Source organism: Ixodes scapularis, unplaced genomic scaffold (assembly GCF_016920785.2).
Source record: "Ixodes scapularis isolate PalLabHiFi unplaced genomic scaffold, ASM1692078v2 PGA_scaffold3__209_contigs__length_174095766, whole genome shotgun sequence".
Lineage (NCBI taxonomy): Eukaryota > Metazoa > Arthropoda > Arachnida > Ixodida > Ixodidae > Ixodes > Ixodes scapularis.
Window position 1 is genome coordinate 165,056,049 of NW_024609868.1, and position 144,179 is coordinate 165,200,227.

Sequence of the window (144,179 nt, forward strand, 5' to 3'; positions counted from 1 at the left end):
GAGAGCGGACAAACGGAAAGACCTCAGAACGGCATCTTAGATTCTCTTTTCTTTGTCTTATCTCTAATTTTCACTTTATTTCACCTGAGGCATTTAGTTTTTTTGAGCGCAGCTCTTAGGCACCTGTTTCCGCATTTCGCGGCGTCGCTGTCGGCGTAACCGCCCCACTGAACTTGGCAGGAAATTGAATGAATGTTGAGGTCATGTGACGTTAATATTTCCGCTAAGTCTAGCTGAGAAACTGAATTTTTTTATGGATGACGTGACACGGTCATGCGACGTCAGTTTCCCCGCTACTTTTAGCGGGAAAACTGCATTGGTGTTGAGGTCACGTGACATCATTATCCGCTCTAAGTTTAGTGCGAAACTTAACACGCTAAATTTAGTGGGGAAATTTTCCCGCTAAATTAAAGGGAAATTTCCCGCTAAATGGGAGGGAGCAGAAGAAGAGAAGGGGAGGGGGAGGAGGGCATACCTTCCCATCCTCGTTTTCAAGATCTGTGCTCTAATTTCACATTACAGAGAATCGTAGACGTCTCATTTTTGATCTCATGTTTATTCAACTTTTATATTGCAGGTGCGCTCGCAGCACAAATCTGGGTTGTGCTGATCGTCTACGCACAAGTTAGGAACTCCTGAGTGGCAAGAGTGGGAGTTCGGTCTGACAGCTCAAGGGACACCACTGTTCCGTATTGAATTTATAATTATGTTCTTTTGAACAAAGTTCAACTTTGCTGCATGCGATTCTTCTAAAAATAAATATGTGCAACCAAATTTACCAGGTCACTACATTTTGCCTCTGCTTTTAGTGCTCCTGGAGGGCCTCGGATAAGAGCTTACCGGTGTGCAAACATCATGCTTGTTTGAAACCACTCACTGGTGTGGAGACTCGCTGACATTAGCATTCTAATAAAAGGCTGGATGTCCGCAAGTCCTCCTTGAAGGATACAAGCGGGGAAGGAACCATACAATCGTATCGTATTGGGGCACATTCTACAGTGTTTTTTTTGCATGTTTTACAGACGTTTTTTTAAAAAAGCCGTAAAAGCTACATTTACGCGGTCTGTGCACGTGAGGTATATGGCCAGGGCGGCATAGTATAAAAGGCTAATTTGTAATGATCAGTCGGCTTATTACAGAGAAGTGCCAGACTTCTTTCAGAAAACTAGATGGTGGTTCATTCTAGCGTAGTTTTATCCCGCGAATCTGAATATCCCGTTACTTTTCCACAAAGATATAACTAAACGTGAGAAAACACACAAAAAAACATTTTACCAATAGTGACATTGTACGAAGACCTTTCGGCCTCCAAGCGTGTGTCGCTTAAGGGCCGCGCGTCCAATCGCAAGTTTTCGAGGTATATTCTCCCGCACTGGCACCAGTCGTAACATACTTTTCTGCCGTTTTAAAAAATAGCATGTGCGTGCCTAGCTTTGATAGGCGCTGAAGATGCGTGAGCAAAGATTTCGAAAGCTGCTTTTGTGATGTCGCTCTCCAGAAAAGTGCCTCCAGCAGTACTTTAAAAATGATTCTATGCAGCCTCGATTAACTAAATTGAGAAATAATTTTGATATTTGATATCCTGGAGGTCAAGAGGAATATTTTAACGTGTTTCCTCAAATGCAAAACCGCTTCAGCTTCCCTTTAAGTATATGTTTCTTAAAAGTTTAGTTTGTGAAAATAGATCAATGGTTTCGATTAGAAACTTGCTAAGTATCATGAAAACACACAAAATCAACTTTCTTTGTGAAGATATAAGACAAGAGCAGTATTTTACGTCGTCCAATAAGAAACTGAAACCTAGAAACTCATCCAAATCAAGCGTTTTTACAGAGCGCGTAAAATGCTACCCCTGCATTATATCCTTCTAAAAATAGTTGATTTTGTGGTTTTCAATGACTCAGCAAGTTGCTAATTGAAACAATATGTTCATTTTCACTAATTAAAAAGTTGATTAACAAATTGTATTTAATTATCCGACTGATCGTTACGATTAGGTCCCTATACTACCTACGCCTGGCCGTACAACTCGCCTGCACAAACCGCATTAATTTAGCTTTCACGACCTTTTTAAACATATATGTAAAGCTTAAAACTAAATCGCCCTGAACAACAGTAAAAAGGCGAAACCACCACGTTGGAGCCATATGGCTCCACCATGCCGGTATCGCCTTTTCGCTGGTATAGGATGTCCCATTTTCGGTTATGTATGTATGCTTCCGTCCGCCTACATGGTTCCGTCTTAATCCACTACGCTGGTATAGGATGTCCGATAATACGACACGCTTGTATGGTTCCGCCAACCTGCATCGTCACGCCTTCATCCACTATACTGGAGCCACCTTTTCGCTTGTATAGGTTGTCCCATATTACGGTTACGCTTGTATGAGCCTTTTCCATCTTCTTTCCATCGTCGAAATTTTCCAACATGGTATTACCGTTAAACATCAATAGCTGCGGGGATGCTGTAATTGCCCACTTCTTTATTCTGCCGAAGTTTCCGAAAAATCGCACTGTGCACTAAATTTAATTTCAACGCACTTTCCAAATCCACCTGTGCTATTGATGAGTGATTTTAATTACCCGAAGCTGTTTGAAGGTCAATTGGAGCCCTGTATGATTTATGGTCAGCTGACTGTGGCACGTGTTTAGGGGTGCTTTACAATTTTCATCTGATTTATGTAGTTCACAAGCCAACGAGGATAACGGCTGCTGGATCTAACATTTTAGACCAAATCCTAAATAACGTGCCCAACTTCATCGGTTCAGTCAATTATCTGCCAGATATTAGCGACCATTTATTATTGTTTTTGACCATGTGTGTCCGGTTTGTAAAAAATGAAAAGAAATTTTTTTTGAGATAACAGCAAAGCCGGTTTTGATTCCATTAATGTTGAATTGTGAAATTTCTTAGATGCATATTTCGATATTTTTCTGGGAGCGCTGTGTCGAGACCAATTGGACACATTTTAAAGAGAATGTGATTTCACTCACTGTAAGATACATACCACTAAAAATCGTAATCTCAAATTCAAATTCTTCGTGGTTTAACGAAGCGCTGCTCAGGTTGCCCAACAAAAAGAAACGCTTATTTAGAACCACACTGCATACATCGTGTCCCTTGCGATGATCGAAGTTGTTACTTGCTGATCACTGTTACAACAGTGCTTTTCAAAATGCCACGCTAATTTTTTTTAGTCACTCTCTTCCAGTCATATTAAAAAATAGCCCACGTCAATTTTGGAACATGACATTTCTCCGTGATATACCCTCCATTATTTTACTGAAAACACCGAACGAAAACTTTGTTGATGGGTCACGATGTGGTGCAATGTTTCAGGAATTGTTTACTATGTCATTTTCTATCACTTTTAACCATGTAACTACAACCTATCATTAAGGCGTCTTTTCCGTTATGGTCATCATTAGTCCTGACAGAGTTGTAAAATTCCTAAATGTTCCGAAGCGGCCTTCAATAACCGGAACCGATAAAATTGAGTAAAAACTCCTCAAGGTCACAAGTCAGTACTTTTCCCTATATATTGCACATATCTCTCAGCAATCACTTAACACTTAATTTGTACCTAGCGACTGGGAAATTGGTAGTAAGCATTCTCACATTATTTATAGGCCTTTTCACTAACCAACCTTCCCTGTAAAGTATTTGAACTACTAATTTCTACACATCTCGTCAACTTTCTGGAAACACGTTTGTTCTTTGTCCAACATGCCTTTAGGAAACATTTTTCTTGTGAAGCACAACTCCTATCTATCATGAAAGATTTTCATCCAGCCCGTGATCAGAGATCTCAGGTGGACTGCATCTCTTTAGATTTATCATAAGCTTTTGACAAGCTCTCACATAAACTTCTGTTGCGACTCTAACCAATCGCTTCCAATTTGTAACGCGTAATGGCGCTAACTCCCCTCTCGCATCAGTCTTTTACTCATTTGGCTTTGTATTAAAGACTTGCAGACTTGTGGCTCTCCTTCAATCAATCTCTCCACCGATGACTGTGCCATTTACCGTGTTATATCCAGTTAAATCGATTAAAAAAACTCTAACATGATTCAGATTAGATTTTTTAGCGGTGCGAACTCTTTTCAATGCTGCGCAATATTACCAAATGCAAAACAATGTGTATAACACATAAAGTTAAATTCTCTGCTACTTATAACTAAAGTTCCGTGTTTTCGAATAAATCCGATAAACTCCGAAAAACACCCACCCGTAAAATTTTGGTCAATTCGAACTTGTCCGGTAAACTCATAATGTTTATGTGCCAATGCCATAACCCCCCCCCCCCCCCCCCGCAAAATAAATACTAATTAAAATACTTTTTGTTTACGATGTGTTGACCACAAAGTCCATGATCCTGGGAACATGCCACGACAATTATCTTTAAAATCTCGGACCATTGTCAAAAGGTGTCTTGCCGCTTGTTTCGTCAAGGTTGATTCTGGGCAACAGGTCAATGTACATTCGGGTCACGACCAAAGCCACTCTTTTCGCTTCCAGTTTGGGCCATGTGATTTGTGATTTAGAAAAAAGAGAGGCTATCTTTCTTTAACAGTGAAAGATATGGACCCTAGAGACTGTATAAAGTAGAAAAGAGGGGCAGTTGAAACTTCTTTTTTACATCCTTAACCACTGCACCTCGCGTTGCCGCAATCTAGATTGATGGAATATGATGGGATAACTACAAGCTTCCTAGCGACTAACTCCGGGAGTTTGCGGGTTTTAAAGTATCTGAGAAAACATGATTGCGCTTTAAGACAAGGACGGAGGAAAAACAGACACCACAGAGCGGTAACTTTCAACTGATTTAATTCAAGAGCCTCATCATAGGTACACACTACGTCACCGCAGAACACCTCAACCAATTCGTGTCCCCACCTCTGACCGCAAGTACACCAACTCTTTTTCCGCCAAGTCAATTGAAGCCAGACTGAGGCTCTTGAATTCAACCAGTTGAAAGTTAGCGCTCTGTGGTGTCTGTTCTTCCTCTGTCCTTGCCTTAAAGCACAATCATGTTTTCTCACGTGCAATACCAACTCGCCCAACAATCAGCGCTTGTCAATTTAAGGTATCGACGTTTATCAAAGCAACACTTGTGTGCGACGTTTGTCGTGGGACAAATTAATATTGCTAATGGCAATGGTACCAATGCCAAATTCAACTGAACAAATTTAAATGGATACAAACGGGTTTTATTTTTTCATATGGCATACATTTACATCCGGTTAATATTTAATATATTTATTTTAAAAGGAAACACTGTGAAATTAAACTCCTAATTTGGGAGAATCGGGAATCAAACAAATATAAACTGAGATAATCTCCGAATCTTCGCAAAAAATAAACTCCGAAAAACACCCTCCGAATTCGACGAAAAATAAAATCCGAAAACACGGAACCCTACTTAAAACCTTTATCACATACCCTTACAGCTTTTAGATTTATACAGGTATCTGGGCGTGATCATAAGCGCCAACCTTTCCTGGCAGTTGCATGTTACTTACGTAAGTGAAATTCTAATCGGATGCTTAGCTATCTCAAACGAAACGTCTACCTAGCTCCACCATCATTAAAGCGTTTTCTCTATAAAACGCTTGCGCGATTGAAACTCGAGTATGCGGCCTCCATCTGAGATTCTTGTACTAATTATCTCACTGACTCACTTGAGGCAGTTTTGAACATGTCCTCATGTTTTATACTAGCCAATTATAACCCCCAGCAAGTGTTGCCTCAAAGAATAAAAGCTTACCCCTTCCAATTCCCGCACATCGTTGCATAATCTATAGGATTTGTATTTGCATAAGATATACCGTCATATTCCTCAACTCACTACGCAGCTAATAATGCCAACGTTGTTTGTTTCCGCACGCATCGATCATCACAAAGTCGGTGTCCCGTTTTGCCACTCTTATTCATTTTTTTTTTGCATCCTTCATTCGTGAAACTTCCAATGATTGGTATTGTGTAACTTCATCACTAACATCAGTTGTTCACTATACACGTTTTGTACTAGCAGAGCTAACTATACCAGTTCCCTACTATTGGAGTAGTTGTCCCTATTGTGCGTCACTTTTTGTATTTTTTACTTTCATCTTTCCTCCGTAATGCCCCCGTCCCGTGAGGGTAAAATAAATAAGTAAATAAATTGGTTTTATGTATTGAAGACGAGAAGAAAAATAAAACGAAGTTGTGACTCAGCGCTGTTTGTGTTGTCTTTCGCTCAGGACTGGGCCGTATCGCAACATAAACGTAGCACAAAAGTATCTTAGAGATACTTTCGAATATCTATATCTTAATATTAGGATACATTTAAGAATGTATTTTTATCTCAGTAGTGAAATGCACTTGCGGTGTATCGCTTCTATCGTGATACTTTGCCAGGTTTTGATATCTCGTGATATTTGTGACCTTTTTTACAATAAATTTCAAAGATAAAGGCATATATTCGGTGCAAGGTGCTTCAGAATGTATATGAGCACGCCAGATTACACGATCCACCCCAGTCACCGTTATTAAAAAAACTCGTTTAATAAAGATACGTGCAATAATAATAGAATAAGGTCCTCTCACAAATCCCTCCACTCTTTCCAATTTAGTAGAGCGAACGCTGTAAAGGACTTGAGTGAGAAAAGTTACGGCTCTGTCGTTTACTCTCATCACGCTATGGGTGACACAGAAGCATATAAGAGGGCCGTTCGAAATGCGCCCTCACACAGACGCTTTTGTCAAGCATTGCTAGCAGTCTTTACCGTTCAGCAACCGTGTGGTTTACCGGGGTGACATATTTTTAGGGCATTAATGATATATAAAGAGTTCGAGGTAAGGGGAAGAGCATAAAATGATACAAAAAGACAAGCACAACCATAAAGTACCATTTGCATTCGCCACGAAATAAACCCACCCCAAGGAGGACCGTTCGGCAACAAATGTATTTCTATGGGTATCTGTATCTATACTTAAAATCGAAAGAATGAAACGCTGAGGACAAGGACAGGGACCACGTTTGTCCTGGCCTTGTCCTCCGCGTTTTATTTTTTCGATTTTAAGTATTCATTTTTTCCTCGCTCGCTTTTACCAGACCAGACTGTGTCTGTATCGCGGAATACCTTTTCGGCAATTTCGGTGAAGTATCCCAGGGATATCCCGTTCCATAAAAGACAAATGTATCCCAGCATATGTATTTTGATCTTTTAAATACATGCATCTTAGTATTTTTATTTCCTAACACTTCATGGAGTACTGGGAATCCTTTAATCTTCGAGAGGTCCAATTTTCGCTAATTTCGCGAACTGGGAAATTAGATAAATTTAGTGGGTTCGAATATTCATACTTCCTGTGGATGCGAATTCCAGCCTCTAGAAATCGTTAAATTTCATGGTCACTAATATGAAACCGCTGTCCAGTTAGCGAAAAATCTGGGCCGCGAAAATAAAGGGTTTTGCAGTATCTCTCTGCCCAGCCCTGCGTTCGTCTACTGGTCATTGTGTCTTTTTTTTTTTCGATGTTCTTCTGTTGTTTCCTATTTCGGTCTTCTTTTAGCTAGCAAAGTGAGGTCAGTATTCTACTGCAACTCACCAATCAAAAAAGATATTTTGCTTTCAAAATATAGCAGATGTCCGAGGTTCGCAAAACGTCAAAACGTCAAACAAACATCAGTAAAATATGTAGATGAAGATATGTCTGCAGATCGCGATTCTACGAAACGTATATTAAGAAAACTAAACAGAAACTATTTGTATTTGGCTGCAATATTTACTCTATTAGTTCCCTTCAACGTTTCCGTCGTATGAATCTTCAGGCTATAAATGCGAAGAATTTCTCGGATCTCTGAGTTGACTAAACTGTTGTTGTTTTGTAGGTAATCAAATGTATTTAGGTAGAGCTGCAACTGGCGTAGCATTAAGCTAATATCATTGAAGCAGAGCTACAATGCTATTAGAATAATGTAGTTCAACTTAAGGTCCAGGCGCTTTAAGTACTTTATAAAAATGGATTACCAGAAAATTGAGCTTCAAAAACACACCAAGGAGAGCAAAGCATGTATTAAGCTAATATTTATTTTCTTAAGTTTCATTATTCTCTTGGCTTATTAATTTCCTGGCTGTTTTTTGTACTCCTCGCTCTTGGACGACCCAGAAAGATAAGCTTCTCAAGATGGCTTGTTGGAGCTTCGCACATGATGAACATAAAGTATCCGAGGATGCTGGCCCACACAAACACAGCAAAAGAATCCGTCACCTGAAAAAGGAAAAGCGTTACATTTTTTTATAAATAAAAAATAATATATTTCCTGAAAAAAAGAAATGAAGGTGGACATTATTAACATGTTTCCCAATCCGAGGACAAAATTTCAGTAGAAATTTGGGACTTCGTTTTAAACATGCAATAATGTAATATTAGCATTTACGTTCCACTTCCACTTGTTTGACAGGTATTGACAGGCAGAGGTGTGAAGCACCTGTTCCAGCGATAGGCGCCAGTGTTTGGGATGCGGTAACTAACCAGATACTAATTTATTACCCCCAAGGTCAAGCAGGCGTTATAGAAAGGTTACATGGAAAGATAGAAAAATACAAAGCAAATAAAGAGTCATGCAAAACATGCAACAATAGAAAATCTAGTAATTGCAGTGACGCATTACGAAAATGGAGATTAATTATGGCAATTATAAAACAGTAAATATAAACACTTTCACTTCTAGATGTGGAAAGGTGATTCCAAAGCAAAGAGGTGCTGTGAATAAAATAATTATACAATGCATTCGCATTGCAAGATGGGATACCGACATTATGTTTATGGTCAATGCGCTCTGAGAGGTAATGGGGATGTGTTAGGAGTATTTTTCTGAGTGATGGATTGTGATAATATATTTTGTGAAGGAAACACACACGAGACACTTTTCTACGTTGTGAACGATTTTACAGTGACAAGCAGGTTTTGTTGCTGTTATACAGGCGGTTCGGTGATAGATAGGGAGTATGAAACGTGCTGAACGACTCTGAACGGCCTCTAATTTTAAAATAAGTGATTCAAGGCGGGTATCCTAGATAGATGCAGCATATCCCAACATACTTCGGACAAGAGCTTTGTAGAGAAGTAACTTCAATGACGTTAAGTGCTCTAATATGTTAATTTAAGGTAACCGAGCATGGCATAGCAATGTTACAAATATGGTCAATACGAGTTTTACAAGACAAGGTACAGGTTTCATAAACACCCAGATACCTGTACAAAGGCTGATGTTATCGTGAGAGTAAACGGGACATAAAGTGTTGAGTCAGGTTACGCGCATGCATTTGCATTTGTCTGCATTTAGTTGCTTGCACCAGAGTCTGCAATATTCAGATAAACGGTTTATGTCAGACAGGAGTAGGAAGACGTCAGTCACTGTTAATTTTGCGTTATATAAAACAGTCATCTACAAACAGACTGACGGATGAACACACATTTGTTGGTTGGTAATTAATGTAGATAAAAAATAAAAGGGGCCCAATACTGTACTTCGGCGAATACCTGAGGTAACTGGACAACGGTCATAGTCAACATCATTAACGGTAACGACCTACGATCTCTCAGTGAGAAAATAGTGTATCTATGCAGCAACATTAGGTTTTAAATTAAGTTTCCTTAGTTTGTAAAGAAGGAGGGAGTAAGATACTTTGCAGAAGTTTTGGAAAAATCAAGGGATATACAGTCAAGAATGGAATGAAGTTTATGGGGTAAGCACGGGACCTGAGTTTTGCAAGAGAAAGTCTTGCGGAATCCGTGCTGAAGAAGAGTAAAAAAATGAATTCAAAGCTAAAAAAATAAAAAATGCTAAATGTGAATAAATGGCATGTTCTAGAATTTTACACGGAACACTAGTTAAGTATAATCACCCGGCCAACCTTCCAATCTTTGTGAATTTTTTCTAGTTCTGAAGATTGTTCAAAAAGGTTTGCTAATATGATGAAACTATATGTTTCGGAATTTTTAAGAAGTTCTGAGTACAAATTATTGTCAACTTATTGAAATGATATCTTTTTTTTTTTGTATTTTAAGAAATTTTGAATTCAGTTGTTATGAAAGATACTTTTCTATAGTTTCGTTGGAAACTTCAATATAGTTAATATTACTCCAGCACGTAGTCGAATCTGTGCATGTTGAATGGGTCAATCTGGCAGTGTCTTAATTAGTGTTCACAAAGTCTAAAAAAATAATGCGGAACGAGTGCAAAAAGAACGAAACAATTTAAATGTGCGTCGTTGACTTTTTGTTTTATATCATGGCCATCTATATAGCACACGTAGGGAGGGCTTCATTTTGGTGAAGTTAAATTGCATTTCGGTTTGCAACCCTTCGCGCTGAACCAGATTCAAAGAGCGATTTGAAATAAGATGAAACTGATGGTGGCAGGTCGACAGCTTTAATTTACTTGATATTTTTATTATTTATCTGCGTCTCAGACAAACGAATCTAATAAATATTCACTGCAAAAGATTGTCGAAAAAGATTTTTTGGCCAAGAAGAGTTGGAAACTTGCGTTCACACGCACACCCGTGTGGTCCCATTGGACGCTAAGCATTGTTTAAAAATGATTAAGTTTAAAGGTAATAATTTTGAAAACTGACATAATCCTCCTTGTCTGTTGTAAATATACTTATTATTTTTCCTTGTCTGTTGTAAATATACTTATTGCGTTTTAAAAGATTTGTATATAAACATCACACCTGGTTACTTGATTTCTTATGAGCCAAATTCGCAGGTTTCTATTTACGAGGTATTGTAATTACTAATCAAACCTTTTGGTGGGTTATTCTACTTGTAAATCAAAAGTTACTGTGGAAATTTGATGTATATTTCGGTTGGAGTGCCGGAGGCATCGGCAAGCAAAAGAAGTGGGTATAGCCGAAAAGTCCAAACATCTAACATCCATCTTTAAAAACATTTTTTCATAAGGCTGAAAGTTTGCGCTAATTGTTTTAATGTACTAGTACATTCAGTTTCTTAATACGAGGTGGATTTTATTGCAGACTTAAAAGTAACGGTGCACGATCATATACTATTCGTAATTTTAACTTTTCAATAGTTTGCTGTGATCGGAAACAGGGTTATAATTATTCATTTGTCTGAGAAACCGAAATATGGAAATTGAACTAAACACCTAAGCCTGAAGCTTTCTATTTCCGAATGAAAGTATTTTCGCTCGCTTCATTTTTTTCTCGCCTTTGGACAGTACGTGAGTGCAAAAATGTTTGAAAAGCCAGGGAATCATATGATAAAGCAAACTACACCGACTTGACTTAACAATATTAAAACTTAATCTGATGTTTCGTCTCTTATGCGGGAGACAAAGTGTCTGAATAAATTAATAAAATTACTAAGCCAAGTTGGTGTACTGCGAGTGGCGCCATCTATGATCAGCGCCGCGCACTACTCGACGAGCCTAGCTCCTCCGTGGAATTGAGGGCTACCGAAAAATACACTGGACGAGCTGAGCTCGTCCATGGCATTTTTAAATAGAAAGCGGCCGATCGACAAACTGAGCTCGTCCAAAGCATTTAAAGGGCATTGCGGCATGCAAGATTCGATGCACGGTTTCTTTTTCAAAGTGTATTCTTTGTGAATTGCACTGTGGGGTACTTTCCCCTTAACCACTTTTAAAGGGACATGTACTTCTCTTTGTTTTTCTAGAAACAGAGATTCTATATTTCCACTAGGTGCTACGTCTGCGAGAGGCCAATGTGTCCTCTCACCGCTGGTTGAATCATTCTCTTGCATCCGGTTGTGTAAGCGGAACAGACTGCTTTGTCTCTTAAGATTTGCATTCCTCAAATTTTGTGCGTGCTTATTTCTAACTCAATAAAATTACTCTTTCGCGGCAAAACTCACTATAATATTTGTATCATTGTGCACACTCAAATTCTAAAGCTATGAAGTTTTAAACAAACTATACATATGTTCAATCACCATCTATCGATTATTTTATCATATCATCATCTATCCTAACTAAGCAAAAGAAAAAAAAATTACTGCGTTCTTATATTTTATTTTACGCCCATTATTACTAGACGAAACGTTACACCATTCTTTTACTTTCCGGCATATTATTTCGAAGAAATTAAGTTTCATTATCCATGAATGTCAGAATTTTGTATGCTCATCATAATCAACTACTTTCTCTCAAATGACTTGTTTGCTTAGAGGGTCACTGACACCACCAAAATGTGGTTTTTATTTTTGGCCAGGTGATTGATTATGGTGTCAGTAGGCTACTCAAGCAATATTTTGCTACAGCGTCGCTTATATTTTTAATAAAGCAAAAAAAGAAAAAAGCAACTGCTCGGAACCGGAACCAAACCTCGACTGGGGAGGAAGAAATATAGAGAAAGAGAGAGGTGGTAGAAGTCACGTGGCTGTGATAATTTTTTTTTCTCTCAGTCAATGGATTTACAGCTTTCTAGAAGTTTCAAATAATGGGTATCACATTTCCAGTCTATTTTTAATATTGTGTGTGTGCCTTCGGCTTTGATTATATTTGGTGGTTGTGTCTAAACCATAGGAAAAGGCACGTGGCCAAGGAGAAGAGAGTGAAGGCGACTCAAACCGGTCAGTTCTCGAATGGGCGTCTTCAGTCGAAAAAAAAAAAACGAATTTCAAGCCTGGAATTGTTTTCTGGGTAATTGGGCTCTCATATGAAATGTACAAATAAGAACCTTGGCGAGCATAAATACCCTGTCACTGTCCCTTTAAGGATGCAGTGCGACGATTTTACCGGTGAAACAGGCAGTTTCTATTTTTAGTTAGTTTATCTACGCACAAAAGAAAATAGACCCGTTACCTTACCTTGATAAACTGATATTCTTCTGCGTAATCAGAAAGAAACAAAAACGAATTATGTGCAGATCGATAGCTGCGGGTGGCGGTTGTGAAAACCACGGTGGCGTGTCCCTGGGTTACACGAGGGAGTCAACAAAACCTGCCAACCCTGTGGAGCACCGTCTTTTCTGTCGGTCGCTGCGCCATGCTAATCCCCGTAAGGTCGACAATGGCGGAGGGAGCGGCTGAGGGCTCTGAACACAGAACGGGAAACCAGATGGCCTCCCAGAGACGTCACACGATAGACGGCTTGAAACTCTTGAAGGACGAGATAAAAACTAGCGCTCGTTACAAAAAAAGAAAAAAAAACGGTCTTCTCTTCGTCGTTTCACAGGTAACACAGATTACTTGCCAGAGACTTTTGGCCATAGTCCGAAAATTGTTGCACCGCCACATTAGCAGGTACCTGATTGAGCCGGTATGCACAGTATGCGCACGAAAGCAAAAAAAAGCGTTCGCGGTACGTACATTGTGGAAAACGTTCCAGTTCATACGCTCCCTGGAGATGTGGGCTCGAACGTGGTAGAAAGGAAAATGAATCAGGTAGATGCCATAGGTGAGCTTGCTGAACGGTGCAAACGCCTCCCATGACAAAAAGTCGCACAGCAGCCCTGCAGATGTAAATGGCATAAATCATCATAATATGAAGCAGAGTAAAAACTACTTTAAAGGTCACGTAAAATGTTATTAATTCGAAAATAAATTGCATTTGTATATATTTAGTGCGTTTATTCTGGGTAGCCTTCGGTACACGATGTTTCATTTTTCGCGTAGCGTGTAGCATCAAGAACACTTTCGTTTTTTAAATCGAAAAATACACTTTTAAAGGCATAACTGCAAATAAAAAAAATACAGAATTCGCAAATTCGCTTGAGGCAGGAAGAGCCTCTTATTAAAAGTGAACACTGAACACTGAAAGCTAATTCCGATATATGTGTTTCTTTAGAAGTAAAAAAAAAGTCCGTGTGTCACCACTGCATTCAAAAAAAGCTCGAGGTACACTTAAGCATTTCTTATGAGTTGTGAAAGCGAAAGCATGCAGGCCACTCGTCCTCTCCCTCTGTCGTCTGCTGCGTACTAGCGCGCGCACGCTTCGGGATCTCGGAGGCCATGGCGCAGCGGCCAATGGGAGCCCCGTCGACGCGCAACAGCCAATGGGACCGAAGGCGCGCGGAAACTAGGAGCCGTTTTCGCGCTTCCAACTGATGACGTGTGCTCGCTCCATGAGACCCCCAGTTAATGCTTTCGCATTAAAAAGATGTGGAAGAACGCGGAACTGAGGAATCTCCATGGCTGAAAAATAGAATTTGTATTGTGACACAACCTTCACGCCCCGACAAGATTACCGATATCTTGCGACGCTCTTTGCCGCAATCGTTAAGTATTCCTTCACGTGACGGGAAGTACTCGACAAACGATTCAAATTGCGGGGTGTCGTACTCCACTTCTTACTTTGCTGCCAACGATTCGAAGCGGGGTCCTCGCCCTGCCAATCAATCGCCTGACACCGTTATCTGCGCGTGAGCGACCGCAGAGGGCGTGATCACGTGACTCAATGCTGACTGTTGACGAGTTCAGCGTGCCCGTAGCCTAGAGTGATAGTCTAACGTAAAGAATGGCCACTCCCTTAGGCCCCAGTGACTCACTCGACTGTCAGCGCACCTAGCGGCTCTTGTGAAGTTGGTATCGGCTTCCTGCTTAGACGCTTCCGTTTAGTACATGGCTAGAAATTTCCCTGCTATATCAATGGCTGGATGACTAATATCAGTGATTCCCTTTGTATTAGGAGGTATCTTGCGCCACCTATTCTGTCATGACATATCGTAACTTTTGAATTTAGTTCAGAATGGATTGCTGCAAGGCACGCGTATATTCTAAATTACAGAGTATACAATGTAGCATACTCAATGTTGCACGTAAAATTAAACCACTTCACTCAATTGAAAAAGAGGAAGACAATCGAACAAAAATATTGAGTATCCCACAAACATTCTTTGTGACAAAAAAATGTTCTAAGGCCGTTTGTAGAAGTGTTTACTACATTTCACCGTAAGTGCGAAACGAACTAGGAGGTACAGGAGCGAGATCGTCGCTTTAAACGAACCTGTAGTGCACACACGATCGTGAAGTGAAAGCGTCGTTCGAGACAACACGTTCGTCTTTGCAGCGTCAGCTCGCTTGAGTTTATTTAAAACAGAAAACAAAGGTTTAGGGCCATGGAATTGACGTTTTAAAGATGCTTGAAACACTTTCCACTTCGTTGTGGCCTTAACTGTCCCAGTTTAGCCACACAGTAAGAACGACAAGTTCGTAAGACGACAGCAACAGCACGCAGCTTCCGCCTATAACGACAGCCTTGGCTGTCGTTAGAGTGGCTGAGGAGTCGTGTGTTTTCCAGTGTTTTGCGGTGACACGTCACAGGTGACGGCGTTATCGGTAAAGCGTTACTATCTCGTGTACGTGTAACGTGCTCGTTATATTTTCAAAACAGTAACTGGTAACGTACTTACGTTCTTTATCTCGAGTAATAGATAACGGAGTTACTTTTCTTGTTACTTATTCTTCCCTAGACTTAACAAAATTACTATCATATTTTTTCGTGTTTCTAGAAACCAAGTCATGTCAATGTTTAGGTTTTTTTCGGCGTTTTTCTTTGCGTTTCTTGTTTTTTGAATATCTAAGTAAAACTGTAAAGAAGAAACTGTAAAACTGTTTCTTCTTTACAGTTCAAACTGTAAAACTGCTGCTACAGGTACGTGGCATACCTGTAACATCAAGAAAATAAAATGTGTTAATTCATAATAAAAAAAGTAACGCAAAGTAATGTGCGTATTTTTTTCTGTACCGGTCACGTGTTTCCTTTATTTCGATGTAACTTAGTTCGGTAATGTGGTCCTTTAAATACAAGAACTCAGGAACGTATTTCTTCACTTTTTTCGGTAATGCCTAAAAACACTGGTCTTGCCAAAGCCCCAGTAACACTCGTTGCCATTTCTTTAAAACTTCCGAAGCGACGAATAATTTTAGAAACTTGTAAATTAAAGTGGAACAACTGAATAATGCAACAGATATGAAGAATGTATAAATAATTAGGCCACACTGCGCCAGCTTGCGTGTGTTATGAATCCTAACAGCTGGTCCGCGGTAGGGCTCTTGTGGCCCTTTTCATGTCACAATATTTCTCTATGTCCGCAGCCTTCACTGACCTGTCAGCTTAGCTGTTCGCCAGCTGAGAGTACTAACGTCTCGCCGAGACTGTGTTTAGATAACGTCCCGGTATCAGTTATGAGGCGACGATTCGCCTACTCCTTTTTTGGAGTCCCAAGTATGGTGGTCACGAAAAGGCATAAAGAATTTGCGTGTCTTGTTGTCTATTTAGAACGGCTGACGCATTTATCGACTGCGTTGTCGAAAACAATTATACCTCTAAAACGCGAACTGAATGTGACTTTGATAAACTGAGATGGCGCGCTGAGCAGCCTGCATCTTAATATTGACTGGCAAATAGACGCAATGGGCCCCTGCGCCGAAGCTTTCAACAAACTCTGGCGCCCTCGTTTTGGGTAGTACAAGCTCACCTGGTTGAGACTCCCACTATTGCTGACCTTCGCCGTCATTTTTTTCCTTCTTTGAAGTGCAGAAGAACGGAAAAACACCCTTGGACGTCCGAAATCGGCTACATTCAACGCCGCAAGACAATCGAAAGTTCCAGATTCATGCCACCACCGCTAGGGTACGCGTCTCGTATCTCTAAGTGGTGACGTTAGAACATCTGGCGTCCCGATGTTTTTGTTTTTTCTTCCCCTTTATGTATCTTTGGGACGCGTGATACGGCGTTTTTGGCTCACGCTCGTATCGTCCTAGCCTTGCCTGTGCTTCAACGGCGTTAGCATTTTTCGTTTTTTTTTTTTTGTTTTCCCTGTTACCATGTTTCGCGCCAGAGCAGGCAAGCTTCCACATGTGTGGCAGTTTGAGTTTCTCAAGTGTGTACTACCCAGAAACAAGTCCTAACAAGTCATTTTTCGCAGCGCCTCCTGGGCAACGAAGGATGCCTGTATGATCGACCATCGGTCGGCCACATGAGCGGTCCAACAATAGCTTCCTACCTTGGACCAGAGGTTACTGTTATGTGTAGCTGAAAAAAACCTCAGTTGGGAGCCGTCAAATGTTCCTACCATTCACTTTAGTCATGGCGCCCCAAATCCTATGTCCCGCGCTTTTTGGCACTACGCGCTATCGCCGCGTGGGTGAATGTCCCGCCATCTGCAAGCATAAGCAGATATGCAATATCTCTTCCTCACTTGGCCTTGATCCCGTATCTTGTGGGAGGTCTTCTTCGAGCTGGACTTCTAAACCCCAGGCTGGTACTGGCGCGTCACTCGGCCGATCTGTGGCCAATGACTGTGGGCGCATGTGGTCCATATGCCGCTGCATTGGCTCTTCTTTCTGGATCATCCACGACCATGGATCCAGAGGCTCTGTGATGACTCCGGGCATTCAAGTGTGTCCGCTTGGGAACTTCAGGATCCATACGGATTGTCCTAGTAAAAACACGCGCAGTTTCTATTGTAGCTTGTCTTTCGTCTTTGAACATGTGCAGCAGGTTCTCCAGTGGGGATGGCAACTCCCGTCCAAACATCATCTAAGCTGGTGTCTTGCCTATCGCCGTATGCACTGTGGTGTGTTGCGTGTAGAGAAACCGTGCTAGAATGCACTTCAACCCGTATTTTCCTCTTTTAGTACGTGCCTGCTTCAGCTGCTGTACCATTTGTTCTGATTGTCCGTTGGTGGCGGGATGGAACAGCGCACTGGTAACCGCCAATACTCCATTGAGTACATAAAATATTTTGATCTCTGGAACAAAAGCAGATTTATTATCTGATACCAGCTTCCGTGGTTCGCCAAACGTCGCAAAAACGTTGCGTAGTTCGCCGATAACGGTAGGTGAGGTCGTTTTTTAAACTTCACGTATTTCAAGCCTTTTAATGTGTGCATCTACAAAGAGTAGAAACACTTTCGCGTCTACCGGTCCCGCAAAATCGACATGAATGGCATAGCAAGTAGTCGACGGTTTTCCCATGTTGGGCTGTTGCCTTTGGATGTTGCCTTCTGATGCCGCTGACGGGTGTCACAATTGGCCACACAGGACTCAGTTTCCTTGCCAATCCCTGACCGCCTGAGGTAACTTTGGGCGCAAAATTTCATGGCTCTGTGCCCGCATGCACAGAGCTAAAGCCTCATGTCTCATAGAGGTGGGAATTACGACCCGCGACCGCCAGATGAGTCAGCGACGATGTATTGATAATTCGGTGGCTTTCGACCTGTATGCTGTAAACCGCACGCCTGTTAGCTTCTTGACCTCACCATTTTTGACTTCTTGTAGAACTTCTGAAAGCGTGGTGTCCACTATTGTCTTGTCTGCCAGTTCTTTAGCGGTCATAGGAAGTTTAGTCAGAGCTTCCAGCATAGGAACGTCTCCAGGTGGTCGCTTTTCGTCCTCAGTCTCCTCCAGTGGTAGTCTGCTTATTGCGTCTGCGCTCTGATCAGTGACGTACCAACTTGTTTTGGAGTGGAAGGAGGGGGGGGGGGGGGGCAAACTAGACTCCACCCCCCCGGGGCCAGGTACCCTTGGTATCCTTGGGCGCCGCCTGGCAGTGTTTGCCCTGCCCAGTGGTGGCTCTTTCAGGGGGGAGTCTGGTTTGGCTGTTTCACTCTGAGACCTGAGGAGGGAAGCGCCTCCCTTGCCCCCCTGGTTGGTACGCCCGTGGCTCTGATTGTGTTTTCCTGCTCCGTAGGCGGGCTTGTAGTCGTAAGCCGCTAATTTTGCACATCATCGTGTCATGCGGGGTGACAGCACAGCTGGTACTGGAGATTTTGGACCCATGATCCCCAGTAAAGGCTGCTGGTCGGTAGTTATGGTCACGTGACGTCCAGCAACAAACTTGATGAAGCGTTGCATGGAAAATGCAACTGCGAGGCTTCCTGGATCGGGCTTCCTCAATAAGAATAAAATCAATGGCAAACCGCGTAAGCCAAGCATCAATGTAGCTTGGAAGCAACTACAAACATTTTCTGAGACTATAGACGAACATATCGATTCGCGAGAAAAGGGAAGGGAAAAGAAAAGGGAGAAAGGTGGATTAGGGGGACAGCATGCAGCAGTTAGGGTCCGTCGCCGCGGTTTAAAGGTCACCAAGATGTGTTTCCCCAAAAACAATTATTTTCTTGTTTTTTTTTTTGTTTCTTTTTTAAGGGTACGTGTGGTTTCGGTGCTACAGTTCAGTATTGTTCGGCACTTTTCTTTCAAGGTCACTGCGATGCCCTGCGGTGTCCCCGTTTTATGTGTGCTGCCGTCGACAATTTTATCAAGGTCACTGCCATGTCCCGATGTGTCCTTCAGATAAGGCCTCTTTTGTCTGTGCGTGCGCTTTGATCTCTTTGTGTGTCATGTATGTTGTCTCCATTTGGAACTGTTTTTAACACAGGAGATTTCTGCGTAGAGTTTGGTTGGGAAGGGCTTCGTGGTGGATGGTCGATGGTCGAGAAATAAACCAGTTGGCTGAGTTTGAGACGTCCCTTTTTAGTGTCTGTTCCTTCTACAAAAAAGTTTCCAACTCCTTCCACCACAGTCTCGGGTGTTATATGACATGATTAGCTATCACCAGCTCGCCTGCAAACTCACTGTCTTTTCACTTATCCTTCCTTGATTTAATTGTGATTAGTTTCTTCCTTTTCCAAGGCTCTTTTGACGAAGACGATGGGTGCTTCAATTAGGTCTTCATATAGCTGTACTAAGACAGCTCCAACGCCATATGGTAATCCGTCACAGGACACGATAAAATCTTTCTTGTCGTCGTAATGCGCCAACACCGTGTCCTGTGTGATGGCTTACTTCAACGGTCGAAAAGCTTCTCGATGTTTTTCGTGCCACATCCACGGCACGTCGGTTTCGAGGAGGGCATATAGCTCTTTTGCAATTGTTTCTCAATTTGCTCTAAGTTGATCATAAAATTTCAATAGCCTGAGGAATGACTGCAACGTGGTGATGTTCATTGGCTGTGGCATCTCGGTGATTGCTTTCAATTTTTCATTAGTTAAATGGATGCTTGCCGCGTCAGTGATATGTCCCAGGTACCCTACTATATTAAAGGGCAACTCCGCTCAATTCCGAAGATTTCGGGATAATGAGTGATTTCGAATTAAACAGCCCTAGTAAAAGACATTACCTCTTTTGCTTCGCGAAAACTGGGATATATATGTTTAGCTCTAATTTTAAACACGAACGGAAATCGAAACCGAAACTTCGGCTCCGTCCGGCAACATTGGCCTCGTGCCGCCAAGTACATGGCCATCACGTGGTACGAGAGGTCACGTGATCCTCGGCCCAACGACGGGCGGGATGGGGCGGGCGGGCGTGCAGCAGGCGCGAGTGTCGTCTGCACCGTACTCTTCGCCACGTTTTGGTGTCTACGGCATCCGACGACGTCTGCACAACTGCGGCATAAGTCTGGGACTCTGCGCACGTGGTGTCCATAGTGTGGACGAAACTCCGAGAGGCAATAATTACAAACGGTGAGACGACGACGGTGGTTGTGACGCGGAAGACGGCGGTAACGGCGGTACCACGGCGGGCGGTTGGTCTGCTCCCAAGAAGCGCGCTGCGCAGGCGCGTACGTCAATCACGTGGACACCGCTGAGCGCCGAGAGGCAACGTTGCTGACGTCACGCGCTACGCTCGAACGGAGAAGTAAAAACAAGCAAAAGGGGGCCATGTAGATGGCGTTTAGCTCAATATTGGCTCCGTCCATGACGTAGCCTTGACTGCGCTGTTGGTTGCGCCTGAATTCGCCCACTCGAGTCAGCCGATTTCGGCAACTTGGTGAGTTGCAAAGTTTGCCGGACCGTTTAAGAAACATTTAGACAGAACTGCGTCGTAATATTTGACGTGTGGTCTTCCTAGGCGATACTGAAGAGGACTGCATTGTTTTTTTAAAACCAAAAATGAAGCGGAGTTGCCCTTGTGGTCGGTTTGCCTTGCTGCATACCCGACTCGGAGGAATAACACGGAGCCAACGGTTTCAACAACAAGAAACTACATTTAATTGGACATGGACAAGACGATTAACATTGCTACCGGCGGTGCCGGAGTCCAGGCAGCGACCCTCTGTGCGCCGCCTCTGATGCGCCTTATCAAGGCGGCGCACGCGATGTGCGCGTGGATGGCCTGACGTCACCGCCGCGCGGGAAAAGTTCGGCACTCTTGCCTCGCAGTCGGGCAACTGGGCTGGGGAGCCGCCAGGGTGCCCACACCCTTTAACCGCAAAACGGCACTTTTCTCTCTTGAGTTTGACGTCTGCTTGGTAAAGTCGTAATAGAACTCCATCCAGCCTTCACAGATGTTCCGATGGAGTTTTCCCACAGACAATTTCGTCGTCTAAGCAGACTCCAATTCCAGGAATTTCTGCCAGCACTGTCTCCCTAAATTGTTTTAAAATTGCGCCGGGTATACATTCGTCTTCGCTTCCTTGTTGACCGTGCTACGATAATCTCCACACAGTCTGATGAAGCCGTCTTTCTTCCTTACGGCTACAACCGGCGTACCCCGCACCAAGTGTTGAATTGGTTCGAGTACGTCTTGGCTTTGAAGCATTTGAAGTTCTGCGTTCCCTGCAGTCCAGATTGCGAATGGCGCCGGTTGCTTTGAGGAAATATGGCTTGGCCTCTTTTTGCAGTTCCCGGTGCACCGGTGGGCTATTGTGCCTGGTGATTCTGCCATAAAAACTCTGTCGTACGTGTTTAGCACCTTGGTCTTCTCTGGTCTTGTGATGTATCCCGCCCACTTGGATTTCTAGCGCATCAAACCAGTGCCTTCCTAGTAGGCTGCAGCGTCTTCCTCGCGTCCACAGCAGGGGCAGCATGTAGTCCTTAAACTTTTGTCGGACATGGACATTGGCTGTGCGAAGCACTCGCACTCCTTCTCCTGACAAGTTATGTAGGGTCATGTCGTCTTGGTTCAGCCTCGGCGGATGTTCTGGCCACATCTGACGATATGTGTTCTCGCTGATGAGGGTACATGCCACGCCCGAGTCAAATTCAAACTCCATTGCTCGGTTTTTAATCTTGAGACTGATCATGAACTTCGGTAGTGTGCTCGATGCTCGCACAGCATCTAGCTCGTATCAGTCGACCAAAGTTCCAGAAGATTCACCATCACAATGAGATGTTTGATCTTCCTTACTCATACTATCTGTGGCGCCTGGATGTCGCTTGCGTCCTGTCTTCGCAAAACAGGCCTTCGCAATGTTGCCCGTATTGTGGCAGACGTTGCATTTCACGTTGTGAAGTCTGCAGGTCACTGGTATGTGCTCTTCCTGCACATATAACACTTTGTTGATTCGAAAGGTTTCTTCTCCCCTTTTTCTTTTTTTCTGAACGTTGTTTTTCCTTTTAGATTTTCGTGAATATCTGACTTCTCGGTTTTCAAATTTGTTTGGCGTTGTGCACCGCTTTTTCTTGGCAGTGCGATGTCATGCGCTTTTTGAAAGTTTAAGTTGACTTCCGCAAAAAGCCTTTGTTGAAAGTGTTTGTCGCACAGGCCACACACAAATCGATCTCTTAACATGACCTCAAGAGGCAGCAATTTTGGATTTATTTCTAGCTGTGCTGGAGCGGGCCGTCCCTCGCCAGCGGAACCATCGGTTCTGGTACTAGTAGTGGTCGCTGCTGGCGTGACCGTCAGTACTCCAGAACTGGAGTTGGCGGCCAGCTTTTTTAACGCTGGGACGTAGCTCGATATTGATTCTCACGCAAGCTGATTTCTTTGCTGAAATTTTGTCCTGCTGAAAAGTTACGACGGCCGTGGGTCGTAGAGCTTTCTCAGTATCGTCATAAGCTCGTCGAAACTAAGCTTTCCATGTGTTCTTGAGGCCACCAGCGCGCGTACAACTTCGTATGATTTGGCTCCACATGGAGTCAGCAGGAGGGTTTTTCTGTGTGTAGGCTCCACCACTCCGTTAGCTTCCCAATAGAAACCCAGTCGTTCAACCCAAAATTCTCGGTAGTTTTATAAAACTGCTCAAGCTTGCCGACCGACGTCGTCGCACAAGGTGTTATGTATCGCGAGAAAGAACCTGAGTTGGGGGCTGTCAAACGTTCCTCTGTTCCCTTTAATCATGGCGCCCCGAATCTCATGTCCCGTGCTTTTTGCCACCACACGCTGTCCCCGATTGGGTGTATGTCTCGCCATCTGCAGCATAAGCAGATATGCAAAAGTTACTATGTCCCGTCACGTTATCAATGGCCTGCCAAGAATTGGGAGCCTGTGCGATTGGGGTTCTACATAACGAAATTGTGCGGGATGTTCCACGGGCACGGTATTCCATAACCAGGTAGGGAAGAGTTTGTCTTTAAATTAAGCAACAAAAAAACGTAACAAATTTTAATTCGCGCAAGAAAATATTTGTGACCTCATGAGGCCCTCAATACACGTGTTTGTTTATTTCTTTTATAGGCAAGGCATAGACATGCAACACACGAAGTGGGTAAGTTCCGCAAACGTATACACTCCATTTTTACGCATTCTTAAGGCAAGATTAGATCCTTACCTGTCTCTCAGGTTAAATGCATTAATTTTTGGATTTACTGTGGAGAGCGATGCTACTCTGATGATAATTAGCCTAATATAAATGACTAAAAAGTTGCCTTTTATAGCCCCACCGAATAAAAATTTAGACCCTTGCTTTGAAATAAGACCCAAAAAGACAAGTCATATATATTGAGAAGGCTGGTTGACTCAATTTATGACAACTGAGTCCTCTCTCCTATTCAAACTGAACTGTGTTCTTGACTTAAAACGGCTAGTTGCTGTCTTAAGAAGGCCTCAGATTTGCTTTTTTTTGGTCGCTTCTCAGTTTTTGAAGTTCACTCGAAGACACAGAAGCAGAAGACAAGAGCCCGCCTCACCTCCTCTGGCCGTTGCACAAGCGTACGTGATCCAACTCAAGAACACCGACCACATAATCTTATCCGAAAATGCGAACAGGATTTTCGCCCACTCTCCCGAGGGTTGTTCTCCACGGTTCCAGCTGTGCTTCATGAACACGCAGGTCAAACCAAGAGCCACCGATGCACACCAGAAAGCGGCCTGCAGTGCCTGTGAAACCACGTGACATCAGAGATTTATAATCGTATGACACGAAAACATAGTAAAATTTTCTGTGCATGGAAATACGATTTTTTTGTGTAATCGCATTTGCGTCAAAAATAATTTTCAAAAATGTTCAATACTTCTAAAAAAAGAAATCAATATTGCGTTTTTTATGAGTGTCTTTCACTGAAATATTTGCTACAGACGACAAGGTTTCGTTATTCGGACCGAAGAATATAAGCTTAGGTGCACGTCGTCTCATACAAAAGTTCGCTTCATTATTACTATTTTTATTCAGGTAACATTATGTTCACATATATTCGAATTTTATCACAACCGCTAGCGTCGTATTAGCACGAAATTTCAGTTTACTGCAGTGCATAGTTCATTCATGCGTTAAAGAAAAAACAAAACCGGGTTCCATTTGCTCTGACGGACCGGTATAATTTATAATTTCGGGATCCGTACAAAAATTGTATTTATTGAATATCAGCTGTTCGATTGATACAGAAGGGATTAGACACTCCAAGATAGAAATTTGTTGATGTTTGTTAAAGTGCGAAAGCAGGTTTATACTTTTTTAAGGCACTCATCATTGTTAAAGCCGTCGTGCTACGAACATTCATATACTGCTTATACCAATAAAAGTATGTGTAGATCTCGTAGGGAAGTTAAATCGGATGTAAGTAAAATTGTTTTCACACAGTGTTTGACGACGTTCACGAAGTGATGTCATACCTTTGAAAGACCTCGTGCTTTGTGCATGTCCACCAGTAGCCACATGATGCAGCCCGAAAAGAAGCAAACTGCATGTGTAGTGGGAAGTACGTACATGTTGTTCATGGTATCCAGAAAATCTCTGAAAATTAAACGAATGTAAAAATCAGAATATTCTTTGAACAAATCCACACACAGTTAACGCCATTTATCATTTTTACAGCCATAAAACGTAGGCGATTAACATGGTTTAACAAAGCACCCCTAGGAAGAGGAAAAATATTACTTATATTTGAATTAGACAAGTCCGATCATTTACAATCCTGAACTATGTTTAATCATAGCTGTAAATTAATAAGACTGGCGCTTTAGTGACTCAAAAATTCTACTTATGTTGGCAAAGCTATTTCTAGTAAAATATAAAGGAACAATTAGAGCGACACCGAAACAGTTCTTGAGGGATTATCGGCGTTTTCCCCTTCATGTTCTTCACACAGCCAACGTGAGGTCACGAGTTATTTTCGGGAAACGAGCCTGGATGATAATCGATTGTAGACACGTATCATGAACTTCACCGGACTGCTCAGATGAAGTTAAAAGTTCGTGTGCATGTCTTTGATAGACATTCCATATCTTTGTCAGTGCGCGTATACGCTTGTAGCGTTTACTTCACTGCCTCCCTCGCGTAATAGTAATGTGATGCATTAGTAAGATAGATGTTCTGTGTTTAAAAATAGTTGCGTAATTTAGGAAGTGTACTTCACAACATTTGGTAACCGTACGTTGTTTTGTAATTCTCGAGCTTCCAGTACTCCGTGTTTTGTGTGGGTTTGGTTGTCACTCTTGATGTTAGGGACGAAAGTTCAAGAAAACTCTCATCATTTTTTCGCACATATGATTTATAGGCCACGCACACTCGATTCATGCAGGGTGTTTCACGAAAGGCGGACAAATTCTATATCACGAAAACTACGCATCCCACTGAAACAAAAATGCTTGTCTCGTTTTGGTCCTAGGCCAGGGCCTATCTAGGAAAACTTTTAAAGTGAAGGATAATTAAGCTGTTAATTATTTTCGCGTAATTATTTTTCTAATATTGAGTTTAAGGGAGGGTTTCGATTAGAATCTTGCAGAGCATCACCGAAAAACACTAAATCAACAAATTGCAGAGCGATAGATGGCACGCGCAGTATTTTACGGCCTTCTGAAGAACCGCATAACTTCAACGGGTTTTAGATTTCGGTTTGGAATGGGGGCTCTTCTCGGCACCGACGGCACCGCAACCCGTGGAGAAATAGTGCAACCAACCTCTGCTCCGCTGTCCTCGCGCAAGGTCTTCGATAATACTCTCGAAGACAAGGTCTTCGAGAGTATTATCTTCACTAATTACTAATTCGAGAGAGCAATTGCCAGAAAAAAATAATAAACTCGTATCATCGGCATAAATTGTATATTTAATATTTTGTTCAGGTTTACAATATCGTTGACAAATAAGTTGAACAGAAATGGTTCCAAAACACTCTCCTGTGGAACTGCGGATAATATTCGCTTTACATCATAGCAGTTGCCGTTTTTATGATCGAATTGTGTACGATGGGCAAGATATGATGCAATTAATGTTGAGGTATGTCCATGAAAGCAATACATTTCTAGCTTTCTTAATATTAGATTGTGGTTAAGTGATAAACTATTTTGCTGAAGTCGATAGAGATTCCAAGTGCCATTGTTTTATCATCGAAACTCAGCAAAATATATTACTTTTTTTTTCTAAAAGTACAGAGAACGTGCACTTTTAGAACATAAATAATATATTTTGCTAAGTTTAAAAATATACCCGAAAGGCCTAAAAATGCTTCATTCGCATCTCTTAATATTCTCAGAAAGGGTAGCATAATCACTCAATCGCGGTTTGGTTTTCGCCAAACCGCGAAAAGACGATCAACAGAACGTTGATCGTCTTTTGCAAAAACCAAACTGTGATGGAGTGATTATACTAACTCTCCTGCGAATACTACCTGATGCAAATCTAGCATTCTTTAGGCCTTTCGAGTATATTGTTAAACATTAAATGGGCCTGTATTTACCCATATCCTTCTTATGTCGCTTTTTGTTCAAAACGTTCACCCTTGCAATATGTATTTTTGTAGTAACTGCCCCTCCCTGCATATACAGACTAAAGATACACGTCAAGCAGGGAGATATAAAACCAATTGCATATTTCATCGGACCTATTTGCTTGTCATCAGGGTCAGAGCTTCAACAATTTTTTGCAGTAAAAATGTTTGCGTCATTTCTGAGTCTGTAGTAGATTGAAGAAAGGTTCAGCTTGCATTTCGATTTTCAATATACGAGGAAGGGCTTTCACCAGGCATTTGTGTAAGTTTCCAAAATGATACTTAAAAGACTTCGTCAGTGGTCGTTCTGTTCATTCTATGTCATTCGCATAATTTTGTTTTTTCAATTTGTTCGCTACTACTTGCGAACGATTTAAAACATTGTTAAGCTTTTCCCACGTGGTGTTCATTTGCATTACGGAAAACATAAAGTGATTGCTAAACTATCTCGTTGTAGCAGACTTTAGTTCCTTCGAAAGTCTATTTTGGTATAATTTAAGCGCTTTAAGGTTTTTGGGCTTCCTTGTTACTACGAATGATTTGTATAAAGCATTTTTCTACCTTTTTATAGGCAAAACACTCTTCATATATGCGCTGAAAAGAAAAGGGTTTCTAAACAAATTGTTCACAATTATTTTCAAAATTGGGTTGTGTGTATGTTTATACAGCCTAGAACTTGGTCTGCCTCACAGGGGCGACGAGTCTCCCAGCTGTAGATGAGCAATTTAGCCAGTGCAGTACAACCGCTAGCCTGGGGTCATTAACGTGCACCACGCAGTAGTGATACACGACCGCACGCCGGTACGATGCTCATCCAGATCGAAACGGGCAGGGGTGGGGATTGAACCCAGGATCCCTGGGTTCTGCAGCGCGAGCTTTCGCTCCACGTGCTCCGAGCTAGTGTGCGCTAAAGTGTGCGCTAGCCCACTCGGCCACCGATCCCCCCAATTATTTCGAGGCACTATTTCTCTTAGCCGCCTTCATGATAACGTGATTATGCTTGGCGTTCTCTTATATCGAGATGAAGCCAACGCTCTGAGCTGACCGGACCAAACAGGCAGCGTCAAAAGGGCACCATCATGGTGTTTGTCATGTTTCTGTACGTGCTCTATCATCGCTCGACAAATCATGCACAGGGAGAACCTTGCGCTTTTAACACTGCTTGACTAGTCCCATGAGCTCGTAGCGGCGGCTCCGTCTGGACTTAAGCTGAAACAAAGGGAAGTCAGGCATTGATTGGGTCCCTCCACGCCAAACGAAGCAGGCATAATTTCGACCCTCGCAGATGCGGTCTAAAAAAAAGTAGTTTCTTTTTGATATAAAGTAAATTTTTTAATGTATATTTCATATAGCTATAACTCTGAATTTTCTGAAAAACAGGCCCCAAAATGTAAGAAAAACAAAAAAACACTAATGAAAGGTTTGAAAGGGGACTGCGAAATAATCACCATTTTCATTAGGCAAATATATTATTCTAAATTATCCAATATAATTTGTCACATATTTCTGAGTCATTTGGAGGGTCCAGAAGCGTTAGAAATGTCATAAAAAGCTGAAATTCAGCTTTCATATTTAAAAACACGTTATCATATGAAGACTTAGAGCTTACATGTATTAGAAGTAAGGGAAACATAGTACGCTAAAATTTATTTTGATAGAACTTTCCTTACTGCGTTTGTTTCTTACATAAATGTGCAATATTGAGCATATAGCCAAATGCCCAGTTTTCGAGAAAAAAATAAAATTAACAAAGAAGGTCGGTCTAAAAATGTATACTCAACTGTTATGATAGCATAGTATTCAAGCAACAAACGAGCATAATTATAAAAATAAAAGATATCCTCTAAAAGCGAAAAGGTAATTTTTTAAAAAAATATTTTGCTAATTGTTAGCATTTCAATGATTGCTAAGTATAGTTTTCGAAGCGAATACCACAATGTGTTCGGTATAAAACTACGTACTTTACGCCTATATGTACCCCGTAACTAAGACAACACAGGACCAAATTTTGAATGAAGTGTTTTTTCCTGAAGCAAGAAAAATAGGTTTACAATTGACCATGCAACTCCATTGCGTTATAATAGCTCAATGGGGTCGCAATGGGTATTTTTCAACGTCAGTTTCATTTTTTGAACCGACTATCTTAGCGTTGTAGGCGTTAGGCGGAAAAAAAAGTAAGGGAACACGTTACTTGGTACTCATAAAATAAAGGAAGGCGTTACAGACTTCGTTACCTCAAAATAAAAGGAACGCGTTACCGTTGCCGATTAAAAGCAAAGCGCCGTACTTTTGCGCTACTTTTTACTTATAAATTGACTTTAACATCGTTTTTTTTTCTTTCTACTGTGGAAGGGGGGGGGGGGGAGGGGGAGGGGGGGGGGGCACAGACGCAGCGGACACTACGATCTAATGGGACCAATCAAGCAACCACAAAAGCGCGAGTTAATGAGCTTTTTTTGTTTATGATTGGTTCAGATATAATAGAGCAGTCACAAAAACATGACGGACGCCATGTCAGTGCCTTTTTGACGCTTTCACATTGCTTCCATCGGCTAGTGCGTCTGGACGTAAGGTATAGAAACATGAAACAAATTTAAGTGCATTTTTCCAGGACTTGGAAAAAAAAGGTGTAACGATTAACACAACTGCGTTACCTGTTGCTTCAAAGAAGTAACGTAAGTTCGTTACCCGTTACTGTTTTGGACAAGTAACGAGTAGATCACTTCTGATTTTAATGCAATTGAATGCAAAGGTGCAAGCGAGCTGGACAAGAATGACAAAAATAATCCCTTCTCCAGGGATTATTTCCGTACATTACTTCGTTACCGGAAAAAGTAACGCGTTACCGGTACGCCATTACTTGTAACAGGTTACCATCAACTCTGGCATTTTGCTATATGTTTATTATTGTACATTTGTCTCGAAAACGCGACGTGTTTTTTATGAGCGCGTAATTCGACCATATATTTAAATATTTTATATACTAGATGCTCCTCAATATAGAGCTTTTTCTCAGTCCGTTGAATTGACATATATTATTATTGGCGGTTCTTCGAGAATATGTTTAGATATTGTATTTACTTCCCTCTTGCCCAGAAGAATTTCGATTCGTAGTATAAAATTTATTGACTTCTAGGAGATAGACAGAAATTAAAGGTCTAAAAAGGACGTAGTATGAAGTGTTACGAAAAAGGCGTATGATTTATGGATATTGTTTCTTTCACGAGAGCTTTTTACAAAGGCCTCGGAAGAGATGAATTAGCGTAAACCTTAAAGAAATTAGTTTTTAGCCGAAAAATTTACAGCTTCCAATTTTAAACCAACTTTCTGTGGCATTACAGAAGAAGCGATCGGTGCGGTTACGATGCTCTGTTGGGTACTAAAAACACGGAAGCGCACGCTCGCCCAGAGTTTTGACTGTATTGCCCCATAAAGTTCTACGCAAGTAGAGGACTTATAAATGTGCGCACAAAAATACGGTCGATGTTTTAAATAAAGTTAATCCTTATTATTAGCTAAATATTTGTATCGTACCTGCGTTATAAAGCTGAAACTTAGCTTGTTGGTAGTCGTTACACATGGTCAACAAATACAACACAAAAGGAAGGGACAAATGAGGAACATACGCTACGGGACAAGTAATAAAAAGCAATTACTTGTTATTTGTTTACACACCCGGTGGTTAGTCTGTTAGAAACATGGCGACATTATTACCCACTCTATATGAGAAATTTAGCCAGCGCAGTACAAGTGCTAGCCTGGGGTACAACAGGTCAAGCGCTGGCTCGAAACTGCTTGTTTTTTTTTTAATGTTAGAAGATAAGAAAGTGATAATGTGTGTATGTTTATACAACCGGAAGTTAGTCAATCGCAATGGGCGTCTGGTGTTTCAGCTGTAGACTAGAAATTTAGCCAATGCAGTACAAACGCTAGCTTTTGAGGTCTTTAACGTACATCACGCTGTAGTGATATACTACCGCACGCCGGTACGATGCTCATCTAGACCGAAACCGGCAGGGTTGGGGATGGAATGCAGGATGTCTGAGTTCTGCAGCGCGAGTTTCGCTCTACTTGGTCGGAGCTGGCATGCGCTAAAGTTGGTGAATCCTGGCAAAGTATCGCCATTGCCTTCCCTGCCTGCTAGCCAAAAGCAAACAAATAATAACGTACAGAAGACTGAAACATTTCAAGGCAATTGGTCAAGGCGATCGCCATTTCGGCCCCTTCAAATCTCTGAAGCTTCGAGAAAGTCACATCTTGGAGCATCATGGCGCGGAAGGCGTTTCTCGCAAATATAAGCTAATTTGGCACTGTGTATGCAATTAACTTATTAATCATGCCGATCTCCCCTGATCTCTCATAATTAAATTGTTATTCTTGAGTATTTTAAAACGGGAAAATTATTTTTCAGTGCCTCCACGCACCGACACCGCATCTGGTGGTTCTCCGATGATGTACGCTTGTTTGTCCGGTGTGGGGACAGCAAAATCTCGATATACAAGACACCTATATATAAAGCTAGCCATCATCAGCGAATATAGATTGGCTCACCAATAATGATGAGGTCAAAAACAAATTGCTAATTCCATGAGCCAAAATGGCGACCATGGAAGAGCTTGGCTCTACTTTCCAACGATCTCGTGACGTTAGTGTGCGCTAATCTCCGTTTCACTTGAAGTGTGATCGTAAAGGGGTATCCACACGAAGGAGAAATCCGCCACTTTCCTCCGCGGATCGCGCATCACGTGAGGCATACGTCATCCCTTTTTGACGCCTCGCGGTGCATTCTCCTCCGTGGCGGAGGCGCGGAGGCTTTGTGCTGACAGCACGAAAGCTCCGCAAGTGCACGCGGCGGAGCCGGGGACGGAGTTTCCCGGGATGTTGACGTCATGACATCCGTCCGCGGAGTTCTCCTTCGTGTGGATACCCGTAACAGAGAGCGAGAGCGAGACTGACTCGACAAGGTCGCGGGCAGCTGCTTATCTACAGTGCGTCATCATATCAAAAGTTCGGCAAAGAAGGTTCAAGCGTCGCGTTCTCGGGGCGAGGATGAACTAGAACTTTCGAGAAAACAAGAAAGCAGGGCGAAAGTTACGTCTGGTGCAAGAATGAACGTGAATCTTCTAGAAGTTCGTGACTGAGCGTCAATTTCTCGGCTCTGCGGGCGACAATATGACGGGCCGGCCCTTTTTCCGTGCATGTGTTCGGCTCTTTGTGGATTTCCAGGAAAACGTAATGACGTGATAGACTTGGGTTTCCAAAATTCTAGTTTGAGGAACTAACTACCTAAAAAATAAAAAATAAACTATTTTTTGGGCGGTCAGGTGTCTCATTTAGGTAGCTCGGTGTTTATTTTGACCAGAACCACGAGACTGGAAAACACAAAAATAAAATTATACTCAGGCTTAGATGTTGAGTTTGGTAAACTCAAAGAAGGACTGGTGCTGGTATCATGATAAATAATTTACGAGGTTAAAAATTTACTCCCAGCAATAAATGACAAGAATTAATTTTAATATGAATTCAGTAATAAATGCAATGACTGGCCAGGCAAAGATTCGGGGTCTGTGGATAGCTTTTGCACGTAGTTTAAGCAATGTACGGTGTGTTTCCAAAAAAATAAAGTTACAGCTTTTTTTTTTTTTTTACCGCGAAATTAAACTAAGCATCGCCGAACGCTCATTTTCCGCCCAAAGGTAGCGCTAGACGTCACAACCAGAGACCGATCCGATGCCTTATTCAAAAGTTATAAGGGATTTTTTGAAACTTTCAATGAGAAAATGGCGGCCGACGGAGTTTTCGAATATATGGGGCTCTATGGCACCAGAAATCGAAAACGGGCAAAAATAGGCTCCATGTTCCCATTGAAATTTTCAGAAAATCACTTATAACTTTTGAATAAGGTGTCCATTCGGGCTGAAACTTTGGCATCTGGTAATGAATTCTAGCGCTACCTTTGGGCTGAGAATGAGCGTTCGGCGATGCGTAGTGTATTTTTCCAATAAAAAAAAAAAAACCTGCAATTTTTTTTTTGTGACATCCTGTACCAGTTTTACTTTGGTGATTTACCCGCGCAAGTAGTGGTGTTCAAAAATGAAAAAGATGCAAACGAGTAGAGTTTGACGTTGTATAAATATATAGTGTAAGCACGCGCATGGTACGCTGATTAAGAATGAAACAACCCTATATTTTACACTAGCGTTGACCGTATCGAAAGTTAAGGATGCATCAAAAGCTAAAGCTTGTACACATATACTGCTCAGATCGATATGTTTGAATGCTCCATAGTACTTTATTACCTTCAGATTTGGTGTAAGTTGTCTCCTGATTGCTGACAATAGAAAGAAGGACACGTTCTAACTTTTGGTTGATAGAAAAACTCTACCATGCTAACAGCTACCAATCATCTCAGCGCCAATTATGAGTAACGGTCGCGTGCTTAGAACGAGTTTTTCTCACGTAATTCCATACAATCGCAATTGTTCTTGACAAACAACCGTGTTTACTCAGGCAAGCGGTCACATGTGAAGCTTAGAATATTTTGTATTGATCGTGGCACACGTAATAAGTTGCATAGATTTTTTTTTTTTTTGTACAATCCGCGAAATAGATTGCTCCTGGGTTACCTTGGTCTCTAATGCATGTAGCAAACAAAAGAGTCCGAACTGAATCGCAGTGGGAAACGAAAACAATAATGATAAACAAGCGTGTAACAACGCGAAAACTGAGGGCATTGCACATATACAGATGGTAAGCTTTGTTTCACTAAATACAATATGTACCAGTAAAGTATTTGGTTTTATCCTGCGAGCGGAGCGGAACGTACAAGTGCCAGCATACTGCCCTGAACTACACTTCCAGTGAACAAGCGCACCGTCAAAAGCATCGAGCTCGCTTTTACAGCTTTTGGTGCGCTCAAACCTTTGAAAACACAATTATAATCAAATATATTATTTCAATTATTTTTACTAAGTGCGCTTATGATTTTTTTTTTGTCTCTTGCGTTCTCGCGCCATTTTCTTAGTTATATAATAATTTTCCAGAAGTCCAGCAACTATAGTCTGTTTCATCATAAGTAAGAGCCGCATAGTAAGAAAAAATGTAGGCTAAAAGAAAAAAAGACCGCGAACACGCGGACACACATCAAAAATGCATTGTGACGGCGCATTCAAAATTTGTCGTTAGTTTTTTTAGAGAGCAAGAGTTTCGTAGGGCGACATTGTTACCCGTTGTAGATTATAAAAAGTGCAGTACAACTGTTAGCTCGGGGTCTTTAACGTGCATTACGCAGTATACGTGATGCACGGTCGCACGACGGTAGGATGCAGATGGTCGACTGAACCCAGGCTCCCTGCTAGAGCCCCCTGATAAAGGCGTTTTTTACAAGTACCGCCAACTACTGTTGTGGAAACGCGCAAGACGCGTGCCACGAGCGAGTGCTCCGCCGCCATTCGCTTTCAAGGGCCAGTCATTTTAGTGCTGTGCCGCATCTCGCCTCCAAGGGCCGCTCGAGACACGGGCCTCGTGCACTGGCACCTTTGAGGGTATTTGAAAGGCCAACGCAAACACATCGAGGGGATTTAGTCCCTACAGGTTCTGCAGCGTGAGCTCCGTGCTTTGAACGGAGCTCGTGCTCGAGCACATCTCCCCGTGCTCTGATCTGCGGCCACAACACAGCCAACGATCCCCCACCGCACGAGGTTTAGCCTAGTGAGCTAAACAAAATCAGCTACGCATAGAGCACCGTGGCTTAGAGTATCGGCCCTCTTTTCCCCGATATTGTTGCGGGCGTCACCATCTTGATGGTTAGCAAAAAGCCAACGCAACTGCCGATCGTCAGGATTCAAAAGTGCGACTTCCTCAGTATTAGTTTCGGTGTCAGAAAGTTCACGTAATATTGCTTTGCTTTGTCGCGAACTGTTTAAACATTTGTAGAGTACGGAAAAGCGTTTCCTATGATTTCAGATAAAGCTTCAGATAACTGACAACCATCATTTTAAGCACCAAGATGTCTATGAAGCCTAGCTTATTTAGTGGCTCCCCGACCGCATAGGCACAGAAAGAAAACGAGCAGGGGTGCTATGTTGCGCTCCTTGCACTCCCAGGAGACTTGGAAGAAGGAAGTGACGTCAACAACTAGAGCAAACGCAGATTGGATGTTGACAGAAGAAAACAAAGTCAACATCCAATCTGCATCTGCTGCGTTGTTGACGTCACTTCCTTCTCCCTAGTCTCCTGGGAGTGCAAAAAGCGCAACATAGCCCCCCTGCTTGACCTCGCGCTCCAGGCGCTGGTTCAGTGGCTTCATCAGTCCGTAGAGTTGGTTGCGCTTCAAACTAAGGTAAAACAGAGCATATATTCAGATCTTAGGGTTTCACAAGCCAAACCAACAAAAATCATTTAACACGCCAAAATGAAAAAAAAAAATGTGGGTTTATTTTGTCTAACTGGATACTTTCTGACGTGCAACCGAAATATCAGATTGGCATCCGTCGGATTGTGGGCACCTCGGCCGATATTTAAACCCGACAAATATGGATTAATGGGCCAGCGCTTTAACTTAGAGACGCTGAGACGATTTATTGTTTTGTGTTTTGTTTTAATATCATTGCCACTTCAGAGTCACCGAGGTGGTTTTTGAAACAAAATATAGTCAAACCATCCCGACAAGCATAGTTTGATTGCGAAAATGATTTTTGCAAGTGATAAAAACATTAAAATGTTTTCGCATATGTGGCGGAACCTGAAATTTGATGGCGCCCATTTCATTTAGATCGCGTCGGGCATGTGTACCGATGCACAGTAGAGCGCGCAAAAGTAGCTGTGGTGCACCCGCAGCCTCGCGCTTGTTGTTCGGACATCTCTGGCTCGCTCACTGCGGACATCCAGGCATCTGACAACCGGACACCTGACGCTTTTTCCGTCTTTCACGTGGCGTTTCAAGCGGCACACGACGGAAAATGCACATCAAGCTGTTCTTGAACACGTGTCGCCATCTGCACTTTATCTCAAGAAACTACAATTTGCCGTAACTGAATGGGAAAGTTTGAGGTCGTATAACATTCTTAACGTGCAATATATCAATATGGAAGTTCCGTAAAATGTAATATCGAAGGATGCTTCCTAATTTAATGTCTCGTTATTTTGATTAGCTGACGTGATTTCGTTTTTATAGCGCCATAAAATAATACCATTTTAAACTTCATTTTTTATTTTAAAGTATACATTATCTGAACAGTTCGTTGCTTGCTTTTTTTAATTTATTACATCCAACCGAACGCTCACGTAAAATATCGTAGACGATGGGACGTTATAAGTCGAGAAATCATTTTTTCAATATAAGAGACTGTGGTCTATTAAAAGCTGAATAATTAACTAACAACTAAATATAATCGTAATATTGAGACAGTAAAATATTGTTTAAAACCAGCTCTTTAATTTGACATTTACTTTATAATTGTAAGACATATAGAAAGAAAGTTATAAGCCGTCAAAAAAGCACCAAAACGTCATGCACGGTGGTGATGCACCTTAAGGTGAAACAAAGTAGAGCTCACTCAGCCACCGATCCCCCATGAAAAAATGAGAAATAAAACAGAAAAAAAAGCAACGTACCACACATTCACAAGCGCATCTAGCACCCAAAATAGCTGCTCACTACGGAACGTGCCGAGTCTTCATTGTTATTTCAAGAAACTCCAGCTCCCTTTTTACGTATACACCTTTTCCACGATGGCGCCGCCATCTTGAATGTCGTCACTTGTGGTATCCGTTAAAACATCGTTTTGATATCTCCGCGCCGTTGGAAGGTACTCACAAAAATGTGTGATTTTTACACATTCTTGTTTTGCCTCACGTATATTTTGTCGCATTCTCCAGGTTGAAATGAGTAGCTATTTTCTCGTCCCAAATACCGTCCCACCTACCAGATACGGAAACTACGTTACTGAGTAAGAAAGGAAACGAAAAATGCCTATAGGGAGCATTGATTGACTGCCATCTAGGGGACATAACTGAGTGCGTACTGCTGAGTGCGTGCTGACGGCGAGCTTCCAGAGTTATTTTGAAACGTGCAATTCACACCGTCCAGATTGACGGTCTTAGCAGCTTATTAATATGAGCTATGAGCTCGTTCGAAGAGATAAAAAAAAGGAGAGGGCTGCCAGGAAGCTCAGACTCGGCGCCCTTCTCCCACCCGATGAAGGCCCTGTCCCTCCTGGTTACAGCAGGTGGGAACGGGTCTGCATATGCAGGCTTCAAACGAAGACGGCAATTACCCCCATCTGGCTGGCGAGGCTTCACCGCCCGTCCACACCCGAAGACGTCGGCCCTGATCCGCTCTGCATGCACTGCGGGATTCCAGCCAGGTGCATCCATCTCGCCTGAACGTGCAAGGGGAGGGATAAACTCCCTTCCTGAAGAGGCAAGACCAGCTACGTACGAGGACTGGACCCGCCTCAGGCTTGAGCACCCGCACCGCAAACACATTCTCGATTCCCTGATTAGTTTCGTCCGCACATCGGGGATCGCCTGTTACATTTAGCCTCCTCCCCCTACCCTTCCCATAATCCCTTCCCCCGTCACGATTGGATGACTTTATTAAGAGATCGTTATGTATCCCTTTTTTCAATAAATACCCTTTCTCATTCACTCATACGCTCTGAACAGCTGCGACAATCATGGCGTTTAATTAATGCCCCATTTACACGATTGCAAGCAAGGCATCTGGCCGCTGCCATGTTTCCGCTCGTGCGGTAAAGCCAGTGCAATTTAAGCTTGCCAAATCCATCATCACGTGCACGCTGCATGTGTTTGGATATATGGGGCACTAGTCGTGGCGCCAGGTATGCAATTGTCTACTGACCCCGTAAGTGACTACGTCACAACATGGCGTTTGGGTCCAAAGAAACCGTTGCCAGGGATGTTGCTATTCACGTTGCTATGGCATGGAGACTCCAAATGACGCTAGATTTTTGCCTACATGTAAATAATTTTTGTAAGCAACCTAACTTCTTGATATCTAATTATGAAGTAGTTCTTGTCGTATTGCAACGATGAAAGCCATTTCTGAAGTATTACACTCCGCTTTGCTTTGGTAGCAGACAACACGATAAATATGCTGGCCTGTGTTGCAGCGGGCGTCTTCACTGAATTGCGTCGGTAAACGAGCAACAAAAACAAGTGCATCGCCATGGCCGTGGAGGCTTCCGCAATGTGCGTTTTTTTTTTTTCTGTGAAGAATCAGGCTTAGTTCAGAGGGGTGAACAGGGCGTAAAATCAAACCACGTCATGCAGATCAGTTACGACGACGACCTGGATTGCATTACCGGCGTAGTGCAGTTCAGCATGAGAAAAAGATCGCACGCCGTTGAGGTAAGTAGTTTATTATTATTATTAATAATAATATTATTATTATTATTATTGAGGTTGTCAGGTTATTAAAGAATTGCATGTCTATCGCGATTTCGCGGTATTTTGTTTAGTATAGATCAGATTTCGTGGTGTGCTATTTTGGTTAAGATCTCCATCGAACCCGCGATGAGAGTACAATCTGTAAAATGCATCGTAACTGTCCGTCAATGCTACATGTACTCACCTTTTGTTTTTTATCCAGATCTTTCGCGCTTTGGGGTCTTGCGAAATTCTAAAGAAACTGCAAGAATCTTTTTCTGCGCGATGGTTATAAACAGGTACGAAACACCCCACCATAGCGCGAGTCCGCAAACAAAATTTGGGTTCTTAACCGATCGCCTGAGGTGCCTTTCTCACGGGTGCAATGCGATTGTTTTACAGACAATCGTCTCGCATAGCACCATCGCATCGCATCGCGTCGCATCGCGTCGCATCGCATTCCGCTATGAATTCTTATAGGTTTCTGAAACTCATTATATTTCAAACAAATCCAATATCAGAATATCGTCTTTATTCACACGATTGAAACGACGGCGTCATCTTGGCCGGCCGGCGTGTGGCAGAGGGCATACTACTCGCATTCGTCGTCTGCTGCAGGCTTCTTGAGGACCGGAAGTTGCAGTCGTAAGTATTTCAGAAACAAGCGATTACCGGCACACTTCTGTCGAAAGATATATGACATTCAAGCTTTCTATGACTGTGATTTTTAGAAGTTTAAATCACACTCTTGATTTTTAAACGGTCCGGTTTTCGTAGCGAAACCTAGCCACATGTGTTTGTCCATAACAACGACCTAGCAACGGTTTGTTTGGACCCATGACGTCACACTTACGGAGTCAATAGGAGTTTCATAAAAAGTACAGTGAAGGGCCAGCGCGCGTCGTAGTGAGCAGCTATCATGGGAGGAAGTTGCGCCTTTGAATGTGTGGTGTGCTGCTTGCTTTCTACTTTTCGATAAGGAAAAACCGAGCTGTATAACTTAAAACGAAAATAAAGGGTCAGCACGTGCCGCAGTGATTCGCTATCGGGGTGGACAATTCGCGTGTGAATGTGTACGTTTTGTGTTTTCTTTCTTTGTTATAAGTAAAAAAAAAAAATGAATAGTGTGTTGTCGTGCCTGTTTCTTTTTCGTCCTTGTCTTTTGCGCTGTTTCTTGTTCGTCATGTACTTGTCCATGCATGTAGATTTTATTTCCACTCTATACTAACTGCGAATCAGGTGCAGCGTTAATGCCGTTAGTTTCATCGTATTCTATCAGTCTTCACAATCGAGATATTTTCTTAGTTTTCAAATATATTTGCACGAATATATTGTCTCTCTTTTAATTGTGTTTGAATGCTGGTGCTTGACACTCTTTTGGTTCGGCCAACGAAATAGACGCCATGTATACACCCTATACTTACCTTACGCAAAGTGGGCTACTTCATACTATGTGCAGTTAGTTACTTACTGAACTGAGGTGGCCACTGGAAGGTTGTAGGGCATATACGATGTGCCATGCAGTTGCCAGGCGTTATATGAACAGCTCGCTAGTGAGAGTCCAATGAAAATGCCTATAGTTATCTTGGGTTTCCTGCAAGGACATGAAAGCAACTCATAGAGGTTTTATACTAAAACAAAACGCTGAATCGCCGTTAGGCAATTTGGCAGGCGTTGGGTTACACAAACTATCAATTAAATATCACCTAAATATACATAAAATTGATTAAACAGGGCTAGTAAAAAATTAATGTTAAAGGACGTACTCATTAAAACATAGCTGTAATTTATACAGGGTGTTTCAGAGAACGCAGGCCAAATCGCTCCTGCGAAAACTACTCATCGCAACGAAAAAGGCTTGTGGCGTTGTGGTCCTAGGCGAGGGGCCCATTTCAGAAAATTATTAAAGTCCGGGATAATTAACTTGTTAATTATTTTTGCGTAATTAACTTTTTCAATATTGTGTTTAAGGGCATGGTTTAAATTAGAAAATTGCTCAGCATCATCGAAACCCACTAAACCAACAGATTGCAGAACGATAGAAGGCACGCGAAGCATTTTACGGCCCTCTGAAAAACCGCACAAATTCCACGCGTGTTTAAGTTTCGGTTTGTTATCGGAGCGCATCTCGGCCCCGGCAGCACCGCGCCCCGTGGAGAGATAGTGCAACCAGACTCTGCTGCGTCGCGCGATGACAGCGCAGCAGAGGTTGGTTGCACTATCTCTTCGCGGGCAGCGGTGTCGTCGGGGCGGAGATGCGCTCTGATAACAAACCGAAACTTAAACACGCGTGGAATTTGTGCGGTTTTTCAGAAAGAAGTAAAAAGCTTCGCGTGCCTTCTATCGTTCTGCAATTTGCTGATTTAGTGGTTCTCGATGATGCTGAACAATTTTCTAATTTAAACCATGTCCTTAAGCACAATACTAAAAAAGTTAATTACGCAAAAATAATTAGCAAGTTAATTATCCGGGACTTTAATAATTTTATTAAATAGGCCCCTGGCCCAGGACCAAAACGCCACAAGCCTTTTTTTTTGTTGTTGTGATAAGTAGTTTTTGCAGGGGCGATTTGACCTGCGTTTTCTGAAACACCCTGTATATATACACACACATATATATATATATATATATATATATATATATATATATATATATATATATATATATATATATATCAGGAAGACTGCAATATAAGATCAGAAGCAACTGAAAAAATAAAAGAGCCATCTATAAAGGAAAAGCCGAAGAGAAATATTTGACACACTATATAGAACCTTTTTAAAGAATACATCTTTAGGCAGCATGATCCCCTCATAATTATCGAAAAAAATAAGAAAAAGCAAACAGATTATACTTTTACTTTAAAGGGGCTGTGCAACAACATTGGGTAGGAATATTTCTTACTTTACACCAGCTTCCTGGCACTAGTGGGACCCAAGAATACTCGAACGCAACACCACTGACCAAGAAGCGTCTTCGTCACGGCGGAATTCAAAGGATGAAAGCGGAGCTTTTCTTTCAGCCTCTCCTTCCAAAGCCGCCTTTTGCTCCTTCGCGAAATTCGACGACGGAGCTGTGGGGACAATGGCAACAGTACGATCCCCAGGAATGCGTCATCGAGCTTTGCGGTGACGATATTCAAACGCTGCTCTCACAAAGGACGTGAAGACTGCGTACGCATTCGATCTGCAGGCTCGTGACAATCGATGCCTCGACATGCATTCGGGTAGTGGCCCGTGTCCAATCGCTGCGACGACGACAAAAGCCGAGCCATAACAATGTCTGGAACTCAGCGCGTGTCCTGTGCTTCGCCAACCCCAGCGCGTGGCTATGATCAACATTGGCGGCATATAATCGGCTCCAGATCACGTGGCCGCTTGTTCTTGCTCCGAGTAGAGGGGGTGAATGGTGCTCGTTTTTCTTTTTTTTTTTTTTTTTCTGGAACTTTTATTGCGTGGGGCGAAAAACGAACGCGTGTTTCATAGGCCATTAACGCCACGGATCCGTTTTAAGCGGTATTTCCGCAAAGTACAAAAATTGTTGCATCGCCCCTTTAAGTGTGAGTGTAGCCGAAGCTACAAGAGCGAGCTCCGGGCTTTCAGCGTCCCTGCCAAGCACGCGCGCTCGTGCAGTGCAAGCGCTGTTCGAGGCCACATGCTCACGCTCGTAGCATCGGCTCCGTCTTGACTTAAGCTAAAACAAGTTCTAGTATGACAAGAGAGTGATCGGATTTTATACGTGTGGTTCTCTCTTCTAATATATATGTTCCTGCAAAAAACATATCCCTATTTATCATTAGTTTGAATTATAAATGTAATCTGGAAATGTTTACCCTAGAGAACAAAAAACACCATTTATGGTCAACGGTAGGCTTTAATAGCGAAGTTTCAAACCTTCGAAAAATAGCCCTGCATTCCGTGCATTCTTTAATCTTGTAATTGCTTCGTTGAACGGTTCCTTTTCGCCTAGTTGTCACACTACTAGTAAAGATATGCGTGTTGCTTTATTTGACGATTTCGGCTGTGTCGCCATTCCCTCTATACACCAGAACTCGAGATTTTATTCCATCTTTTCGACACGGGCGACCCTGTACTGTATTTTCATGGTAGAAAAGATGGTAATCGGAATCCTGATATGGCAACTGAGGAAACGGTATCCCAGGAAATTTGTACATCTTGAACTCTATCAGGATATTAATGAAAGTAAAAAGAACTGTGACAATAATTACATGCTTTGTGTAAGCGCTGTTTAATGAGTCACTTCTCTCTTCAGTCAAATTAGCTGGAGCTTCATTAAGATAACCACATAACGGCATTTCCTTTTCAAAAGTCGTCACCTGTCTCAAAATATTAAAAAGGGGAGCTTGAGTTGTAGCAACTCTTCATAGAAATGATGCGTCATGCCCAATCGTCTAATTTAGAGTGTTCCCACAATTTTAATTTTCTTACTTTTCTAATGAATGTTGCATAATCATTTTGTGGCGACAACCATTTAAAGAGTATCGTGATCTTTTAACTGCAACAAAAATCTAAATCATCTAAACGCCAAGAACCAGACCAATGTTTGATAACCAATGAAATGGTTTTAAGCTCTAATGGAAGGTCGAATTGTGCTCCAAATAAATATTATATATTTTATTACTTTTACGACAAAACTCGCTCATCAATAAACTGTATTCAGTTAATTGCGTAAGGCTTGCTTCAGATGGGCAATTTCTTCCAGCAACTTGACGTCGCAACACGAGCTATACGGGCCGCCCGCTTTCACACGCCGCAACCAATTCCTGCAACTTGCGTCACCATCATTAAATTTTCTTTTAGAGCGCAGCTCTCAGGCGCCCGTTCCCGGCTTGAGCGGCGTCGGCGTAACCGCGAGTAACCCTCGTAACCCTCGTGAGGGTTGCGAGGGTTACAAGGGTTACTCTCACGAGGGTTACCCTCGTAACCCTCACGAGGGTTACGAGGGTTAGTTACCCTCAAAAGGGTTACCCTCACGAGGATCACGAGAGTTATGGGAGTTACCCTCACGAGGGTTATGAGAGTTACCCTCACGAGGGTCACGAGAGTTACCCTCACGAGGGTTACTAGGGTTACCCTCACGAGAGTCACGATGGTTATCCAGGTCACGGGACCCCCCTCCCAAGGTCACGTGACCCCCCCCGAGGTCAGGTGACCCCCGTTGACGTCATTCACGGATGACGTCACTGGCATCCGCATCGTCATCGTCATCATCACTGATGACGTCATTACTGACGTCACCGGCATCTGCATCGTCATCATCACTGATGACGTCACCAGTGACGTCATCAGTGACGTCACTGATGACGTCATCAGCATTGTCACGTGACCCCCCCCGCCACCCGAGGTCACTTGACCCCCCCCCAGTGCCCTTCCCTCCTCCTCCTCAAGGGCTGCGCTCTAATTCTGCGTTACAGGGAGTTGTAAACGGCTTTCATTTTTTCTTTCACTATTTAGACACGCAGTTACATGCTTTGTGTAAGCGCTGTTTAATGAGTCACCACCGTCTTGTGTTTTTATACCTTTAAATGGCGTTGAGAATACTATCTCATCTTTCTGAAACGGTTTATTTCAAAAAAAAAATCAGGCTTAAACCTGAAACAAGTCTTTAGTTGTCCTCATTACCGGCACGGGGTATCACGTGAAAATATCGCGTCCCTGGTTGGGTCTTGCCCCTTCAAACGTCTTCGAGTTGGTCCATGTTCCTCGCTTGTTTCGAGCCGGACCCAATCTCACCAATTTGTGTCGATCTAGGGAAAGCTAGGGAACAACCCGTCAGCAACGACAAAATTGCTGAGAAAGAACGAAAGAAAGTCTGAAGCGGGCCTAAGCAATGATTAATCGTCAACGATGAACGAAGAACGATCACACTGGTGTGGTGTCTGCACTCAAGTTTATTGTATATAAAACTTTGGACTACTACTCTACTACAACGTGCCAAGACCTGCTTTCCAGTGTCTGTTTCTACACCCTGTCTGGACTGCAATAATGCCTTTCTATTTTTTTATCCAACCTCCGAACCTGCCCTGACCGCTTCCCTTCCATAACCTTCTCCAAACAGCCCTGCTTCCTCTTTAACCGGTATGCGGCTGTGTGACGTCGTGTTTTGTTTTGCAGGTTTTCGTCATCATTTTACACTATTCTCATTTATATTAAGTAATAGCTCAAGGAACGCAGGGGGTCGCTTAGTACCTTCACGATTCTTAGTTGCTGGTTCGTTGTTAGGCTCTTTGTCATCTGAGTTCCCATGCATAGTCACCCTTGCCATTACAAAAATATTGCTGGGTAACAATACGCTTTTATTACAATATTTATAATACTTACCCTTTGAATAGCTGCAGGACTATTACAGATACCACAAACAGCTGGAAGTCAGTGGATATGTACCACATATGTCCAAAGATTCCCTAAGATGCACAAATTAGGGAATTATTAAAGAATTAGGGAAACAATTAGGAAATTATCGTGAAAAACATATAATTATTATTGGATTATTACAGTTCTGTTTAGTAAATATTTTGTGACTCACAAGTAAAAATATGAAGCTGGGCTCTGTATATTAATACTGGGACAGACCGCTCTGCCCGGATTATTTGTTGACAATGATTATACGCTGTGTAAATAGACAAGCACACCAGGTACAACGGTATTTTAATGTGCTGGGTCACGTGGTAGTGAGCACACTATTGCACTTGGAGGCGATGTGCGCCGCTATAACTCAGTTTTTCGCTGATCTCCGAATAAAATGAATATTTGTTCCAGCGTACAAGGTATCGGGAATATTTATGTTAAAATTAAGCTCAATAAACTGTCAATTGTGCCAAAAAAATCGAAATGTAATACAAAATAGTATTTGCTTGTAAGTGTTTGCCACGAAGGAGGTACGGAGCTTTTGAATTAGGTGGGGCATGCATTTTTTACAAGACCCAAAATTTATGTGGAAAAAAATATGGGTTATGTGTATGTTTATACAGCCTCGAACTTGGTCTGCCTCAACGGGCGACGGGTCTCCCAGCTATAGATGAGCAATTTAGCTAGTGCAGTACAGCCGCTAGCCTGGGGTCTTTAACGAACGTTATGTGAAGTGTACCGTTAAAATGCATACCTGCGAATTCAAATGACTTTCAATTCAGCTCTTGTAACCACGTGTTTCTATACTGCTCGAAAAGTAGCCTATATAAATCTTATGAAACGCGTTAACAAAGATTTCTGAAAAGATTCTTTATGATATTAACAAGCCAAAAAACGTTGACGATCTGATTTGCATATAGCACAATAACCCGAGATTCTATAGCTGTCAGTTTTTTTTTTCTTTTCACGAATGCCTTTAATCCCAAATACCCCAGGGATATATCCCGAAGATCTATTTTCCTGGCACCTTTTTTGCAAAACAATATTCTGCACAGATGGCCTCTCAAAATAATTTCACACTTGAGCTTGAGAATGAGCTTCAGCCTAAGGATTGTTTCTAGCAACATATTTCGGCCGAGACACCTGCCGAAATTGTGAATTAGATAGCGCAACACGACAAGCGAAAGTCGAAGTGGGAAACAGGACAGAGCGCTACCATCAACTGACGTTTAATGCTGCGTTTGCCCGTGGTGCCGAGGAACAGTGCCGATCGTCACAGCGCTCTATCATAGATGCCGCGGCTCAAAGCATGCTTCGTTCCGGCGTCATTGAGCATGCTTGCCGTGTCCTCCACCTTAGCCCTGTATTTTGGTACCCAATTTGAGATCAGAATCCCGCTTCATACTCGACTGCTCGGCGCTTAAGGGGTATTCACACGAGGGAGAAATCCCAGGGATTTCTCCACGGCACGCGCATACCGCGACGAAAACGTCGGGCTTTGCGATGTGCAAAAGCCTCGCGTTTTCGTCTCGCGATGCGCGCGTGCCGGGGAGAAATCTCCGGGATTTCTCCCTCGTGTGAATAGCCCCTTTGGCCCGCTCTCAAGTTCCGACTGTGGTCGCTCCCTCAAGCTCTGCGCCGGAACCCCTATCCAGAGCACGCGTTTCTTGACAAGCTCAATTTGAGCGAGGCTTTCTATTCCATTTCGCTACACCCGCGCAAGACAGTTTACAGCTTTACGCCTCGGCAAGCAGTATTACCGCTTTAAAGGGGTACTCCGCCGATTTCTTCGTGGTCCCCGATTTGCTTGAAATTTTGCTAAACTCGCCAAACAACATCGCCAAAATAGTTTCCCAAATATTAGGTCAAAATAATTTTTTTTTCACGAAGTTATTGAATTTACAATTTTGGTCCTCACCGTGTTTTTCACACTGAAAGTCTCTACTGGCAACAATGAAAAAGTGACGTCAATGGAAGTGCAGGGGTTCACCCTTTGGACTGTAGAATTTGTTACCAACTGATTCGAAGCAGTTTCATGGTGTCAAATGAATGCTTTGGAAGCTCGCTCCAGTCCCCGCGCTCCAGCACGGAAAAAATGATTGGTATATTCTATTTTTTAGACTGCTCGCCCGACTAGCAAGCTTACCTTCCACTGACGTCACGGCCCTGAAAAGGGCGGGTATATTTGAATGTTTGTTTTTGCATCATTTTCATTTGCCGATTTCGCAATAACTATTATGAATTTCACGATACTAAATAGCATGACAGAAAGGGTAAAGGCCGGCGAGTCAGAAAATATAGTTAGTTGAGGTAGCTGAAAAATCGGCGGAGTACCCCTCTAAGGCTGAACACCATGGAGCGAATTATGTGACGAATAAAGGGGTATTCACACGAGGGAGAAATCCCGGGGATTTCTCCCCGGCACGCGCGCATCACGAGATGAAAACGCGAGGCTTTTGCACATCGCAAAGCCTGACGTTTTCGTCGTGGGGTGCGCGTGTCGGGGAGAAATCCCCGGGATTTCTCCCTCGTGTGAATACCCCCACATGCAGCGGAGCGCTACAAGCATAGCGCTTACCTCGCGCTAAGCGCGTGCTGACGGGAGCGTTCACCAGCTTTGTATCGCACCGTCAAAACTGTTGCTCATGGCAGACGATAAGTAGCTGACGGCACGTGAGGAGCGCTACATCAGCGCTTCGCTGCATGTGAGAACCGGCCTTAATTGACGAACGCCGCCCGACCGCACGCTCGCTTTGCGCGTGACGTAGCAGCCACTGTGCTGATGCCACGCGCAGTGCAAAAGCCGCCGGGCAAAATTCGTCGCTTTTACGCTGCATATTCGTCCCATGGAGTTCAGCCCTTACGCGGTTGACATTTGTCATTTACCTAGCGCCTTTTTACATGCGACTGCTTGCTACAGCGGTCGCTCGCGAGACTCGTGCTCCAGACATCTGGACCTGGGCGCATATTGACACTTTTTTTCTTTGCGCACCCGGATATGGAGTTCCTCGCCTCGCGGGTGACTTGCATAGTTGCGGCACCTCACCACAACTGGCTTCCGCATCAACGAAGAAGACATCAACCTCACGGCCACGCAACATCTGGAATTTTTAGGGTTCTCCATAGACACGGCGAGTGACACAGTCAGGCACACACCTGCCCACCTTACGGTCATCCGCCGTCTTCTTAATTACCTCGAAGGTCCACTCCGTGTGCGCCATTCCCGAAAGGTTACACTGCAGCTGGCCTTTTACCAGTCCGTATATGGATCGTGTTACTTGCTCCTACGACCTCCTTTCGACACAATCAGTCAAGAAATGGCGGTAGACGTCCGCCGGATTCGTTTCATCCAGATGGTCTGGACACACTTCATCACACTCATCACCTCCGCCTCTCTCCACTTCCGTTCTCTGCCTGGACAGACGCCTCTTCGGTTGGCTCCGGCATTATCATGCCGCGCATCACGAAGGCGCTCATTTCACCATCACCGAGGCCCATCTACCTAAGAGAAGCCCTGGCCCTGCTCTGGAACGCCATTGAGTCGACGCACAACAGCATGCTGCACAGAGGCAACCAGGGCCTCGGTAAGGTGCTTCGGCATGACCACGGCAATGTAATCGACAGGAGAATCTTGGGGTCTATTTTTGACTATGTATAAAAAATGTGCGTTCAATAAAGTGAACCTCAACAAAAAAATGAAAGCCGTTAACAATTCCCAGTAACGCCGGTTAGAGCGCAGCTTTTGAGGAGGAAGATGGAAGCGTACTGAGGGATAGGTGACTCCTTGAGGTCACGTGACCTCAAGGGGGTCACGTGACTTCAGGGGGTCACGTGACCTCAGGTGGCACGTGACCTCGGGGGCTCACGTGACCTGAAGGGGTCACATGACCTTAGGGGGTCACATGACCTCAAAGGAGTCACGTGACCTAGGGGTGTCACGTGACCTGAGGGGGTCACGTGACCTCGCGGTTACGCCGACGGCGACGGCGGCGCCGACGCCGCTCAAGCCGGAAACGGGCCCCTAACCGCTCATTCACACTGGAGGCGGATCCGCGTTCGCAAAGTGGTTGCGAACGCGGTTGTATAAAGATCCAGTACAATTGCACGCGCAATTGATGTCATCGAGTGCGCGTGCCATTGTACGGGATCTTTATACAACCGCGTTCGGAACCGCTTTGCGAACGCGGATCCGCCTCCAGTGTGAATGAGCGGTAAGAGCTGCGCTCTAAAAACCACCCTGCTGACCTGTCATCGAGCCTTTCGCACATGTATTGCGCAGGCTTGTGAAGGCTCTGTTCAGGGCTCGGGCATTGAATGAAAGTTACAACTGCCACGTGCAGGCGCCCAGTCTGTGTCTGCCCGTGGCGTCAAGGAGCAGTGCTGGTCGGTGTGTCGTCGTTTTTTTTCGTTACTGAGACCAGTTTTGTGAAAAAACCGACGAGCCGAGGTTTTCCTCTCTGACAATCGGCTCTGTCCCTTGGTGCCACGGGCAGACACAGACTGGGCACCTGCACGAGGCAGCTGTAGCTCTCGCGCAATGCCCGAGCCCTCAGCAGTGCCGTGACAACCCATCGGGCTTGCGCACTATTACCGCTCATTCACACTGGCAGCGGATCCGCGTTCGCAAAGCGGTTGCGAGCGCGGTTGTATAAAGATCTAGTACAATTGCATTCGCACTCGACGACATCAAGTGCGCGTGCAATTGTACTGCATCTTTATTAGCGGCGAGATGTTTTAGTGGCGCCCTCCTGCTGTTCCCCCTTGTGACGTCATTACCTTGCAAACAACAAGTTCGATGGTGTTTGAAGTGGAAGCTTGAGATCACTGCGCTCTGAAAGGAACACCGCCAACACCGTCAAAATTAAAGTTCCTTCATTCCTCTTATTTCCGTCCATGATAAACCCTTTCTGACGTCATAGTCAGCGTTCGGCCAATCGTGGAAGGCCGACAACAGCTACGCTTTCGGTCGCGCACGTCGCCAGTACAACCGCGTTCGCAACCGCTTTGCGCACGCGGATCCGCTTCCAGTGTGAATGAGCGGTTAAACAGTTACGTTCGCGAAAGGCGCGATAGCAGGTCGGCAGGGTTGCTCTTTGTCGGGGTCCATTTTATTGAAAGCCCCTTTTTATACATAATAAGAGATAGAACTGGAGATTCTCCGGATGATTCTAGTACCGCGCCGAAGCGCCCTACAGAGCCCCTAGTTATCATTCTGGAGCAGGGTCCTGTACGGTGGCTCAATTGCAATCTAGTGCGGTGCCAGGGCTTCTCTTAGATGGATGAGCCTCGGCCATAGTGCAATGAGCGCCTTTGTGGTGGACGGCCAGATAATGCTGAAGCCAACCGAAGATGCTTCTGCCCAGGCAGAGAAGGGAAGTGTGAGGAAGTGCGTTCCAGAACTTCTGGTTGCAACAAATCCACCGGACGTCTACAAGTGTTTCTTGATTGACGGCGTCAAAAAAAGGGCGTGGGAGAAAGCGTAGCAGAGCATTAAACGTCGTAACAGATCACTAAACGTCAGTTGATAGTAGCGCTCTGTCCTGTCTTCCTCTTCCATGTTTTCTTGTTGTGTTGATCTATCTAATTCAGACTATGTTCTACCAACTAGCAGACCTCATAATCTTGATGCACCCCCCAGAAGCTAGTAAGACTGTGTTCGCTGCCATTGCAGGTACAGGACATGGTTAGGTTCTATAAATGAGAAAGTAACGTTTACCTAAAAATAAGCGCACATCGTTTTTTACTAACCTTATAAATATAGTTCCTTTTAAAAACTGGCTAAGGCATGATTTAGACGCGATTTTTCTACGTATTCCCGTTTTTTTATTCGTATCATGCTCGCAAGAATAACACATTAAATTTGACATTTCCGTAACCAATGTTACGATTTAGTATTCCGAACAGAATGAATCGAATATCTTTATTCCCCCCCCCCCCCCCCCCTAAAAGAAGAAGACATGTTCTTTGATGTAATGATAACACAATAAATATATCATGGATGAAAAAAGAATAAAACAATTAAAACATGGACAACACAACCACATCTTTCAACTAGCAACAGACGGGTAAAGTTTCAACAGCGAGCAGCCGACTATGCCCAGGAGAAGGGTATAGTCGGCTGCTCGCCGTTGAAAGTTTACTCGTGTGTTGCTAGTTGAAAGATGTCGTTGTGTTGTCCCTGTTTTAATTGTTTTATTCTTTCTTCATCCATGACTTAAACCAACACGCTCTTCTCCCAAGCACAATAAATATAGGCTTTACATTTTACAGTAGAAACTGCTGCAGACATGCTCGCAACCAGGAATACATTTTCCAGATACTTAAGTGTTTCTAAGGATGCCCTAAAACATGTCAAGATCATGTTTCTGCCAGTCGAACAATTGTATAGTAACAGCTTACAGTACAAACAATATAGCTTAAAATTTATCAGTTCAGCAGCAGTTACATTACCGCGTATGTTCTAAGAACGCACATTACACATATTTTTAAACGTGGCCGCTCCATACTCGATTCGCGTTACTTACGTCTGTAAGTTCGGGCTGGAAGTTTCTGACCTGAAGCAGAAGCGACCACCAGTAGTTCTTCATGTCATAGTAAAACTTTTCGTACATTGCTGGTGAAGATGGACCACTTGCGATGAGAGGTAGCAGGTAGAAGCACATGGCAAGAAAAAAGAGAGGTGCAGTCGTCCTGCAAAAACATAAATTTGTGCTGTTTAAATACGACATCAAATACTTTACTGCACCACATTCTTTAAGGGAGCGCAGTACGTACCAGTGGCTCTGACTGATCACGTATATCATCTAAAATATATCATAAACTTTTTTCTATTTAAAATGACTTGTATCTGCAAACTCTTTTCTATTTTACATGGCGCGTTCAAAGCCGTAGTTCGACGAATAAGCGTTCACAATCGTTTTGATTTCTTCTTTTTTTAACACGATACTTCTTGGTCACTTTATTTGTGTTTGAATGACACTTCTGATAATCACAGGTGTTCTTTGATTACACTTCTTGGAATAAGTATTTAAAGAGACGCCCGACATGCGACGTCACGCAGTTAAATCGGCAGCGAGAGTTAGCACTCGAGGAATATACTCGGAGGAGTATAGAGAACAGCTCGTTGTATCAACTGAAAGCTACAGTAGATTAGAACAGAATTACCTAATGTGTCAGGTAAGAGTTTGTACTTTTTTTGGTACGATTTTAATGTAACAGTTCATCGAACCGCAATGTTTTAGGCCAGTCTTTAGCATTAATATAATAATAAAGGTTGAGAAATATTTGGGTAAATATTGAACGGTGCAATGTTACGCACCAGTAAAAAATGAAAGCCGTTAACAACTCCCTGTAATGCCGAATTAGAGCGCAGCTCTTGAGGAGGAGGAGGGAAGGGTACTGAGGTTCGCGTGTTTTTCTTTGGGGGGGGGGGGGGGGGGGGCAAGTGACCTCGAGGTGGGGGTGGTCACGTGACCTTAGTGGGGTCACATGACCCCCTCCACAAGGTCACGTGACCACGGCGGTCACGTCACACCCAGAGAAAATTTTCTGCTAGATTTAGCGGGGAAATTTTTTCCGCTAGATTTAACGGGGAAATTTTACCGCTAGATTTAGTGGGGAAATTTTTTCCGCTAGATTTAGCGGAGAAATTTTTCCGCTAGGTTTAGCGGAGAAATTTTTCCGCTAGATTTATCGGGGGAATTTTCCAGCTAAATTTAGCGGGGAAATTTTTCCGCTAGCTTTAGCGGGGAAAGTTTTCCGCTAGATTTAGCGGGAAAATTTTTCCGCTAGATTTAGCGGGGAAATTTTTTCGCGAAATCACCGACGGCGACGCCGACGCCGCTCATGCCGGAAACGGGCGCCTAAGAGCTGCGCTCTAAAATGTATGTTAGGAGTAGAGTTAAATATATCTGTCCCAATCACATAAGCCTTTTTTATGCACACCTGACTAAAAACAGAGTTTTTATAATGAATCTTCAAAAAAAATTGATATGAGGACACTTAAGTCCGCTTACGTGTAGGAATGCCAAAGCATTCGTACACGCAGTGCATTCTTACAAGCAGGGCACTCCGCTGTCTTCCGCGGAGGCCGGCCGCCGGCCGGCCACATTCCTCTAGGCAATGTGGAAACACAGGCTTGTAAAATTGCAAGTTTCATACGCTGTTCATATGTCTTCTATTTAAGAATACGCCATTTACACAGTAGACAGTGAGGAAATGTCTTTGGATGTTCAACGTCGAACTAGCGTTGCAACGCCCGCGAGAAGGAATGCTCAACTACCATCCAGACAGTTCCCAACAGTTCGAGCAGAGATCGACCGTCGTTTTTTATGTTTTCTGTGTTCGCGCTCTGCACTCTCCCGCAAGGGAGCCACTGGGTCCGGGGGTCAATATTTTCGGAACCGGTGAGGACATCTGGGAAAGGAGGTTTCGCGCCTTCTCTTTTTTGGGGTGGGGACTCACCAGACTTGTATGTAACGCGTTGCAAGTAATGGATTACTTGTAATCGATTACATTTGACTGTAATTTTGTAACGCTTCAGTTGCTTCCTTTAAGGAGTAACGATCCTTATAATTGAATTACTTTTAGAGCACAGCTCTTAGGCGTCCGTTTCCGGCTTCAGCGGCGTCGCCGACGGCGTAACCGCGCGGTGCATTATGGGTAAATATCACCGCTAAGTCTAGCGGAAAAATTTCCCCGCTAAATCTAGCGAAAAAAATTCCCCGCTAAATCTAGCGAAGATTTTCCCGCTAAATTTAGCGGAAAAATTTCCCCGCTAAATCTAGCGGAAACATTTCCCCACTAAATCTAGCGGAAGAATCTCCCCGCTATATCTAGCGGAAAATTTTCGCCGCTAAATCTAGCGGAAAATTGCCCCCTCTAAATCTACCGGAAACATTAGGGAGTTTTCGTAGACCGCGCTGCCCCCTCCGCTAAGCGTTCCGCAACGAAGAAGTTGCTACAGCGCCTGTGCGCCGATAGCCTTGACTGTGGAGTTGCCGCTATCGTAGCGGGTTGCGGAGGGCTTTGCGGGATCGCGAAACCGATCTACGAAAACTCCCTATTTTCCCGTTAAATCTAGCGAAAAAATTTGCTAAATTCAGCGAAAAAATTTCCCCGCTAAATTTAGCGGAAAAATTTCCCTGTTAAATCTAGCAGAAAAATTTTCCTGCTAGATTTAGCACAAAAATGTCCCCGCTAAATCTAGCCGAAAATTTCCCCGCTAAATCTAGCGAAAAAAATTCCCCGCTAAGTCTAGTGGAAAAATTTCCCCACAAAATCTAGCGGAAAAATTTCCTTGCTAAGTCTAGCGGAAAAATTTCCCCGCTAAATGTAGCGGAAATATTTCCCCGCTAAATCTAGCGGAAAATTTTCCTTGCTAAATCTAGGGGAAATATTTCCCCGCTAAATCTAGCGGAAAATTTTCCCCGCTAAATCTAGCGTAAAAATTTCCCCGGTAAATCTAGGGGAAACATTTCTCCGCTAAATCTAGCGGAAAAATTTCCCCCATAAATCTAGCAGGATCATTTCCCCGCTAAATCTAGCGGACAAATTTCTCTGGGGGTCACGTGACCTGGGGGGTCACGTGACCCCTCCCCCTGGTCACGTAACCCCGGCCCCCCCTCCCCGAGAACACGTGACCCTCAGTACCTTTCCCTCCTCCTCCTCAAGAGCTGCGCTTTAATTCGGCATTACAGAGAGTTGTAAACGGCTTTTGTTTTTTTGCTGCACTGAATTACAAAATTACCGGTCACAATTTTTCTATTTTCTTTTTTTTTTTTGAGGGGGGGGGGGGGGGGGGGAGGGGTTCAGATGTGCTGGAGCCACTCAGCTCTGGATAGCGGTCTTTTTTTTTCTTCTCGAAACCACTAAGCGCGGGACCTCGAGGGATAGTAGGCCACTTCACTGTGCTTCGTTTCCTGGGTACGTTTTCTTTTATACACCGTAGACTACGTTTGGGTATGAAAAATGACCTTATCGAGCCCCTTGCGAGTAATATATTAAACAGCGCTCGTTCTATATATTTTTATTTTTTCACGAGAGGGATTGGTTGCGTTAGCGCCACTTATTCAGCTCTAAGCAAAAATAGTCAAGGCTTTTTTTTTCGCAATAATTGAGCACGCGACCCCAAGGATTATGCCCATGTAATAAAGAGGTTGAATGAAAAGTAACGTCGGAAGTAATCGATTACTTTAGAGTAATTTTTGATTTATTTTTGACGCTGTAATTGTAATTGTAATCGGTTACTTTTACAGTGAATAATTGTAATTGTAATCGGTTGCTTTTTGTCAGTAACGTGTACAAGTCTGGGACTCACACGGCGGTTCTGTTTCCGGCGTTGTTCCGACCAGGGTGCCAAAAACCCTGCCGGCGTCGGTCATTTTGGTGAAGGCATGGTAGACCACTTTCGAGTGTCTACTAAGCACTTTTGGAACCTGCTCAAGGGTAGTACGTTTTTTTTTCTTTTTTTTTCTATTTGAGTGAGACGATGTGGCATCCATTGGCGCGATGGACGTTCTCGCACCAGCCCACGACAATGTAGCGTAGCCAGTGTTATAACGACAAACTTTCAGCCGTTAGTGTCACCCAACAGGCAAGTTCTATCAGCATCGACATCAAGCAGGTAGAAAGAGGGTGAACGGCAAAGTTTGAGGAGCTAAAGGGGGATTTCAAAGAAGAGAGCAAGAAGTGGGCTGTGCTCGAGCCGTAGTTCGACGAATAAGCGTTCACAAACGTTTTAATTTTTTTTTTTTTTTAACACGATACTTCTTGGTCACTTTATTTGTGTTTGAATGACACTTCTGAAAATCACAGGAGAATTAATCAATCAAGAATCAATCAAGAAGCTGAACGATGAGCTCAGGCAGTAACGGGAGAAGTGAGTCAAACTCGAAAATCTTGAGGTAGGTTTTAAAAGGCAAGTGGCTGGGCTGTTAGGTTAGATGAGTAAAGGATATTTGGACGGCTGCTAGAGGAGGCCTGGCAAGAGCAGGTGGAGGAGGTTAAAGGAGCTGTGCAACAATATTTGTACTGTGCACAAATACCGCTTAAAACGGATCCCTAACGTTAATGACCTATGAAACACGCGTTCGTTTTTCACCCCACGCAATAGAAGTCCCAGAAAAAATTTAAGAAAAACGAGCAGCGTTCACCCCCTCAACTCGCAGCCAGAACAAGCGGCCACGTGATCTGGAGCCGATTATATGCCGCCAGTGTTGATCATAGCCACGCGCTGGGGTTGGCAAAGCGCAGGACACGCGCTGAGTTCCAGACATTGTTATGGCTCGGCTGTTGTCGTCGTTGCAGCGATTGGACACGGGTCACAACCCGAATGCTTCTCGAGCTAGCAATTGTCACGAGCCCAAGTCGAGTGCCCACGAAATGCTCGGGTCCAATCTATGAACCGCATTCAATTATCGTCACTTGGGTGTACTGCGATCCCCGAGTTACGTCATCAAATCTTGCAAAGGAGAGATTGAATGAAAATGATCGCTTTTGTCCTTGAAATTACACTGCAACAAAGGAGTTTCTTGGCCAATGGCGTTGCGTGTGAGTATCCTTGAGTCCCAGGTGTGCTAGTAAGCTCGTGTAGAGAGAAAAACATTCCAATTGAATATCGTTGCACAGCTTTAAGGGCCAACAAAGATAAACATGGAGCAATATTCACCGTGTTGAATTAACCTGGAATGGCAACTGGAGGCCAGGTTAACGAAGGAGAAGGAAGGACGGAGAGCCAGTAGAAAAGGAGCTAGAAAGGATGGGACGTCAGCTACAGGGGATCAAGAGACAGGGAACGGAGGGTACATCAGTTGATGCGGTGCCAGTTGTAGAGGGGAGGCAGAGGACATAGACACTAGTGTGGCGGAAAAGGCAGTGGGGCCATTGTGTAGTACGGTGGTGCAACAGCAGCCCCGTACACCGACAGCCAGCAAGCCCACGATGCAGGAAAAACAAAAAGGGTAGGGCACAGAGTGTTGGTTGGACGAAGCTATTGTGTTGGTTGGACGGAGCTATAACAGCGGCAATCGCTAGCAAGATGGGGGGAGATTTATTTATTTATTTTATGTATTTTTATTTATTGATACTGTCAGCCCTAGACAGGGCTTTTACAGGAGTGGGCAATATAATGCAGTAGTTCCCATACATGCGCACAACAATAAACAATGAAAAACAAAAAAAAGAACGGCGGCAGAGAATACTACTACATGCGGCGACAAAAAGCACGAGGAAAAAAGGTGCTGCTGTTATATGACTTGCTGTCTAGACAGGCAATGACACAGCATTCGAAGTGCTCAAGTACTTATACAGATTAACGCCAACATAACAAGTGAAAAAATGATGGGAATGGACTTTGAGGGTGAAAGTAGAACACCAAATAAGCATCATGATTAATCAACACTTACGACATGTGACAAAGTTTTATGCTCTCGACGTCTTTAACAAACTCATGAACTGAGGTTAGGGTGACAGTGCCACGTGGCAGCACATTCAACTCCGTAATCGCCCTAGGAAAGAAACTATACTTGAAGTTTCGAACAGACGGCTCTCTTATGTACATATAATGACGGTGGCTTGTGGATTCACCAATGCGTATGTCCATGCAATTAGATATTTCTATGCAAAATATGTTATGAAAAATTAAGAACAAAAACTTCATACGTTCACACTTTTTCTCTTTATGCAAGAGCTCGGCACGACAGCATAGATCAGTGGGAGAATCTGTGCGGTTATATTTATTAAAGATGAATCTAGCCGCAACCCGCTGAAGCTTTTCGAGTGTAGTAGTATTGGTTTTTGTATACGGGTCTCAAACAATTTTCGCATATTCGAGAACTGGTCTGACCAATGTTATGTACGCTATATATATATATTTTTTTTTATTTCTGGTGTGGCGCTGGCTATGTTTCTTTTAAGGTACCAGACTGCCTTGTTATCTTTTTGCTGATACTTTTTCAATCTAAGTGTTCATCGTAGGTCACTCGTGAATGCTAACCCTAAGAATTTGTGTTCATCCACACGGAGAAGTTTAGTTCCATCTAAAAAATAATCATAACTTAAAAATGTATTTTTTCGTGTTACTGTCATCAATACTGTTTTTGCAGGATTTAAACCGTCTCCACTCATCGCACCATTGTTAGATATTGCTGAGGTTATTGCTTAGTTCGATTTGATCTTGTTGGGTTTCAATCTTATTATACAATACACAGTTGTCAGTAAACAACTTTATTGCAACGGGAATCCCAAAGTGGAGGTCATCTATAAATATTAAAAATAATAGTGGTCCCAGTACACTACCCTGTGTAACTCCCGAAAGGACAGTTGCAGAGCTAGACTTATATTTGCCAGACTCGACAAACTGAACTCTCGAAGAAAGATAGGAAGAAAACCAATTTGTAATTAGGAGGCTCTTAAAACGGTATCAATTTTAAGCAACAATTTAGGATGAGACACTTTGTCGAATGCTATTACAAAGTCCAATAATATTACATCAGTTTGACTTCGGTTAATAAATTGAGCAAGATCATGCACGGTCTCAACAAGTTGTGTGGTCGTAGACAGACCTTTGCGGAAACCGTGTTGATATGTATACAGTATATTATGATGATTTAGAACAATCAACATACGTTTAGAAACATTGTGTTCGAGGAGTTCGGAGCATGTACTAATAAGAAATATGGGGCGGAAATTTTCTCCCGAAATCTCCGAACCGCCTTTATGAATAGGTATAATTCTGGCAATCTCCCAGGCTTTAGGCACTTGGCCCTCATTTAAGGATGATTGTTAAATTAAAATAAGATATTAGAAGCCCATTCACTTTACCTTTTTGAGAACGCATTTGGAATTCCGTCGGAACCGGAAATTTTCTTGGCGTCTATATTAAGAAATAAATTTAAAACACCTTCTTCGTGTATCTCAACATTTCCAGTTGAAGATGGGAGATAAAGATGGGATAGTAAAGGTTGCAGCCATACCAGGCAGGCGGATAAAGTAGGTGATCAACACGACAGTAGAAATGCTGACTTTTAACAAACGGGACGGAAACCTTGTAGTTGTACTTGTGGGATTGAATGATGTCCTTGGTAGAAGGGGAAGGGACCTCGCCAGACAAACCGAGGAGAGCGTGAAGAAGTTGAGCGTCACAACATCTGGGATGGTGCATATTGTAATGGCCCGGAGGCCGGGTGCCGAGGAGCAGATGGGGCAGTCCAGGAGGCTGACAGGATCATCAAGAGACTGAACTTTAAGAACGAAAACAAGGTCATGAATGTGAACAGGGAGGTATACCAGGAGAGTCCCATTTCCCCGTTCAGCCAAGACGGCATGAGGAACCGATGGGGATGCGGGTGGGGCGGAGGGCGGACTTTATATGAAAAGCTTTCTCAGGAGCTTGCAGTGCCCGCCGATAGCTGACGGTTCAAACGCAAATAGGAAGGCTGGGAGGAAGCCTCGGAGAAGAGTAAAAAAGCAACTCAATGGCGGAGGGCAAGTTCGTCTGCTTCTTGCGCAGGGTTGTGGTGACGTCCGGAACGCCGAGCTCTGATTGGCTCGAGTGGAAAGATAGTGGGTCGCCGCGACCCACTATCTGAGCTTCGCCTGCTTCTTTGCAACGTCGTCTGCTATTCAACAGCTGTCTTACCTTTACGAGCGAGCTCAACTTCGCCTTTCAGAGAGGACAGACGAAATAACTCGAGCTGTACGATGTGTTTTTGTCTAACTAGCAGACACGTCTCAAGGCGTGAGCGATCGAGCGCAGAATGGTTCCTCGCGTTTTATGAGATGTTCAATGATAATCACAAGAAGACAGATGACAGCCGACTGGAGTCAAATAGTACAGATGGTAAATCCCAGTGACGCGTACGATTTTTTTCTGAACAAAATTATCAGCTTCTATGAGTGTGCATTCCCTGTCGTAATATTAAAAAAAGTAAAAAAAAAAAGCAAGAAAGCAGTGGATAACATCAGACCTATTGCAAAGAATTAAGGCACGAAACAAACTATATCATGCACTTATATTAAGCAGAGACTTATCGATTTTGCCACAGTTCAAAAAGTTTGAAACAAATTAGGCGCTGATATTAAGAAGTCTCGCATTGGCTACTATACTTTTAAGTTTGCAAACATTTGCTATGATACTCAGAAAACTTGGCGTGCTATAAAAAGGTTTATTGCAGAGGACACCAGGCACGTATCCAGGGGGGTGGCCCATGGGGCCCGGCCCCCCCCCCCCCCCGAAATCTTCCATTTTGCTGGAGCCTCCTCTCCCCCCTCCCCCTCATACAACATTTTCTCATGGGCGGGCCCCCCCCTCCCCCCCCCCCCCCCCCCCCCTCCGAAACAAAATCCTGGCTACATGCCTGGAGGACACGGAACAGAGTACCAACAAAAATAACAATAGGCAATTAAACTTTAAACGGAAAGGCTCTTACTAATGAGTTTAATAGACATTTTTTTACCTTTGGCGAACACTGAAAAATTTGAAAAGTACATAAAGCACAGTCTCACACATACTGTGTTTCTTCTTCCTGCTACACCCAAATAAATTTTTAGTCTAATAAGTGATCTTAAAAATAGTTGTTCCAGCGGTTGTGATGAAATAAAAGCGGTGCCAATTAAAGCTGTTTCAGATTTAATATCTGACGTATCCTGCCACATACCCAACTTGGTCTTATCTACTGGAATCTTTCCCGAAAAAGTGAAAATTGCTAGAATTTCCGTTTTGCACGAAGGAGGTGCTGCTGATAGTATCAGCAATTACAGGCCAATATCAATACTCCCACCTTTTCAAAAATAGTAGAGAAAATAATAAATTCTAAAATAATTATTCATCTTCATAAATACCGACTAATTTCTGCAAACCAATATGAATTTTAGAGATTTAGATCGACTGAGTCAGCTGTGCTTAACATCGGAAAAAAAAACTTATCAGCAATATAGAAAATCAATCCTACACCGTAGGCATCTTCGTAGATTTCAACAAAGCTTTTGACTCTATCAAACATAATATTCTATTTGATAAACTGCCAAACTACGGAATTAGAGGCCTTTCGCTTAAACTGTTGCGCAGCGCAGTTATCTGTCAAATCCTATTCAGTTTGTGGTAGCTAATAGAATAGCATCAGACACTGAATATATAAAATTTGGTGTTCCGCAAGGATTAGTATTAGGACCTATACTACTGCTTCTTTATATCATGACATTGTTGCTATCCCACATACGTCAGTTGTAGTAATTTAGGCCGATGACACGAGTGTTTTTTTTTTTTCCTCCAGGGACCTATCATCTCTTATTCCTGTCACAAACGCAGGACTCGAAAACTTGTTGAAGTGGCTTGATGCAAGTCAACTGCTTCTAAATGTTAACAAAACAAAATATATTGTTTTTTCTTCAGTTAATAGACCGGTAAACCTTACTACCGAAATGGTATTTCAGTCATGGTCGCTAGAAAGGGTTAACGAATACAAATTCTTAGGCATACATTTTCATGAAAACCTTCGCTGGACATGTCATGTAAATTTTGTGAAGCGTAACATTGCACAGTCTATTGGTATGCTGATTAGATTTCGTGCCTTACTACCAATATGGCTAAAACGTCAGCTCTACTTCACTACCGTTCATTCGCGGCTGCACTATTGTTTACTTGTCTGGGGGGTTACATCTAAATGTAACATGACTAGTTTGTACTTAATGCAGAAAAAAAAGCATACGGTCTATTCAAAACCTATCAAGCCTTTATCATACATCCCAATATTTTGAACAACATCGTACACTGAATATTGAGGCACTGTATAATCAACGATTGTTTGAGGTTATATTCTCCCTAGTTAAAGCTGACCGTGAATTATTCCTTTCTACATATACAAATACTGACGCACACTAAAATTTTAGAATTATTAACTTAAAAAAAAATTAGAACTAGAACAAATTACGGTACGCAATTACTATCTTGGCAGGTTCGCAATCTTCTCTACCTCCATCCTGGTTTGTTCGATATAATCGATCATGTTTCAAACCTCTTGACTTTCAGAAAACAATCAAAAACATATTTTTTTACTTTCGGCATAATATTGTTGTCTTCTAAATTATCTGTGCAGATCTAATTGTAGTAATGTAGTTCATATGTTTTTGTTGTGTATTGTTGCTTGTTTATTTTTCATTGTAAGAGCATATGTAGTGTCGTGATCTAGTCACTATCTGTGTATTTATTTTCTTTGTTTATGGTTAAATGTAACACTGTACCATTAGTCTGCCTGCTGCATCTGCTGCAAGTGTAGTCTGATGCTAGGGGCCTGGTCAGGTGACTTACTGTCACCTTTTGCCTCAGAACCATGACAATTCTGTATTGTCAAAATTTCCAATAAACAAGCAAACAAATGTAGTGGCTGAAAATAAACAACTGCGGTTGTACGATCACTACAGTGAGCACATCATCGCTTAAATGTGCTCGATCGCTGTTTGTTGTCACATTTTTCTAGCGCGACTAAAAGGCTACTGTCAATTAGCGTATTCGGGTACATATGTTTGGCATAAACCTAAGTGGTGAAAGTCTGAAAAACTGTTTGAAAAACTGTCAGAAAGAAAAGTCTGAAAAACAAGGTCGATCGAGCTATCCGAGTGGCGTCGAGCGTATGGCGGAAGATATGTCGTAGACTCGTTGACACCAGGAAGTAATTATGTTTTTTTTTATTTCTGGTGAAATTTTGTGGAAACTTATTTTTCAATGCCCTTTTATTTAAACAGACGAACACTTGCTCGGCGGTAATCCGATGGACTTCCATGAGCCCTCTGTATTTGCACAAGCAACTTTTTTCTAAGCTTACTGCCTTAACCAACAGGGATACAAGCACGCTGCTTCCTTCAGTGTAGCGTGCGTGCAGCCCCGAACATCTTAGGGCATCACAGATATGTTATTGCTCTGTTTCGTGCGGCTAGGAGCCGCGTGTCTCTCAAAGAAGGGTGCAAGGGGCAGAGAACCAGGCACCTATTTAATAGGCTAGAGCAAGGGTGGCCAAGCTGCGGCTCGCGAGCCGCATGCGGCTCTTAGCAAATTAAAGTGCTGCTCGCGGCTCCCTAGTAAACGTACCCCCCTCTCCCCCCCCCCCCCGGCCCTCCCCCGGTCACAGGAGCACTTCTCCAAAAAAGAAAAATAGAAAGTGTTTTAAACAGAAAGACAGGTTGCGGTTTAGTAGTTTTGTGCTTCTGCTACCTTACGTACAGTTTGGCCGCTTTTGACTCGGATAGAGCTAAAATACGGCTCAACTTTCAGAGTTTCATCTAGTGCACTGGGCAATCCCTTGCCCCCCTCTCCCGCCATTTCCACCTTTCCTCTTCGAGGCGGCTTTTGGACATTTAGTGATATTGTTTGCGGCTCTTAGGCCGGGGCAGCGTGGCCACCCCTGGGCTAGAGTTTCGCTCGTTATCGGAATTAACCAGGCAAATCACTCCACCAACTAAGAACAGACATGCACCACCATCCACCGAATCAAGAAAGAGCTCTCGATCTGTCAATCCTCCCATAAATTTAAAATGCGACACACCGTCGTGAATGTGGCCACCACATCCGAAGACGCAGCACGTTTTCATTTCCCCTGGTAACACAGCCCCTTGGACAGCGCCTGATCGGAGCCGACCTCTAATTCACACAAAGCAGAAGCGGAACGTTCTTTTCTCTTTGTTTTAACCAGCAACCACGTGAAGGACCCACGCCTACAGCCACAGCTGCTAGAGCACGTCCGCCATTGCCAACGCCAAGATGTTACATCCGCCACCCTCCCCCCCCCCCCCCCCCCCCCCCCGACGAGGCGGAGCTTAGTATAACCTCCTGTCCCACCTTTACGCCTCCATTCTCATGCGTAGAAGACCGAAATGCGCCCACTTGCAAGGCGCATATAGCATTTATAAACATGCAGGTGGGCAGAAATAGAATGAAGTGGGAAGAGATTGCGGAACAATTAAATGTTGAAGATTTTGCAGTGTATGGGTTGGCAGAGAAGCATCTGAGAGATATGGAGGAACTAACCTAGTTCGCAGGTTCTTTTTGCGCTTGATAGAATCGATGTGAAGGGGATAGGGAAGGAGGCAGATTCGGAGTGCTAGTGAAAGGACAGAGCTGGGAAAGGGTGAGAAAAAGCTGCAGAGACAAAATCTCAAATTAAAATTTGAGCTAATACTGCACAGCGCACAACAGACAGCACACCATCGCAACAGGTGTTTTGATGGTGAGCGTTGACAGCGCTGGCTGTCAACGCTCGGATATATTAAACATCATCTTCGTTATCTTTTACTTTTACGCACTAAAAGAAGAAAATACAAGTTAACCAAGGAAGAACAACGAAAGAAAAAGAAAAGGAAAAGGAGAGAAGATAATAGAAAAAAAAGGAGTCAAGAAAATAAAATACAAAACAAAAATAAAAAGGAAAAAATTAAATGAAAAATAAATTTTTCTTTTTCTTTCTCTGTTCTTCCTTGGTTAACTTTTATTTTCTTTTTTTAAATAAATAAATAAAAAGAAAGAAATGAAATGAAAAATGACTTTCTTTTTCTTTCTCTGTTCTTCCTTGGTTAACTTTTATTTTCTTTTTTAAATAAATAAATAAAAAGAAAGAAATGAAATGAAAAATGACTTTCTTTTTCTTTCTCTGTTCTTCCTTGGTTAACTTTTATTTTCTTTTTTAAATAAATAAATAAAAAGAAAAAGAAAGAAATGAAATGAAAAATGACTTTCTTTTTCTTTCTCTGTTCTTCCTTGGTTAACTTTTATTTTCTTTTTTTAAGTGCGTAAGAGTAAAAGGATAACGAAGATGATGTTTAATATATACGAAAGTAGAGTTGACAGTCAGCGCTGCGTGAATTATGTTTCTTTGCGTGGATATGTTTTCATGGTGTGTTTTCTGTTGTGCGCAGTGAAGTATTAGCATGATGAACCAACTCGCCCAAGCTGAAGTATTTACTAACATTTGAGATTTTGTGTTTGTCCGTCCCTTCTCGTCCCAGTCTCGCGGTTTTTGTAAAAGAGAGAGCACATCGGGTTAAAATGTAACATTGGAGGTTGATACACGCTCATACGGTTTGTATATCAGAAAAGAAGAACTAATTGACGAGAGGAAAATGCAGAGCACTAGACGTGTATTCCTAAAGATGTTAGAAAAATTGGCACTAATCGGGAAATAATTATCTTAGGAGACATAAATGCACATCTAGAAGACTTGGACGGAGATACCGATTCTACAAAAGGGATGCCACAGAAATGCAGTGATGCTCTCGATCTAGTAAATGTTAACGCCCAACTAAAATGCGACGGAAAAATAACGTGAGAGAAAAACAATTCGCACTCAACAACTGATTACTGTTCAATGTCTAGCGAAATGCCTAACCGATTAGGACAAATTAATATAGACGAAGAAGGCACGAGAAGTTTAGAAAGAGATCACACGTGATTTAAAATAAAGTTTGCTACACCAGAACCAGAGACGCAAATTATTGAGCGAGAAAGTATATCGACCCAAAATGATGCCCAACTACAAGAAGTATCAGAGCGAATTGAGACTATAGTATCCAGACAACTGGAGATAGAACTTACATATGACGATTTTGTAAACACCTTTTAAAGACAGTTCGAAATTTCAAAATAAAATAAAGAGGAAGAAGGAGAAGGAAACACACCAAGAATCTGGTGGTGCAGTGAAGTTAAGGAGGTCATAGCAGGGCGATAAAGAGGCCTCAAGGTAGCACCAATCGGCGCAGAAAAATGGTGAGGCAACCACTGAGGTGGAATTCAAATAAAATGCATTTCAGAAAACAAAGGAAAAGGCATCTGCTCTAATCCGGGCCAAGATCGGTAGAGCTGGAGTGCAGTGATTGGTGAAGGCAAATCAAGATGATAGGAATGCAGCAAAAAGGTTTTGGGAGCACATTAATGTACAGGGGGGAAACATATAAGGATTATATTGTTAATACACCGGGGATAAGTGTAGAGGGCAAGGAGGCCAGGGAATTTATTACACGAACAATAGAGGCACCATTCGCAGAACTTAAACGAAGCGAGGTTGTAGAGAACACTACCATGAACACACCGCAAGACGAGAACACTAGCGAGACAACTGAGACGACCACGGGGGAATGGAACCGGGCAGAATGTAAAGTACCTGATGGAACGGTGACAGACCCAGATGGCAAAGGAATGAGACTAGTCAAGAATCTATGAACAAAAGGCAAATTAAAGTTAACACAGGTAACTGATCAAATAGTAATGGTGGGGGGGGGGGGGGGGAGAGGTGCAAGATGATTGGAAACTAAGTAGAATAAGATTACTATATAAAGGAAATGGAAATAAGAGCATAACATGATACCGCCCAATAACAGTAACGTCTGTCCTGTGCAGACTAGTAATGCAGGTAGTAAAAAGGAGAATGGAAGAATGGGCAGAAAACATTTTAGGTGAGCTAAAGAACGAGTTCCGATTCAATAGAAGATTGAATGATAACTTGCTTATCATCACTCAATGTATAGAGATGGCACGGATGAATAAAAATCCGTTGTAGGCAGCATTTCTAGACGTTAAAGGGGGCATACGACAATATGAGTCTTGGGAAAACTTCACGTACAGCTGAGAGAGTACGATTTAGATGCACATTTGATTAGGCTTTTACAACAAGTATGCACAAATAATAACGGTGTTGTAACATGGGAAGCAGAAATAACAGAACTTGCGAAAAAAAAAAAAACTCAGGTAGGGTTGTACCCTATCACCTCAACTTCTTTATTATTTACCTGAGTAGAATGGAAAATAAAATTAGAAGAGTGCAATTTAGGTTTTGATGTGCCATATATGAAGAAAGGGGAAAAGTAAGCCAAGTAATACCAGGAATGCTCTACGCAGACGTCATTGAACTGTTTGCAGATAGCTGGGTTGTGGTACAGGAGCTGATTACGATCTGAAGAGAGGCTACAGACTCTCTCGGCCGGAAATACAGTAGCGACAAATCGGGGATAATGGTTTATAACGATGAGAACGGGAACTAGCTGAACATTCAAGACGTTTTAATAAAACACTTAGATAAGCATAATTACCTCAGAGTATGAATGAATTAGGGAAAACAAAACTTAGAAGAAAAGAAAGAAAATAGGCTAAAGAAAGAAAAAAAGAATGCAGCAATTATTAAGCATAGGGCACTATGGGATTAAAATAGATATGAATTTGTAAGGGGAATATGTAATGGAGTCATGGTGCCAGTGTTGTATTTTGGCAATGCTGTATTATACGTGAGATCTGAGGTCCAGTCGACCTTGGATACCCGGCACAGGAGCGAGAATAGACTGGCACAGGGGGTGCACCGGCATGCACCAAATGAGGGCATGCGGGGAGACATGGGCTGGGCATCTTTGTAAGCTAGAGAGGCGATCAGTAAGATGAAGATTCAACAAAGGCTAGACACAACAGAGAATACACGATGGGTGAGGAAACTATAAGAATATATACAACTAGGTGACTAGTGAGCGACCGAAAAATCCGCCTGGTCCGGGTATCGAACCCGGAACCTCTCCATTACAGGTGGAGCGCTCTACCAACTGAGCTAACCAGGGGTTAGACGTCAGTAGACCAAACAGGTGTTATCAGCTGCCACCAGTCTAACACCAACAAGGGTGAAGCTTGCAAATTTAAGGTTATAATTATAATGCAATTAAATGCAAAGGTGCAAGCGAGCTGGACAAGAATGACGAAAATAATCCCTGGAGAAGGGGAACAAGAAGGACAAAGGTCAAACATAAATCTACAGTTACAGCTAGGTGACTGGTGAGCGACCGATGAAATCCGCTTGGTCCGGGTATCGAGCCCGGCATCTCTCCATGACAGGTAAAGCGCTCTACCAACTGAGCTAACCAGCGGTTAGACGTCATTATAGCAAACGGGTTTTATCAGTTGCCACCAGTCTAACACCTGTAATGGAGAGGTACGTCCCGGGTTCGATACCCGGACCAGGCGGATTTTTTCGGTCGCTCACCAGTCACCTAGCTGTGTTTGGAGATTTATGTTTGTCCTTTGTCCCTCTTGTTCCCCCTCTCCAGGGATTATTTTCGTCATTCTCGTCTAGCTCGCTTGCACCTTTGCATTTAATTGCATTATAATTATAATCTATACATGAAAAGTTTGAACACTTTATGGACAAACCGAACCCAAAACTAAAATTAAAATACCAACCATCAAGTGCTAGGGCAGATCAGACTACCTCTGTGAAAAAGGATGTAAAACATGTCGAGAAATAGATGTGAGACGAAAGAATTCAGAGAAAAATTAGCTTTGGCTATGTACAGGGGACGAAAACACGAAATAAGGAAGGTGCATTGATATGATAATTCACGAGGGAGCTCGTGGTTATTCGAGGCTAGAACAGGAGTACTGAGGACTAGGACATATACGAGAAAGTATCAGGAAATCGATACGCGGTATTAGAGTGAACTCTAGTGGTATGCAGTATGCTAAGAGAAAGACGAGGCGATTGAAAATGTGGTGTTCATTTGCATAGAGCTTGCAACCGCCCCCTGGCGGGGTCGACGGATTTGGTCGGAACGCTGGGGTTTGCAGACGATAATGAACGAATGAATGATAAGTGCATTCTAATAGCAAAGAGACGATAACAAGACTGGTGGAAATTATCTAGGGAGAATTGAATGACTTACAACTAACTGACTAACCTGGGAACAGAAAGAGAAGAAAATTGGGGCTCCCTCCCGCGTGTCTCCGGCCTAAATTTTCCACCCTGTCTCAATGTGGGCCCGGTGGTGGGGTAAACTCGACTAGTTTTGGCCAGAGGAAAATTGGCGACTTCTTCGCCGGATGGAAGGGGCGGGAGGTGATATATTTAGTTTTTTTCGCCCGATCCTCCAAAGGTCATCCTGGCGATATCCTGCACCGCTTGGTGACAGTTACGAAATTGCAGAAGGTGAGCAAATTGGTGAAGGAAATAAATCATACTTTTGGTTCTAAATTTCTACGCTAGGTGGCGCAAGCTGTTGTGCTAACTTGGACGATGGAGGAAGAGAACGTGCACGAGCTGGCAGAGAGCTCGAGCGAATCAGGAACTTGCCGCCATCGGGAAAGCATCGGCTAGCACAAACTAGCCTGTTTAACTATGTAATTACACTATAATTTACTCCATTTGGCGACGAGGATGTTACAGTTGAGTCATCATCCGTGGCCATCAACTGCGTAGGGTAACGCCCCTTCAACTCGGACGCTCCACAGCCTAGCGGCCTGGGGGGCTATGTTGCGCTTTTTGCACTCCCAGGAGACTAGGGAGAGGGAAGTGACGTCAACGACACAGCAAACGCAGATTGGGTATTTATTTCGTTTTCTTCTGTCAACATCCAATCTGCATTTGCTGTGTCGTTGACGTCACTTCCCTCTTCCAAGTCTCCTGGGGTGCTATGTTGCGCTTTTTGGACTCCCAGGAGACTAGGGAGAGGGAAGTTACGTCAACGACACAGCAAACGCAGATTGGGTGTTGATTTCGTTTTCTTCTGTCAACATCCAATCTGCGTTTGCTGTGTCGTTGACGTCACTTCCCTCTTCCTAGTCTCCTGGGAGTCCAAAAAGCGCAACATAGCACCCCTGGGAGTGCAAAAAGCGCAACATAGCACCCCTGGTCGATCCTACGACTATACGGAGGTTCGGAAGGGACCCCTTCGATGTCAACACAAACCGGGGTGAGGATGACTTACATCGGTCGCGCTCCTGATTTCGGTAAGTCAGAACGGTGCGACCTTTACATCGAAAGGTTTGAACGCTGGCTGGCGGCTAACGAGGTCCCTGAAGGCAAAAAGGCAGATATCCTGCTTGCGACACTGCCTGCATCAACCTATGAGCTGCTTCGAGACCTGGTTTCTCCACGAACGACAAGGGAATGTTCATATGGGGATCTCAAAGAAGCTCTTATCCAACACTTCAACCCCAATACCATCACGATTGCAGAACGATTTCGGTTATACAAACACAATCTAGAGGAGGGCGGAACTCTGGCTGATTTCATAGCCGCGCTGAAGAAGCTCGCTCACACTTGTGATTTCAAGGGCTTTTTGAACGATGCCCTGCAAGATTGGTTCGTCTGCGAACTGAAGGACGAATATTACATCAACCGCCTGCTCATCGAAAGGACGCTTACTTTCAAATCCGCGTACGAGATCGCCTTAGGTTTGGAACTCGCCAGGCAAGACACTCGTCAGCTCACCCAGAACACTGCTCCATAAGTTGGAAGCATTAAAAAACTTCAGGTTTAGGCACGTTCAACAAAGACAAAACCCACGGCTTCAGCAGCGTCCGGCGCCCTTTCGCCACGTGCCTGCTACCGTTGTGGCGAGCAACACCTTCACACGCATTGCCCGTTCAAAAAAGGATTCTGCCACAAATGCGGAAAAAAGGGACACATTGCTCGAGTTTGCAGAAACAAGGCACGTGTGCAATACAACCAGCAAATCTCGAGCGAAGCAGGTTCTCGTGATGATTGCGTCGCTCTATATCTTTTTGATGGGGGCACGTGCAGTGTCAGCGACGGCATCGACTACCTGTAGCAGCTGACAGGAAACCCTGAGAAAATGGTGCTCGAAACTGGTGCGTCGCTGACCATCATCTCAGATGGGCAATACAAAGAGTCGTTGCGCGGTTTGACACTCAAACCCACGACTCTGCGCCTCCACTTGTACACGGGCGATGCCAGCCCTGTCCTTGGAGAGGCACACGTTCCGGTAACTTACGAAGACTAGGAGATGTCACTACCACTGGTGGTCATCCAAGGAGATCGATTAGAGCTGCTAGAAAGGAATTGGTTGCAGCACATCCGCATCAACTGGTCAAACATTTTTTCCATCACTGAGACTGGAGCTCTGAACGGAGTAGCCAGTCTGCTAGACAAGCACAGGGTGCCTTTCGGAGAAGAAATGGGAACGGCGAATGGAATAAAGGTGGCGATTCACGTCCAGCCGGAATGTGCTCCTATCTTTTTCAAGCCTCGCCCGCTTCCATTTGCGCTACGAGAAATTGTGGAGAAAGAGTTGGAAGATCTCAAGAATAGGGGCACCGTCACCAAGGTTGACAGAAGCGAATGGGTGGCAAGGATCGTGGTAGTTCCCAAAAAAGGACAAGTACATTCGTTTTTGTGGAGACTACAAGATCGCCGTGAATCGTTGCATTCGACCAAAGACCTATCCACTACCGACTGCAGAAGACTTGTTTGCGACCCTTGGTGGTGGCAAGTACTTCAGTAAGGTGGACTTGGCCCGTGCCTACCAACAGTTGGAGCTGAAACACAGCTCGAAGGCCTACACCACCATCAATACACACAAGTGTCTTTACCAGTATAATCGACCACCGTTTGGAGTCACCACTGCTCCGTCAATTTTCCAACGGACCATGGACCAAATCCTGAAAGGATTGAAGCACGTAGTATGCTATCTCGACGACATTTTGATTACTTCGGGTACCCTTGAGGACCACCTTCGGTTGTTGGACCAAGTTCTTACTCGACTAACAGAAAGAGAATTCGGGCCAACCTTCAAAAATACGAGTTCCTCAAGAGTAGCTTGGAATACTTCGGCTAAAGAATTGACGCCAAAGGATTACATGCAACGGAGCGTAAGGTTCAAGCCATCGAAAACCAGTGTTGTACACGTTCCTCAAAAAAAGGAACGAAAGCTCGTTTCTCGTTCCTTCTGATTTTTGGAACGCGTTCTCGTTACAAGTTCCATCTGTGAAAAAGGAACTCGTTCCCGTTACAGTTTAAAAAATGGAACGTATCGTTACATATACGTTACATTTGTATTTCGCTAATTACTATATTTAGTTTAATCAAGCAGAGTTTTTTTTTTTTTAAATCTATCCCATTAGTAGTCAACATACGAATTTGTATGTCGTTATGGAAGGGAACAGGAGAAGAAAACAAGCGGAAGCAGGGTTTCATTTGTTGATATATTTAAGGTAAAAATCTGCTTTTAACTATATTTATGCTTGTAGTGGACGATTCAGGCGTGCCGAATGTACTTTTACCCAACATTGTACGAGTTTTTTTATAACAACCTCACACGCTTCAATTGAGCAAAGACCCTTGTTCGAACTTAACAACAGTTGCTTCTCGAAGTTGCTGTCCGCAAGATGAGCAAATTGAGGAGAGGGTAGGGCTTTTTGATGGTCAGTCTCGAAAACTACAAATACTTCTTTGTAAGGTTGGCTTTGTTGTCCATTTTGAAAAAAAAAAAAAAAAAAAACTTTTTTTTTTTTTTAGAGGGGGGGGGGTATTTTTTAAGTGACCAATGTTCGGGATACAAGGGTGCGTTCGATGTCTGGCAGTCTGTTATCTTGTTGTAACAGTAGGCCTCGTTATGGAAGTTCACAAGAGGCTGTGGCTGTAGTCGGCCTTAGATTTCTGGGTGTATGAGGATTCGTGGAAACAAAGAAAGTAGCTGAGCTTGAAGCAATCCTCTTTCTTTGTTGTTTCCTACGACTAAAAGCCTTGCTTTTTGTACCGCAGTTTCGGGCATTCAAAAAAGAATCAATGTCCATTACCTCTCCTGCACCGGAAACTGTTAGAAAGCGAGGACCACACAAAATAAGCCGCAAGGTTAGTAGCCAAAAAGGTAACGAGATCCTGCACTTCGTAAAGATATCGTTTTTGTACTTTCAAAGTTTACCTGTTCGAAACAAAATAAAAATTACCCCCCTGGACGAGAAAAAGGAATGCCGTTACTCTTTCCGTTCCACTAAAAATGTAACGCGTTCCCGTTCCAGTTCCATCGATGCAAAATGGAACGGCGGGTTCCTTCGTTCCTCCTAAAAGAAACGCGTTCCAGGAACGCCGTTCCTTGGAACGCCGTTCCGTACAACACTGTCCAAAACACTCCGCCACCCTCCAATGCGATGGAACTGTGGTCGTTTTTAGGCCTATTGAACTACTATGAGCGATTCTTTGAGGGTCTTTCCACAACATTAAAACTACTCCACGAGTTACAAGAAAAAAATAGACGCTGGAAGTGGACAGCAGTATGCGAAAACGCCTTCAAAGAAGCGAAAGAAAGCCTGCTGTGGAGCAAAGGGCTTACTCATTAGGACTCAAGTAAGCCGCTCTGCCTCGCCAGCGACGTATCTCCACGCGGTGTGGGAGCAGTCATCTCAGACATCATACACAACGAGGAGTAAGTGCCAATCGCCTGCGCCTCTAAAACGCTCTCACCCAGCGAGCTTAACTACGCACAGATTGAGCGGGAAGCGCCTGGTATTGTATTTGGAGTAAAAAAGTTCCATAAGTACTTGTACGGCCGGAAATTCACACTTATTACAGACCACAAACCTCTGACCGCGATCTTCGACGTGATGTTCGACGTGCACACGACAAGCCCAAGTTTACTGGGCCAGCGTCGGGGGAATATTGCTCACAATATTGACCCGGTTTCATGTTTTGCACCACGTCCCACTATTGTGCCAATATCGGTTAACGATCGTTCTAAAAGTGGGCCAGAATCGGCGGTATAATTCCAGTTCAGGGCAGAGATGGGCGAGTATCGGTCAACATGGCCACGACCGCTGAGGTGTCAGCGAACCTGGGCCAAGCCAACGTTACTATGGAATTAACCGATCAGTTGGGAAACTGCCATAGAGCCTGCTCTGAAAAAGTGACACCGATCCGTACTCGAGAACCGAGCTAATAGCGATCGCAACGCCGCCATTTCTCCCGCACCGGCCACTCGAGAAACGGCACGTGACTTCTATTTTGACTTTAATCGGCCATTTCGGCTCCCAAACAGATACGGTGGAAGTGGCTTCAAGGGTGCCACCCCCGACTCTCAAGCGGACGCGCCGCGAATTACTGCCGAAGTTAGGGTGCGCCTAGGTCGGGACGCGCTGCCTGAATTTAGCGCTGAGACATGGTTGCATAAAAACAATATTAACTTTGGCGCAAACCTTGTAAACTAAAGATTTTAAAAAACATCACGAGCCCCCCCCCCCCCCCCCCCCCCCCCTGTTTTGTACTAATCCTCAATAAAAGTTTCTACGAAAAGAGTTTTTTTCCGTTTGTTTGTACGGAAAAACCCAGTTCCAGTCGGTGATTGCCCGGCGCGCCCTCGCGCGGCCCGTGGCAACAGCCGCGGCCGCCGCGATTGACCGCAATTCAGTATCTTTTAGGAACGGCCAAGAATTCCTAATACCGGCCGATGTAGCCGGTGCTGACCCCACAAATTACCGGAAAACGGCGCTGGATACTGTATATTGGCGTGGCGTTGGCCGACCTAAGTGATTTTTCGCCGACATAGGCCACATCACGATGATACTGGCCCGATCTCTACGATCCAGCGCCAATATTGGCAGTATCAGAATGTTATTGGCCCGATTTCTCCGATCCGGCGCCAATATTGACGCAATACTGTGTGCTGCCTGGGTAGCTGCTCTACGAATGCACCGTTGGGCACTTACGCTCCTCGCCTATAACTATAATATCGTCTACAGGAAGTCCAAGGACCACGGCAATACTGATGCGCTTTGGCGGTTGCCTTGTGATTTTAGTTCGTATCACCCCGATGAAGACACCTCCGCACTGCAAGTCTCCAACATGGAGCTGCTCCCCGTCACAAGCGACCACATCGGAGTGGAAACACGGAGGGACCCAACCTTATCCAGGGTGCTGGAATTTACCCTGAACGGTTGGCCCAACTCCGTCCAAGACAACGTGCTTCGGCCTTACTTTGACAAGAGGGGCCAGCTGTTTACAGACCAAGGTTGTCTTCTGGGGGGTACCGAGTAATCATACCAACATTCTTCAGAACGCGACTGCTGCATGAACTCCACGAGGTTCACACAAGCACAAGTCGCTTGAAGGCCAAGGCTCCAAACCATCTTTGGCGGCCAGCGTTGGACAAATATGTAGAAGATTTCATCAAAAAGTGCAACACTTGCCCGTCTATGCAAAACCATCCGGCGGCAGCACCGCTACACCCATGGTCGTGAGCAAGAACCCCGTGGGAGAGAATTCATATTGATTATGCTGAACTGAACAAGCGGCACTATCTTGTGGTCATGGACAGATTCTCGAAGTGGATAGAAGTTCTACCCACAAGGACGACAACGGCAGCTCGCACCATTGAGATGCTGATGAACATCTTCGCGTCCTATGGAGTTTCCTCTGAGCTTGTGTCGGATAAAGGACCACAGTTCGTTTCAGGAGATTTCGGCAACTTCTTGCGAATGAACGGGGTGAGTCACATTCGCACACCGCCATATCACCCTGCATCGAATGGAGCTGCTGAGCGAGCCGTTCAAATATTCAAGCGAGCTTGGATGAAAGACTCGTCCATAGGAAACGCACAAGGAGAAACAGAAAACCAAAGGCTGGCCAGATTTCTCCTGAGCTACTGCAGTACTCCTCATACTATAACAAAGAGGACACCGGCTGAGCTGTTCCTCAAGCGGCCTCTTCGAACCCGTCTTGACTTGAAAAAGCCAAGTACGGAGCGGACCGTCGTCGAGCATCAACGCCAGCAGCAGTTGGCACACGACAAATCGCGAAGACCACTTCGTAGCTTTGATGCGGGTGACCGGGTCCTCGTACGACACCTGCCAGGCAAACAACACTCGTAGTCACCAGGCGTTATTGTTTCCCGACGAGGACCACTGTGGTATCTGGTGGAAGTTCGAGGAGGCACAATCTCTGTTCACTTTGACCATATTTTACGACTAGATGCACAACTACCAAGTCTTGAAGTATAAGGTCCGTGAAGTATCAGGCCTCTTGGGTCCAACTGCTAGTCCTGGAGCGTCTACGTTAGCAGATGGAGATTTGCCACGTTCAGCACCAACCTCCTGTGGTGCAGATAGGGTCGGCCGGCGACACCTCCTTAACGCCGGCTGAACGTTTAACTCGGTACCCGCAACGCGTTCGGTGTCCCCTAGATAGACTTGGAGCGCTGCCTGACCTGCCCGAAGCTGGAGTGCCCCCTGGAACCTAACAACTAAACCTGGAGGAATGTGGTAACTCGAGCAATGGAGGAAGAGAACGTGAACGAGTTGGCAAAGAACTTGAGCGAATCAGGAACGGCCGCTAGGGGGCAACCATCGGCTAGCACAGCCTAGCCTGTATAAATATGTAATTAAACTGCAATTTAGTACAGCTGTCACCCATTATAAAGGGTGTAGCTGTTAGAATCTATTCATCCAACCTTCAAAGGTCTTCAGGCAGGTGTTTTCGGTCAGTGGGCATGGCGAAACTGCCGTGACAATGACGCCTAACATACCACTCCTGTTTGGTGTGGGTTAATAATAAGCAAAACTTTCATTTCTGTGGTAAACGTAGCTGCGCTTGTCTTGTTTTGACGCGCCCATGATTGTGTTTTAAGATGTGTTTTAAGCAGTTCTTTAACTTATTGTTGCTTCTTTGTAGACATGTTGAGCGTAGCTCCGGCCCTATGTCTAAGGTTAACACTTGTTTGTGAAACGCATTCCGGACAGGCAGGCGTGTTAAGTCAAGTCAAAGAAATCAGCGATAAACAAAATCGAGCAAATTAATCGATAGTCGCTCTGACCGCGCTTTATGGGGTTATGAAAAATGATCTTGCAAGTTTCACTTCAAGAACGTACTCGACGGATGAAATTGAGACAAAGCTCGAATCTGTTCTTTCTGAATTAGCGCTTCTCAAGCGACGTTCGGGCGACGCCGATGATCGCACGGGCCGATCAAACTTCCTCTTATTCGGCCTGAATGACTCCGCCAAAGAAACGTCGGCTGCATCTTAGAAGCTGGTATTGAATTTCTGCTCGGATAAACTTGACCTACAAATTGACCCATATACAATCGACCGAGCTAGCCCCATTGGAAGGTTCGACCCACCTCAGAACAGGCCTATTGTTGTAAAGTTTTTATTCTCTAAACATAAGAAGGCAGTGCGGAACTCGTGCTCGAAGCTGAGAAATACAGTTAAAAAATTGCAGTGGCTTAGCTCGGCTATGTCTGGATATACGTAGCGTAAGCTTAGGTTCAGCTGGTTATTCTTAGCTTCCAGGTTGTCTAGAATTAGCTTGAATATCATGCTTACTGCTGCTTCAACGACACACACACACGGTATACGCATTATGTGACTACTTCGGGATCCGATGAGCTGTGCGCCGTGTTGTTATGTATCTAAGCAAACAAGCTGCCGTCCAGAACAACCGGACAGCGCCAGCCATGATCTCGAGCGGGTGCATGCGCGCGGCGCGTGCACCAGGGGCTGACCTAGGCGCCATACCAGTCCTGCCCGTTCCGTCACTGCTCCTCGCACATGCGCAGCACTGCTCTCCAGGAGCCAGGCGAAACTGCTCAACCTAAACAGTTTCGCCCGTTCCTATTTTACATGATGTAAAATGGGAAAGGTGATTCCACTTTCCAAATCATGTTACTAACATAGTCCTTTCAATTACAGTGCCATTTCTTCAACCAGTACACCATAAAAAATCTTAGAACAGATTATTTGCTTTCATTGAATTATTTTCCTGGATACTAATCGTCTTTTTTCACCCTCACAGCATGGATTTCGCGAACCACTGTCCAGCGAGACCGATGTACTTTCCATTCTTGATCGCGGGTCCCTGGTTGTCTGTTTTTTTTTTACTTTTGCACAGTCTTCGATAAAGTTTCTTATAACCTTTTAATTTTTAAACTTAGCAAACTTAACATAGATCCTAATCTTCTGTCCTGGTATAGATGTCTTTAACTAATCGATGCCAGTATTCCATTTAGTTTAAAGTAATGCCTATAATTCTTTCCTCGCTCCTGTTACCTTTGGAGTCCAAGAAGACTCTGTTTTAGAAACCCTTTTGTTGTTCACACACACACACACACACACACACACACACATATATATATATATATATATATATATATATAAACAACTTACCAATGTGTGTATTATCATCAATTAGTTTATTTGCTGACGATTGTGTAATTTATCGTAAAATAACCAACGATTTATGATCGTTTATGAAAAGCAATTGTCCGTACCTGTTCTTTCATTACGTCGAAAAATATATTCTTTATGCCTGTTATACAAAATCTATCACATTAACACCACTAAAAACAAATTAGTCCTTAACAATTTGTCTCTTCACACATTGATAATCATTTCAAAGTTTTCATACCTCATTGTGAAACTTCAGCTTACATTGTCTCTTTGATACCCCAAACGTCTTCTTAGTGGAACCACCTTCCAGCATTCCGAGTAACTATACCACCATTGATTTGTTTCGATCTGCGTTAACTAATTACATTTGTTAATATTGGCTGAGGTTAGTATTGTTCAAGAGGAATCCCTGTGTGTATTTTCTGTTGTGCGACTTAAAATTTTTGTTATGCACTTAATCTTGTAATGCACTATGGACCCTGAAGGCATTGTCATAACTAAATAAATAAATAAATACGCTGTCACTTTTTTTCGGTTCTATTTTGGCAGCAGTTAATAATGGTGGCTGGGACACTTTTTACCTCTTGGTATAAAAACAACTTCAAAATACCAAAACCCTTCATATAATATATAAATAAGTATATTTGAATCAATAAATGTGACAAATTTTGTGTGGCAGACTTCAAGTTGAACATTACCAGAAAAAAAGCTTATACCAAGAAAGCATAGTTTCTGATGCTTTTAGTTTTTCAGTCGTTCAAATTCAATAAGTTTGGGAATATAGCATCAACTGGATTAAAATTAAATTATAAAAATTAATATTTCTTGTTATCGAAGTAACGATATTCTTGGCAATGAGGCATTATTTCAGTAAAAAATAGTCGTGAATCTCAAAAGCAATATTGTTTCTTTTTTTTTTTCTTTCCTGCAACGTGTTTGGTTAGAGAAAAAAAAAATGCCACAGTTATCGTTTCATTTGGGTTGTCATTTTTCCATACTTACGCATTCGGTTACCATCATTTGCATTATAATCAAGCAGAGTTACACATTTATGCAACGCATATATAGTTTAACTATCAGCGGCGAGGGGAATATCAATTATTCTGATTGAGCTAATAAAAAGGAAAAGGGCACACCCCGGAAAGCAATGCAAAACAGAAAAAAGAACGAAACTTTGACAAAGTATCAAGTTGATATATTTTATTTCTTTCAATATTGTATAATACATATTTTATAATTTATTGGCAATAGTTTCTAAGGAGAATTTATACCGTTTTGCAATAGTTTTGCATCAAGCTTTAGAGTGTTCCTCAAAATATATGCGGAAGTCTCTAATTGCTGTTGCGCCTTTCTCCGAGCTACGCGACATTTCCTGGGCGTTCTTCGTCCGCCACCTAATAAAAGCCCAACCCCATTTCGATAATCGGATATCGATAGTTTCTCAGTATTGGACTACGAACCATTTCACGATTGTCGACTGTCGATATTTTCACGATAGTGTACTATCGATGTATACTATCGAGGTAGTTTTATCGATAGCTTCACGATAGCCGACTATCGATATCACTATCAATACACTTCTTAATATTAATAGTTAAATTTGTCTTCCACTATCGGTAGTACCGAGAATACTATCGATAGTTTTACATCACTTCATGTGAGCCGTCGTTATTTGTTGGTGACATATCTGCGCTTTTGAGCATACACCCTGCTGTCAAAGCTTATCGCATAATGAAAAAAAAAAGTAAAAAGAAAAGACGCCGAACAGCTCAACGCCTCAGGCCTATGAAACACATGACACATCTCCGTTGACCCTTGAGCTGACAGTGCTGTGGGAGTTACGCGCTTGCCGGATCAATCAACCGCCTCCCTTTCATCTCCTCTCTCCGACCCTTGCGCGTCTGTATGAACGAAAGCGTAATCAGGCGCCTAAAGATAGACATCGAACTGGTCCGAAGAGCACGTAGCTTCAACTGTACTGTCAGCCTAGAAATAAAAAAACGAAACAAAAAAACATGGTCCCCCCCCCCCCCCCCCCCCCCCCCGAAAAAAAAAAAAAAGAATCCCCTGAGTTTTTTTATAGTTTTAGCCCCGAGAGCGAACACAAGCGTCGCTGCGGTCGCCGCGCCCTGATTGGGTGAGGTGTACCTTGACGTCAGGGCGATGACTCCGCTCCGCGATCTCGCATCGGCTCGCTTCCCAGCACCGGTTTTTAGGTTCGGTGTTGTGTGCCGAAAGTTGTTCGAGGAGCTGGACGTCGTTTATCCGGTGTACACTTAGTTGAATTAGGCCGATATTGACGTGCTTCCGTACATTTTATGAGCCTGCTCGTCCCTTTTACCTTTAAAATTGGGTTACAAATCCCGAAAGCTATCGGCGGAGGTAATTTCGCCGATGAACCTCCCCGTCCGTCCACACGACACAAGGCAATTTCGCGAGGTATCGGTGAAGCGGTGGCGCAAGTGTTTCAGACGCTGGAATTCTGTTCCTTGCATGTTCATGATTTAGAGCGATATTACATCCCTCTTTCAAGTCATTTGGAGGGGCATTTATATCATGGGCCTTTGGGCCGTCGGCAAATTAGCTAGCAACTCCGACTTTGAGCTGCCACTCTGCATGCGCTGGTTCGCAGATGTTTTAAAGGGACACTGACACCCCCCAAAATTTTTTTTTAATTTTTTGCCAGGCGCTTCATTATGGTGTCGGAGGACTACCCAATTAATATTTTGCAACAGAGTAGCGTATTTTTTTAATAAAGCCAAAAGACGCAACTGCTCGAAACCGAAACCGAATCCCGACGGAGGTCGGAGAAGTGGAGAGAAGAGAGCGAGTGGCGGAAGTCACGTGGCTACACCCGACCGTGTGTTTTTTTGTTTTTTTTCTCCTTCCCGGTAGCAGACGAAACGCGGCGTACGGGAACTGTTCGCCGTGGGATTCTTTTGCAGTTATGTATGTTCCACTCGTTGTTCTGTACTCCAAGATGAGTTGTTTTGTATATTGAGGAGTTGGAAATGAGTAGTGAGTGCCCGTGGTGAATTTTGATCGGCTCCGAAAAGAATACACCCAAGATGTTGCGTGAAGAGCTGGCTCACATGTCCTGCGTCCAAAACAGAAGTGGCATTGTGCGACAGAGTTTCCGAAAGATCAACGGGATCGGGACCAATGGCTGGCTGCAATTCCTGTAGACCATTTACGGGCACCTCGGAAAGCGGACGCTACCTGATTTATATGCTCCTTGCATCTTGTGGAAAGTGATTACATTGAGTTCGCAGGTGTCAAAAAGGAAATCCCATACCATTCAATTCAGCGACGTGTCGTCCACAACATTTGTTTCTTTTTTCTCTTTTGCTTCTTCAGTGATAATTTAAAAAAAAAAAGAAAAGAAATGTAGACATCAAAAAACATATGAAAAAAAAAAAAAGAGTTCCACGGGGGATCGAACCCGATCCTACGGCGTGTAAAGCGGACGTCTTTCCCACTAAGCTACTGAGCTTTTTTTTTTTTTTCTTTATTGCATGGTAGTTACAGCAACATTCATGTCATTCTAACAGCACTGCACAGCTCTTTTGCACAACGTATTAAAAATCACGCATTTCGAGGAGTGATTTTAAAATACTAGTCCACTCCGGTTCAGGTTCACAGTTCAAATACACACTCTGTACTTGTTTTACAAGGTTGAAGAAATATATCCGCACTTCTTTTGCGTCGAGGTCAGCATGTCGAACAGCCATACGTGATCTCCAAATGCTGCATAAAGCTAACAACATAATCATGTCATAAGGAACTTCATTATCATTATCCACACTAAGGAAACGTATCCCTGTTGGGGTTACAGGTAATTCTTTCTTTAAAGTGCGTTGGAGGACATCCCAGAAAAATACCGCGTCCCAACAAAAAAGAAACACATGTTCAATAGTCTCAGGTTTTTTACATAGAAGGCAATTTACCGACCATGGCACATAGATCCCTCTTTCTTTAAGCCAAACCTTAACTGGCACGGTATTCGTGTGTAATTTATAAAAGAAAGTCTTAACAGCCGCGGGAACACACATCCTTTTTACACGTCTAAGCACATCGTGGCCATGTGGGGCACACCTCGATACAAGGGCATGGGGAAAACACTCACAACTAAATCGCGATAGAGCGCTTTTTTACTGACATCACAAAGGTAATTCAAAGAAAAACGTGCTGTCAGAAACCCCATCGTGTCAACAACTTCTTTCAAAAAACCAGTGATTCTTGTTGGCTCGCCGCCATGAGAAGAAACAAGAAAAGATGGCAAATGTGGTGACACTTTTGTTTGGATCAGTGTGCGAATGAACGGGTGCTCTTGGTCTCTCAAAAAAAAGAAGCGTGACACAAGCTGCTTGACAAAAAGGTGGGAAAGCCCCACGCCACCGTTACAAACTCGATGAAAAAGATTGTCTCGTCTCATCGGCTCATACTTCGAGTTCCAAATAAACGTGGCGAAAATTCGATGAAATTTTTGAACATTAGTTCGCGCACAATGGATGACCTGAAGAACATACCAGAGCTTCGCAATAAGAAAAACGTTACAAACAGTCGCTCGGGCAAAAATGGACAGCTCGCGTTGCTTCCAACGAGAAGCACGCCTGTCCAGTTCGATAGCGACACCCGACCAGTACGTTTGGCTATTCCGGAAACTTTGCAATGGCACCCCGAGGTACTTGCACGGCACTGTGTCCCAGCATACACCCTCAAATTCTGAGGGTGTAGTGGCCCAAGCACCATGCCAGAAACCACGGCACTTTTCCCAGTTTATAACAGCACCAGTAGCGTGGCAAAACCTTTTAGCCAAAGTTATGACTTCGGTAACGCCTTCTTTGTCCCTACAAAAAAACAGCAATGTCATCGGCGTAACTCATTATTTTTACTTCTGCATTATAAAATTGGAAACCTCGGACACGTTGACTATTTTTTACGCTCAAACAGAAAAGCTCTAAATACAAATCAAACAAAAGGGGAGACATAGGGCAACCTTGTCGTACCGACTCTCGTACGTTAATAACAGAACTGAGCTCTTTGTTCACTATAAGCCTTGTTGTACAGTCCTTATAGGCCATCTTTACACCTTTTAGGATGGCGTCACCAACATTGACATGACTCAAAACATCAAAAAGTACATCATGGCTAACACGGTCGAATGCCTTATCTAGATCTATCTGTAGCACTGCAACCTGCGTGGTGCTGTCACTGCAGGCCTCCAGGACGCTACGAGCCACATGCACATTTGTTAAGATAGTCCTCCCCTGTATCCCACACGTTTGATGCTCGCTTATTATCTCACATGCGACACCTTGAAGGCGACGCGCCAGAATTTTCGCGAAGATCTTGTAATCGGTATTGCATAGCGTTATTGGGCGATAACCGGTGACGCTGCGCAGTTTCACGGGGTCATCAGATTTCGGTATCAGGACAGTGTAGGCACGAGAAAACGAAAAGGGCAAACATTCTCCTTCATAGGCAGTATGAATGACGTTCAAAAAAACACTAGCTATTAGGCTCTTAAAGTTCTTGTAAAATTCTGCGCCCAATCCATCCGGTCCCGGCGTCTTAGAGTTCGGCAGGTCGTCGATTGCGCGCTCCACTTCTTGGATCGTAATTTCTTGCTCAAGCTCTTCGCGTTGATCATTCGATAGCCTTGGCAGTTTTTCTAAAAGCTGGGCATAAATGTCCGGATGACACCCTTGCGCTTTGTTAGCAAAAAGCTGTGCGTAATGCTCGAGGAAGGCCTGTGCTATTTTCTCGGGATCCGTAGTAATCATTTGCTTGAATTCAATTTCGGTTATTTCGTTCCGAAGTGCGTAACGCTTCTCGTCTGCCAAGGCGCGCTTAGTGGGCTGCTCGCCCATTGTGTATTTTTCTGCACGGGCGCGCACTACTGCACCACGATAGCGCTCGCGGTGGAGCTGATCTAATTTTTCTCTGACATATTCCACGTCTTTTACCCCATTACCGGGTCTTTCGCACTCTGCTTTACATAGCTCTATCAAGTCCTTATTTAAACTGCGTTCCTCACACCGGGCGTTGTACGAAAGAATTGACGACCTCTCAATGGCGATTGCCTTAATTTCTTGTTTTGCCAGTTCCCATTTCTCAAAAATGTCCCCTCCCGGCTCTTTAAAAGCATCTTTCAAAAACTGTTCTGCGTTTTTTAGAAAGACATTGTCTTTCAGTAGCTTTATGTTTAGTTTCCATAGGTTCCAATTAAACTTTTTCTTTTCAGGTGCTCTGTCGCCTATCGTCGCGGTAACCAGACTGTGGTCTGAGAAAAAGACTGGAGTGACACGGTACTTTCCTAAATGTTCTGCTAGAGGGGCAGAAACATACACCCTGTCCAAACGCGCACTGGACGACGCTTGAAAATGGGTAAAGCGCATTTCCTTCTTCGCGTTTTTTACAGTGCCCACATCAATCAGGTCATAATCCTCCAACATTTCGCCCAAAAGTAGTTCACTCTTATCAGCGTTCCGTCTTATTGGCGATCTATCCAACTGTCGTACAACACAATTAAAGTCACCCACAAGGACTAGAGCTCTATCGCAATCAAGATACCGACGTAAACCGCCAAAAAATAAAACGCGGTCAGTGGCCACATTTGGGGCATAAATGCAAATAAGCCTGAATTGATTTGACGTTAGCACAAAATCACACAGAATGAAACGTCCTTCAGTGTCCGTAGTAACGCATAACTGCGACAACGGTACCGACTTCTTCAGAAGCAGGAAGCACCCTGCCGAATGACCAACTGCATGCGTCACACAGATTTCGTAGTTAAGCATGAAAGGTCTGACTGCTTCCTCTACCTGTTCCGCCTCAGCCAATTTAGTTTCTTGCAACGCCAAGAAATCGGGTTGCTCTTTCGACAATAATCGCTGTATTTGGTACTGCTTTTTCCTAGTGCATAAACCACGAACATTCAGCGTTGCAACTGTAATGGCTGATTGGGACTCACAAATCATGCGCAGTGCTTCGGTGCAGACACTAAAAACCTAAGCAGTCAGGGTCGAAGTTGTCTTGATGCAGCAATCTTAAACACCAGGGAACCAGGCAAAGAACGCCTTACTTGCTTTCCCCGCCGACGTTCCTCTTTAGGATCGTTGAGCGCGGGCTGGTAACGCCCCTTCTTCGTGCGTTCCATCCAGGGGTGTAGTTGGCGTGCTCCGTTTCCTGCTGTCGTATCGTCATCGAAGGCTCGCTTAGTTGACTCGCTGGTGTCGTCCATATCTGAAGGTCCGTTGGTGCTTGCGTCGTTCAGTTCCTTGTCTGCTCCGGCATCAGAGGGTTTCACGTCGGCACCGCTGGGAGGTGCGCCTTCCGGTTGACCTCCGTTCTCTCTGGCTGCCTCCAAGGAGCTGTTTCCTTCACTCTTGCGTTCTTTGGCAGGGGTTGAAACTTCTGGCGCCAAGCCCTGGATAGTACGCTCCGCTTCCTCGGCATCCATGGCGTGGTCATTGGTCTCGGCCGTCCCGGCCCCGCTGGCCACCCTGGCGTACGACCTGACACACTCGGTGCCATAATGCCCGAAGCGAAAACACTCCGAGCACTTCGGCGCCCTGCATTCTCGTCGAATATGACCTGTGCGCTTACAGCGTAAGCACAACGGCGCCCGACCAGGGATCACAAGTACGTTACCACCTTGGATCCGAAGCTGGTGTGGCATGGTATCGGCCGTGCCTCCTTCGTTCAGTGTCATTCGCGCACACCTGGTCGTTGATTCGATCCCTTGGAAGCCTTCAACATTCCACTTCTCCCGGCTCACTTCCAGGACCTTGCCATACGGCTCCAATTCCTTACGCACAACGTCGTCCGGCACATCATACGGGATCCAGTGGAGACGAAGCCGTACCTCCGTGATGCTGGGATCCACGACGAGGCACCGAAGACCCTTCACCTGCAGTTCTTTGGCGTCTACGAGTCGTCTCTTTGCTTCTGCCGTTCGGAGGGTAGCCATCCAAACATGATTCATTTGGTACGCACCGAGTGCTGCGATGTCGCCGAGTACGCCGCACCTGGCCATCTCTTGACGAAAATCCTGGATACGGTAGGGGCGCCCTTTCAAATCGCAATGCAGAAGCACCGATGTTTTACTCGTAATTCCTGTAGGCATCTGTGGTAAAACAATTTTATAGTCATCGTTCGTCGATTCACCGGAGTGATTAGAACCGCGGCCAGCAAGGGCCGTTGCAGACGCTTCCACGGAGCTCATGTTTCGAACGCCTTGCACGTTCGGCACGCGCGCTCGCACTCCCCAAGCTACTGAGCATATCGAAAGTGGGAGCCTCTTTCCTTAGTAATAATTCAGCCGATAAACTCTAAGTTGGAAAGTTTGCTACCGATTTACCTTCAGCAAAAGCACTCCCGGGTCGAATTTGGGATGCACCCCGCATTGGCGACATTCTCACCTTGTAAAGAAATCGTACGCGTGCATATTCAACTCGAAGTAGACACGTCGTGCTTGACGTTTGCGCGAGCGATATCTTCAGCCACGAGAAGGGAGCGACGGCTCGGCGACGTCTTCGTGCAAATCGGCTTGGTGGTCGGGCGTGTCGTACGGGATGAAGACCAATTCTTTTGATCAGTCCCAAATTTCTCTTTTAAAGGCAGACAAAATTCTCCGGTACCGCGAACGACAGTTCTGAAATAGAGGTCCCACGCCCGTCGTCCGCTGCCATCGCGTCCCTGCGAGTCCCACGATACGCGAAACGACGCACGCACAGAATGCTTCCGGTTGTCTGTGAAACTTTTTTTTCAATCAACGTATTTGCAGCTTTTTAGAAGCCACAAAAAATGGGTTTCATATTTTTTTCTATTTTTAATATTGAGTGTGTGCCTTCAGTGACCCACGACTTTGATTAAATTTGGTGGTCGCATCGATACCTTAGAAAACGGCCCGTGACCGCGGAAAAGAGAGTGAGCGAGACTCGAACCGGCCAGTTCTTGATCGGCGGTTTTCGGGCGGAAAGAAACCGAATTTCGAGCCGCAAATTCTGTTATGGGTTGTTGAGGTCTCATATGTCACGTACAACTAAAAACCTCGGCGAGCATAAATACCCTGTCAGTGTCCCTTTAAAGGCCCTGTGTCTGATTATTTTTGAGGTGCTCGTGGAACAGGGTTGTTTTACATAAATGTAGCTTCTTCGTGAATTTATTATATAGTTTATACGCGCATGGAGGCATATTTCTTAGAAGATGCACAATTACTGGAAATTAGTTTGTATGGTAGCAGCAAAGACGGCCGAATTGTTCCCAGTTGCCTGTATGATATGTATTGAACTGACCAAAATATGCACAGCAATAGTGCCGTAATTTCGAATATTTATACTTTTTCCGGGCATTTTTATTCCAGCCTCGGGCATTCGGAAAATACACCGTTTAGTCTAAATTGTGATTTCCAATTAAAAGAGACGCTGTTGCAGGTCTCCAAAAGCTTCCTCAGCCTCCAAACTCTCTACAGCTGGACTCTTTGACGACAGAGGAAAACAGGAGTAAAAGCAAGCATTCGATTGTCTGTCCAGTGGTAGATGCAGCACTATAGTAGCAGAAAATGTGGAACCTGTGAAGGGCGACAGTCTGAGTGAGAAAAGCTTCTGGTATTTCAGCTTTAGGAGAATTCCATTTAAGTAAAATCTCAATTTTAGGGCTTAAGGGACTAATAACGAGCTAGACACCTTTGCTTACGTTTGTTATACATTACTTGAGGGTTGATATAAACAAGTCCGCAGATACCACCCGTGTAGTCCATTGAAATACTATCCGAATCCAGCAAAGGTCAAATGCAAGCAATGTATATAACAAAATGTTCCTTGTTTTTTTACTTTGCCCCTCCACTTGGGCTGTCTTACTTGTGATTCCCTCCCCATGGCCAGACTGTATTTAGCATGTTGCTCGAGCAGCATGCAGCTTTTCTGCTTCGGCGATCTTGTTTGAATTGAATTTTTTTAAATTTAATTGAAGTCTTTATTTCTTTCGGATCAACCGAAAGGGGAACAGAGACTAAAGGCAGAAAATGCCTGACGAAGGTTTCTGTCCCCTTTGCAGTTCGTACATACGGTACACAGTATAGTATACACTCATGCAGCTGTAGAACAATCAGCAATTCAAATAATGTCATAGCTTTATAATACATCATCATGAGGATCGCAACTAGTAATATAGATTATGAAAGAAACTTTTTCACAAGTTCAGAGATAAAAAGCATCAAATTGTACATGTATAAAAATGACTATAAAACAGTGTCACTGCCCACCAAGAGTGTCCTCAGCTCTTTTTTAAATTTAGAAAAGGAGTTATTAAAACCCACGAAGGTCCCAATTGAATTTAATAATTTGGTCACCTGATAATCTTTAGTTTGCATTCCGTAATTTGTTCGAATCTGTGGGGGTCGTCTTAAAGAGTGCCGAAAGGTGTATCTGTGCACTGCATCACTTGTATTTTTACCATAAAGTTTCTCAGTTTTGATACGTTGCATTAACTTGAAATCATAAATTTGGTTAGCCTTGAGTCTACCATGTTTTTTAAAAAGTCGCTCAGTTGGAAGGTCTTGCATATTTCCCGTGTAACTTTCAAATAACCGCAAAATTTTCTTCTGTAATTTAAGAATCTTATTGTAGTTTGTGAGCGTGGTGGTGCCCCATACTAAAATACAGTAGCATAACTTTGAGTAAAAAAGAGAGTGATAAATTTGTTTTTTTAACCATGTAGGGATCAGGTTTCTTATTTTATACAAACATCCAACTGCCTGAGAAAGCTCAGCAGTCAACTTATTTACATGTGCATTCCAGCTAAGCTCCTGGTTAAACCAAACGCCTAAAAGTTTTTGTTCGGGGACTTGCTCTATAATCGTGTTTTCGAAATACAGAGTTATTGGAGTATTATCATGTTTGTTTATTGGAGCAAAAATTATATACTTGGTTTTCTTAGAATTTAGCTGCAGTTTATTTTTATTGAGCCACACTGCTAATTCAGCGAGATAGCTATTTGCCATTGACTCTAGGGATGCTTTGGAGGCAGAGGCGAAAAATGCGTTCGTATCATCTGCGTATATAATCCGTTCTGGAGATCTAGGAATAGCAGTAATGTCGTTTATATAAAGGAGGAACAACAAGGGGCCTAGGATAGAACCTTGGGGGACACCATATTTTACTTCCAACGTGGTTGAGACAGAGTTGTTAACTTTGACAAATTGAAAACGATTTGTTAGATAATGTTTTATTAAAGCCAAAGCTACTCCTCCTATTTTTGTATCTCGTAAAAACAGAGATACAAAAAAAATAGTATACACAACCTGCCAATTCATTCAGACCATCAGCAGCATTTATTGTGCGAGATGTAAATCTATAGTGATGCTCCTGCAATTGTGGCCATATATCTTTATTATCATATACCACTCTGATTCCTGCGTTGCCTGCCCTGTCAACGATGCTTAATATGTATGTTGAAGTTTCGCCTGTAGCTACAGGCCATACCTCAATAAAGGCACATAAAAAATTTACACTTCCTACGAAAAACACGCCAAAAAAAATTAAATAGAAACGAGCGCGCCGACAGCTAGCGTCGTCACAGCCTCCACAGGGCGAGCGGCGCGAGTCGGGGAAAAATTCTCTCCTCGCCGTGACGTCACCCCGGTTTGCCGTAAGGGGGCGCCACGCGAACTTCTCGGGGCTAATAGCCCGAAGAGTGATCCACGAATCCGAATCAAACGATAGCAACAGCTAGAGTGCCTTCATGTCCGCTTCGCATAGAGTGATGCCAACTGCCTGTTTCCCTTTCCCACACCCTCTTCCACCGCCATTTTGTTCCTCTCATTGTTTCCCCGTGCGCCGGAAAGTGACCTTTGTGTCCATCGGTAATCACATCCGAGGGGGAAAATGCTAATCCTCCCTCCGTGGGTTCCACAACGCTGCTCCGAACTTCTGAGATAAGGTGCTTGTTTCCGGGAGGGTTATAAGCCCCACGGAATATCGCCGAGGAACAAAATGGCTGCTGGTTTGTCGGCGAGTGGTATTACAAAGGGTGGCATCACCCTAGCAAAGCGCACATGAAGGCTCCCTAGCAACAGCCCTTTTCGGTGCTCATTTTCTGCCGGTGTGACTAATCCCTGCTGTTCAGGTTTGCGGGTTATAAGCCACTTAGACGATTAGCATGTGATAAGACCGTAAACAAGGAAGAAGAAAGTTGGAAGGCGAAACGAAGGAAAGGAGAAACATCTTCTGCCAAAAAGGATTTTTTTTTTTTTGCGCGTCAGGTTTTAAGCGTAAGTGACTTCATTGTCGTCGCTTCGGGAGTTGGTAAAGCGCAGAAACACGGGCATGGCTCCGTCGACGATAGAACTACACTCCGGGATATATTTACATTGCTCAAAGCTAACTTATTCTTCGATGTTTGTCCCTTCACTGCCGCCACGGCGGCAACTGCAGGGACTATTTTGGACATCCAAACGCCGACATAACATGCGCTGGCTGACCTTAGCTCTTCATAAATACAGGTTAGTAAAAAACTAAAGTTTCAGTATATTTACCTTTACTTTCACTAGGCATGCTAAATATTCACAACAAAAGGAAACTTGAGTAAGCTCTAAAGCACTGCCTTCGCGTCTAACAGCACGCAGGGTACATTTCAGACCACGGTCAGGCTTCGAACCGGGAGTACGCCACGTGAAAGAAGCTAACAGGCACACTGTTTCCTGTGTGAGATGCGCACTAGCCCATTGGATGTTGGCCTAGCATCTCCTGGTTAGAGACTGATACAGTCATTTATCTCCCTGGCTGCCCCAAGCAATTGTTTAGCAATAAAAAAAAAACAAAAAAAGAAAACTCCCGCAACTGGTCTTACCTGATAAAACGTCGAACGCAGGCGATTGCAGCCACTAGACATCTGTTTCTGTTCTGCTTGAGAAGGCCGTACGCAAGCAGAAATCCGCTGAAATAAATTATTGCTTTGTATTTAGATTGAACTTGCATTTTTATTCGCACCAAAAGCGTGAGTAAATTCTGCCGATATATGCTAACCACTACTATGGTGATTACAATTTGCTAGTGAAGCTGCGGTGGATTGGAAAGACAAAACCTCACAAACAATCTATTAATGCCTCTCGAAACTAAGAATAAATGACAAGTACGTGTGTTGCTCGATATGAATAAAATAGAGCCTCCGGTTTTGAAAGCAAACAAAAGTAAATTTTAGTTAATACGTATGTAAGCAGAAACCATACAAGGGCTGCGAACAACCTAACGTAATTAGATCACTCAGGTTTCTTATATCTTCAAAACTGATAAATATTCATCCTCCCAAGTTACCCTCATTGAGAATAAAGACATCAGTAATAATTTAACTGTATCCAATTGATGAAATGTTAGTCTCTGTGCTGTGTAAAGTGTAAATAACGCATAATTACAAAGGAAGTGCAGCAATTAAATAAAATGGTGCAATATTTAGGCAGCAAAGTACACCCGTGAGCGATATGAAGGTGAACAGCCGTCTTCTTGTTTTTGACGCTCCTGCAAGTTTTGGAGCAAGCTCTGCTCCAGGAGAGGGCCAGAACGCACAGTTTAGACCTTAAGCCACGTACCATTTCAGACGTTGAGAGTTTATGTAGCTTTAGGGAGCCGTAAAACAGGCAAGAAATCAGGTAAGGTGTTCACCTTCATATTGCTGGCAGGTGTACATCAGCCGTAATATTACACAAAACATGAGCTTGTTTATAATTTACATAGGAATTACACGTTTAATTATGACCACTTTGTGTGATGACATATGAAAAATACCTCAACCCAATAGCCCTAACCCTCTTCGGAGTTTATATAAGAGAAAGGTTTTTTGGGTTGTTTCAATATTGATAACCTGAAATCACAGTCCTAAACTTTCAAAACCATTACAGGACATCTACACCTGTCCAGTGTGAACAGAGGAGTCAGTCCCTTTAAATAAATAACGCTAATTTGTTAACGCAAATATAGAACACTCCGTCTGAGCCGATGCGATCCGCGTTCAGCATCGAACTTCACCTCTTACTCACTTAGTGTTTCCGCGTAAATGACGTGCGGAGGAGGAACCTCCACACGTCATGAATAGTCAATTCAAGTAATAGCAATTTTGGATGGCCTTTAAGAAAAATGCCCCAGCATTTTAATGAACGAGAGCATTGACATTTCAAAATGTGTTTGTTGCTCTTGTACTGTGGAAACTGTTCCTTAGTGATGCTTCTACACTTCATAGAATCGTGTCTAGAACAGATGAGATTGTTTTTCACGAAGGTTCGCTTGGTTGCGGAGTTGTGCCACGCTATATTATGATGTAGAAATTGGCAAAATAAACCAAAAACATAATTATATGGTGACCACGTTCGTGTGCTTCTTGCGCAGAACAACCCGGAGTCGAACTTTAATTCGAACTGTTTAGCGGGTAGGCGTGAAGACAAAAGTTTGCTTCTTGCTCCGAGAGTGCCGTGCTGTCAGAGTGCCGAGCCGCTGAGCACCAACGCCATCTGCGAGCACACTACTGTCGACCGCAGAGCACTGAGAGAATTATAAAAGGCGACTGTGACAGCTTGCGCGTCAAATCCCTCGACTTGGCACGCTGATTCACATAACGGACACGCCTCGGCGGCGGGCGCTTCGGGACGCTTGCCAGTGCCAACCAGTCGACGCCCGCGCGGTCCTGATCGTGATTGTGATTGTGACTGTAATGTGTCTTTCTAGTCAACACTATCAGACGAGTCACAACGATCTAGGAACAAACTGCTTTGCTGGGAGATACATTTGGCTCGATGAAATTCAAACGGCCTTGGCGCCGTCAGGCCACTGTGCAACGAAAAGGGCCGGACGCGAGGAGCCTGGGGTTATTTCTCTTTGAATCGGGACGGGTGACCGCTGTCGTCTATCATCGTGTAAGCCAGTGAGACGGGTGAGAATAGCCATCTGTGCTGCCTTGGCGAATCCGGTATCTTGGTGCAGCGGCGGAATACCCTCCCCTTCTGTACCGCGCGAATGTGCGACTGCAGCGGCAGCGCTGTGCGTTCTCCCAGACGCCAAGTTCCTGCACCACTACGAGAGGACTTGGTGCTGTAGGCGCGCTGTTTGATGCAAATGAGTGCACTATATTCTATTCTCATAGAAGGATATTCGAGAAAACTGATGTGAGAAAGGTCGCTCATCTCGGTCTGCTTGCTCACCGTATAATAATGCTTACGAGGCAAGGCTTCGTTCCCTCTTATTTACCTTTACAAACTTTGGCGCGCTACGTATATTTCATTCCCTTTTATTACTCTTTGTCGCTTTATTTTGCGGTAGTTGTTGAGCATCTACGCTGTTATTTTTGCAGTGATTATGTGCAGAATTTTAAGCCTGCATCCACCCATAATACATATTTTATTCTACTTAAGCAAGCCTAGCGAATGAGTGGACCAAAATAATATTCGGAGAAATTCCGACAATTCCACGCCTCTCAAAACTCGTGCTCTACATCGCTGTTCGTGCATTATTTTTGCGGAATAACTTTACCTATCTCATGTCATTCGTTCGGTTGCATACTTAAATCACGCTGAATAACTTTACGTACAGGAGCTACCAGTGCTCCAAGCATTAGTGTATGCGTCGCGAGGGACTAGCTTGAAGTTGTTGTTGTTAAAACGTTCTTGATTGACATTGCACAAGCAATTAGACTAATTATTGATATTTCAGTGAAGTGCTTTTAGCCACATAATTCTACAACAACGCGGTTGTGGTGTTATAAAACTAGATCTTTATTTTCCCGAAGGAGGATGCGATGTTACTGCACCGGAAAGTTTCATAAAAATACGTCAAGGCAGAGATTTACTTAGGGCTAATTAACTATCCGTCAGCATTTTTGTATCCTAATTATATATTAAATTTTAATATGTCCATAACGACTATAAGATGCGTAGGTATTGAGCACGTATAAAATGTTCTATTTATTTTACTATAAAAACGAACTGACTTCAATGTTTTAGCAAATGTAGAAGTACACCAGTACCTCAGGAAGAAAAACGTGTCCACGCTGATAATGCCAGCTATCCCGACACAGCTCATCAATGTGTCCGAATATGCTAGCAGGTTCACCAGTCCAGCTGGAAAAAAAAAGATATAAAAACGAGATGAATGCCACGAGTAGCCAGCAGTGTACAAGGGAGATCGGTCTTGGTCAAACGGACCAAGACCGATCTTGTCTGCTTCTTTTTTTTTTTATCCAACACTGCTTCTATCGGCACGAAACAGAAACCCACAAAGGGTGACACTTTACCAGGGTCTTAGTGCGATAGCAATCTTTAATTACCACACCTGGTTTTCGCGATACGCTCTCTGGCGTCGAATGCGCCGTGCATAGGCGCGGAGCGCGTATGCGCCGCGGGTATATGCGGGGGCTCTGCGCGGCGACGCGGTGCTTCCGCATACGCAGGCGCCACGCGTATGCGGACGTCGTCCTTGAGGTTGCTCGAGAGGTCATCCTACACGTCGCTGTTGAGGCCTTCCTCTAGATCGCCCTAGAGGTCGTCCTAGAGGTCGTCCTAGAGGTCGTTCTAGACATCGTTTTTTAAGGTCATACTCTAGGACATCGTCCTTCAAGTCGTCCTAGAGGCCCTTCTTGAGATCCTCCTAGAGGTCTTCCTAGAGGTCGTCCTTGAGACTGTCCTAGAGGTAATTCTTGATGACGACCTAGATGTCGTCCTAGCAAGCAGATAACTCGTGCCGCGCATACATGGAGCGGCAGTACGCACACATTCAGATTTCGGCAAAGCTACGAATCAGTTATTGGTTTGAGTGGAGCTAGTTGGTGCATGGTCAACTATGGTGGTGAAACAGCTTTTACATTAAGCGATTAGAGACAGGACACGACGTATACAGCAAGGTGCAATGATGGTGGGGAAACGCCTTGCACATTAAAGGATTGCACAGAGATGGAATTAAGATTAACGAATACACAGAGCGTAAGCAATACCTCAGTTACAGAGTGGCGCACAGCAGTCGCGTCGACGTAAATGATTGCGTCGTAAACCATTCATAAAATAAAGTGTTTACTCAAAGCTTGCGTCGTAGTATTTACAGTAAGCTGCATCGTTAGTCTCATGACAAATGCTATCGAAATTCATAGACAACCAACAATAGTGGTTTATGCAGTTATTTTCTTGTTTGTCTTATATCAAGCAGCTACCTCTAAGTGAGCGTTTGAATATTACATTTTGTTTGTTTCAGGCAATTGGAGGAACCCAAGCAGCATACAATTAAGGCCTTTCATTGGTACATAATATAGAAAATATGGCGAATTGCTATGCACTTGCGCTGGATACGTGAAACGTTCTAGCTTAACAAATCTTTAACGATACTTTAGTTTGCAGACGCCGGAAGCCGACGCATTGACGCCGCTCTTCATCGGATAGGTTAACGCGTACCATTTGTACACTTGATAGTTGTTTCTAGAATGAGGCGATGCAACCGTTAATCGGTCTGATAAACCTAGTGATCTTGCAGAGCCTTTCATACCCTGAAGCTCTTCTCCCTCAGTGCACACAGGTGGTTGAAGTCCTCCTCGGCTACCTCACTCCTCCTCGTCCCCCTCTTCAGTCACATGATCTCCAAGTTAACCAATTAGTGCTGAGCACCTCACTCCTACTCTCCCACTCGTTAACCAATCAATGTCGAGCCACGCGGCCACGCTTTTATTTGTGCATCACGAAATGCCAAACAACTAGACAAAGAGCGTTTCACGTTAATAGTACTCCAACTCATGCCGATGCGTCGTGACATGCTGGAGTAACATTCGCTTAATAATCTAAATGGTCTGGGTTCGAATTCCTCCTAGCGCAAACGCCTCTTTACTGCGATTCCAATCACTGTAAAGTCTCGTGGCCACGCTTCTACCCATGCTTCACTTTTATCCGGGCTTCACAAAATGCCGAACACCGAGCCAAAGAACGCTTCACGTTGTAGGCCGTGCGGCCCACAACTGCGGCAGAAAAAAGCTCGCGCTCGGCGCCCTACGCCCAACGAGAGGGCGCGAGCGAGGCTCGGGCTTGGGGGGCTGGGATGTCAGTGGCCAGCTTCCAAAAGATAAAGGTCTGTTTTTTGTATCTACCTCCTTGGTTCTTTTTTCGCGTTAACGTTACAAGAATAATTACCTGGGTTGACCGCGCTTAAAACGCATTAGCATGTGCTCAGGAAGAGTTAGAAACGCCTATATACGACAGCACATTTATATCAGTTAGCTTTGGTTCATCGGGGTGAAACAAAGGCGCTTCGAGCCCATTATTCCGGCGCCATGTCCGCGCGTAAAGAAGGTGGTAGGGATGGAAACGAAATGGTGAACAATACTTTAACCCCTTTTCTTAACCTCAATTTTATTGTTGTTTCCCACGTTTCTAAAATAATTGGCAGGGTGAGTTTTAATAAGATATTCTTTTTTTAAGTCCCATTTAGAATAAGTGAACATGAAACTAGCGTACTTTTTGCTGGTGACATTGGCGTAGGCCACGTAAGGCAAACAAACGGGTGAACTAAGTTGCGTTCACCTGCAAATCATTCAAATGTTGGCGCTCGTGTCGGTAAAATTTTAACCAGCAAACTCCAGCCTAACCCAGGTTTGTGCAAAAGCAGCTGTCTTTTTGTGCGCATTGACCATTTTATATAGGTTTCCTCTGCGGGACCTAAGCGCGCTACCTTCCCGAGGCCAAGAGGGGTTTTCACTTCAGTCAGGCAGCTCATAGTGCCGCCTTCGTGGTGGGGTTGGCAACGCACTCGGCTGCCACGCCGAGGAAAAAGGTTCAACCCCAGCTCGGCGCGCATCTTTCTGTTGATACTCATTTAGTTTTCTGTAATGTCCCTGTCCATTCTCGGCTTTTTCCATCTGTTCTGTTTCAAAACATTTCTGAACTTGCGCCTGTACAAAAGCAGCTGCAATGGGCTGCTTCGGGACAATCGCCTTGCCGTCGCCAACGCCGGATGCGTTGTATTTTTCCCTTTCAATTCTTGGCCACGAGTTCAACTCATTAAACATTTATGTTCAATTCTACATTTGTCACGGGTCCGTTTTATACGTGACAATATGGCAAAGAAAAAGATAAAAATTTGATGTCCAAGAAGGCTGTCTCCATAGGGATTGTCGTTTGCTTTGGGACACCAGTTTAATTGAAAATGCCATCTAGTTACAATAAATCGACATGTTGATTAAAACAGCTGATATTATAAAGTTTCAATGGATCCTTATTGAAGCATCGATAACGGTACGCGATGCTTCGCTGATTAATCTATTTCGTTACCCGAAGGAAAAATCCATCAATGTAACCCTGTTTGGCAGTCAATGTTTTCTAGTGGACCGCTGACTGTGCCTGACTGTACGTCAAGCATGTCTGATTGGCCAAAAGTTGCTCTGACCGACAGTCAAACTCCAGTCCGACCCCGCTTGTCGGCTTTCTGATGGTTTCCTGGTGGCAGTCGGCCGCCGCGAAATGCCATCAGGATGTCTTGGTGGTGATTCTGACTGTACATCGATTGTCTCTGACTGTACGACAGAAAGCTTTGACGTGCAGACAGACGTACGGTCAAAGGACGTAAAGTTCGTTCGGATACCACTATTTCGTCAAATCTATGAATACGAAAAGTAATCTATGCACGAGAAAACGATTTTGGGACGTGAGCCCATAAAACCGTTAACGTTAGAGGTATGAGACGCAACCGACCGACAACCTTGATCACAAGCCCGCCGAAGCGCCGAACACGACACTTCGCACTTCGCTTCGCCCATAGGGGCTTCGCCGAGCTTTCATGAACGATCGCTCTCGACTCGTTTTGTTTGCCCGCTTGCTCCAACCTGTCGATCCTGCCCGGGCTCTACAATGTCTTATGTTTTAGTAGAATTTCTACTCGACAAGACCCAGCCTGTTGTGAGTTCCAACGATGTAAGGGACTTTAGCGGTGTAGTTGAAGACGACAGGGTGTACCAGGTCTACTGGGTCGGTGATGCGAGAACAAAAGGATCGTTCTACGACGCGAAAGTACTCTACATGGCAGGTGAGTAGAACTGAAGTACGGCGAGTGATGTACGGGTGCTTTGCATAACATGCTGACGGCTTAACTGCATTTGCAGCCAAAGTATTTCGTATAAAACGAATAGTCAAGTCGAGTGTCTCTAACGGTGGCGTAGCATAGCGGTTAAGTGTCCGATTTGTACGCATCCGGTCGCGGATTCGATGCACAATGGTGCTGCTTTTTTTTTTCTCGAAAATTTTGTTTTATCGAGGCATTTGGCTATATTTATGAGTGCGTATAGCTTTACTCTTATATAAATGCTGCCCTTGTTGATGAAAATCCCTTGGCAGTGGCAGTCAGACGTCATCTGATGGACCATCAGATGACGTCTGATGGTCCATCACGTTCCACCAAGGCTGCTGACTGGCAGTCAGTGTCCCAAATTACGTAGCTTGATGGAATTTTCAATAGGGTATTTACTGGGCATCGTAATCGAGGCTATTATAACAATATATTTAAACTCCCTAATAGGACCAGAATGACTTGATGGGCGAGTTGGCTAGACATGTTTACTTAAACAGCGCATATAAGGTAAGGAAGGAAGAGACAACAGGAAGGAAAGAGCGCTGACTCACAACTGAGGCTTTAATGAAGATGTAGTGAAAGATAAGAAAGATGTCAAGTACGGTAGCATTAATAAAGTAAGGAAGGGAGAGGAGGTAGAGTTACAAAAATGAACCTTGCTCGGAAAGTCATTTTAAATTAATGAGAACTTACATTATTAAGCGATCCTCAAGTGAATATGTATCTATGTACAAACATTCACATGTGAACGACAACCGGAAATGCTGCTGTCGTGATCTTTCATAACGACCATGCTCTGACTCACCGGACCGCACTTCATCAAGATTTTTTTTTTAAGAGAACAATTTTAAATATATTCTTTATGCAACCTTTTTTCGTGACTTTGCGCTTAGGAAGTTTTGACTGTTTGCGACTTTGAAGGACACTATACGTGGTCGCAGGTTGTCGTTGCGTCGGCCATCTTGCATTGGTGTATGCACACCCTCAAAGACTTCGCAGAGGCCATAACTGTGTGTCATGAACGGCGCAACAACACGCGCAACTGTGCAGTGATTAGAGAAGCGGCGATGATATTGCTTTCCGTTCGATGTAATTTCTAAAAAAAATAATTTAGCAGACTTTAGAGCTTTAATCATCCCAGTATAATCACAATATTTTTTGAAGGCGATAATTTGAGAGATCTTGGCTTTGAAAATATGAGATACTGCGTAACCCCGCGGTGTGGGAAATATTATAATGCATTCTCGCAATCAGGGCATATTACGGCGCAGCTGAATGTCGCATAAATAAGGAACGAAATATTCGGGTAAAAAATTGGAGCATTCGGTACGTCAAAAACATTACTTTTTCACAGAAACGCTTCGTTTCATACTAACAAAGAGCAAAAGCTTAACGGCACCAGCGAGCTAATTTGGAGCGTCGCAGCGAGAAACGTTAGCGAACATTGTGCGACTGCGTTACCGTGAAGCGTTATTACTGAATTTCCCTCGCTCAAAATGGCTAAAAGAAAAAATGAAGCGGCAACAAAAAAAAAAAAAAGAAAGAAAATACACTTAACACGCCAAGTAGTACACTTAACACGCTGTCCAAAATAGTGGTTCTCTTAACAGCTCGTCCGGTGACAGGAGGGAATGGTCCCGCGCCGTCTACAAGTCGAATGCTTGGTTCAAACATTTGAGACGGTTGCGTTCGTAGCAACTGAAACGACAGCAACGACAGTGGCACCAGGAAAAGTTTGTTGTGCACAACCTGGCAAGCGACACGAGTAGTATCTTCGAAAAGCAATCGCGGCTCACGGTTGTACCGGTGAATTCGTTATTTTGGTCGTTTTCGTTGCAGTGGACGCAACCGACGCAGGTATCTGAACCAGCAATTACTCGAGCGGTCGAAAACACCGCAAGTGTTCCCCATAAAGCTACACCCGCAAGGCAGATGAAACGCAATTGGTAAGCCGTCAAATCCAGTGGTTGGTGTTTAGGTTTGTCTCGCGCATATTAATACGTTGGGGTCAAATATATTGTGATATTATATTTCACAGGACAAAAATGGTCTAGAATTCTCCTCTAACCCCTCTTTTTTCAATAACCTTTTCAGCTTAAATTTAAGGAAGGGCCGGAGATTTTTCGAGGATTTACGACGAGAAGAATAAACGTCATCGCAATTTTTATCGAGCTTAAATTCTGAGTGCAATTAAGGTATGATCTTAAATTGCCTTAATTGTCTGCCCAAACGGCATTAAAAAGCTAAGCACTTCATGTCGTATTCACGCGACATATATTTTTAGGCGAAAACCGTGTGCGTTATAAAGGTCCAAGAAAAATCTTCAAAAATAAGAAGTCACGTCATAAAATCTGAGCGACCCCTTGCATGACGGAGTGGAGTTGAGTCATCGGAGTCTTTTTATTCTTGAATGTGTTTCTGCCCTTCACTAACTAACACACAAAAAAATCCCTACAACATAACTCTGGGCACCGCACTCCTTCCCCAAAAGGAATGCTAACGGTGGCTCCACGGGGAGTGAGATATTATGTCGGCATATGGTGACTTCTCCGCAACTAGTTTTTTTCGGGCGCGGCGGAATAATAAACATTTGTGACCCGAAGAACGTGACCTTAAAACTCGATAACGCTCGATCCTCTCCTCGAAGAAATACTTCGTCGCAACAATACGCCATAAAGCTGGGGTCAAAAATGCCTGGATATTTGGGTGGACATCGCACAGGCCTAAAGTATAGATATGGCCCCAGCGGCTCGGGGTCTTATTAGATTTATATGGTGCTCATGGTCCCGATCACCTGCACTAGATGAACCGGCGAAGCTCTACGAGGCCTCTACTTGAAATCGTGTTGGGACTTCCTACGAAGCCTCCCATTTTTAAGGCAAATCTGGTTGGGATCTCACTTTGGGCTATGTGGCAAATAAATGTCAAGCATTATATTCTGGCAGATTAAAAAAAAATCATTTATTCAACGGACGGACACACGTAAAGGTGTATAAAATAGCCCCAGCGTCACCAGCCTCAGGGAGTCAACAGTATCAAGGTAATCCATAGCAACTATAAAACAAGCTACGCAAATTTTAAAAAAGTAAAATTTGACGCTACTGATAAAAAAAAAATTTCCTCCCTGAAGCTCAGATAGGTCTGGAGCCGCACATGATACCGATGCCTCGCCACTTCTGAATGTTGCTCATTAGGGAGCAAGGTATGCCTATATTCGTGGAGGAAATCTCAAAAAATAAATCTACCTGGCTCAAAATTTTGTTCACTTTGAGAGGATTTTTAGGTTAGACAAACATAAATTATGAGACAGTACAGCAAGACACCTTCACGCACTCTCTTTCTTTGGTACGTGCCTGAAAGAGAGTGCAAAATGAGTAGAGTCATCATGATAAACCCGAGGCTGGAAATAAATAAATACAAAAACAATGACACTACTTTTTTACTCCATATTTTTTCTCACTCTCGGGTTTACCATTATGAAGTTAACTCCCAGACCTGCTTGTAAATATATGTTCTTTACTTTCATGAGCAGCTTGCTGCTATTTTGTTTTCTACGCGTCTGCAGGAATTTTAATAAAGCACATTCCCTCTCGCAATCCTAGAACCTTAAATAAATGCTTCACTTCCATTTTTTTTTCTTAAACTTAGTCATTTTTTGTGTACCACGTTAAGTTATAAATTTGTCTAGTTCAATAGTTCGCTTGATAATGAACAAAAAGGGTCAAACAGTACTCACACATGACTAGAGCCACATTCCGTGCAGAATGGCCCATGACAATCCAAAACATGCTGAGCACACGAATCCCGTGTAGGAATCTCAACTTATAGGCTGTTGACTGCTCGTCAGTATCGTTGGAAAGAAGTAGTACCGTGTTCCTACGCACCGAAAAGGCTGTGATGACTTCGAATCCGGATCCTGACGAAGAAAGTACAATAAATGTTTTTCAAGCCTTTTAATGTACAGGAGAAGAAGAAGGAAATACATGGTGCCTTTTAATATACATAATCAAGAGACGAGAAATATTTTAACAAAGGGGGCAAAGCCACAAACATGTTTTTTCCGTCTTCATCACTTTTCTTTACAAAACGTTAGACTGTTGAAGGCGGGATCTTGCAGAAAAACACCATCCTTTCTAAGACGTTGTAAATTCAATTGGCATCGTGAATCCTAGTTGATCAACGAGCCCTGTGGATCCTAGAATTTCGTACACCGACGGCGGCCTGCCCTGCTTTCAGGTTGACACTTGGTTTCGACCGTAGAACCAGACACTTGAGTCGTTGTCTCAAAGGAGTGGCATGTTTCCTCATCTAAGGATAATTTTGCATACGGATTGACGTTGTTTTTTTTTTTCGCCAGTAAAAGTTATTGTTGCAAAGATGTGGAAGTTGTATTATAATTTTCACACCCTACGTCTAACCAATGGCTGCCCAGGTCACGTTGCACTAGCGAATCTTTTAGAGAAAATGTTCTTGAGATGGCCAGGCATCGTCTCTGTAACAAAATGATGAGTTGGGCTAGTTACTTTATTGTACGGAAAGAAAAAGCGCCAAAACATTTTATCTGCTTTACTTGCACTTTTCTGGTTTCAAACAAACACCTAGGATAAGACGTTTACTTTAATATAGGTACGTTTGCTCGGGGAATATTGAAAGAAACAAAGTAGGCATAAATAAATATGGTTCTCCTTATTGCAAGCCTAATTATTAATGTTGGTCACCTGTCTTCCTGTTTCAAAGTATAGTTTTGAGAAAACCGAATGAAACATATGCATCCGGGGCAATTTTATTTCGATAAACTATCGTTTCATAACAAGAACAAAGCACGAGTAGGGACGAATATTATGTTTGATGACAAGTTGAAACCCAGTTGTGCTTCGCCTGGTACAGGCGCTCGTTGACTTTGCCGGATGGTGGCTGAGAGCGCGTCGTGGTCAAAGTCAGAACGTTCGAGTTGGAGGCTACTCAGTTCGAAACCTGTCACCTTATATAGTTTTTCCGTGAAAACGTCCTCGATGTAACGAGACTGCCGCCAATATATAAAACGGAACTTTTATGTTCTGTCAGGTGCGCCTAAATTGCGTGTTTGGTGTGTTTAAACAGTCGGAAGTTACGTCAGCCTCGTTTGGCGCCTGTTGTCTCAACTGGATAAAAAATAATAAAACGTTTGCCAGTGCGGCACCAGCCTCGGATCAATACTGCGCATCACGCTGCAATGATACGCGATCAAGCGCCGGTACGATGGTCCTCCAGATTGAAACGGGCAGGCGTGAGGATTGCACTCGTCCCTTAGTTCTGCAACGCGAGATGTTAGTATACACGCACTCCGGGCCGCGGTGCGTTAACAACTCTTGGCCACCGGTCCCCCTAGGTGCTAAAATATTGGTATGGTGATCCTAAAATAATTTTGAATTTTTTTAACCCAAACTTTATATTTTCATAAAAGCAGTCAAGTTCTCATGGAATTACAGTGTAGATCAGCCCCATCTATGCGTCAAATTGTACTTCTTCATCTCGTTTACCGCTGTAAGATGGGGCTCATAAAATCTTCTAAAAGAGGCTTTTTTGGCACACCACCCTAATCCTCGTGCCTCATCCTCTTAAAGGGACTCTGACAGGGTATTTATTCTCGCCAAGGTTTTATTTGTACATGCCATATGAAAGCCCAACTTCCCAGAAAACAATTCGCTGCTCAAAATTCGTTTGACTTTTTCGGCTCGAAAACCGACGATCGATAACTGGCCGGTTTGAGTCGCGCTCACTCTCTTTTTTGCGGTCACACGCCATTTTTTTATGGTTTAGACTAAGGCACTGTATACGTCCAACGCAATCCTTTGATCCGCGTGTTTTGCCGACAACATGGCTGAAAGAGCAGATCGGGGCGAGTCACGTGGTATTCAGGGTTCCAGGAGGCGATCCGCCCCAAGGAAGAACACATGGAGATCGACGCCACTCGGCTGATTAAAAAATAAACGAAGAGTTCACACTTTTCGAAACTATATCCGGTCGTGAAGTTGGTAAAGAACTACACACTTTATCAAAGTTTTCATATTATTGGATGCGTGGGAAAATTTTCAGAAGGTAGTTTCCAAGGCAATGGCGTTTAAAGCAGAAGATTTTTTTACTCAGCGGTTATGAACATTTTTCAATGGGATGACCGGAGCGGGTCACGTGAACGGTGTCACGTCGCCGAGTCGTCTGTTGCACCATGCCCCTCAGGCATTTATTTAAAAATATTACGCTCTTACGTGAAACACAATTTAGCGCGAAGTATCGTAAAATGTTCTTTATTATGAGAAAAACTATCGTCGTTCCTTGCATCCCCAAAATATTGAAGAAACCACGATTTTCTTACGTTTCTCATAAATTTGTAACCGGAGTTGGAACCTTCGGCCGTTCGCCACTAGTCGCGGAGAGGGGGCGTTCTAGATTGCGCTACTCTGCTCCGAAGGAGATATATAGTGCTCTAGTTTAGACACAACCACCAAAATATAAGCAAGGTCGTGGGTGATCGAAGCTACACACACACACCAATATTAGAAATAAAAAACAATTGTGATACCCATTTTTTATGACTTTTAAAAAGGTGCAAATACGTTGATGGCGAAAAAAAAAAAGACTTTGCACAACCGCGTAACTTCCACCAACTTTGTCCTCCTCCTCTATAGGCGAATTCGCGTGGTTCAATCTGCGTGCTCTAGAGCGCTCTTTCCAGAGCGCGCGAGATCAAGTGGTGGAACGAGAGTGCTGTGGCCTGATCGGCTGGTTCATTCCGAGGGCGCCTCTTCCTCTCAGAGCGCTCCCTAGCACTCCGTCTGTAGTCTTCGGAGTGCAGAGCAGCGCAGGAGTCACGTGGTACTTCGACGGGGATCACGTGGTTTTGTTCACTATGGCTGGCAGTGGTCTGTGGTGGTGTGCGGGGTCCACATGACGGCGATTTATATGTGGTTCTACAAAGTGCTTGTGTATTCGATGGTGCGAGGATTACAACGAACGGGTTGACTTTCGTTCGTGACCTAACACGAAAAGTCGGCGTGTGAAGTATTCCCTGTGCTTTCAGGAGATCGTTCATCTCACGGCAGTGAATCTGGTAAGCCTAACCGAGGAAGAAGCAGTCGCAGAGCTCGCCGCTATTTTAGCGGGTTTTGTGGTCCCTTGAAGAAGTTTTCAGGTTTGGTAAAACTGCGTTCATAGGCTTGTCTTGTAAAATAAAGGGAGGGCCGAATATAAGGCACCGTGATTTGTGTCACATGAATATATGCGCTAGATCCTGTTTGCATGATATTTCGCCGTGAGAAAGATGCGGTTTATTAACCATTTTTTATTTGCCTGCTCTGCTGTACGTATAACCGCTATCGCAGCGCGTTCACTGTCAAAAACGCAATGAGTTGACAACTCTTTCCAAGCATTGGCCTTCGTTCCGTTCGGTAAAAATCTGTTTGCATACTGTTTACTTCTTTTTTTTCTCACATGTCAATGCATAAAACAATTTAAGTCAAAACTAGGGATGTCGCGAACCACCCCAAGTTCGATTTCGAAAGGTTTCGATATTTGCGAAGCGAACTGAGGTTCGATTTCGAAAAATTTCGATATTTTCGTACCGACCGAGGTTCGAATTCGAAAAATTCGCAACTTTCGATCACAGTGGAGTTTCGAATTCGAAAAGTTCGAAGCTTTCACGGTTTCTAAAATTTCGGATTCGAATATTTCGAATATTTTTTTACTTCAGGTTCGATAAATTCGAAGATTTCGAAATTCTTTGGAAACAAAATTCGACAACTTCGAACGCTTCGAATTTTTATAGACATGAAGTTCGAACAAATCGAAGATTTCGAATTTCTTTCTGCACAAAGTTCGAAAAGTTCGAAGGTTTCGATTCTCTTTTAACGCTAAATTCAAAAAAAAAAAAAAAAATTCGAAGATTTTGAATTTTTTTCTAGTCCAAGTTTTCAAAGTTCGAAGTCCGGTTTTCAAGTTCCTCCACAGTTTGTTTCAAAACACGTTTTCACGACTCACTGGTTTTCACAAAATCAAGTTTAGAAAAGTTAGGGTGTGATATCTAGATTCTGCGAAGTTGTTCAGGCAATTAAATGAGACGAAGAGTGTCCCGGATGTGCTGGAATATTTGCCAGTGCAGAGTGACGTGTGACCATGGATCAGTAATTGTGACCGCCAGCTCGGGGGCGGGGGGGGGGGGGGGGGGGGGTCTTTAACCTGTCTCACGCAGTAGTGATCACACGAACACACTGTTTTACGAGACTCATCCAGTTCGAAACGGCCAGGGACGAGCAGGAGGTTGAGGCTCAGAAAAACCTTGAAGCGACCTGGCAAACTACCTCGCCACCCCTTCCCTTGCACGCTGGTAGTAATCCGATCGAACGCCGCCACAGTGACGCTGGCATATAGTAAGTTAAGTTTGTAATTGTCCTGGAGGTTTATTTTCTGGGACGGAGGAATCGCCTCGCAAAAAGCCGACACAACTCTAGGTCGAGGAGCGTTCTACCATACAAGTGGCGTCGGAAGAGGAAAAACGGGGGGTAAGAGGGTAGGGGGGGGGGGGGGGGGCTTCAGTTCTCTTCCCCCCTTCCAGATATTTCGGACTGTTAAAGAAAACAATACGGGGAAAGAGGGCGTGGTCGAGCTTATTTTAATCTGAAATTATTTATGCATATGTATAGCCACTGTCGCTCTTCACTGCATAAAAGATCGCGTAGATGGTCATTGTTAGAAACTCGTTGTCAGAAGGCACTACTCGTCACATGCTTAGTGGTTCGTAAGTTCAAAGTTACGTTTTTTTCGACCTAAATACCTGTGCCAATAGTAAAAAAAAAAAAAAAGAAAAGAAAAGGAGAATAAATGCGGGGATAAAAAGCTGGAGAAAAAAAAACTATAAAGAATTCGCCGGAAGTGTTGTATTCTTGCGCATTCAGAGGTTCAGAACTTCGAAACAAGTTTATTTTACCAAAATGTGTACAGGCCCACACGTCCCAGGATCGTGAAGCGAAAAAAAAAAAGTTTTCTTTTAATGACGTGCTGAACTTGAACACTATTAGAAATCTTCTCCCATGAGTTAATTTATTCCTTAACGTGAAAAAACAATAAATACATTATTTTGTATTCTGCAGATGGCAATGATACGCACTGTCTGTGATGTTAATTTAAATGCGATACCTCAAACAACTTAGATGAAAATAAATATCAAGTTTAGGGCATAATTGCATGTAGATACATGTTTGGACGTTTCTTCGAAACTCACGTTGAATAACAATAATCACATCTTAAGACGGCACTTACCTAGGCTATACATAGATCATCTTTAAAAAAGTATAACATCTCTACCACAAATAGCTTCGGCTACAGCGCGCTTCAAATCTGGCACAAACGATAATCATCAAAAACCCGTCGTCCTTCCTCGCCCCTTCAGAAATTTATTTCTTTAAAACTAAGCATGCCAGAACATTGAAACAAACGCCATTGTCTTTCGTAAGGAACGCAGCACCGCGTGTAAAAGTTCAAGAAAAAAAAACTACGAATGTATTTCACTACTTGAATTCAAATGAAACCGTCGGCTGGTCTTTCGAAGTTCGACGAGCATCGAACTTTTACCCTCAAAGTTCGCAGTTCGTCGAAATTCTGACTTTTCAGGATTCGAAAGCTCGAAACTTTTCGAATTTTCTTGATAAATAAGTTCGAAAGTTCGAAATTCATCGAATTTTTTGGTCACTCAAGTTCGGAAGTTCGACAAGCATCGAACTTTGCAGCGCAATAAGTTCGAAAGTTCGAAAAAGATCGAATATCTTAGCATAATAAGTTCGACGGTTCGAAACGCGTCGAACCTCTTAGCTCGACAAGTTCGAAAATTCGACTTCCGTCGAATTTTACAATGTAGAAAATTCGAAAAATCGAAATCTTTCGAACCTTTCGAACCGCTTGATTCGATCATCGAAACTTCGATTCGAAAAAAGTTCGCGGCATCCCTAGTCAAAACGAATATTTCATTACTTTGCTAGCGTAAATTTTGCTCAATCGTCCACCGTACGCTGCAAAATCTTTTTTTTTTTTAATCGCATTACCAATGCCATGCCGTCCTACTTCCGTCACTGGTCTGAGAATGTCAGAGCGCTCTAAACCCAGCAGTTGTGATCGGCTGAAGAGGATCCCGAGTAGCTCTGGCAGCGAGGAGGGGGCTTTCTGCTGAATCAAGGTTAGAGGAGAGACGCGATTGCCCGAATTCAGCATATCTTCCTTATTCGTCCCCAGTCCAATTTCGGTTTCGGTTTCGAGCATTGTCGACTTTTCACTCTATTAAAAATATATCTGACGCTGTAGCGAAATATTGATTGGGTAGTCGTCTGACACCGTAATGACTCGTATGGCAAAAAAAAAAAAAAGAAACATTTTGGGGGTGGTAGTATTTTTTTAGTATTTTCTCCTCTGTCAATCGCCGACATTTCACTTACCTCTATTCGAATTCTCAGTTCCTTGTCTCAATAGCCAAAACTCCGCAAGTGTGCTTAAGGCCATAATTAGCGCCAAGGAGCCAAGGAAGATGCTGGAACAAAAGATACAAATAGGTTAACACGACAGCAACGTAAGTATAATAACAAAAACATCTGGCAAATAAGTTTTTTGGTTGTTTTTAAGGTAAGAATTAAGAGTTTGAATACTAAAAAGTTTTCCCTTGAACCACTCAATAGCTTTTGCTCCGTAATAAAATTAAACAAACCATTTGATCGTGCTCATCACGTGATCGGATTTCGGGGAGTAGAGGCATGGCGGCACGACGAAAACAGACGCTCAACTCTGGCTCCCATAGAAACTCTGGGTGGGGCTAGAGTTCCTGTCTAGGCTCCCTACGGGAGCCAGAGTTGCGCGCCTGTTTTCCACGTGCCGCCGCGCCTCTACTCCCCGAGATCCGATCACGTGAGGAGCCGGATCAATTGGCGTGCAGGAAAGTAAACGCTTCACGGCGCCCCGGCGTACGTTCCCCTGCTTTGGAGCGCGCCACATGCCTCGAATGCGCGGCGCCGCTATTCGCCGAATTCAGTCACGTGAGGAGCTGGATCAACATGCCGTGCAGGAAAGACTGCGCTACGGGGACGAACACGCAACTCTGCCTCCCGTAGGGAGCCTGTACAGGAACTCTAGGTGGGGCCATCCAGCCGCGGCGTCTCGCAGTAGATATGTGAAGCAAATTACATGTTTTTACTCGCCGCTAAAGGGCGGCGCGGTAATCGTATTGTGGGTTCTTATGAAACCGAGGAGTCGCGAACGCCACAATATATATTATATTTACATATTTACAAAAAAATAATAATAAAATAGACGTGAAGGTTGTTCCTTGGTACGTATTAGTGGCGAGATGTTTTGGTGGCGCCCTCGTATGGTTACCTCTCGTGACGTCATTACCTTGCGAACAACAAGTACGATGGCGGTTGTAATGAGCATGGTGGAAGCTCGAAATCATAGCGCTCTGAAACCAACACTGCCAACACAGACAAAATTGAAGTTCTTACATTCCTCTTAATTCTGTCGATGAGAAATCCTTTGCCGACGTCATAGTCAACATTCGCCCAATCGTGGAAGGCCGATCACAGCGACGCTTTCGATCGCGCACGTCGCCAATGGCCGAAAACTGACTCACTCTCGTGCTCTCTTCGCGCGCCTCTCGCTCATCCCCGAGTCCTTCTCTTCTTCCTTGTGGCTGTAGTTCCTACAGGTACTTCCTCCCTAGAGAGGTAGCCGGTTGACGAGCGTTGAGCTTTACGCTGTTTCTTGAAAACGAGCTTTCTTTGGAACTCTGCTACTTCTTGGGGGCGCGTTAGGAGATCCACGGATGAGGAAGGTTGCGGACGTTCCTGAAATGCAGGCTTGAGCCGGTCGATAGACACTGTGTCTGTGCGACCACTGATAAGCAGAGTCATGTGCTTGGCGTCCCTGCGTAGAACTTCGTATGGTCCATTGTATGGAGGTTGAAGTGATCGCCTTACTGCATCTTTCCGAATGAAGACGAGGGAAGACTTTGATAATGCTGGACTCATGAATAGTGAAGATGGTTGTGTGGCCCTTGCGGGGCACAGTTGTGCCATGTGCTCTCGTAGGCGGTTTGCAAAATCCTGTATGTCAGGGATTGCAGGCTCTGCTGGAGGTGGAATTAATTCACCAGGCAGGCGCAAGGTCGTGCCATAAGCGAGCTCAGCAGTAGTGCAGTTCAGATTATGTTTGAATTCAGAGCGAATGCCGAGGAGTACTAATGGCAAAACTTCAGTCCAGCATGATGAATGCGTGGCTTGTGCCATGAGGACTGCTTTAAGTTGGCGGTGTAGCCTTTCAACCATACCGTTGGCTTGCGGATGGACAGCCGTGGTGTGAATTTGGTTGACCCCCAAAGACTGTGAAAGATGGCGGAAAGGAGATGATTCGATTGCCGGCCACGGTCAGTTCTGATGGCAGATGGCATACCGAAATAACCAACCCGTGTGGTAATGAATGCGTGGGCGACATTTTCAGCTGTTATGCGTATGATGGGAATTGCTTCGACCATCTTATAAAACGGTCTCCGCATGTAAGCATATATCGAAAGCCTTGCGATGTTGGTAAAGGTCCCACAATGTCCAGATGAACATGGCTGAAGCGAGTGTCAGGTTGGGGCAAAGCATCGTGAGTCAAGATGGTGTGTCGATGAACTCTTACCTTTTGACACTGAAGGCAGGATTGTGACCACCGCCCCACTTCCGCGTTGATTCGTGGCCACGCAAAGCGTGCTGTGAACAAACGCTGGGTATCACGTATGCCAGGGTGGGATGGTGTGTGCAGTGCATCAAACACTGTGCGCCAGAAATGAGGCGAAATATACGGTCGAGGCGTGCCTGTAGATATGTCGCAAACTATCGTTGTAGTGCTGCCGGGAACGTTGCTGTCTTGTAGTATAAAAGACGTTCGTGTTGAGTGGAGCTCAAGTGACTTCTTTTCTGTTTATTGAGCTTGAGCGATAATCGCGAAATCGATTACTGGTTGGGTTGAAGTGATCTCAATTATTTTTAATCGTGATAATGCATCGGCGACGAGGTGTTCCTTTCCTGAAATGAACCTTGTGACGGTAGTATATTCGGAAACGGAGGGCATATGACGGATCTCCCGTGGCGTATGGTTAGAGTTGTTGAATTGAAATGCGTATGTAAGAGGCTTGTGATCGGTCCATATACAAAACTGTCTACCTTCTCAAAAATGGTGGAAGTATTTCACGGCAAGGGTACACCCCAAGCAGTTCTCTTGTTTTGGCTGGTGAAAACCGTCTTGAGAAGAATGACACTGGATGCCACTGACCGTCTTTGAACTGTTGTAGAACTGCGCCTGCTGCGGTGTTGGTTGCGTCAACCATGATGGAAGTGTGGGCGTTGCGTCGGAGGTGAGTCAAAAGGGTTGCTTTAGAAAGAGCCTGTTTGATGGTGGTAAATGCCTCAGTAGCTGATTATGTCCACGTAAGTTGCTCTTTCTTGCGCTTTGCACCTGCAAGAAGCTGGTTGATCGGCTGGAGTATGGTTCCACAACGAAGAATAAAGCGACGATCGAAATTCACAAGCCCCAGGAATTCTCTGAGCTTAGTAGTAGTGGGAGGCTGCGAAAATGTCTTGATCGCTTCGATCCGTTGCGGCAATGGGACCAAGGTGATTGACCTGGTGACCCAGTGCCCAGAAACGAGAGTTCTGAGACGCCAAACTCGCATTTCGCCGGGTTTATGACAAGTCCGTACTCGCTGAGGCGAGCCAAGAGTTTTTGGGGATGACGAAAATGTTGTTTACAGTCCGTGCTGAAAACGAGGATATTGTCTAAATACGCAAAGCAAAAGGGTAGTCCGCGTAGTATTTGGTCCATGAACTTTTGAAACGTTTGCGCTCGTTTCTTAGGCCGAAAGGCATTCCGGTGTATTCATAAATGCCGAAAGGTGTTACAATTTTTGCTTTTGGTATGTCGCCAGGTTCAACCTGGTACGCTTTTACGAGATCAATTTTCTTGAAAATTTTAGATCCGTGCAACGCACCGCCGAAATCTTGAAGATGTGGAATGGGATACCGGTCTGGGGACTGTCACATTGTTGAGAGCACCGTAATCCCCGCAGGGTCACTAATCTCCACATTTGTTTGGCATGATATGTAGTGCCGATGAACAAGCACTTGTTGAGGGACCTACAATGTCTAGTTCGATCATGTGTTCAAACTCCTGTCGGGCGATCTTGAGGCGATCAGGAGCGAGGCGTCGAGGTCTTGCAAAAACTGGGGGACCAGCTGTTTCTATATGGTGCGTGACGTTGTGTTTAGCTGGCTCTGTCGAGTTCGATGACTGCAGCAGCTGAGGAAATTTGTCTAGAAGGGACTTCCACGGAGCCTGAAGTACGGGTGTTGATACGGTGAGGTTGAGGGACTCGGTCTCGCCGGGATTCCGTGAACGTACATATGCGTTCCCGCATCCAGGAGTACGTTCCTCCTCAGATTGACAAGGAGGCCGAAATTGCGTAAAAAAATTGCACCTAGGATGAATTGCTGTACATCAGCCACATAAAACACCCAACGAAACGTCCTCCTCAGACCTAGGTTGAGAGTGAGCGACGGTCGTTGTTGATAGGTCTTGATGGTGGAGCCGTTGACAGCTCGCAAGGGGAGTGTTTCTGCAGGGCACCGTCGGTCCTCTTTTGTTGGTGGAATGAGGCTATTTCCGCGCCACTATCATCGAGGTACTGATGCTTTGTGGTGCGGTCAGTCACGAAGAATAGACGGCTTGCTCTGTGGCCCGCAACGCCGGCCGCCGTCAGCGCGGGGCCTGCCTGTTTTCCTGGAACGGGTGACTCACATCTCCTAGCACGGCTGTCAAAGGTGCGGCGGTACCAGCATGTACCGCTGCTGTTTGCAGACCTAGATCGACGACGTCGTGGTGGGCTGTCTGAGAGTTGACGCGTTGTCAGACGGCGAGTGTCCAGCCGCAGCTGCTTGAGCTCTTCTGAGAGGTGTGCGACAGTGGATTGTTGACTCCAGCAGCTGGAAAAGAGTTTCATCTAACAGAGATGTTCGGTGTGAGGGGTTTGGAAGAGAGTTAGGTGGCAAACTTTGACCGTGTTAACGTCCATGATTTGGTCCGCCATTCGAGCTAGCGTTTCGACGGAGTCTGTTGCTGAGGTGGAGAGAATCCTGCGGACTTGAGTGGGCAGTCTCTGGAGAAATAATTCTCGGAGTATGGTTGCGCCCTTGTCACCCAGAAGTTTCTCCGTACGACGAGGTAGCTCCGATGGTTTCCTGTTTTCAAGTTCCTCTGATGTCAGAAGCTGTTGAAGCCGCCGCTGTTCGTACTTCGTCGTACGCCTGATAAGCTCGGCCTTGAGCAAGTCGTACGGCATATCTTGAGGAGGTGCACGCAGGATACCCCGGACAACCGCCGCCTCTGTTTGGGGTAGTGACGAGACGACGTGGTCATATTTGGACTGTTGGGAAGTTATCTTATTCTTCTGAAACAAAGACTCGATAGTCAAGAACCAAAGTTCCGAGTCCGACGACCAGAATTGTGGCAGTTTCAAATTTATTGAAGCAGCTGCGGCAGCTGCTGATCTGTCTTCTGAGTGATTCATGATTGACTGAGTGAATGTAGAGCACTGCACGGGCCGGAATTTCTAGGCCCGGCCCGACCCGGCCCGGTAGAGACATGGCCCGGGCCCGGCCCGAGCCCGACAGAATTTTTAATTTCTAGGCCCGGCCCGACCCGGCCCGGAAGAGACACGGCCCGGGCCCGGCCCGAGCCCGACAGAATTGTTAATTTCTAGGCCCCACCCGACCCGGCCCGATGGCTGTAGCCCGAAACAACCCATTCCCGTTTGAACCCGTCCCGTTTCGACCCGTTCCCGAAACGAGCTCCCCATTTGAACCCGTCCTGTTTCGACCCATTCTTTAAACGCCCTTCCCATATGAACCCGTCCCGTTTTGACCAGTTCCCTAAACGCCCTTCTTATCTGAACAAGTTTCCGAAACACCCTTTGCGTTTCAACGCGTCCCGTTTCAACCTACTTTTATAAGGCCCTGCACATCGCAACCTCTTCGCAAAAAGTCTCCATCGTTCTAAGCCTGGTCTGCGCACCTTTTCTGTTCAAGAATATGTTCTGAAGTAGCTTTACATGTCAACGCGTTCTTAAAATAAACAACCCTTTCAGGCAAGCTTAACTTTAATATATTCATATTTAATCTTTTAAAACTTTTTTTTTTTTTTAGGGTGGTTTTTAAAACGTGCAAGCGCGGAACGGACTATGTACACTGCGCGACACTGATACCGCGAACAAGACGTTGGCTCTTTTTTCGAATTTTACTTCGAAATGGTGTTAGTAGGCACCAAAATATACACCAACTCAACTCTCCTACGTCGCGCCGCGGTGGTGGCGCGTCGGACGCACTTCCGGTCTGGGGCGGTGGGCAGAAGTCGCCGTGCGAGACATGCATTCTGGTGTTCTTTTCGGAGAAACCAGACAAAAAACCTGCGTTCTCGTCAAAATACTGCGACGGGGGCTGTGCCAAAAGAGTCTGGAAAGGTTAATTCGAGATCAGTTTTACTGTGTTCCTGCCCGCTCCGTTCGTCCGAGTACGTAGATAGTAGCCGTGAAAAGGGTAAACCAGACGCTGTCGAACTACGATTGCTTGTGCGGGCAACACTTTGTGGTCGCCAGATGTATTTGTTTTGTTCCAACATGAACGAGAGAAAACCGCCAAGTTGTCGGGGCCCCCCGCGGGTTCAGTGCGTCTTCAAATTCACACGGCCGCCTGATCGTTCGAACTTTCGTCTGCTCTTTCGAACTTGTCTGCTTTTTGTCGTCTGCTCGTTCAAACAAAAGCGGTCCGTAGACCAAACTTTGACCCGGTGATTGCAATAAGAAATAATTGCAGACCTCAAACGACTTTAGTAGGCTCGGTGTAAACATTACATACAAGATGTTGATCATTGGTACCAGTGGCCAGCACCGACCTGTAACGCTTGGTCTGTTTCCGCTTCCGAATTTCAGTATCGACGTCGATCATCGCCGCTACCTTCTACACTTTTGCAGCACGAGCGACGTCGCGACCGAAAATATCTAGAAGATTGTCATCGTGGTTTTGGCGTCCCTTCTGTGGCATTCACGCCAATGAATCGCCACACGTCAAATTATTTACGCAAAGTTTAGCGGTGTAACGAGCCTTGATAGTTTCGCTCAGGCGATTAAAGTGGTAAGACATTGCTATGGGGACGTAGATTCGACAAATCCAACGCGAAAAAGAGTATGCAGACTCACACAGACGCCGACAACGTGACATTCCAAAGTTTTGTGGACGCGGAACGCGGTGCTTCTTGCCGGCACTCCATTTCGCATGCGTTCGAACTGTCGTCTGCTCTTTCAAACTTGTCTGCTTTTTGTCGTGAGCGCGTTTAAACAACAGCGGCCCGCAAACTAAACGTTGACCCGGTAATTGCGATAAGAACTAAGTGCAGGCCTCAAAACACTTTTGAAGGTTGGTTGGTGTAAGTAGGCTAAGTGTAAACAGTAGATACAAGATGTTGATCATTATTACCAGTGGTGGCCATCACCGAAATGTAATGCCCCATTCCACTTGCGGTTTTCAGTATCGACGTCCACCATCTCAGCTAGAATCGACGCATTTGCAGTTCGAGCGACGTCGCGACTGAAAATAGCGAGCAGAATCTCATCGTGGGAGCCAGGTTTTAGCGCCCATTCTGCGGCGTCTACGTGAAATGAATCGCCGCAAGTCATATTATTCACGCAAAGTTTTGCCTCGTTAATTTTGCTGAAGCCGCTCAAGTAGTCAGACATTGTTAGGAGGACGTAAAATCAACAATTCCAACGCGAAAAAGAGCACGGGGACTCCCACCGAGGCCGAAAACAACGCAATGCCATGGTTTGTTTATGGGCGACAGCGGGCTTCTTGCCCACCGTCCACCGCGCATGCGCGGCGCCGGTGGCGTCCGCTAGGGGCGCTCCGGTTTGTTTGTAAACATGAGTTGGTGTATACCGCTTAGGTCTGGCCCAGATGAGCACTTCTAAATACACTAATAGATTTGAAAACAGCGTTTTGATTCTATGAGATAAACATAAAAACACGACGATCGCTTGTTCGCGCTAATATAGTGTCGCGCTCTGTGCAATAAGGGAGTCTTAGAATAATGTACTGAAGCACTTTGGGCAAGCTAAAATTAGCATCGCCATAGGTTTTACATCGCAACGCTATTTTTAGGGTACCCAAAGCGCTTGCGTACGTTTTTCTAAATCTTCCTAATAGTGAACTAGATATTTTTGAGAACGATGAACCAGACAGTTTGACAAGCATATGACTGGGACTTTATTTTGTTTACAATTTATAACACTGAACCCTCGCTCACGCGGAAAAAGCTTGAAGGCTTTCTAGATTCAAGACGTATTTTAGTTATTATTTTTAACGACGCTGTAGTGAATTCGCACTTCGATTTTTTTTTGTATTCAATGAACCTAAAAGATTAATGAGCAAAGTTCTTGCTATCAACAACAATTTATGATTTACGGCACAAGATTGCCCAGGCACGGCCCGGGCCGGCCTGGGCAATCTTGGCCTGGGCCAAGATTGCCCAGCCTGGGCAATCTGTTGCCCAGGCTGGCAACCAATTGCCCAGGCAGCCTGGGCAATCGGTTGCCCAGGCTGCCTGGGCAACCGATTGCCCAGGCAGCTTGGCCGGCCTGGGCAATCGGGCCGCGCCGGCCTGGGCCGGCGCGGCCCGAGAACTTTTTTGTTCAAGCCCGAGCCCGGCCCGGGCCCGAGAAAATACGTGCTACCCGGCCCGAGCCCGGCCCGCGGGCCGGGCCGGGCTCGGGCTTTTGGGCTGGCCCGGGCCCGTGCAGTGCTCTAAGTGAATGTGCGTCGGGTGAGGGGCGGTTCCAAGAATTTAAACGCCAAAGTGAAAAAAAAAAAAATTGCGGATGCATGCCTTGATGGATGATGACGGTGTTTTTGAGTCCGAGATGCCGGGTAACCAAATTGTGGGTTTTTATGAAAGCGAGGAGTCGCGAGCGCCACAATATATATTATATTTACCTATTTATAGGTAGTATTCACTGGCGGCCATATCTGTGTGCTCGGCTGCTGAGCGCGTGCTGACGGCAAGCTTCCGCAGTCCTTTTGGAGCGTGCATTTAACACCATCAAGGTTGCCGGTCTTAGCAGGCTATTAATGGGAGCTCATTCTGGGCATGCGCTCTATACTTCGCCCTCAAATATGGCGTCCAGTGAATACCTCCTATAAAAAAAGGGAAACGAAGGTGAAGGTTGTTCGTTGGTAGGTATGGCCGAAAACTGGTTCACTCTCGTGCTTTCTTGGCGTGCCTCTCGCGCATCCCCGAGCCCTTCTCTTCTTCCTTGTGTCTCTAGTTGCTACAGTATCTAGTGCGGTCTCGGTTGACGCGAGAGCTCCAGGTTTAGGGTGAGTTCCCCAACTGAGTTACAGCAAGTTTGGCTCCAGGTCTCGAGCACGGTTGCTAGCGCGCATACTCTTCTTTTTTTCTCTCTTTTTTTTTTTCGATGCTGGTTCTGGATGCGCTGCTGATACCGTTCACCAGGTATCGGCTGCGCGACGCGAGACTTTCATACCTGCTCCGGTATATCTCGTTCAAAGAGTTACGGTGCCGGAGTCACCGCGGTTCCCGAAACAGCGGTGGGGCTCTCCCTTCTCGCTGAACGCTGCATTCTATTCTGCTCTTCTACTAACCCTGTGAGAACTGTGAATGAACGGGGCGATTTTTATTTTTTTACAGCGACTTATCTCTTTCCGTGGACAGCGCCTCATACGCCTCCTCTTGTTGGTAGTTTGTCCCTATTCCTTGCCTCAGTTGCTGTAGGTCTCGCTGCTCATATCGAGGCAGCTTCTAAGGATCAGTGATACCGGTAAAAAAAGGATAACGAGTACGCGGAATGGGAGTAATTTTAAGGAACTCTTACAGGATGCCTCTTTGGGTGGATGTCATCGTAGGTGGATGGTTGGTGACGCAGTCCTTCACAGTCACCTCCATCATGCCGCCAGTCACTGAAACATTACCAGAGTTTCACGTTTACGTTGTCTCTGCTTACACGGAGTAGGTTAAACGCATTGCATTTATCGCGGCGATAAGAAGACATTACGATAATAGTTTTTGGCTTTATTTGGGTAATATACAGTGTAACCTCCTAGAAGCCCCAATTACCCTCATAAATAAAAAAAAAAATATAGGATTAGAAAGGACGGAAAGTAGCGCAAGCGATTCGAACCTGATGCCAAAGTTTCAGAATTAATCGTTGTCTTCTTCAATTTTTGATAGAGGAGTAGACCACGTGATTATTTTTTTCATTAATTTAAAATTTGCAAATGCTTCGAAACTTTGCCTTTTGGTTCGGGCCGCTAGCACTGCTTTGTAGAGCTGAATGGCGTCAATGACAAAAAAGAGATCCTATTCTCGCACTAAATATTTTCAAAAGGTCACTTATAGCTTTTGAATAAGATAAAGATGAGTAAACTTGAGCGTCTCCTTCGGGCAGCTATACTTGGGCGGAGGCTGAGCATTTCGCTATGTGTCGTTTACTTTTGTAATAAAAGAAACAAATACTCTTTTTTTATAGAAAGGGGGGGGGGGGGGGGTGGAAGGGGAAAGCGGAGTTTTTTTTTTGTTGTTTTTAGTCGAACAGACAATGGTTAGAGTTAAATTGGTGCCGTCTTTACCCTTCATTTGCCAGGCTTGACGCGTATAGGCTGACAGAAGGATAGCCATGATTTATCGAACATTTGAATCAAATTTGTTAATTAACATTTCATATAATGATCTTAAGGGTTAAGTTTAAATTATAGTAGTAACAGCTATTACAAATAAAGGTAAAGCGAATTCCAAAAAAAAAAAAGTTTTTTTTTTATAGACGGATCGGTTTTTGAGAGATTAAGCTATACATTTTCGGGTTTCTTCCTCCGCCTTAAAATGCGCTTTAAAAATGGTGCCACAAATCCTGTCACGATGAAGCTTGGGAAGAGTAAGGTAGTCGTTTCAATGATATCGACACTATCACGGCAGCGTGTCTTTTCTAGGGTACGCCGAAGACACAAGTGACGACGGGACTGAAATGACTTCGTCGTTCTTCTAAGCGTCTTTGTGGGCCGGGCGTCGTTTTTCACGCAATTTTTAAAACGGGCGAAAAACGAGAGACTCGTTCAATTAATTTGGCAACCACCGATATTTTCAATAAAAAAATGAATGGTCTCTAGCAGTAGTGGGCGTCAATAATGTAACTGGAGCATGACCCCTAAATCTAGTAGAGTAGACAGTAAGCGCACTGTGGTGTCTGATTCTCGTCTTTGTGTCCTTGTGTCTTGAGCGCTAAAATGTATTCCAAGTCCCTAAATTCAATAATTAAAACACTAATAACGAGAGTTTAGCTAATTAATCGACTTACCGTGAAGGTTTTCTCTTATCAGACGACCGTCAAGTCTGATAAATGCATGGTGAAGACGACACGCGTCTATATACTACTCCATCAAGAAAATGAAATAAAAGCAAATGCCCCGCATATTGGGGAAAAGCGGATTAACGGTGCGACACAGCAGAAAAAGAAAAGAAAACATTTCCAGGAACGATGGAGATATTGCAAGTGGCGCGTAATAAGACGTTTCGTATCTTTAACAAACATATATATACTCCTTCGTAAGATATTACATTCATTAAAAAATCGAGTCTCCCAAACGCTCTTCCACTGTCACCTAAGACAAAAAAGTTTTGAAATTTTTAAACGCAGGATTTTTTTGCAGTGTTTTTTTTTCGGGGGAGAGATGGTCCTCTGGGCGCTAGGGGTGCTCAGAAAGAAAAAAAGAACGGTCATTGTCTTTCGGGTGGAATTTGTAATAGCCAGGAGTGGGGCAGTTAATTACTCGGCGAATTGAGTCGGAGTTACAGCACAATATAAAGACACCCGCACCGAAACATTGAGGATCAAGGGCCCCATTTTGGGAACCATAAGGACGGGAGCCAGGTCTGGCTCGTATTTTACAAAGCGAGCAAAGGTAGTCTTCGCAAAGGGCTTATCTCTTAACGCGAGCGAAGAACACAGTGTGTCTGCTTGGAAGCATCATTCGCAGACGAAAATAAAATACGAAAGCACCTAGCGTCGCCTGCCGACAAAGTGTACATTGTGTGCTAGAAACCGAACGTTTCTGGGACGAAGGAAGAAGGAGGAGTACAAAGAATGGACAAGAGTGCGCTATCTAATCACTGAACCATTTATTTATTAGATTTTGCGGAAAGCTATCGTCACTGAATCAAAGTTAAACGTGCATCTGAAAAATAATATAACTAGAACGAATCTTCAGAAATGTCGTCTCTCTGCGCCAACACTTATCAAATATCGCACACGACCATAAAGTCATTAGAACGCCTCAAATACAAAATTAACTTAATTATATCATTATATATCATGCGACCAGCTAATATCTATGCCCATATATTCGCATTTCTTATAAGTATTCGCTCAAGGGAGAGCCGCTGTTTTAGAATCTTTAGACGCGGTTTTTTATTCGCATCGGGTGAAGACATTCTTTTTATTGACCTAAAAGCACGGTTGGATTATACATTGATTACAACTATCCAACGCTGTACGTACTTGTGTCTGCGATGGCCTGAATATCTTCCTTGGTGCAGTCCGCAAGCATGCAGAGGCCAAGACGAACGCCCGGCACTCTGTCTTCCTTCTGTAACTTCGTGAGTTCAAGTGCCTGAAAGAATTTAATAATCAACCTTTAAATGCTTATGCCGCGCCCAAACTTGTCTACGAAATATTTTTGTTACCAGAGCAACAAAGGGGAACATCTATAAACGCGCAGTCCCAACTATCTAAAACACGAGGACGGAATTCTTTGGTTGTCTACCATACGTAAATGAAAACCTCGCTTCAATGAACTCGAGCAACGTTATTTGCCCAAGCTGAGCAGTCCAGCGGAGTGTACATCACTGTCATAACTCTTCCGTTTGACAAACAGGAAAAGAATCTGGGATCATCTGAAGCACTACGTCATCTCAGTCATGATTAGGCAACGCTTGGGCTCTGGCAAAGCCAATATCAAGAGCGACGTCACCTTGCCACCGGAAAACATATATCAGGTGGCGCACAAACTGAGCATATAAGCGGCACCGGGTGAAGGAAGGACACAGTCAAGCGGTGTGTACACAGGATCGTAACTATTCCGTTTGGCCCTCAGCTGGGTACAGGCGCCGCCTTTCACTTCACTCAATACAAAATAAAACTAAGTTAAAAACCTTGAAACCAGAGGAACTGTTGTCATTGAGCTGTACGACTTGCGAACTGCATACCCAAAGATAAGCAGCCCCAAAAAATAGCCAGGGAACAGCGATGACAGGCGAAACTAACGCAGCTATGATGGAGCAGATATTGAACACAAACCAAGAGTTAGAAGTTCTATCAAAAATCGAGAACATCGAACAGAAGATACACGTTCAGTTCCTCAAATATGACACTAAGATCGAGAAAGTTGCTAATCAGAAAACACTATCCAAGCTATACAAACCTCGACAACCAGGCTTACTAAGCAGCTTGATGATCTCATTAAAATTAAGACCCTTTGACGCATGCAGCGACCGAACTAAAAAAAAGGACAAGGGGGATTGAGCAGCTCGCGCACAAAAGAGATGCAAATATTAAAGAACTTTAATGGGCAGTGGAAACCGCCGAATGATACACGCGAGGAAATGACATAGAAATTCATTGAATTACACCACACGATAGCGAAGACTTGACGGCAGTGATGAAAGCCTAGCAACGAATGTAAACTTATCTGTGGCGCATTCCAAAAAGATTGAGTGATTCACAAACAAAAAGCTAGAGACGGTAAAACACCTCCTATCATAATACGCTTCAATAACAATGATGAACGAGACAGATGGTTCGGCCAATGCAGCGCATTAAAGGTCGAACGCGTGTACGATGGCTGTTCTGGAATGCAAGAGATTATACGAGAGAAATAGGTTACAAATATATATGTATAAAGAACTTCTCGTGAGCGGTGATTTCCCTGCACACCCCCTAGAAGCGGGGGGGGGGGGGGGGGGTTTAGGGAAATTCGGCATTCGCAGCGAGTCCTCTATTCTCAGTGCCCCCCCCCCCCCCCCCCCCCTTCCTTCCTTCTAAAAATTTAGACGCACACCTCAGTTCAATTCCTGAAAAACTCCTGCTCGTGAGAAAAAGGGACGGTGTGATTGCTATCCGAATTAATGAAGAAAGTTACCAGAACAAAATTAAATGCTGCATTTCGATACATTCAAAGAATGGGATGATCCTGCGAAGGGGGTATTAACTGAAGAAGAAAACGGAAAAGAAGATCGGATCCCACATATTGTTGAAATAAATGTTAGAAGTCTCTTAGAAGTAAAACGATGAACTGATAGTTTACATAGCATATTCACTGTCAGATCTTGATGTGCTTGTACTTATCGGAATAAACATCGAAAGAAACGAACCGCTGCCTTTCCCTACGGATCGGTACCATGAACGGTCGGTACGTCGTTAAAGTAGAAAAGGAAGGGGGTACTGGTATCCGTTAAAAATAGATGGCTTTGTGAGCACATTGAAGTATCTTAACAACACACCGAAGCTTTCAAGATGAACATACATAAAGCTGCTGTATCATTCGCTATTTGCGCCCTCTATAGGCTACCTAATGGGAATCGACATTTATTGAATGAAGAATTTGACAAACCAGTAAACAGATTTAAAAAAAAACAACGATCACATGGTAATTGCGGGGGACTTAAACATCGACGTCTTGATTAAACAAAAATACAGTCCCAGAATATCCGAATATATTCTCTAGTCATGGGCTAGAAAATCTAATTCAGTGCTCAACTAGGGAAAAGCACCTTGCTCTTCTCTAGTGCAGAGACTATAGCATTTATAGTGTAGAGACTCCGACTATAAACAAGCGATTTCTTGTTTATAGTTGGCATAACATAACAAAAAGTAGCGGTCCACTACATCGTTGCTCTTAATACACCGGTGAAAAACTTTACACGTAAAAAGAAATTAAATACAAACAAATCATGCACCACAATAAATAGATTATAATATAAGTAAGTTTCATTAAAACTCCTTATAACATTTTGAACATATACCGCTATATGAAGAGGTTATAGAGAAACTTAGGGGTATATTTGAAGGTTAAAAGATGATGATAAACTAGTGTTGAAAGAGTCCAAAGAATATTTATACATGTGTTTTATGATTGTTACTTGCAGACCAAGGTGTTATATGACTAAGAGAGAGTACATGGGCAGATTGGTTTACATTTGTTGTGTAATAAACGGATGATACTTCATTTCATGTTCTTGCATAAGGTTGTAATTCGGGTAGCCGATTGCACAACTTTACCGGACTCTTCATGTTCACGTGTTCATCAAATGTCTAGTCGTGCATGCTCATTTTTTTATCCTTCAGTTCTATACAGGACTGCCCCTGCTACCCGTCTGCAACATTTTTTTTTTTTTAATTTGGAATCCAATTTAGATAGATTTGGCATTGCCATTTATAAGTCCGAGCAAACGTTTAGAAAGTGCATTGACGTCTTTCTTTCAGTTTGACATGTCAAGGTGTGAGCTCGATATGTGAATTCTTATTATTTCGACGCAGTGCACTAGTAAAAAGGCATACAACTGTTTGTGGGCACCGAAAATCAAGCATTAATACATTATTACAAAAAATTGAGAAATCAATTTAACAAATGGATTGACAATACAATAGTTGAGTAGAGCTTTGAAACAATAAATTATGCAAAACGTGGAAGCGAATTCCGCCAAATACACCGACGTCATCAGCTTTTGAAGCCGCGCCAATCGGCACCTACACTCTAAAAAATGTCTGTGCGTATACTTTCACGGACCTCACTTGGAGAGCCAATCACCGCAACTTACGGAGGCAGCTCAGCGAATGACGATGCCGAAACATAAGTTTAGACCAAAAAATGCAGTCTGAGTTGTGACATTAAGCAATGCAAAACGTCACGCTTGCATTGCTTAATGTCATAACTCAGACTGCGTTTTTTGGTCTAAACATATGTTTCGGCATTGTCATTCGCTGAGCTGCCTCCGTAAGTTGCGCTGATTGGCTCCCTGAGTGTTGTGCGGGAAAGCAGACGCACAGACCTTTTTAGAGTGTAATCTTCCCTGTCCGAATGGAGCGAGCCTGTCGTCTGTAGCAGAAATCTCATCGATAGGCTCCAATTGGATGGCGCGCGTCATAGTTTCAAAGAACAAGACTCTCATTAGATATCTCGCGGAGTAGTTTCAAGGAACGCCACCAGCGAAGCCCTCTTCACGACGGCGCAGCGCACTCAGCGGCCCGGCCGCAGAGCCTGCTCGGGCAGACTCCTGGGGCCCTAAACTCGTCAAACACAAAGTTGGGGCCAAAGTTCACGGAGCGCGCCGATTGGACTATACCGGCGATGACTTCGCGCTTTTTCCGCCGGCGTCCAATCAGCGCGCTACGCGAACTTTCGGCTCCAACTTTGTGATCGACGAGTTTAGGGCCCCTGAGAGGATGCACGACCGAGCTCAGCGCGGCGAGACCATTTCACGAGAGCACGCGCTCGGCCGTCGGCCGCAACCTCGACAGTGGCGAAACGTGGCCGTCCACGCAAGTACGCCGGAGATGAGCTAAGGGAGCGGAAAAACGACATCCATGCTTTCGCATTCACAACTCATAACACGTGCTTAGGTGTCCTCGGAATTTATGTTGCTTCATCGTCTTGTTGTTTGTTGGATGACCAGGTTCATTCAACTGACACACGTTCACTGTTTGCGATAGGTTTTGCTGTGCTAAGAAGCCAATAAGGCTTCTTAGTATAAATAATCATTTGCTGCTTTTTGCGATGCTCGAGTACTATTTTCGTGTACGACTAAGTCACGCCTGCTAGCTGTATTTTTACAGCGAAGCTGTATACCTGTACCAGCCAAGGAAGTTTTCGTGTCGTTGGCGCTGTAAGCAAGAAATTCCCGGCGTACAGTTGAAGGTAAAACAGGATATCTCTTTTGAAATAAGGCATACAGCATACAGCTCAGTATCCGTTTCAATAAAGAAAACCACAAAACAAGCATCAACAAAACAAGCATCAAAACCACATGATGAATAATAAGACGCCTGTGAACAATAGGAACACCGTCCCACGTGTTCCGGTAAAGAATAGGTTTGCAGCTGCTTTGAAAGAGGTTGACGTCATTTGAAGCCCTCTTGTGAAGTGCAAACCGCATAATGGGTTATCAGGGCGCCTGCGAAAAATGCGAAGCAAGTTCCGTCTCCCCGCGTGTGTTTTCGTGTCGGCGTTCTCATGAAAAAAAAAAAAAAAAAACTTCAAAGAATTAAAGTGAAAAGTACAAACACCACGCATACAACATGCAGCACAACATTCGTTCCAATAAACAATAAGCACCAAAACAAGCATTATTACCATTTAGTGAATGATAAGGAGCTCCTGAAAACAGTACGAAGCACGTAGCGCTCACTCCATACGTTCCCGGTGAAGATTACTGTTGCCCAAGCTGCCGCCGTGACGGTAGCTTGCGACGTGGGTAGTGACGTCACTAGCCTTTCATATATCAAAGAAGAGCCCGCCTGTACCTCGTTTCCCCTTACCTTTGGACACAGCGGATGCTACGGGCTATCTTAGCCAATCCCGTTCTGTGGACGTGGCTTGTGATACGCTTTCCGCGCGTCGCTGTGCCCCTGCTTTAAGGTCACGTGACACTCACACGACCTCCGATTGGCTCCGATGGCTCGTAACATCCGCTGGGCTTAAACGCATAGGCCACGCATAGTTAGGACTCCCGAGGAGAAGCGTGAATACTAGGAGCGGCAAAAGGGAATAGAAACGGCAATACGGCATTCGGCGGCGTGCTGCGACCGGCGGAGCCATTTCGTGTATTGCAGTAGGCAATCGTTGCGGGTGATAACACAGCTTTGCTGACCAACCACCTTCACAGCGTGGATTGGAGCCCCAAATTTTTTTGTTTGATGTTTTTGCCGGAGTACAAATTTTCTGTGTGGAGTCTTGTTTGTCGTCTATGGTTTAAGAATCGATTGCAAGCTTAGCATGGCTGACTCAACACCTCTGCATGCGGCGGTATTTATTTCCTTTTTTTTTTGCACTGTCCGTGCACTTTGATACTTTTGTTGCATTGTCATTATGCGGGACGAACACAAACTAATAAATATTATATAACGACGCTCAGTCGACCCGCGGAGTGTGAAAAGTTGATGGGCCACAACATGACACACCGCGGTTCTTGAATATAGACTTTATGTGTTATTTTTGTTGTCTCGTTTATCTCCCGTTCTCTAACTCAAGCGCAATGTGCTTAAGTGAAGCGGACGTTCTAAGTGTACTGCGGCCAAACTGAAGTAAAGTATTATTATTATGATTAAAGAAAGTACCAAGATCAACGTCACTCGCCGAAGTTAAAGAAACATATGTCTATAGTCCCTGACTGTGCAAGAAAGGCGGGACCTAGCTTCTTAAGTTCAAGAGTCTTGCTTTTGCGATTTTTAAAACAAAATTAAAGCGATATCATTACGGGCGACGTTTTGCAGAGATCTCGAACTCGTGGGCTGTCGTCGGCGCTTTGTAGAAACCGTTCACTCCGCACTTGGCGCGAGGCCAGGGGAATCAGGTTTTCCTGTCGGCCACGCAGCGCAACTCCTTCAAACGCAGGTTTTGAAATATTACTCCCATTATGCGAAATCCCCCTTTGCTAGTATCCAGTGGCTACGCTTAATGTTGGATGGTTTAAGAAACTTCCACCGTGCTTACCCACTTGCCGGATCAACGAGCACTGCATGATGGCGGTCGTCAGTGGCGTCCACAACGCCGACCACGACGGCTATGAGAATAACCACGCCGCACCTCCTTCCTCAGGTACGTAGCGGTACTACTCCACGCGCATTGAGCTACCGCGTTACATCTATCGCTTTCGTTTCTTCGCACACTGTGAGCGCGAAATACGACTTTTTTCATCTGGATCCTTCCCGGCTGACAGCCCGACCTAATTGATGCTGGGGGATAACAAAGTGTTCTGGCAGAGTTTCTCAATCGACAGTCAGTAACTATAACTGCGATTGTATTTAGTTTAGAAAAAGACGCACTGCTTAGGAATTAAGAGCCAGCACGTCCCTATTCCCCCGAAGCACACGAATGGCCGTTCATCGTAATCCACAAAAAAATCTGCAGTGACTTCCGGAACAGAGATTTGGATCCCACAGGAATACGCCCTCGGCCCACATCGCCACTTCGCGAAGAAGTGCATCCTCGGCCTCATGATTCGCCAGGTAGCTTTCGCAGAACGCGATGGTTCGCCGTCTGCATGCTTTGAGGAACAATAGACGCGCGGGCCGCGTGCGTAAACACTGCGTCTACTACTCAGGTTAATACAGCTCCTCGAGTTTCGTTTGCCTTTTTCGATGCGATAACATTTCTGGGGCTACCGAGCTGTAAAATAATGCGCATCCTTTTGTAACCACTCGATAGTTAAATTTGCCGAAAACGCTATTATCGGCGCATATTAACGCGCCGATTCGGATGTATAATAGGTGTATAATATACACAAACTCGAATGTATATTAAGGTATAATTATGCACCAGTTCCGTCTCCCTATTTAACTGGATGCGCTTCCCCGCTGAATGTATTGGGAAACTCTAAACTGGTGAATAATTTTGTGCCCAATATGTGTCTTCGTATATATTTAGCTGGGCAAACGTTTCCTGCTAAAACAAAATGCACCGAGATCCATGGCATCTCAAGAGGTTGAAAATGTCCTAAATAATATCGCATAGCGTCTCTTCTGGCAGCACCACGAGAGATGGGGTGGTTGTCGTTTTGATCATGGTGCACTCCTGAATGCCACAATAGTCACAAGCACCAATTCAGGGATTATCGTAATTAGTATGAATATCCCGCCTGCCAACAGGTATCCCAGTCGGAGTGTAGGATTCCTATAAGTGCCCAACTTCGTGTTGCTTTCACTACGCTCAACATCCGGTAGCTCACTTGAATTTTCCATTGCCTTCATTATAACACGTTTTGATTTTTTCATATTTAAATATTGTGACTCTAGATGTTGCAAATTTAGGCCTAACTCTTTTACATATTTGGCTTGTAGGGTGCTCATAAAATAATACGAATTGTGAGAATATGACATGGAATTACTAAAAAGCACAAATGCGAAGGTCCTTTAAAAAGTATATGTTGCGTTTCGAAATAAAACAATTATTCGAGAATGTTTATGAAATGCATTAAATTTTGAGGTTATTTTAACTCTAGTTTATCTTCCTATTAACCTTTTATTACGTTATAGAATTTGCCGTCACAGGTGTTTTGATTTTCTGCTAAAAAGCGTCCGCCTCATTAGTCTCGTGCCAAAATGTTTTGTTTCCATCGTGAAACGAGTTCCACACCCAAGAGTTCGATTTCTTGGGTGCGAGTGGAGTGTCAGTTATGTCACCGCGCTCTGCGAGTGTAATTGCCAGTAATTGTTTTTACACGACAAGCTATTTTATTTCCGTGATTTATTTTAAATTCGTGATTGATTTAAGCATCAAGTTCTGTTCTACTGTCATGTTCTTACGTATAACGGGGTATTTATTTAACTGTTAATTTAGTAGTGCGTTTGACACTGGTGAGCTGAAGAGGGAGGCCAGCGGTTGGCTTTATAAATGCTAAGTGTTATGGAGGCAATATGGGTGAATTTATAACTACATATTTCCTTGCCGCAAATACCGTAAATCTTAAAAAAAAAAACTTAAAAAAAATTAATGTAGTGTAATGTATCCCGGGCGAAGCTCAAGCCACGACACCGAGGAGCGTCCAGATGTGCTTTTAATGGCGCCTGGAATTGCAATGCCCGAGCACCCGTCCCGTGCCCCAGGTCCGTGCTCTTGAAAAGCGCGGAATAAGCGCGTGTGCCCGGTGACGCCATCTCTTGGCCACCAGCGGATACATGACACTTCCCCCTCACTTGGCTGAGAACCCGAACCTTTCTGGCGGCCGTCGCACGCGAGTGCTGGTGCGTATGATCGGCTGGGTGGAACATGAGGGTCCTGTAGCTAGGTTGTGTAGGAGCAGTAGCCGGCCCTTGAGGGGTGATTGACACCTCGCAAGGCTCCATGGCCAAGTCCCACACAGGTGAAGGTGTAGTAGTCGTTCTGCGCGGTAGCGTGGAACTTCTAGGTCGTATATGTTCCATATGTCGCCGTGTCTGTCCCTGATCGGTGTCGATCATCCACGACCGAGGGCCCAGGCGTCTAGTGATGGTACCCGCCATCCATGTGCGTCCACTTGGAAACTTGCGAATCCACACTGCTTGTCCCACCAAAAATGCTTCCGGGACTGTCGAACTCGTGGGTTCATAGTTGGGTCCGTGGAGGAGTCTCTCGAGCGGAGACGGCAACTCTCGGCCAAGTAGCATCCACGCGGGAGTTTTTCCCGTCGCTGTGTGTACGGTAGTGTGTTGCTTGTATAAAAAGCGTGCCAACGTACAGTCCAACGTGCCCTTTCCGCCTTTCGCCAATGCCTTCTTTAACTGCTGGACCATTCGTTCAGCTTGGCCGTTAGTTGCAGGGTGATAAGGGGCACTGGTGACCGCTGCGATGCCGTTGGAGGAGTAAAAGCTCTTAATTTCTTCCGATACAAAGGCGGTCCCGTTGTCGGACATTACTTTCCGTGGTATGCCAAAGGTTGCAAACACGCTGCGCAGTTCTGAAATAACCGTAGATGACGCCATATTCCGAACTGCGCGAACTTCTAGCCATTTGGAATACGCGTCAACAATTATAAGGTAGACCTGCCCCTCGATCGGCCCGGCAAAATCTAGATGGATGGTGTCCCATGGTGCCGTAGGTCTTTCCCAGGTTAGGTTTTCGGCCTTTGGTACTGCTCTCTGGTTCACTTGGCACGTGTCACATTGAGCTACACAGAGTTCAATCTCTTTGTCGATCCCGGGCCACCACAAGTAGCTCCGAGCGTATGCTTTCATGGCAACGATGCCCCGGTGCCCCGCATGTAGAAGTGCTATGGCCTCGGATCTCATTGACGCGGGAATTACCACGCGCGATCCCCAGATGAGACAACCACGGTGAATTGACAATTCTGCTGCCTTAAGCTTGTATGCGACGAAGCGATCATCGTCTAGCTTTCTCACTTCGCCATGTTTGACCGCTTGGAACACCTTAGCAAGTATGGAATCCTTTGCTGTGTTGTCCGCCAGTTCTGTTGCAGTCATGGGAGGTTTCGTGAGCGCTTCCAACATCAAGACATCGCCTGGAGGATGTTGCTCGTCGTCAGTTTCCGGCAATGGCAGTCTGCTTAAGGCATCGACGTTTTGATTCTGTTTTCCTGCCCTGTAGATCATATTATAATCGTAAGCTGTCAACTTAACACACCAGCGTGTCATCCGTGGCGAAAGCACAGTTGGTACTGGAGATTTTTGGCCCATGATCCCCAACAGCGGTTGATGGTCTGTTGTAATCGTCACGTGACGTCCCGCGACGTAGCGATGAAAACGGTCCATGGCGAAAACAATTGCCAGCCCCTCACGATCCAACTGTGAGTAATTCTTTTCGGCTTTGCCGAGCGTTCTCGAGGTGAAAACGATTGGAGCTTCGTTGCCATTGTCATCGAGCTGAGCCAATACCGCTCCCACGCCGTAGGGTGATGCGTCACATGACACAATCAGGCTTTTGTTCTCGTCGTAGTGCGCGAGAACAGTTCGCTGTGCGATGGCATGCTTTAACTGTCGGAAAGCTTGCCGATGCTTTTCTTGCGATGTCCAAGGGACATCCTTCTCCAGCAGTGCATAGAGGTCCTTTGCAATTGTTGCCCGGTTTGCCAAAAACCGGTCGTAAAAGGCTAAAAGTCCCAGAAACGATTGTAGCGTTGTTCTGCATGTTGGCTCGGGCATTTCCTTGATGGCTTTCAGTTTTTCATCTGTCGGGTGTATTCCAGCAGCATCAATGGTGTGGCCGAGGTATTCTACTCGTTCAACTGCAAAACGACACTTACATCTCTTGAGTCGAAGTCCAGCCTGAGCGAGTCGCGTCAGTACTGTGTCCAGTCGAGTAAGGTGTTCGGCTGCGGTCGCACCGCTGATGATCACGTCATCTAGGTATACCCCGATCCCTGGAATTCCAGCAAGTACTGTTTCCATGAATCGCTGGAAAATCGCTGGTGCCGCGGCGATCCCAAACGGCATCCTCTTGACTCTGTTTAGGCCTTTTATAGTGTTAATGATTAACAGATCAGCTGTATCTCTTGTCAACCGTAGCTGCTGATACGCTTGCGTGAGGTCTAGAGTAGAAAATACCAATCCTCCTTGCAAATTGGTTAGGATTTCTGGAATTGTTGGCATAGGATACACGGTTGTTTTCGCCTCCTTGTTTACTGTACTTCGATAGTCACCGCATAGTCGAATGGTCCCGTCTTTCTTCCGGACCACCACCACAGGTGTAGCCCACTCGGAATGCTGTGTTGGTTCTAAAATACCTTGGCTCTCGAGACTTTTCAACTCGGCCTCTACCGCCGGACGTAGTGCAAACGGCACGGGTCGTGATTTCAGGAAATGAGGAGTAGCGCCCTCTTTTAGTTCCAGGTTTACTGGTGGACCACTATGTCCCCTGATGTTGGCGTCAAAAACATCCTCATGAGCCTTCAAAATATTCGCAACGCTGTCCTTGGTTCATTCCACTGACCCGAATCTTGAGGTCTTGAAACCAGTTCCTTCCCAGAAGACTGCAGCCTGTTCCGCGGGTGACGACCAATGGCAAGATGTAGTCTTTAGATTTATGTCTGACATGCACGTTCGCCGTTCCAAGGACTTGTAAACCCTCCCCTGACCAAGTATGAAGGGTCAGCCCGTCCTGGTTCAACGTTGGAGGGTTCTTGGGCCACAACCGACGATACGTGGCTTCGCTAATGATTGAGCAAGCAGCTCCCGAGTCGACCTCCAATTCCAGCTCGCGGTTGTTGATCTTCAGGGTGACCATGAACTTTGGCAGCGTGCTGGATGCTCGTACTGCATTCAGGTCGTGCAGGTTCCATGACGTGTCCGAAAGATCATCAGATTGCAGAGTTTCCTCGTGTTGTTCCACGTGGTGTGTCGTCTGCGATTGGTGATGCACCCTTGACTTCTTGAAACAAGCCTTTTCGACATGCCCCTTCTTGTGGCAGAAGTTACATCGTGCATTTCGGGACTGGCACGAGAAGGCCGAATGCTGTTCTAGGCATCGGTAACATGTCAGTGGTTCTGACTGTCTTTTCTCCTTCTGTTCCAGGTGCGTAGGAGGTAATTGTGCTTTTTTAACTGCGTAAATTTCCGATTTTTGGGCTTTCATGTCCCTTTGATGTTGTGCCGCACCTTCTGTCCTCACAGCCATGTCGTATGCTTTTTTAAACGTTAGGTTGGTTTCCGCAAAGAGACGTTGCTGTAGGTTCTCATCCATTATGCCACACACGAACCGATCCCTGAGCATTACGTCCAGAGGCAGCATGGTAGGGTTGGGTACTGGTGGACTCACGGTGACCGCAATTCCAGGGGCGTCCGCGCTGGCGGGGTCGGCGGTCGTTCCAGTAGCGGCCGAAGCAACGCCGATGGAGCTGAGCGATGGCGCAGCCGTCTGTGTCGCCAGTATCCCGAAATTGCAGTCAGCGGCTAACTTCTTTAGAGCTGCCGCGTAGGTCGCAATGGACTCCCCGGGCTGCTGGTCTCTCTGCTGGAACTTCGTTCTGCTGAAGAGCTCTGACGGCCGGGGGTCGAAGTGCTTCTGCAGCATCGCCATGAGTTCGTCGAAAGGGACGCTTCCTGGTGTCCTCGGTGCAACGAGTGCTCGCACTTCTTCGTATGTCTGTGCTCCGCAAAGCGTAAGCAGTAGAGCCCTCTTCTTTGAAGGCTCAGCTATGTCGTTTGCCTCGCAGTAGAAACCAAAACGATCGGCCCAGGATGTCCAAGCTGTCAGGTTGAATTCTTCCAGCTTGCCTTGGGTGGTCATTGTTCCCGCTGTAGTTCTTGTATGTTGACCGACTCGTCGCCAAAATGTAATGTATCCCGGGCGAAGCTCAAGCCACGACACCGAGGAGCGTCCAGATGTGTTTTTAATGGTGCCTGGAATTGCAATGCCCGAGCACCCGTCCCGTGCCCCAGGTCCGTGCTCTTGAAAAGCGCGGGATAAGCGCGTGTGCCCGGTGACGCCATCTCTTGGCCACCAGCGGATACATGGCATGTAGAAATATCGGTGTGAATTTAAATGGCGAGATTGCAATCCTTAAGACTCCTTAAAGCTAGATGAAAGGTTGAGGGACGCCATGATGTTGCAAGAGTAGAGCTAAGCAATTATGAGATAACCTTCGTACTATTCGGTTAACCTTTTAAATCATTATAAGTATTTTAATCTAGATCGATCGACCTTTGAGTAAGAAGAAGTCGGACGAACAAAACAATAGTAAACGCGTGGCCCGTCTTGCTAGAAACAGCACCTCAGCTGAGACGGGGGAAAAGAAAGCACTGTCAAAGCCAGCGTACGAGTTGAACGGGACTCAAACCTCTACTCAAGAGGCTTGCGCGTCCCAGCGTTTACAGTGCTTTCTTTCACCCAGTCTCAGCTGAGACACTGATTCCAGCAAGCCGGCCCCGGTGTCTTACCTGCGCGTCTATTTATTTTAGAAGGCAGCACTAAGTTGTTTTCCATAAAAAATAACGAAAAATAATTAACTGTAAAAGAAAGCTTATAATATGGAAAAGTAAACATAAAAAGTTGGTAGGCCTTTCCGAGTTTTCATACTTGAAGAGCAACTGAGCCAACGAATCGAGTAGTTAATTGAAGGGCGGCGATTAATAATGAAGCTTTGTTTTATTTTGGTATTCATTATTGACAAGCGTAAGAGAGAACTGGGAGCCTCTGAAACCCTTCACCTGAACTCAAACCCCCGCTTCTGTCTCTTTCAGAATCCTGTGGCCAGGCCCCTGCTTGGAATCCCTTTGCCCAGCCCTTTGCCCAGCCCTTTGCCCAGCCCTTCTCCCTGCCCTCTGCCCTGTCCACTACCCAGCCTGCCGCCGGCCCTGCCGCCGAGTCTGCCTAGGCCCCCCTGGTTGCACAATTTTTTATAACTTTTTATTCGATTTAAATAAATTATAAATTGCCAAACGTTATGAACAATGCATGCTTTAATGACTTCTAAAGTGTCCGAATATGCTCAAATTGCTGCATTTATTAGATTTTAGTACCAGAAAGAAAACAGTGCTTGAGGAAAACGGGCTAGATACTTGCTTGGTTCTCTGCACTGTTGTTGTCACGCTGGTTAGAACACTGGCTGAAAAACGGTATTCAATAATGGCATAGACAATGGATGCAAGACATAGCCACTGTATTAGACTGGATGACAATATTGCAATAGCCAATATTTAAGCCAATGCTGGAAGAGACAGTGTGGAAGGTGCTGGAGGCCAATGTTGGTTCAGCCAACGGTGGAACCTCTATGCCAATATTGGATAAAAATGCGCAAACCACGTTGGTCCAACGTGGGCTTGAACGTTGGCAAACCAGTGGTCCAATATTGGCACCAATGTTGGATCACCATTGGATCGGGTGCCGTTTTCGAAAAGGCCAATGTCAGACTATTCTTTGATATGGCAACTATTCTTTGTCAACATTGTTTAACGGGAGTCCAACAATGGTGTGTTGCCTGCGAAGGTATCCCTTTCGAATTACGAAGCAACGTAATCTTTTTACAGCAGCAGCTACAAACATGACAAAAACATGGTCCTTGGTACGTCATGTTCGAGGCCAAGAGAACAACGACTTCACTACCACGGATCATTTTGCTGGGGATCCGAACGCGGTGGCCAATCATTCTAATGAGCACTGGGCACGGTCCTTCGAAAATCCATATTCACTAGAGGTGGGCGGGTACACGATAAGAGAATCAGTCGCAGCGTCAGTTTTATTTTCGCTTTGTAGATGTGAAGCCAGGTTCACAGCCACATCGCCTTTGGAGGTCAGCCAAGCCGCTTCCCACTCCTCCCGCATTGTCGCGCTGATAGGTTGTGTCCTCGTGGCCTATCAGTAAAGCAGCACACAGTTGGCTCTATGTAAACTTTCCCGCAGTTAGGCTGTATCTCGTGTGCGACTTTCGGTGACACATTCAGTATACTGCACTTCGTGTTTCTTTAAACAAAGTGTTTTTTTCTGCCTCGGCATCTGACAGATTTGAGACAGGTTAGATGGGACCAAGAAAACAGCGTTCGCGTCATATCTACTGGCTATATTTTGGATATTGGGGGATCCTTTCTGCCAGTACGAATTACGTGTACTCGTGTTTGACTTTTTTTCTGGATGCTAATTTGTTGCTTAGATGTTTTAATAGTTTTTGAAGAATGCTCTTACAGCAGCTAAAAATGAGATTATGGTGTACCCTACGTTTTAAAACCGTTATACTTGACGTGAAGAACTGATAATAGATATCATATGAAGGTTTTTAGCGCCGGCCCTTGTAAACTGTCCCAAATATGTCCGATGCTGACAAGGCAGAAAACAACACTTTGTTATAAGAAACACTTAGTGCAGTATACTGAATGCGTCACAAATGTCGCATACGAGATACCGCTTAGCTGCGGGGAAGTTTGCATACGGCTGACTGGGTGCTGCTTTAATAATGAAGGACGAGAACAAGATCACCGTGTGCGCAGCAATGCGGTGGTAAGGGGGGGGGGGGCATGTTAAGGACCACAGTACGCGATATGGCTGTAAACCTGGCTTGGAGTTCATAATTTAAAAAGTAAAACATAAAGCCGAGAGAGGGATGATTGAGGTATTTTATATCAAAAGGACATGCCAATTGCGTTAGCCCACCAACTATTTATTAACTTAAAATAGAAGTAACGTTTCTGGATGGCTGTATGTAGGATTGTTGATTTTTGTGATGCGGGTCGGGCAATGGCGTGTGTGCATATATGTGATGATGACTTCTAATACGATTCAATTGAAAGTTTGCAACCTGTACTGCTGTCGTCTTTGTCCTCACGTTTGTTCCCGATTTTTAAACCTCCTACCCAGCACGACTCTTTTATGATGTCATCAGGTGAAAATCGAGAGAGCAGTTTTTGAGACGCGTTTAACAGAGAAGTCAGAGAGGGGTTCCAAGCACCGTGGTATAGTGCACATATTCCATTTCTCTAGTTCCTTCATAGATTTCTAAAACTTACCCTCCTGTGTGATAACTGTATTGCCGGAGCCATGTGGTCGAAGACGGATGTGTCGTTGCCAGTTTTGAGGTATACGTTGCAGTATTGTCCTCTCACTTTTTCGTTTCCGTAGGTGTCGTGGATGACCGTCTCGATGCATTCGTCGTATGCGCCGAGGTCTAAGAGGGTGCCTTCAAACACCCCGCTGGGCACCTTGGCCGTGGCGTCGATAACTGTTACGAGAGACAAGAGTGGATACGGCATTCTCATTAGTGTAAGTGCAGAGAAAATAGGAGTTCAGAAGAGTGGCTTGGGCGCAAATGCTCCCAAACGAACAAGTGACATCTGCTGAAAACATCTAATATCTGCTTGTGGCTGCATAAGAAGCTATGACAATTCCGTTAGAACGTTAAACTAAATAATATCACCGAAAGCATTACTCACACTGTTGGAGCGGAATTTCAATCATGACCAGGCACTTTTTTCAACCAGTGCAGTAAGAAAATATAAATATATTGGGGTGAGCAAAGTTCTATCTACAATTGAGTACTTGGGGTGGCAATTCGTTTCGGTCAAAAGTATTTAACCTAGTCAAATATAATTATAATTAACCTCATTTTCAATTTGTTGTATAAAAAATGAAAGCCGTTAACAACTCCCTGTAACGCCGAATTAGAGCGCAGCACTTGAGGAGGAGCCAAGGCCACAAAGGTCACGTGACCGCCCCTGAGGTCACGTGACCCCATCCCCAAAGTCACGTGGGTTCACGAGACCTAACGGGGTCACGTGACCCCCCAGGTCACGTGACCTCCCAGAGAAATTTTTCCGCTAGATTTAGCGGGGAAATTTTTCCGCTAAATTTACCGGGGAAATTTCTCCGCTAGATTTAGCGGGGAATTTTTCCGCTAGATTTAGCGGGGAAATTTTTCCCCAAGATGTAGCGGGAAAATATTTCCGCTAGATTTAGCGGGGAAATTTTTCCACCAGATTTAGTGGGGAAATTTTTCCTCTAGATTTAGCGGAGAAATGTTTCCGCCAGATTTAGCGGGAAAAATTTTCCGTTAGACTTAGCGGGGAATGTTTTTCGCTAGATTTAACGGGGAATTTTTTTCCGCTAGATTTAGCGGGAAAATTGTTTCCCGAGATTTAGCGGGGCACATTTCCGCTAGATTTAGTGGGAAAATTTTTCGGCCAGATTTAGCGGGAACATTTTTCCGCCAGATTTAGCGGGGAAACTTTTCCGCTAAATTCAGCGGGGCAATTTTTCCGCCTTTTCCGCTAGATTTGACGGGTAAATATTTTCCGCTAGATTTATCAGGGAAATTTTTCCGCTAGATTTAGCGGGGAAATTTTTTCCGCTAGATTTAGCGGGGAAAGTTTTCCGCTAGATTTAGCGGGGAAATTTTTCCGCTAGATTTAGGGGGGAAATTTTTCCGCTAGATGTAGCAGGAAATTTTTCCGCTAGATTTAGCGGGGAAATTTACCCATAATGCACCGCGCGGTTACGCCGACGCCGCTCAAGCCGGAAACGGGCGCTTAAGAGCTGCGCTCGAAAAATAAAATGTGTCTATGAATTGTAAGTGATGCACGCCTTCATTATTTTCTTGAAAAGGGTAAAAACATGTTGTGTTACAATTATCCACAAGCTTTACTCAATGTCTCTATGCCTTACTTGGAGGCTCTGTTTAGCTTAAAATCCTGAACTCTCAACACAACTTTATTTCTTTTCCGTCGCATTTTAGTGCGAGGGTAGGTTTAGCTTCCAGACTTTTTTTAATGGCTTCAGTGTAACCAAATAGTGAAACCCTAAAATAATGTAGCCTTCCTTTATTATGCGTGCACTCGTCCGTCACTTGATACCAGACGCGGAGAAACAAATGAAAAGAATGTGAGCAAAAAAGTCATAAATCGTGACAAACGGCAGGAGGTACGAGGCCAAGCGCTTGACTGCGGCATATTGTTATCTGTTTGGTTGATTCTACAAAACAAAATTATCAACATAGAGTGCAGTGCCGTTCTCGTTTTTTCTTATATCGACAATTTGAGCTACACCAGGCTGTAGTCGACTAGAATTTTAATTTCCAAAACGCCAGTAAGCTAGCTATAAATTCTAACACGAGTTCTAGGACATAAAACGCCTCCTTGAGTTCGTGAAGACCAGGGCGTAGTTTCATGAAGTGTATCTCAAAGCTTATCTAGGAAGGAGAACCATTAGAACAATACTATACCTTATTTGGATCATAAAATGTAGGATTAAAACATTCCTTCTTGGTTATATTTGCAAAATGTTGGCGCATATGCGTCGTACATTTTATGAACTGCCGTTAGGTGTGTCCAAAAAACCCATGCTCACTCAGATCTTAAGAAACGCATGTTCACGCTTCTTGCTTTTTCATTTCTTCGTGGGCATTTCTATGGCAAATATCTAATGGATTGCAGAGGAATAAGAAGAAACTCGATATTCGGCACACACCGCATGTCTTATGTTTTCAGCTACTAAAAACGAGAAGCACAGTCTGAAGCGCGGCCGGTCCAGAATGAAAGTGCGCGCCCTCGTTGGGCCTTCGCAGCAAGGGTTGTTTTTTCTCGCTACCGCCGCAGCTCATTGCGAGATGGCCCTGCTCTTCCTACAGCGCTTGCAGAATGTAGGAATCTGCCACTCTTCCCAGGGAGCACTACTGTGGCTAAAGCGCAGGGGAACGTTGTCTTGCCCCCACCCCCCGAAAAAAAAAAAAAACTATTAAATCTTGTGGCCGCGCCAACCTCAAGCAAGACGGCCAGTCCTTTCTGAACAACAGCTGCGGTGGTGATGACCAATGGCCTCCGTTAGGTAGTAACATTTTGTTCGTATCGCACTAATAAGTATAGTGTCTCGTTTTCCGAAACCTTAATTATATGTCGTTCTTATGGATTAGACATGCACCAAGCAAATGACCCGCATGGCGCAACACGTGTTTTCATTTGATGAGCTCCTGTCAAAGGGAAAATGTTTTAACCTTTAGGTTTTACTCTCACCATTAACATTTGTTAAAGCACGCGTTAATGTTTTCAGCGACAACCCGCGTTACTTATTGCTAGCGACTGCGTGGCTATAAATGGTATCAGCCTCAAGAAAGCCTGTGTCGTTTCGGGGGCCTATACTCTCGACCAGCGCAACCATATGCTCGTCGGCTTGGTGCATTTTCGCCCTTTTCATTCATTATGCCTCTTAGACTACGGTCAAACGTGATGGACGGCGAAGCGAGCGCAGACTGCCTTGCTACAGATGACGCCCAGACTGAGCTTCTCCAGAGGTGGCAGGCTACTACAGTCAGGTGCTGCGTGCTGGTTAAGGCCGTAAGTCACATTCACGAACATAGCGGAGTTTGAGCGGAGATTCCGCAATGAGTTCCTGCCCCATGGTCATGAGTATCTGGTTCCGAGAAAACTTGAGTCCGCAACGCAACATTTGAACAAGAGCCTGGTTGGATATTAACCGTGTGGTATTAACCTGAGACTGAGGTGCAGAAACATTAAAACGTAGAAGGCACAGACCCTAGAAAGGATTACGTTTCAATTGAGACGTCACCCCGTCTATTTTTTCTTCCTTCTATGTTTTCATGTTTCTTCTCTACCCCAGTCTCAGGTTAATTCAACATGGTTATTATTCACCAACTAGCCTGCACCCTTACTATATTTCTTCTGATTCGATATGTTCGCGAAATACAGGCACTCACAACATGGGCGAAACCTGCTGCGTCTGAGTCAGGGAGTATAGCTGGGGTCGTAAAACAATGGTGAGTGTTTTTTATAGGTGAGTGTTTTAATAAACGCTCTTGGACTCTGTCCTTACTCTGGTGCGTGTGTCTTCCGCTATATTCGAGAGAGTGAGACAAGGTGGTCGATTATTGGCTTTGACGGAGGTAAATTATCGGACCGACCAGCGGTATTGCTGCTCTGAACCTTGTCTAAGAAAGGGTAAAAGCACAGGCGAGCTGGTGAAGAACTTCCATCGTAAACCGGAGACACGGAAAAATAAAAAAACGGACAAAACAACATAGCGTTATGCTCAAGGTGTTAAGAAAGTTCAGTTCGGCTCCGGTAGAAAAACCGGTTGTGAAAAATGTGGCCTGTGTGCCTTACTATCATGGAATATCTCACAATTTGAAGTCAGTGGCCAAGAGGTTCGGAGTAAATTTAGTTTTCAAGGCACAACATAAATTGGAAAGCTTAACCCCCTTTTCGGGTGGTCGTCAGGGTTGCCTAAAGAAACACCAAAACCCTGATTTAACTTGTCAAGTAGGAGTTGTATACGACATTCCGTTGCGGTGTGGATTGTCTTATGTAGGCCAAACTGGTCGCTGTTTGAATGATAGGTTGCTGGAACATAAAAGGGCGGTAAAAGACAATGCGCAGTATTCAGAAATAGCTAAGCATGTTGTAGACTGCAATCACTGTCAGCCTGAGTGGGGGGATACCCAGGTATTGCATAAAGAGAAAGAAAATGGTAGGAGAGTTGTGAGGGAGACTTTATGTATTTTGGAGCGTGGCAATTGTGTCAGCACACCGTCCTTGGGTTTCGGAAGTGAACTGAAACGCTTTCTATGTCTTTAATTTTTTTTTTTTTGAGGGGTGGTTGAATGCTAACACCGTGTCTGTTCGATAGGCCTGTTATCAGTTGTGGCTGGTCGGTTCCGAAAAACCTATCTATCTTTTTTTTTTTTTTTTTGTGTGGGGCGGGGGAGGGGGGGGTGTTTTCATTGTTAGCAGGGTTTGAGTGCCTGTTTCTTGGATTGGAAAGGGGTCAGTTTTTGGTTGGTATGGAAGGAAGGGAGGTAGCATGTGTCATTGGTTCAGTTTGAGATGTCGTTGATGGAGTGGAGAGGAGGTGTGTCGACCTTTGGAGAGGAGGGTTGTTGTGTATATATAAGAGCGGAGGTGTTCAAATAAACTAGAAGCTGTGTTTGAGACTTGTTGTTGTTTTGTCCGTTTTTTTGTTTTTCCGTGTCTCCGGTTTACGATGGAAGAACCTTGTCTATTCTGCCTCCGAGATGTGGGACCACACTGCTAGGTTTGATGTCTCCTTAGAGATCGCTGCCACTATTGATATAGCTCATTGGTTACTCTATCGGTAGCTCTGCTAGTTGCCAGCATATCCCACATAAAACGGCGCCCAACTTCGGGCCACGACTTCCTTTATCGTGATCGTGGCTCCTGGCCTCCGTCCCTTTGTCCGACCTATTTGCCCGCATTCTTTGCCTTAGATTGTCCTGTACCACGAGTGTCCTGATCTCGCCAATATCGTAGAGCGATTAATGTCGAGTCGGCAACCCGCAGTGCTACTCACTTGAGCGAGCGCAGCGTGATGCGTACGCGCGTTCTTGTCTTAAATTTGCGTACCAAGAATCATTCATTGTTGCAGGAGACCGTTTGTTCTCCATGCCTGAGGCGAACCCTTCACTTCTGTGAACAACTTGTCCTGAAGGGAAAATGTATATAGACGTTTCGACGACGTTTCGAGAATCGGGTGGACTTTTATGTCCGGCGGGGAGCGAGGCTTGGCAGAATACGGTAGCGAAAGATCAGCAGCGCACTCTAGGAATGTCTATATGCGAGTTTTTCTTTGACTCTGAGTGGACACTCATTTAGAGTCGGATGGTACGCCTGAAAATAATGTCGATAAGTAGCTGGTACTGCTATTCGCGTGCGCTGGGAGCCGGGCCGCGTAACCGGCAGCGTCGAGAAGCAGTTTACACAACGTTCACGCACGTGCTCGATTCACTGCTGGTACTACAGCTGGTGCGGAGGGTTTTCTTTGGGAAAGATTTGTATCTGCTGATAATATTGTACTCCTGCAGCCTGTTGTTGTTTTCTAAGAACGAGACCAGTTTTGCGTTCATGGTGGTGGCGCTACGCAGCCTGAGGCGCACTGTGAAAGTATCTGATTGAACGAGTGACTCTAGGACTTTCGGAGGTTATGTTACTCTGAAACACGGGCATCATGTAGTCAGAGCTCCCTTTGGCAATATCTGTCAGACTCGCGCCATTTAGGTGGAAGAGTTTATTTAATACTCTCACAGTTATATTGTTCTGAAACCTGGCCTAGATTCAACAGAAGGGTCCACACTGTTGTGAGCCCATGATCAAGCCGTATAGAGAGCAAGACCTGTTTTTCTAGCCTCGGTAAGCTGGCTAGTTCAAATATTTGGCGAAGCCAGCAGGTTTGAGCGTGTGAGCTGCGGTCCCTTTTGTCTTTCTCCCCGGGGAGCAAGATGGAGGCTATTTTGCGCGGCAACTTGCGTCTTCTTCGCTCGCAGCCGCGTACGCATGGCGGTTTGTTTCTATCCGCCCCTTTGAAGTCCCCGTTTCAATTTACCTCGACTTCGGAAACTGCCAGCTGCACACTGTTCTTTCCTTTGGCCATCTATAGTCAACGGACTTCTCTAGTGACTGTAAAACCGGGTAATGTAGGCGAATTTTGCTTTAGCTGCCTGTACAAAGGATTGAGAACTCGACGGTTTTCCTAAATGATCTCTCTGCGGTGTCCACAGGAAGTTCACTCAAGGTTGCTTGGTACGTGGACGGGTTCCAAATGGAGGGCCCTTTCCTTATGGCTTCGTCCAGTGTCGAGGCGGGTCACTCTGGTATGTGTCCTCTGACTGTTTCGTTGGGTCCGCTCCCCCTGGGGAGCACCTTCCAGTCACCGTTCAAAAACTGGCCTCCATTCTAGGGTTTCTGTCGTTCGCGCCTGCCAGCTCATGTCGCTTATGCGGCCCGGCAGGTGAGCGTCGGTTACGCGCGCTCCCGCGTTTGGCGGCTGCGGCGCCCTTTTTTCCCTTTGGGAAGGGCTACGCCCGGCTTCTGGGCGAATTGTCTGCTGGCATTACAACTTCGCAGGTCTGCTCCGTGGTCTCCCGCCAACTCTTCACCAACCCACTGCGGCTGAGATGGCGCCGACCCCCTGCTCGGCGTGTCTTGGGAACTTCCGCAGCTGGTCTCGGCTGGAGGGGCGGCGGTTGTTAGCTTTTCGAAGCTGCCGCCTTCCCGACTGCTTCACCACCCTTCACTGCACGCCAGCTCGTACCGCGACACCTGCGTCCGGCTGTATCAGAGCGACGCCGGTGTTGGTTGTGAACCACAGCCACTTGACTTTCCGGTTCTTCGGTACTGCGTGCCAGCTGTTTCCGGGGGACACAGTGAAGACGCAGGTTGGGTGTTGCGTGTATTTGGTTATATTTTATTTTATGACTGCGGGTCAAGCCTTTATTTTTTTAAAACCAACCTACCGTTTTAAGGAGGGGGGATGTGCAAATTCCTGTGGTGTCCATTCTCCGACGGCTGTGATAACGGCGGCCGGTAGGAACACTCGGCCCTTTTTGCCGTGAGCTCCGACCTGTTCTCGAAGTGGAGGGTCCACTGTTTTGGAGGGCCCTACCCTCACCCTTCCCGTTCCCCCGCGCGGATGCGGATCACTCCTGAAAGGCGAGGTTTCGCCTCCTTTTTTTTCCACTTTCGGAAGGGAAACTTGTCCGGTGACCGCGAAAAAGATTGGACTTGTATCGGCGACTTCTCCAAAGCTTCCACCAAATACGATATAGCTTCGCCAATACTGGAAACTCCTCCGAAAACACATAGGAGCGGCGGCGAACGTGACAGTGGCGCCTCTAGCGGACTCGGAGTCTACGGAAGCGGACGACGCAATGGAAAAGTATAGGCTCCGCGACGTCCTCGAGCTTTACAAGCCCCGTATCGTCACCCTAACAGCAGAAACAATTTATTACGGTCAGTTTGCTTGCAAAGCGGAATCCACTGATCGCAACTGCAACGACAATCGAATAACAACGCGCGCATGAACAAAGATAGAGCAGTTTATTTAGCGGTCTCAAACGACTCTCAGGGGATCACACGCGTTTGAAACGCGGCTGGGAAGCGGAAAAAAGGCGTTTAGCTACTCGAACTACGTCGTAATCGTCAAAACATGCAAAAACGACATGTTAATATTACCAGAGCAGGCGCACGAGCTGCTGGAGCATAAAAGCAAAACAAAAAGTAAAGATAAAAATGAACGTGCAAACACTTACCGAACTTTGCAGAAAAATTGGTGTCGTCATTCCCGACGAAAATAAGAAGAAACGGGAAAGAGAAGCGAACAACGGCGAATAAAACAAAGAAGCCAGCAAAAAACTATTTCAACGACGACGATCGTTGCGGCGCTTATAGAAAAAAAGAAAGAAAAATGGAAAGTAGCAAATGAATAGCTGGTGGTCGCCACCGGTGTTGAGTTCACGACAAACAAAGCGGAAGCAACAGACGAA

At 44.5% G+C, this 144,179-nt stretch overlaps 1 protein-coding gene across 1 annotated transcript; it reads right to left on the reverse strand.

The window, feature by feature from the left end:
• Positions 1-23,898: 23,898 nt before the first annotated feature.
• On the reverse strand, positions 23,899-108,344 carry LOC8036855 (nose resistant to fluoxetine protein 6). The gene is given in 11 exon segments (XM_042292955.1): positions 23,899-24,029; positions 24,762-24,866; positions 24,869-24,882; positions 39,717-39,839; positions 44,587-44,669; positions 51,138-51,303; positions 90,376-90,462; positions 93,535-93,628; positions 101,341-101,520; positions 108,062-108,153; positions 108,328-108,344. Coding segments are annotated over 11 exon segments (1,092 nt in total).
• Between the last annotated feature and the right edge of the window lie 35,835 nt (positions 108,345-144,179).